This window comes from Nyctereutes procyonoides, unplaced genomic scaffold (assembly GCF_905146905.1).
Source record: "Nyctereutes procyonoides isolate TBG_1078 unplaced genomic scaffold, NYPRO_anot_genome, whole genome shotgun sequence".
Classification (NCBI taxonomy): Eukaryota; Metazoa; Chordata; class Mammalia; order Carnivora; family Canidae; genus Nyctereutes; species Nyctereutes procyonoides.
In genome coordinates this window covers 37,334,986-37,458,004 of record NW_026575134.1, presented here as the reverse complement: position 1 = coordinate 37,458,004, position 123,019 = coordinate 37,334,986, and the positions used below count along the sequence as shown (strand labels likewise).

The 123,019-nt window shown below is 41.4% G+C and overlaps 3 protein-coding genes and 1 pseudogene across 6 annotated transcripts; 2 read left to right on the top strand and 2 right to left on the bottom strand.

Annotated features, from left to right (window-relative positions):
• Window positions 1-14,183: 14,183 nt before the first annotated feature.
• LOC129494136 (glycine N-phenylacetyltransferase-like) lies at window positions 14,184-89,341 on the bottom strand. Of its 3 annotated transcripts, none has more exons than XM_055300875.1 (6): window positions 89,096-89,341; window positions 28,225-28,314; window positions 20,625-20,732; window positions 19,059-19,185; window positions 18,049-18,220; window positions 14,184-16,211 (listed from the first exon to the last, which is right to left on the bottom strand). In XM_055300875.1, the coding sequence occupies exons 2-6, from the start codon at window positions 28,300-28,302 to the stop codon at window positions 15,809-15,811; spliced, it is 888 nt and encodes a 295-aa protein (XP_055156850.1). In that variant the 5' UTR covers window positions 28,303-28,314; window positions 89,096-89,341; the 3' UTR covers window positions 14,184-15,808. The 3 variants fall into 3 exon arrangements, with proteins under 3 accessions (XP_055156850.1, XP_055156849.1, XP_055156851.1); XM_055300874.1 differs by lacking the exon at window positions 89,096-89,341 and adding an exon at window positions 37,995-38,121; XM_055300876.1 differs by lacking the exon at window positions 89,096-89,341 and adding an exon at window positions 37,995-38,121 and having other exon boundaries at window positions 19,059-19,131.
• LOC129494137 (microtubule-associated protein RP/EB family member 1-like) lies at window positions 25,205-28,180 on the bottom strand (annotated as a pseudogene).
• FAM111B (FAM111 trypsin like peptidase B) lies at window positions 70,089-82,318 on the top strand. The gene is made up of 3 exons (XM_055300873.1): window positions 70,089-70,318; window positions 72,073-72,239; window positions 78,548-82,318. Exons 2-3 carry the CDS (start codon window positions 72,159-72,161, stop codon window positions 80,672-80,674), a joined length of 2,208 nt encoding a protein of 735 aa, XP_055156848.1. The 5' UTR covers window positions 70,089-70,318; window positions 72,073-72,158; the 3' UTR covers window positions 80,675-82,318.
• A 7,611-nt stretch (window positions 89,342-96,952) lies between the features above and the next one.
• On the top strand, window positions 96,953-110,805 carry FAM111A (FAM111 trypsin like peptidase A). Of its 2 annotated transcripts, none has more exons than XM_055300988.1 (4): window positions 96,953-97,022; window positions 100,070-100,099; window positions 103,391-103,508; window positions 105,259-110,805. In XM_055300988.1, the coding sequence occupies exons 3-4, from the start codon at window positions 103,428-103,430 to the stop codon at window positions 106,984-106,986; spliced, it is 1,809 nt and encodes a 602-aa protein (XP_055156963.1). In that variant the 5' UTR covers window positions 96,953-97,022; window positions 100,070-100,099; window positions 103,391-103,427; the 3' UTR covers window positions 106,987-110,805. The 2 variants fall into 2 exon arrangements, with proteins under 2 accessions (XP_055156963.1, XP_055156964.1); XM_055300989.1 differs by lacking the exon at window positions 96,953-97,022 and adding an exon at window positions 98,987-99,097.
• Window positions 110,806-123,019: the final 12,214 nt, after the last annotated feature.

Genomic DNA, 123,019 nt, shown 5'->3' with positions numbered 1-123,019 from the left:
ATGGAATATTTTTCCATCTCTTTGTGTCTTCCTCAATTTCTTTCAGAAGTGTTCTGTAGTTTTTAGGGTATATTTTGAGAACCATTTGAATGGTAAATGGTTCTCCAACCTTTTATTTTCAGGTTGTAGGTGTCCTTCTGTCTAAAATGAGTCTCTTGTAGACAGCAAATAGATGGGTCCTGTTTTTTTATCCAGTCTGAAACTCCGCGCCTTTTGATGGGGTCATTAAGCCCATTCACGTTCAGAGTTACTATTGACAGATATGAGTTTAGTGTCATCATGATATCTATTTAGTCCTTGTTTTTGTGGATTGGTCCACTGAACTTCTTCTTAAAGGGGAGTTTTAAGAGTCCCCCTTAAAATTTCTTGCAGAGCTGGTTTGGAGGTCACATATTCTTTCAGTTCCTGCCTGTCTTGGAAGCTCTTTATCTCTCCTTCCATTTTGAATGAGAGCCTTGCTGGATAAAGTATTCTTGGTTGCATGTTCTTCTCATTTAGGACCCTGAATATATCCTGCCAGCCCTTTCTGGCCTGCCACGTCTCTGTGGAGAGGTCTGCTGTTACCCTAATATTCCTCCCCATGAAAGTCAGGGACTTCTTGTCTCTTGCTGCTTTAAGGATCTTCTCTTTATCTTTGGAATTTGCAAGCTTCACTATTAGATGTCGAGGTGTTGAACGGTTTTTATTGATTTTAGGGGGGGATCTCTCTATTTCCTGGATCTGAATGCCTGTTTCCCTTCAGGCAGAAATTAAAAATCAATTGAATGAGATGCAATCCAAACTAGAAGTCCTAACGACGAGGGTTAACGAGGTAGAAGAACGAGTGAGTGACATAGAAGACAAGTTAATGGCAAAGAGGGAAACTGAGGAAAAAAGAGACAATCAATTAAGGGACCATGAAGACAGATTAAGGCAAATAAATGACAGTCTGAGGAAGAAAAACCTACGTTTAATTGGGGTTCCCGAGGGCGCCGAAAGGGCCAGAGGGCCAGAATATGTATTTGAACAAATCCTAGCTGAAAACTTTCCCAATCTGGGAAGGGAAACAGGCATTTCTTAGATTTTAAAAGTTTATGTCTTTCTGTGTTATTATATACACTAGCTGAAAATAGTCTTTCCTCTGCTATAAATCACTTCTGCTTTCAATAGTCAGCCTATATAACAGGGATTCTGGAAAGGAGTAATTTGTGTCTGCCTATTAGGTAGTTCAACTGGTGTCCATATTGGAACTCTAGCCAATAAAAATGTATATTTCCTTTTCCTGCCACTGATATTTCTGACACAAGAACTATTCAACATATATACATGGTAGATATTAGATAGATATCCAATTATTTTTAATCCAATTGGTAAATTATACTCTGGACATCTTATAGCTTGGTCCTACCCAATTTACTAACCATTCCCTGCCCACCCCTCCTCCTACCTTGTAATAATAATCTTCAGTCCATATTGCACCTATCCTGGTGCTTAATACCAAAAGTAACAATTTATGTTTTTGGAGTGCTTAATATGTGCCAGACATTTCCCCAAATTGTTCGTTTACATTTTCTTGTTCATTTGATTTGTGCAATAAACCTGTAATTTGGGAACTGTCATTTTCCTTCATCTTAAAGATGAGAATTCTGTGACACAGAGTTGTTAAGTAATTTCCCCCCCTTTACAGAGATGACAAAAGGTAGTTCTGGGATTTTCACTCAGAGAGTCCAGTTCCACAGTATGTACTTCTAATCACTAAACTACATTGCTCTACCCTCAGTGTTTATATAATATTACTGATGTGTTTTGTTTTATATTAATAGGTGATCACTAGAATGAAAGCTCCTCAAGGGGCCTATGTTTCATTCAGCATGTGCCAGATTCCTAGAATAGTCCCTGGCTTATGGTAGATGATCAGTTAATATCTATTACTGTTATTGAAATGAGAAAATTGTAGAGAATTTGACACATATACTTTGTGCTACCAGCATGTAGAAAGGCATGAGAAATTCATATGAAAAGGCAGGAGAATCTTTGCTTATTCTGACATATCTACTTCCAATCCATGGAATTTTCCTCAAGAAAATATTTGTTTAAAAAGAAGAAAGGAATAAAAGGAAGAAAGAAAGAAAGAAAGAAAGAAAGCAAGCAAAAGGGATTATAGGGGAAAGGAGAGAAAATGAGTGGGAAAAATCAGAGAGGGTGACAAAACATGAGAGACTCTTAACTCTGGGGAATGAACAAGGGGTGGTGGAAGGGGAGGTGGGCAGGGGGATGGGGTGACTGGCTGATGGGCACTGAGGGGGGCACTTTGAAGGGATAAGCACTGGGTATTATACTATATGTTGGCAAATTGAACTCCAATAAAAAATATACGAAAGAAAGAAAGAAAGAAAAAAAGAAAGAAAGAAAGAAAAAGCTAGCTGATGGGCCCCCAAAGAAACCTAGAGTAGCAATCCTTATATCAGAAAAATTAGATTTTTAAACCAAAGACTGTAGTAAGGGATGAAGAGGGACACTATATCATACTTAAAGAGTCTATCCAATAATAAGATCTAACAATTATAAATATTTATGCTCCTAACTTGGGAACAGCTAATTACATAGACCAATTAATAAGCATATTAAAGAAACACATTAATAATAATAATACAATAATAGTAGGAGACTTCAACACCCCATTCACAGCAATGGACAGATTAAGCAGAAGATCAACAAGGAAACAAAGGTTTTGAATGACACACTGGATCAGATGGACTTCACAGATATATACAGAGCATTCCATTGTAAAGCAACAGAATACACATTTTCTTGAGTGCACATGAAACAGTCTCCAGAATAGATCACATACTGGGTCACAAATTAGGTCTCAACCGATACCAAAAGATTGGGATTATTCCCTGCATATTTTCAAACCACAATGCTTTGAACTCAAACACAAGAGGAAATTTGGAAGGAACTCAAATTTGGAAGGTTAAGAAGCATCCTACTAAATGAATGGGTCAACCAGCAAATTAAAGAAGAATTTTAAAAATTTATGAAGAAAAATGAAAAGACACAGCTGTTCAAAACCTTTGGGATACAGCAAAGGTGGTCCTAAGAGGGAAGTACATAGCAATACAAGCCTTTCTCAAAAAATTAGAAAAATCTCAAATACACAAGTTAAACTTACACCTAAGAGAGTTGGAGAAAGAACAGCAAATAAAGCCTAAACCAAGAAGAATAAGAGAAATAATGAAGATTAGAGGAGAAATAAATGAAATAGAAACCAGAAGAAGAGTAGAACAATGAAACTAGAAGCTGGTTCTTTGAAATAATTAATAAGATCGATAAACCCCTAGCCAGACTTATCAAAAAGAAAAGAGAAAGGACCCAAATTAATAAAATTATGAATGAAAGAGGAGAGATCATGACCAATACCAAGGAAATAAAAACAATTTTAAGAACGTATTATGAGCAACTATATGCCAACAAATTAGGCAATCTGGAAGAAATGAGCACATTCCTGGAAACTTAGAAACTACCAAAACTGAAAGATAAAGAAATAGAAAATCTGAATAGACACATAACCAGCAAGGAAATTGAAGCAGTAATCAAAAACCTCCCAAAAAAACAAGATTCCAGGGCCATATTGCTTCCCAAGGGAATTCTACCAAACGTTTATAGAAGTAATAGTACCTATTCTACTGATGCTGTTTCAAAAAGTAGAAATAGAAGGAAAACTTCAAAGCTTGTTCTGAGGCCAGAATTACCTTGATCCCCACTAAAGACCCCACTAAATACAAAGACCCCACTAAAAAGGAGAATTACAGACAATATCCTGATGAACATGGATGTCAAAATACTCACCAAAATACTAACCAGTAGGGTCCAACAGTACATAAAAAGGATTATCCACCATGACCAAGTGGGATTTGTTCCTGGGATACATGGGTGGTTCAATATTTGTGAATCAATCAATATGATAGATCACATTAATAAGAGAAAAGACAAGAACCATATGATCCTCTCAGGAGAGCAATTTGTGAACAAAGTGAGCATTTCAACAAAGAGACAATATGTTTTAAAAGTACCAAACAAATCACAATAACTAAACTGAAAAATTCAGTAGAGGGGTTCAACAGCAGAGAAGATCAGAAGGAGAAAAGGATCAGCAAACTCAAAGATAGGTAATGGAAATAATATAATCAGAGGAGCAAAAATTTAAAAATATAACTAAAAAGAATGAAAATAACATAACCACTTTATGGAACACAATCAAGTGGACCAATATACCCATTATAGATGTCCCAGAAGGAGAAAAGAGAGAGACTGATGCAGTAATGTGTTCCAAAAAAAAAAGAAAAAGAAAAGAAAAGAAAAGAAAAGAATGGCTAAAAACTTCCCAAATCTGTGGAAAGAAACAGGCACTGAAATCCAGAAAACTCAGAGAGAACCAAAAAACAAAATTAATCCAAAGGGACCCACACCAAGACACATTAAAACTTAATTGTTAAAGAGTAAAGACAATCTTAAAAGTAGCAAAACAAGAGGAACTTTTTACATACAAGAAAACACTAATAAGACTATAAGCGGATTTTTTTTTCAGCAGAAACCTTGCATGCCTGAAGGGAGTAGAATGATATATTCAAGTGCTGAAAGAAAAATAACTGACAGCCAAGAAATACTTTACCCATGAAAATTTCCTTCATAACTAGAGGAGAGAGAGGTTTTCCCAGACAAACAAAAGGTGAAGGAGATCATTATCACTAGAGAAGCCTTACAAGAAATGTTAAAAGGAATTTCTTCAACTCAAAAGATATTTAGTACAAATAGAAACCAAAAGAGAGTAGGAATAGCTATACTTATATCAGGTAAAATAGACTTAAAGTCAAAACTGTAGTAAGAAAGAAAGAAAGATCATTATATAATGATAAAGGGGTCATTTTTTTCAAAGAATATAACACTTAAAATGTATATGTACTAAACAATGCATAACTATATAAAGCAGATATTGAACAGATCTGAAGGGAAAGATAGAAAATAATAAAAATAATAGAAAGGGATTTCAGTATTCCACATTCAAATTCAACAATGAATAGATCACCTAGGGACAATCAATAAGAAAACACTGGGCTGGAGCTACATATTAGACCAAATGGATCTAATGGGTACATACACACATTCCATCATACAGCAGCTGAATACACATTTTTCTTAAGTGCACATGGGAAATTCTCCAGGATAGGTTATATGTTAGGCCACAAAATAAGTCTTAACAAATTTTAAAGATTGGAATCATATCAAGCATTGTTTCTGACCACAATGGCATACCGCTAGAAATCAAGAACAAAGACAAAAACTGGAAAATACACAAATATGTGGAGATTAAATAATATGTTCCTGAACAACAGTGAGTCAAAAAAATTTTTTTAATTTCTTAAAATTTTCAGACACATGAAAAAGGAAACACTATATACCAAAATGTATACAATGCAGCAAAATCAATTAAAAAAGAAAAGTTTATGATGACAAATGCTTAAGAAAAAAGAAAACCTCACTCTAATATCACACCTCAAAAAACTAAAAAAGGAAGAAATAAGCACAAAATTAGTAAAAAGAGAACTGTTAGAGCATAAATAAGTAAAATACAGAGACTAGAAAAATAATAGAAAAGACAAATGAAACTAAGGTTTTGTAAAAGATAAACAAAATTGATTAACCTTTAGCTAGACCAACTAAGAAAAAAAGAGAAAAAGACTCAAATAAATAAGACCAGACGTGAAAAAAGAGAGATTACAAACGATGACACAAAAATGGAAAGAATCACAAGACTATTATGAACAATTATCCACCAACAAATTAGATAACCTAGAAGAGATTGATAAATTCTTAGAAATGTGCAACCTATCAGAACTAAGTTATAAAGAGGTATAAAATCTGATCAAACCAATTACTAGTAAGGAAGCTTAATAATGAAAAACTCTCAACAAAGAACATCTCAGGACCAAAGGGCTTCGTTGGTGAGTTCTATCAGACATTTAAAGAAAAATTAATGCAAACCTTTCTCAACCCCTCAAAAAATGTAAAGAGGAGGGAACACTTCCAAACTTACTTTATATGACCAGCATTACCCTGATACTGAAGTTAGACAAGGACACAACAAGAACACTAAAGACCAGTATTTCTGATGAACGTAGTTGGAAAAATCCTTAACAAAATACTAGCAAGCCACATTCAACAACAGGTTAGAAGGATCATACACCATGAGCATGTGGATTCTATCCCTGGCTGTTAGCACACAGCTAACATCATAGTAAGTAGCTGAAAACGGTTCCTCTATATTATTCAGCCATTAGAAATGACAAATACCCACCATTTGCTTCAATGTGGATGGAACTGGAGGGTATTATGCTGAGTGAAATAAGTCAGTCGGAGAAGGACAAAATTATATGGTCTCATTTATTTGGGGAATATAAATAATAGTGAAAGGGAATAGAAGGGGAGGGAGAAGAAATGGGTAGGAAATATCAGAAAGGGAGACAGAACATGAAGACTCCTAACTCTGGGAAAAGAACTAGGAGTAGTGGAAGAGGAGGAGGGCGGGGGGTGGGGGTGAATGGGTGACGACGGGCACTGAGGGGGGCACTTGACGGGATGAGCACTGGGTGTTATTCTGTATGTTGGCAAATTGAGCACCAATAAAAAATAAATTTATTATTATTATTATTATTATTATTATTATTATTATTATTTTATTTATGATAGTCACAGAGAGAGAGAGAGAGAGAGAGAGAGAGGCAGAGACACAGGCAGAGGGAGAAGCAGGCTCCATGCACCGGGAGCCCGATGTGGGATTCGATCCCGGGTCTCCAGGATCACGCCCTGGGTCAAAGGCAGGAGCCAAACCGCTGCGCCACCCAGGGATCCCAAATAAATTTATTATTAAAAAAAAGAAAACTCAAAAAAAAAAAAGAAAACTGTTCCTCTAATATTAGGAAAAAGACAAGAGATGTCTACTCCTGCCACTTACCATCAGCACAGCACTGGAGTTGCTTGCCACGGCACTTCGGCAGGGCAGTGAAGCAGGGAAAAGAGGTAAAGGCATCCAGGTAAGAAAAGAAGGAGCAAAATTGTTTAATGTATAGAAAACCCTAAAGAGGGGGGCGGGGCAAGGTGGTGGAGGAGTAGGGTCCCCAAGTCACCTGTCCCCACCAACTTACCTAGATAACTTTCAAGTCATCCTGAACACCTACAAATTCGACCTGAGATTTATTTATTTTTTTTTCGACCTGAGATTTAAAGAGAGAACAGCTGGAATGCTACAGTGAGAAAAAATTGCGCTTCTATCAAGGTAGGAAGAAGGGGTGGGGGAGAATCCAGTGGGGGAGGGTCCCCGCGAGGAGCCGGGCTAAGCGGGGCGGAGCCTCGGGGACAGGAAAGCCCTTCCCTGGAGAAGTGGGAACTTTAAAAAATCCACACCGGATTCTTCCTGGAGGGAAAGGCACTCAGCAGGGAGCTCGGGCAGGATCCCAGGAGGGGCAGTGGAGCCCCCAGGTCCCCGGGGTCACTAACAGAGAAGGTGCGCCCTGGGGAAGAGCCGCCGCACACCGCGGGCCGAGCTCCCTTAAAGGGCTGGAGGGCGCCCGGGGGACCTTGGGGGAAGCTCGGGCGGCTCAGGCGGAGGCTCCATGTGGAGGAGGCGGCGCCCGGGAGCGATTCCAGCAGCGCAGGCCCCGGATCCCAGGGCGTCGGGGGACACAGCCCAGGATCCCGCACTCCCCCGGGAAAGACGGAGGCCGGGAGGACACAGGGCAGCAAGGACGCTCCTGTTGCCCGGCACCCCTGAGCTGTGCAGATCGGCGCCCCTCGCCCCTGGAGCATCCAGGCCCCTGTGGACTAGGAGCTGCAGTAGTTACTGCGGGAGCTGACTTCAGGGCTGGAGAGCTGGCTGCCGCTGTGGTGGTTGTTCCTCCTGGTGTCACCCTGTGCCTGGGACTGAGTGGGGCCACCAGGGAGCAGGGGCCTCATGGGGTAAACAGTTCCCACTGAGCCATGCCCCTGGCAGGGGGCTGGGCAGCTCCCCCAGGTGCACACACCTGAGAGTCAGCACAACAGCCCTCCCCCAGAAGACCAGCTGGGAGGACAGGGGAAGAGCAAGTTTGACCAAACAGCGCTGGAAAGCTCCAGGGGAAGTCGAGGGATTTATAGTATATAGAACTAGAGGATACCCCTCCTTGTTTTTGTTTTTTCTTTCCTTTTCCTTTTCTTCCTTTTTCCAATATAACTCGTTTTTAGCCACTCTGCACTGAGCAAAATGACTAGAAAGAAGAACTCACCACAAAAGAAAGAATCAGAAACAGTCCTGTCTTGCCAAATCCAAGAATTTGGATTACAATTCTATGTCAGAAAGCCAATTCAGAAGCACAATTATAAAGTTACTTGGTGGCTCTAGAAAAAAGCATAAAGGATTCAAGAGACTTCATGACTGCAGAATTTAGATCTAATCAGGCTGAAATAAAAAATCAATTAAATTATATGCAACCAAACTGGAGGTCCTAACAACGAGGGTTAATGAGGTAGAAAAAAGAGTAAGTGACATAGAAGACAAGTTGATAGCAAGAAAGGAAGCTGAGGAAAAAAAAGAGAAAAACAATTAAAAGACCATAAGGAAAAGTTAAGGGAAATAAATGACAGTCTCAGAATGAAAAATCTATGTTTAATTGGGGTTCCAGAGTGCACCAAAAGGGACAAAGAACCAGAAAGCATATTTGAACAAATCATAGCTGAGAACTTCCCTAACTTGGGGAAGGAAATAGGCATTCAGATCCAGGAGATAGAGAGATCCCCCCCTAAAATCAATAAAAACCATTCAATACCTCAACATTTAATAGTGAAATTCCAGAGATAGAATTCCAAAGATAAAGAGAAAATCCTTAAGCAGCAAGAGACAAGAGATCCCTAACTTAAATGTGAGGAAATAATATATTAACCGCAGACCTCTCCACAGAGACCTGGCAGGCCAGAAAAAGCTGGCAGGATATATTCAGGGTCCTAAATGAGAAGAACATGCAGCCAAGAATACTCTATCCAGCAAGGCTCTCATTCAGAATAGAAGGAGAGATAAAGAGCTCCCAAGATAGGCAGAAACTGAATGAATATGTGACCACCAAACCAGCTCTGCAAGAAATATTAAGGGGGACTCTGTAAAAGAAAGAGGAAGCCCAAGAAATACTCAAAAAAAAACAGGGATGAGTAGGTATTATGATGACACTAAATTCATATCTTTCAATAGTAACTCTGAACGTGAATGGGCTTAATGACCCCATCAAAAGGCGCAGGGTTTCAGACTGGATAGAAAAGCAAGACCCATCTATTTGCTGTGTACAAGAGACTCATTTTAGATGTAAGGACACCTACAGCCTGAAAATAAAAGATTGGAAAATAAAAGGTTGCTTTTCTCAAAAGAAAGCAGGGGTAGCAATCCTCATATCAGATAAATTTAAGTTTATCCCAAAGACTGTAGTAAGAGATGAAGAGGGACACTATATCATACTTAAAGGATCTATCCAACAAGAGGACCTAAAAATCATGAATATTTATGCCCCTAATGTGGGAGCTGCCAAGTATATCAATTAATTAATAACCAAAGTAAAGACATACTTAGGTAATAATACACTAATACTGAGAGACTTCAACATGGCGCTTTCTGCAACAGACAGATATTCTAAGCACAACATCTCCAAAGAAACAAGAGCTTTAAATGATACACTGGACCAGATGGATTTCATAGATATTTACAGAACTTTACATCCAAATGCAATTGATTACACATTCTTCCCATGTACACATGGAACTTTCTCCAGAATAGACCACTGACTGGGTCACAAATCCGGTCTTAACCAATACCAAAACATTGGGATTGTCCCCTGCATATTTTCAGACCAAAATACTCTGAAACTTGAACTCAATCACAAGAAGAAATTTGGAAGAAATTAAAACACGTGGAGGTTAAAGACCATTCTGCTAAAAGATGAAAGGGTCAACCAGGAAATTAGAGAAGAATTAAAAAGATTCATGGAAACTAATGAGAATGAAGATACCACCTTTCAAAATCTTTGGGATACAGCAAAAGCAGTCCTGAGAGGAAAATACATAGCAATGCAAGCATCCCTCAAAAAATTGGGAAAAATCAAATACACAAGCTAACATTGCACCTAAAGGAACTGGAGAAAGAACAGCAAATAAAACCTACACCAAGCAGAACAAGAGAGTTAATAAAGATTCAAGCAGAACTCAATGAAATGGAGACCAGAAGAACTGTAGAATAGATCAGTAAAACCAGGAGTTGGTTCTTTGAAAGAATTAATAAGATAGACAAACCATTAGCCAGCCTTATTAAAAACAAAACAGAAAATACTCTAATAAAATCACAAATGAAAAAAGAGAGATCACAACCAATACCAAGGAAATACAAACGATTTTAAAAACATATTATGAGGAGCTATATGCCAATAAATTAGGCAATCTAGAAGAAATGGATGCATTTATGGAAAACCACAAACTACCAAAACTGGAACAGGAAGAAACAGAAAACCTGAACAGGCCAATTACCAGGGAAGAAATTGAAGCAGTCATCAAAAACCTCCCAAGACACAAAAGTCCCGGACCAGATGGCTTCCCAGGGGAATTCTATCAAACGTTTAAAGAAGAAATAATACCTATTCTACTAAAGCTGTTCGAAAAGATAGAAAGGGACAGAACACTTCCAATCTCATTCTATGAGGCCAGCATCACCTTAATTCCAAAACCAAAGACCCACCAAAAAGGAGAATTATAAACCAAGATCCCTGATGAACACAGATGCAAAAATTCTCAACAAGATACTACCCCATAGGATCTAACTATACACTAAGAAGATTATTCACCATGACCAAGTGGGATTTATCCCCAGGATGCAAGGCTGATTCAACACTCATAAAACAATCAATATGATAGACCATATCAACAAGAGAAAAAACAAGAACCATATGATCCTCTCAATAGATGCAGAGAAAGCATTTGACAAAATACAGCCTCCATTCCTGATCAAAACTCTTCAGAGTGTAGGGATAGAGGTAACATTCCTCAGCATCTTAAAAGCCATCTATGAAAAGCCCACCTTAAATATCATTCTCAATAGGGAAACACTGGGAGCCTTTCCCCTAAAATCAGGAACATGACAGGGATGTCCACTGTCACCACTGCTATTCAACATAGTACTAGAAGTCCTAGCCTCAAAAATCAGGCAACAAAAAGACATAAAAGGCATTCAAATTGGCAAAGAAGAAGTCAAACTCTCCCTCTTTGCAGATGACATGATACTGTACATAGAAAACCCAAAAGCCTCCACCCCAAGATTGCTAGAACTCATACAGCAATTCGGCAGTGTGGCAGGATACAAAATCAATGTCCAGAAATGAGTGGCATTTCTCTACACTAACAATGAGAGTAAAAAAGAGAAATTAAGGAGTCAATCCCATTTATAATTGCACCCAAAAGCATAAGATACCTAGGAATAAACCTAATCAAGGAGCTAAAGGATCTATACCCTAAAAACTATAGAACATTTCTGAAAGAAATTGAGGAAGACACAAAGAGATGGAAAAATATTCCATGCTCATGGATTGGAAGGATTAATATTGTGAAAATGTCAATGTTACCCAGGGCAATTTACACATTCAATGCAATCCCTATCAAAATACCATGCACTTTCTTCACAGAGTTAGAACAAATCATCTTAAGATTTGTGTGGAATCAGAAAAGACCCCGAATAGCCAGGGGAATATTGAAAAAGAAAACCAGAGCCAGGGACATCACAATGCCAGATTTCAGGTTGTATTACAAAGCTGTGGTCATCAAGACAGTGTGGTACTGGCACAAAAACAGACACATAGATCAATGGAACAGAATAGAGAACCCAGAAGTGGACCCTCAACTCTATGGTCAACTAATATTCGACAAAGCAGGAAAGACTATCCACTGGAAAAAGACAGTCTCTTCAGTAAGCGGTGCTGGGAAAATTCGATAGCCACGTGCAGAGGAATGAAACTAGGCCATTCTCTTATACCAGACACAAAGATAAATTCAAAATGGATGAAAGATCTAAATGTGAGACAAGAATCCATCAAAATTCTAGAGGAGAACACAGGCAATACCCTTTTTGAACTTGGCCACAGTAACTTCTTGCAAGATACATCTATAAAGGCAAGGGAAACAAAAGCAGAAATGAACGATTAGGACTTCATCAAGATAAAAAGCTTCTGCACAGCAAAAGAAACAGTCAACAGAACTAAAAGACAACCTACAGAATGGGAGAAGATATTTGCAAATGACATATCAGATAAAGGGCTAGTATCCAAGATCTATAAAGAACTTATTAAACTCAACAACAAAGAAACAAACAATCCAATCATGAAATGGGCAAAAGAAAAGATGTGGCATATGTATACAGTGGAATATTAGCCATTAGAAATGCAAATATCCACCATTTGCTTCAACATGGTTGGAACTAGAGGGTATTATGCTGAGTGAAGTAAGTCAATCACAGAAGGACAATATCATATGGTTACACTCATACGGAGAATATAAAAAACAGTGAAAGGGAATATAGGGGAAAGGAGAGAAAATGAGTGGGAAATATCAGTGAGGGTGACAGAGTATGAGAGACACCTAACTCTGGGAAATGAACAGGTGGTAGTGGAAGGGGAGGTGGGTGGGGGGACACGGTGACTGGATGACGGGCACTGATAGGGGGACTTGACGGGATGAGCACTTGGTGTTATGCTATATGTTGGCAAATTGAACTCCAATCAAAAAATATATACAAAAAGAGAAAACCCTAAAGATTTCACCATAAAATAAACCTACTAAAACTAATAAACAGTTGCATACAAAGCAGTATACAAAAATGAATTGCATTTCTATACTCTAACAATTAATTATCAGAAAAAGAAATTAAGAAAGTCCCTTTTATAATAGCAACAAAAAGAATAAAATGCTTCGGAATAGTTTTAAACAAGGAGGTCAAAGATCTGTACACTAAAAACTATAAAATATTAATGTAAGAAATTTAAGTGGATGCACAGAAATTTATCCATGGACTGGAAAAATTAATGTCGTGCAGATGCCCATTCTACCAAAAGCAATCCCTATCAAGGCAATCCTTATCGAAATTCCAATAGAAATAGAAAAAACAATCCTAAAATTTGTATGGAACCACAGAAGAACCCCAATAGCCAAAAGGATGGTGAGAAAGAAAAACAAAGCAGGAGGTATTGTCCCTCCTGACTTCTAATTATGTTAGAAAACTATAATAATCAAGACAATATAATATTGGCATAAAATCAGACATGTAGATTACTGGAACAGAGTAGAGAACCCGGAAATAAACCCATGTATATATGGTCACGTAATTTCCAACAAAAGTGCCACAAATATATAATAGTGAAAAGACAGTTTTTTCAATATACGATGTTGAGAAAACTGTCTATCCACATGCAAAAGAACAAAATTGGACCGCTATCTTATACTATACACAAAAATCAACTCAAAATTAAAGACAAGCACATAAGACCTGAGGCCATAAAACCCCTAGAAGACTTAGGAGAAACATTCCTTGATATTGATGTTTGTAACATTTTTTTTTTTTGGATTTGACACCAAAAGCGAACACAATAAAAACAAAAATGAACAAGTGGGACTATATCAAACCAAAAAGTTTCTGCGCAGCAAAGGAAGTAAACCATCAATAAAATAAAAAATGCATGACATGAAATGTGAGAAAATATTTGCAATTAATATATCTAATAAGAGATTAATATCCAAAATATATAAGGAACTCATGGCTCAAGAGCAAAACAAAATAAAACCCCATGTAATCCAACCAAAACATGAGCAGAGGACCTGAAAAGACATTTTTCTGAAGAAAACACACAAATGGCCAACAGGCATGTGAAAAGATGCTCATCACTAATCATCAGGATAGGCACATCAAAACCCCAGTATTGGGATCCCTGGGTGGCGCAGCGGTTTGGCGCCTGCCTTTGGCCCAGGGCGCGATCTTGGAGATCCGGGATTGAATCCCACGTCGGGCTCCCGGTGCATGGAGCCTGCTTCTTCCTCTGCCTGTGTCTCTGCCTCTCTCTCTCTCTCTCTCTCTCTCTGTGACTATCATAAATAAAAAAAAAAAAAACAGTATTACCTTACATCTGTCAGCATCTGTGTTACCAAAACGACAAGAGCTAACCAGGTTAGCAAAGATGTGGAGAAAAGGGAACCCCTGTGCACTGTTGGTGGGAATGTTAATCATTACAGCCACTATGGAAAACAGTGTGAAGTTCTTTGAGAAATTAAAATGGACTTCTGTATTATTCAGGAGTCCGACTTCTGGGTATGTATATTCAAAGGAAATGAAATCACTATCTAGGAGAGATTTCTGCATTCCTATGTTCACTGCATTTTTCACAACAGCCAAGTCATGGAAACAAGGTAAGTGTCTATTGATAGATGAATGGATCAAGATGATGTGATACACACACACACACACACACACACACAGACATACACACACAATGGAATATTATTCAACCACAAAATAACAAGGAAATCTTGTCATTTGTGATAGTGTAAATGAATCTGGAGGGTGTTATGCTAGTGAAATGAGCCAGACAAAGACACATACTACATGGTATCACCTATATGTGGAATCGTAAAAAAAAAAAAAAAAAAGGCTAACTCATAGAAACAGTCAAATGGTAGTTGCCAGGGGCTGGGACGTAGAGGGCATAGGGAAAGGCTGGTAAAAGGGTTCAAGGGTTCAAACTTTCAGTCTTTTTTTTTTTTTAAAAAAGCAACTCTTATTTTATTTAAAGATCTTATTTATTCATGAGAGACACAGAGAGAGGGAGAGAGAGAGGCAGAGACACAGGCAGAGGGAGAAGCAGGCTCCATGCCGGGAGCCTGACGTGGGACTCGATCCTGGAACTCCAGGATCACGCTCTGGGCTGAAGGCAGGCGCTAAACTGCTCAGCCACCCAGGGATCCCCAAACTTTCAGTCTTAAGATGAGTTAAGTCCTAAGGACCTCATGTATAGCATGGTGATTGTCACTGGTAATTCTGTAAATTCTGTAATGCGTCGCTGATATTTGCTGAGAGATTAGATCTTAAGTGTTCTCATCCCCCCCTCCCACACATACACACAAAAGTAAGTATATGAAATAATTAATGAAAGTATTAATCACCTTGGTTGTGGGAGGCCCTCACAGTACATAAGTGTGTGTGTATATGATATATATATATAACTACGTTCTATACTTTAGATATATTACAATCTTATTTGTCAATTATACCTCAGTGAAGCTGGTTGGGGGTGGGGGCAGGGAAGAGGGAAGGTAAAGGAAAGAGAGAGGAAAATTATACTACCCTGAAGATAATGCCATGTCTTGGCAAAGTGGCCAAGTATGCTCATTAGCAATACTCCACTTGCAGGATGGGAGTCCAGGAGAAGCACTGGGGCAGCATGCAGCTGAATAAAGCATGTCACTGAGATCCAGCAGTGTAGGAAACTGAACAAGACCAGGGTCCATTGCAGGAAGGGCTGGCCATGCCAGGTCTGCTGGACCTGAAGGGGAGTCCCTGAGTGGTTTGAGAGTTGGGACTGTGGTGGTTCTGTGGACCATTCTCACTTCCTCCTGGAGTCCAGACAGCACACACGGCTTGACTGCTGTTTACAATTTATTCTTCCTCTCTGCCCACCTGTCCAGTCTTCCACATCAGGCCACCCAACACTGTCTTGTGTTCAGGGCTGCCTCACAGAGGCACGCAGTGCCACTGGTTCCAGTCACAGGGCACGCGGATATGACCCAGGCTGTGACTCATTTTCTGTATGTGTTTGTTGCTTGTAAATGTATGGTAATAGGTAGGATAGTCAAGTTTGTCCAGAGCACGGATGTGAATATCCATGAGATAGGAGACGAGACCCCTGGCCCGGTGCTCAGGCACAGTACCCCCCATCCGTATCTCGCCTGTCTGGTCCATCAGGCTCCAGGACACAAGGGTCCCCTCGGGCCCCAGCAGGCAGAAGGTGGGGAAGGTTTGGATGCAGCGTTCGATGAATCTCTGGCTCCTCTCATTGCCCCCGAAATACCAGAATTTATTCACCAAGGCAGCGTGGGTAACATCCAGGGAGGAGAGTTTAAACATCTCTTGGTTGCTGTGGAGAACAAGGGAAAAGAACACCCCATTATATCATCCATACTGTGGAGTATTATATTTGTTTTTCCCCAGATTGTCTTCAGACAATGCAAATTGGAGCACATGTAAAGGCATAGATTCTGTAGCCAGACTGCCTGAATTCATAATCTTTTTATAAAATGGAGACAGACATTACCACAGTGGTGATATTAGTAGCACCTCTATTAAATAATATGAGCTATCACATGATAAATATCTATGATTTGTGCCACACAAAAAAATAAGAATTACAGAGGCACCTGGGTAGCTCAATGGTTAAGCATCTGCCTTTGGCTCAGGTCGTGATCCTGGGGGCCTGGGATCCAGTCCCACATCCGGCTCTCCGAAGGGAGCCTGCTTCTCCCTCTGCCTATGTCTCTGCTGTTCTCTCTGTGTCTCTCATGAATAAAGAAATAAAATATTTAAAAAATAAGAACTACACAAAAATTAAGCATTATTCTTCTCAACATCGCTGTGACTATCCACTTTAGATGGGAGAATTGATAACATCCGTGTTTTACACATAAGAATAGGAAAGCAGAAAAACAAGTGCCTCAAAGTATATGCTAGCAAGGTGTCACGCCAGAGCTTGGAATCCTGGAATCTTTGTATATTGGTGTCAGAGGGTCCTTGACCATTGTGGGAAAGCCAAAATCCAGGGAGAGGTAGTGATGTGAAGTGTAGGCAGGCCCTGGGTTACAGAACGCTGAAGTCTGAAGGCCACTGAGGTGGTGTACAAGGAGGTGTCCTGGAAAGAGCCCACAATGTGGAAGCAGGAGGTGGAGCAGTGAGCCCCGGTGACGCCCTTAGCCATCCATGTGACCCGAACGAGCTGTTTCATCCACTGAACCTATTTTCTGTCAGGAAAGTGAGAGTCCCTTGTCTATCTCATGGGATGAACAAGAGAATCAAATGAGATCATAGATTTGGAGGGTCCATCAGGCACAAGGTGCAATACAGTGTGAATAAAGCCTGTCCAGGCATATTAACACAGAGAGAGCCATAGGATCAGACATCTCCAGATCAAATCCCCGTATCAGTTTTAATTCTATTCAGGCATTGGTGGAGGGACATATATAACATGTTGAAGTTCTCTTTATTGGAGAACTTTTGCTCTGAGACGTAAACTCGTCGCGTATTTTTGAAGCATCTACTTTGTGTTCTGTTCTGGCTACTGAAGACTTATTGATGAACAACATAGTGTCCCCTGCTCTTGTGGAGTTTTAAATGTCACAGGGGAGGATCCAACAACAAACGGGCCTATAAATACACAGATAATTTTAGATGGTGATAAGTTCACTGAGGAAAATAAAAATTTGGTTTTGCAATGAAGAATTATGGGAAGGGATGTTTTAGGCTCTCTGAGGAGAACTCTCTAAGGAAATGACATTTGAGAGAATGAATGGCAAAAAAAAAAGAAGCAGATATGTAAAGATCAGGGGAAAGGACATTTTAGGGAAAAAAAAAACAAAAAACAAATGCAGTGGTCCAAAGGCATGTGTGAGTGAGTGTATGAGAGAAAGGCACAGAAAAAAGGACAGAGTGGGTGGTGGGAGTAAGCAAGAGGGACAAGATGGAGTCCAAGACATGGTGGATTGTGGATCCTAGGGGGCCCTGAATGTCTGTAATGGTCATGTTAGCTGAGAAACACTGATGGCTTTTAGGTGGATGAATTGACATAATCCATGTGACAGACCAAAAGGATCACTCTGGAATTGGATTGTTGGAGGGCATAAGTGAACACAGGGAGAGAAGTTGGGAGGCCACTTCCATACAGAAAGGTGAGAGTAATGCAGAACATCTTTTTTTAAACTCACATGGTCTTGGCTCTGCCAGATTCAAGAGGTAAGTTCTTTGCCTCCAGCAAAGAAGGGAGCAGTTTACTTGCTCTCTCGGGCATTGTATACACAATGCCTTGTTGTTGGTTGACCTTGACCAGGTTAGCAGCTGCAAGGTTCTGTATCACTTCGTTCAGGCTGGACTGGGTACCTAGAGCAGAGTAAGGTAAGGTGAGAAGCAATTGCCCATGTAGATGCTACAGAAGCTTCTTGGTCGAAGTATGCAGAATTTAAAGTCAGGCAGTGTTGCTTCTGGTGTTGCCATTAACCATGTGACCATGCCCAAGTCACTCCCTTATGCAAGCAGATAATACTAAAAATCCTGACTATATCACTATGAGATCAATGGAGACATGTTATTTTCAAAATAGAAGTTAACCTTGAGTGTTCACATACTTCATGCCCAGGTATTGGTCTAATACCACATTTAATTCTTCCACTGACTCTATGTTCTAGGTACTTCTACTACCCTCATTTTTTTACATACGAAGAAACTAAATAATAAGTTACATCACTTGCTCAAATCACAAAGCAAGTAACAGGCAGAGCAAGGATGACACCCTAGAGAATCTGACTGTGGAGGGCATGCTCGCAACCACTGTAGTAGTTCTTGTGACCTGGAGGTGCTCTCTGGCACAGGGAACTGTCATTCTTATTCCAGAAATTCAAGGCCAGCGGGGGAGCTCTGCTCTCACACCTGATCACCCTCAGGGACCCTGTATATGTCTGTAGAGTCTATCATGAATCCTCAGCTAACAAGAAATTCCATTACTCACAGTTCCTTGTATCAAGCCCGTAGTTTGGAATGTTTGAATTCTAGTCCACTGAAGAGGTGGCAGCAGCTGGTGTAAAGAATGAACACCTAGCTAAGTGGGGTTTGGTAGAGGAAGGAAAGTCTGTGGGGGAATGTTCTCAGGATGAAAAGTGACCCTGCAGGGTAGCTGTGAACAGTCACAGAAGCCAGCACACATCCCACATCCCTTACTTACTTTGGATCTGCAAATGTTGTTTCCAGTTGATGACACTTGATGCACCAAGGAATTCTTGACAGTTTTGGGGATTCTTAGAATAGATTTGGTAGGTATTGGTATAGTGATCAAAATCATCTGCCATTTCCTATTTGGTTAGGTAATGTGGAGTAAATAAAATTGATCATACCCAGTGATTAGAATACTTGGCTTTAGTATTTCATTATACTGTGCTATCTTATAAACTTGTAAACACTGCTATTTTTCTTGATGTACTATCATTATTCCTGAATCCTTACATCATGAGAGCAAGTCAGGGATTTAGTTGATTACTCAATTTATGGTTAAGGAAAATTTGCTGAACTAACTATGTTGTGTTACAATTTCAAATCAACCAAATATGCACTGGTTTAGAAAGCATCCTTCTGTAATTTTATAATTCTCAGGAGAAAGAATGTATTACTATCAAAGGCAAGCTTCCACTGAAAGGGTAAATCTTACTCTATTTAAAAGAGTCTCAAAAAAAGAGTCTCAGGACAAATGGATTATAAACATAACAATGTTGAAATTGACACAGGTAACCTTGTGTCAATTTTTACTTATATGTGATATAGCTACACAAAACAAAGACACACAATGTCTTTATTTTTCTTTTTTTAATTTAAAAAGTTTTAATTTAAGTATAATTAATATACAGTGTTATATTAGTTTCAGGTGTACAATATAATGATTCAACAATTGTATACATTAATCAGTGCTCATCGCATTAAATGTACTCTTAACCCTCTTCACCTATTGCACCCATCTTCCCATCCCCTTCCCGTCTGGCAACCACCAGGATTTTCTTTTTTCTGTATTTAAGAATCTGTTTTTTTGTCTCTTTTTTGTTTGTTTTGTTTCTTAAATCCCACATGAATGAAATTGTATGGTATTTGTCTTTCTCTGACTGATTTATTTCATTTAACATTATACCCTCTAAGTCCGTCCATGTTGTTGCAAATAACAAGATTTCATTCTTTTTATGACTAATATTCCATTATATGTATAATACATTTTTTCTATATAAAGCTATATTTATAGATATATAAAACATGTTCTTTATCCATTCATGTATCGATGGATACATGGATTGCTTCCATATCTTTCTCATTGTAATAATCCCGCAATAAACACAGGGGGGCACATATCTTTTCAAATTAGTATTTTCACTCTCTTTGGGTAAATACCCAATCGTGGAATTATTGGATCATATGGTAATTTAATTTTTAATTTTTTGAGGAACCTGATATCTCATTGGGGTATAAATTTGCGTTTTCCTGATGAGTAGTGATATTGAGTATCTTTTCATCAGTCTGTTGCCCATCTCAATGTCTTCTTTGGATAAATGTCTATTCAGTCCTCTACCTATTTTTTGTTTGGGTTATTTGGTTTTTTGGTGTTGAGTTGTGTAAGTTCTTTATATATTTTGGATATTAACCCCTTATTGGACATGTGATGTCCTAAAAATCCCCTAGGTCTACCACATTTCCAGGTTCTTATAACAAATAAGAACACAGAAGCATACTCACTCCACATCTGGCACCTTACCTCTTCCTGAGGGCAGGTAACCACTGTTGTAAAATCAGGCCACTTGTCTACCAGGGCCTTTAGCTTGAATGGGTTTCCCTGGTTCATGTGGAAGATGGTCCCATAAACCTGTAACATCCAGAGAAAGACAGAGGGTCAGCTTATTAAGAAAGGATGGTAAAGTGCCTTGTTTGATCAGGACAAGGATTATCTCTATGAAATCAAGGTGATAACTGATAGGGCATTTAGTTCAAATCACCTTCAGATTAATTTTATCACTCCAAATAGAAATAGGTTTGGGGGTCAAACCACAAGAACATTATATGGGGATCCCTGGGTGGCACAGCGGTTTGGCGCCTGCCTTTGGCCCAGGGCACGATCCTGGAGACCCGGGATCGAATCCCACATTGGGCTCCCGGTGCATGGAGCCTCTCCCTCTGCCTATGTCTCTCTCTCTCTCTCTCTCTCTCTCTCTCTCTATCATAAATAAATAAAAATTAAAAAAAAATTTAAAAAAGAACATTATATGAATACAGTTAAATATCTAGATAAATAAATTAATTAAAAATCATCCACTATCACATTGTAGAACCTAGTGTTATATATTTCCATTTTACTTATTGACAAATACACATACAATTTTAAGCAATGAAATTATCTAACATATATTAGTTTAACACACCCCCCATACACATACACACTATGTTTTGGGCATATTTCCATGTCAATAAACACAAATCTATTTAAGCATTTTTAATAACTACATAATATCCATCATATGAAAGAATTCCAGTTCAAATTTTTCTGCATCTTTTAAGAGAAAATCATCTGACTTTTTTCTTTAATCTATTTTTTAAAGATTTATTTATACATTGAGAGAGAGAAAGAGAGAGAGAGAGAGAGAGAGAGAGAGAGAGAGAGCGAGAGAGAGAAAGAGGGAGGGAGAAGCAGGCTCCATGCAGAGAGCCTGACATGGGACTCTATCCCAAGTCTCCAGGATCACTCCCCGGGCTGCAGGCGGCGCTAAACCGGTGCGCCACCGGGCTCCCCATTCTTTAATCTATTGATACAATGAAATACACTGATTGATCTTTGAATGTTGAGCCTGCCTTGCATTCTCAAGATAAATTCCCCTTGTTTATAATATATTATTCTTTTGATATATTAATGGATTTGACTTGATAGTATTTTGTTGAGGATTTTTGCATCTATATTCATGAGGGATATTGTTCTCTAGTTCTCTTTTTTAAATAAAATCCACTCTGGTTTTGATATCAGGGTAATTCTGGACTCATAAAATGAGTTGGGAAGTGTTTCCTCCTCTGATCTATTCTGCAAAGGTTTACATAGAATTGATACTATTTCTTCCTTACATGTGTGGTAGAAATTCCCATGAAAGTCTTCTGAGAAATGGTATTTTTTTTTGTTGGAAAGTTTTAAATTATGAACTCAATTTCTGCAATAGATACAGTATGATTTAGGTTACATATATTTTTTATTTAGGTTATATTTTTCTTCTTTAATGATCACTGGTAATCTGTACATTTCACAGAACATAAATTGTAAAATCTATGGGCATAGTGTTGATAATGGTACGTCCTTATTATCCCTATAACGTTTATGGGGTTGGTATTAATGTCCCCTATTTCATTCCTGATTTGATTTGTGTCTTCTCTCTGAATTTCTGATTCAGAAGTTTATCAATAACACTGATCTTTTCAATGAGCCAGAAATTTGATTTTCTTTTATTTTTTTTTATTTTTTTAATTTATTTTTTATTGGTGTTCAATTTGCCAATATATAGAATAACACCCAGTGTTCATCCCATCAAGTGCCCCCCTCAGTGCCCATCACTCAGTCACCCCCACCCCCCGCCCACCTCCCTTTCTACCACCCCTTGTTCGTTTCCCAGAGTTAGGAGTCTCTCATGTTCTGTCTCCCTTTCTGATATTTCCCACTCACATTTTCTCCTTTCCCCTTTATTCCCTTTCACTATTTTTTATATTCCCCAAATGAATGAGACCATATAATGTTTGTCCTTCTCCGATTGACTTATTTCACTCAGCATAATACCCTCCAGTTCCATCCACATCGAAGCAAATGGTGGGTATTTGTCGTTTCTAATGGCTGAGGAATATTCCATTGTATATATAGACCACATCTTCTTTATCCATTCATCTTTTGATGGACACCGAGGCTCCTTCCACAGTTTAGGTATTGTGGACATTGCTGCTATAAACATCGGGGTGCAGGTGTCCCGGCATTTCACTGCATCTGTATCTTTGGGGTAAATCCCCAGCAGTGCAATTGCTGGGTCATAGGACAGATCTATTTAACTCTTTGAGGAACCTCCACACAGTTTTCCAGAGTGGCTGCAGCAGTTCACATTCCCACCAACAGTGCAAGAGGGTTTCCATTTCTCCACATCCTCACCAACATTTGTGGTTTCCTGCCTTGTTAATTTTCCCCATTCTCACTGGTGTGAAGTGGTATCTCATTGTGGTTTTCATTTGTATTTCCCTGATGGCAAGCGATGCGGAGCATTTTCTCATGTGCTTGTTGGCCATGTCTATGTCTTCCCTTGTGAGATCTCTGTTAATGTCTTTTGCCCATTTCATGATTGGATTGTTTGTTTCTTTGCTGTTGAGTTTAATAAGTTCTTTACAGATCTTGGATACTAGCCCTTTATCTGATAGGTCATTTGCAAATATCTTCTTCCATTCTGTAGGTTGTCTTTTAGTTTTGTTGACTGTTTCTTTTGCTGTGCAAAAGATTCTTATCTTGATGAAGTCCCAATAGTTCGTTTTTGCTTCTGTTTCTCTTGCCTTCAAGGACTTGCATGGACTTATCTTGCAAGAAGTTACTGTGGCCAAGTTCAAAAAGGGTGTTGCCTGTGTTCTCCTCTAGGATTTTGATGGATTCTTGTCTCACATTAAGATCTTTCATCCGTTTTGATTTTCTTAATTGGTTTTCTCCTCTCAAATTCATTGGTTTCTGCTTTTATCTTTTATAATTTCCTTAATTCTGTTTGCTTTGGAGTTAATTTATTCTTCTTTTTCAGGTGGAAACTTAAATCATGGATTTGAGACCATTATTATTATTATTTTTTGGAATAGCATTATATGCTATATATTTTCCACTTATCACTGCTTTGGCTGCATCCCAACACTTTTGATATCTCGCGCTTTCATTTTTATTCGACTCAAATGCTTTCTAATTCTCCTTGTGACTTTGAAGTATGGTTTATTTGGAAATGTGTTGTATAATTTCTAAAATTGGCAAGGTTTTTCTAGATACTTTTCAGGGTTTCTTTTTTTTTTTTTTAATTTTTTTTTTTTTATTTATTTACGATAGTCATACAGAGAGAGAGAGAGGCAGAGACACAGGCAGAGGGAGAAGCAGGCTCCATGCACCAGGAGCCTGACGTGGGATTCGATCCCGGGTCTCCAGGATCGCGCCCTGGGCCAAAGGCAGGCGCCAAACCGCTGCGCCACCCAGGGATCCCCTTTTCAGGGTTTCTTAAAGCTTAATATAGTACATTTGAGTATTTGTCATTTCTAATGGCTGAGTAATATTCCATTGTATACATAAACCACATCTTCTTTATCCATTCATCTTTCAATGGACACCGAGGCTCCTTCCACAGTTTGGCTCTTGTGGACATTGCTGCTATAAACATCAGGGTGCAGGTGTCCTGGCATCAATCAGAGAAGGACAAACATTATATGGTCTCATTCATTTAGGGAATATAAAAAATAGTGAAAGGGAATAAAGGGGAAAGGAGAAAAAATAAGTGGGAAATATCAGAAAGGGAGATAGAACATGAAAGACTCCTAACTCTGGGAAGCGAACTAGGGGTGGTGGAAGGGGAGGTGGGCGGGGGATGGGCGTGACTGGGTGGTGGGCACTGAGGTGGGCACTTGACGGGATAAGCACTGGGTGTTATTTTGTATGTTGGCAAATTGAACACCAATAAAAAATAAATTTATTTTAAAAAAAAGATTTTCAAAAAAATTATACATATGAAGGACATGCCTGTTATGATTTCAATGATTTAAAAAGTCTTTAAAACATGGTCTACTTTTGAACACATTCCATGTGCACTTGGAAAGAATGTGCATTCTGCTATTGTTGAAGGACATACTCTATAAATGTCAATGAATGAAGTTGGTTCATAGTATTTTTCAGGTCTTCTGTATAGATTATATGTTTTCTTCCTATTCTATTAATTACTCAGAGAGAAGTGTTAAAATTTTTAATTACATGTGTGGGTTTATCTATTTGTTCTTTCAGTTCTATCAGTTTTTGGTTCATGTCCTCTGAACCTTTTTTGTGAGGTAGAGATTTCGGCATTTTTAATGTCTTCTTGGTGAATTGATACCTTTACTATAATGCAATGGGACTCTTTATCCCTGGTAATATTCTAGTCCCTTTGCAACATATATTATTCCCCCCCCAAAAAAAGCCCCACCTCTTTATATACAAGATAGTTGGTCTATTTCTAAAACCAAATTTCTATCTCTTCCTATATTAAACATAATCTTTTGGGATTTGACAAAATAGAAATTGCATATTGTTAATTTAATTTAATTTTATTTTTTTTTGAAATACAGAATTTTATTTAGAAACTGTTTAAAGTAGAAAAAAACCCTGTCAAGAAAGACCAGGTGGAAAATGGGTTCCCAATAAAATGGTATTTTAGGGCAACAAAAGTCTAAAAGGCCACAAAAGAGAAATAGCACCACTGTTATTTGAACAATGGTTAGTTACTTGCATTTTTTGGCATTGTTAATCACTGAATCTGGGTTTTCCTCTGAATTCCACACAGAGCATGCACTATACAACAATTTTATCATAAAATATCTGCTTTCTACACACATTTTAGGACAAGCTACCACCAGGAACAAATCAATACAAATACATCAGGGGCTGAACAATCTCAGTAGTGGGTGACACACATTTTGCAGAATTCTGCCAAACAAAGGAACTGAATAGGCTAGGGGCAAAGCAATGAGGAAGAGTTAAGGAATGAAATATTTTAAATATTAATAATTAATTCAGACATGGTACTGTATCTTCTGCAAAAGAAAATTAACATTTAGTAACATGCTAACAAATTTTATCTCCAAAGAGATTAGTGCACTGGCAAAGTATTCCGATAACAGTGGAGGGTGGTGGACAGCAGGTACCGAGAACACCCAGCCTTGCAGACCCTAAGGTAGCGATGGCCTTCACTGGTCATTCCCTTTGCCAGAGGTCCAGAAAGACTTGCAGCGTGACCACCTGCCTGCTGAACTTACACTCTAAGCAGCAAACTTTAAGGAGCCAAAGAGGAGTCCCCAGTGGGCACAGGGAGCAGAGAAGAGAAACATGTTCAATGTAAACTTAAAAGACAGTAAAATGGGACATGACCCCCATTTAAATCCCAGAGATGTGGGCAAGTCCCCAAAAGTAGTTGTTAGATTTAGAAATTGGACACACCTCATTTCCCAAAAACACAATACATAGAAATTTCAGGGATAACTGGAAAAATCGTCAGAGAAATGTTCAATGAATTCAAGCTCTTCAACATCTCAGGGCTGAAACGTGCCCTCTATTCATCCAGGCAACAATGCCTCTTGCTTCTTAGAGGAGGGATAGGATTGGTCAAGGACACCAAATGGCTTTACAGAGCAACTTTTTAAACTTCCCTTTTGAGCCAAGGTCTAGGTCTTTGAGGATTCAAGCAGCCCTGTAAGGCCTGTGAACAGCAGATTCCAAAGGTCCAGAGGTCTGGCCCTTCCTTCCTAGACACCATGTCAAACATGTAAAATCTCCTGTCATGGTACATTTTATATTTTGAAATATGGAAGCATATTTTAAATACTATTAAGGCATTTATTTTTAAAACGTTCTCTGCCAAAATTTCACATTAGCTTAAAATTCAAATCAGTCTTTACATTTCTCTATTGAGTACTCCACCTCAGTGTATGACATAAAAGCACCTTCTCCAGCAGTGAGTGTTACCAGCATCCACACAGTGAGCCCCATGGTCAGCCTCTCTGTTCCCCAGGTGACCCAACTAGATGTTAATACTGCTCTGCTACAGGGTAAAAGCTCCTAACTCAAACTCATTGGAAAAGGGGTGAAACTTCTGCAAAGTGCGCTTTAAGAAGAGGTACTCTTTGCTCATGAAAAGAAACCAGTGAGTCCTCTAAGAATAATAAAAGGGGATCTTTTACAGTTAAGCACATGATTTGGAGTGAAGAATTCGGATGTTGCTTTGCTGGTCCAGGCTGTTAATACTCTTCTTGTTCCTCCTGTGGGTCCCCTTCATCAGGTATCACAAAGCCTTCATCTGTGCATAGAGAATGTCCACGATCCTCTGCAATACAGGGTTGTTTTCCCCTTCGCTCTCCTGGCAAATCAATTCAATGTTTCTTAGCTTTCCAAAGTAGAAATCTCTCTCTTTCTCCAAGTCTTCGACGGTAAGTTTCAATACATTGACCTGCTGCACCAATTCAGCTGCTTCATCATCCCCGTTGCCCACACCAGGATTCTTTCGCACCACACCCGGGCCAGCCTTAGGGGTTGCAGTAGTTCTGTGTGTTGCAATGGGCCTCTGTGGAGCTGCACTGCTAGAGCTGGGAGGTTTCTTCGGTTTGTTCAGAGCTGGAGCAACAAGGGAGGGAGCCACTGCAGTTTCTTGACCTTGTCTGGCAGCTACAGGGTCATAGTCTTTTCCATCATAGTTTGCATCAAAAAACTTCTTGAACCACTGAACAAATTCAAAATTGTCCTGAAACTTTCCTTTTATTAATTTGTCCACAGGATTATTTTGTCAACACCCATTCTCTTAAAACCTGCTTGTAGTATTTTGAAGTTCTGGATGTATTCATGCTCTAGTTTAGCCTGGAATTTCACTTTCTTCAAGGCAATGGAGCCAGGGAATAGCATGTCCATAAACTGACAATAGGCAGCCCTTGAGCACAACTGTTCAATCTTTGTGAGATTCAGCTGCAGAGACTCATTGATCCAGGCCAGCATATCATGTCGACTTAGGTTATCACTGGTGACGGACGTTGAGTATATGTTCACTGCCATCTTCGGCTCTCGGCGGGACCGCGCGTCCACTGCCTGTGCCCGGCTTCGATTCCGTCTTCGTCTCGTTCAAACCGCCCGACCGCATATTGTTAATTTTAAAGAAGAATCATAACGGCTAACTTTTGTCAGGCACTTGATTGTTTAGAAAGAATAAGCTAAACATTAGTGTGTTTGTTCAGTCACCTGTGCAATTCTGGGAAATCTTCCAGTGTCAGATAATATAACACTTAGAATGGCACAAAGAAATATTTTTTGGTCATCACACAGCAAAGATCATAGTGGATTTAAATTATATGATTCCTACTCACTAGTGGTATGGTCTTGGTCAAGTTCTAAAACTGAGATTGCATTTTCTCTTTGGTGACATGGATATAGCAGACTTGCCTTGCAGTGAGGTGATGTAAGCTAAATGAAATGCAAGAGGAGTGAGTGCCTGGCACAGAGTAGGTGCCTGGAGAATGTTTATTCTCATTCCTACTTCTTTCATAAGCAGTTGCTAGTCCTCCGAACCCCCCTGCCCCCCGCTCAAGAATGTCACCTTTAAGGACTCTGGCAGGTTCTTCCTCAAGGATTTCTCTAGCATCTGCAGCACTTGTGAGCCTTGTAAGTGGAACATCTTGGCCTCAACCTAAAGACAGGATCAAGAAATATCACGGAATGAGAAGCAATGGAAAACACACAAAGACACAAAACAGACACAACAGGCAGTTTAGTTCAGGTCTTTGTTCCTGTGATTTTATTGTTGCCCCATTCACTGAACTCCTTACTAACTCCTAAGAAGAATAAGACTGGCAGAAAGCACAGGTGCCTGTTTCCAAAATTATTTTTTAAATATTTTCTAGACTTTAAACAATCTTTATGAAATTTTAATTTTGCTTTCACCCAGCATACCAGTAATTAAGGATGCACTAAAATTACCACATATATTATCTAAACTGCATGAACATCTTTGAGGTTAAGTTCTAACCACAACAAACCTGAGGCTGCCACCTTAGAAACTACATGATGTTGGGCAAGTTACTTCACTCCTCTGTGCCTTGCTTTCCTCACATATAAAATTGCCATAGTTTCCTCATATATAGTGCCTGTCCCCTAGAGTGGTTGTGACAGCTGGATAAATCAATACATGTGAGGTGCTTTGACGATTGCCTTTGAGCAAACACTTTTATGCTTCTTGACTAAACATGTAGAAGTGCATTTGCATGGTCATGTAGTAAGCATATGTCTAAATTTATTAAAAAAAAACCTGCCAAACTGTTTTTCCAAAGTGGCTGAACTGTTTTACATTCCCTTAGCAGTGTTTGGAGTTTCATTTGTTTGTCGTTCTCTCCAGCACTTCTCCAGATGATTTTCTTATGCAGCCATATTCGGGAACCATAGATACAACAGGTAACAGATAAGTCCTCAACAACATCCTTCAGGGATCAGAGGGAGGAAAATAGCTAGGCTCATCTCATCCCACAAACACAACCAGGTAACTATCAAATCATCCTAAATAGCCCAGAAATTGACCTGAAAACTGGCAGAACAAACTCCACAACTAAAGAAAGAGAAGAGGCTATGCCAAGGAAGGTAGAAGGGTGGAGATGTGGTTTGTGGGAGAAATGGATCAAAGATGCTGTGGGAGGGAGGGAGCCATGGTCACAGAGAAAGGTGAGAAAGAGAAGAACACATGGACACATGGGAATGTTACAAGGAGAATGTTTTTCCAAAGCCATTGGCTTGGAAAATGAGAGGGGCTGATTTTTATGAGCTCTTTCAACCAGCAGGACTTAAAGCCTGGAGTTTTAAAGATTATAGGCTTATCTGGCACTTTCTTCCCCCACACCTCAGCCTAAACACAGAGCCACCTGCAGGAAGCCACTCAGCACAGACATTGGTTGACTAATCTGCCTACACCAAGGCCCACCACCTTGCACTCCAGCAGGACTGTCCTGAGTCAAGCTTGCCTTGGTCCCAGAGTGACAGTCCCTTCCTCTAGAAGACCAGCAAGAATCCCTGCCCCTACCATATATCCTGACCAGAGAGTTCTGCAGGGCCTCAGTTCTGGTAGAGTTGGTATCAGGTCTCATTTCACAAGCAGACCAGAGCACGCCTAGTTAAAACTCACCACATTCAGGCTGGGGACCAAACACTGCCCACTGAAGGCGAGGAGCCCCTGTAAATAACTGACCTGAAGGATAAAGCAGCCACCACCACCACAACAGAACACATGCAGCACACCAGAGACACCCTCTGAAGTGCTAGGGCCCGGGCACTACATGACCTCTTCTTTATAACACCATTACTTTCAGGAACAGGAGACATAACTGTCTTTTCTAAAACAGAGAGAAAGGCAAAGACTTAGGCAAAATGCTGAGATAGAGGAATGCATCCCAAGTGAAAAGGCAAGATAAGGCCACAGCCAGAGATCTAAGCAAAGCAGATATAAGTAACATGCCTGATGGAGAATTTATGGCAATAATCATAAGGATACTCACTGGGCTTGAGAAAAGACTAAAAAACATACTGATGGGAGACCCTTACCAAAGAGATAAAAGAGTTAAAAAAATACTCAATCAGAGATGAAGAATACACTAAACAAGATTGGAAACAGACTTGATACAGTGACCAGCAGGCTGGAAAAAGTAGAGGAATGACTTAGTGACCTAGAAGACAAAATAATGGAAAATAATGAAGCTGAACAACAGAGAGAAAGAAGAATTATGGAACATAAGAGTAGACTTAGGGAAATCAATGACTCCATCAAATATAATAACATTTGTATTATAGGAGTCCCAGAAGAAGAAGAGAGAGAAAAAAGGGGGCAGAAAATTTATTTCAAGAAGTAATAGCAGCAAACTTCCTAATAAGGGGAAGGAAACAGGTATCCAGGTCCAGGAGGCACTGAGTACTCCCATCAAAATCAACAAAAGTAGGCCAGCACCAAGACATTGTAATTACAGTTGTCAAATATAGTGATAAAGAAAAAAAATCTTAAAAGCAGCAAGACAAAAAGTGCTTAACTTACAAGATAAAACTCATAAGACTAGTTGGAGATTTCTCAACAGAAACTTAGCAAGCCAGAAAATAGTGGCTGATAAATTCAATGTGCTGAATGGGGAAGATCTGCAGCCAGGAATATTCCAATAAGGCCCATCTTTCAGAATGGAAAGATAGATAAAAATTACCCCAGACAAACAAAAAATGAAAGGAGTTTGTGTCCGGTAAACCAGGCCTGCAAGAAATATTAAAAGAGACTCTTTAAGTGCAAAAGACAGACCAAAAGTAACAGACAAGAAAGGATCAGAGAAAATCTCCAGAAACAACCACAAAAGAAGTATTAAAGGGGAAATAAATATATATCTATCTATCAATAATTATTTTGAATATAAATGGATTAAATGGTCTAATATAAAGACATAGAGTGTCAGAATGGATAAAAAAACCAAGACCCATCTATATGCTGCCTACAAGAGACTCATTTTAGACCTAAAGGCACCAGCAGATTGAAAGTGAGAGGATAGAGAAACATCTTTCATGCAAATGGATGTCAAAGGAAAGCTAGAGTAGCAATTCTTATATCAGACAAACTAGACTTTAAGACAAACATTGTTAAAAGAGACGAAGGAGGGCATTATATAATCATAAAGAGGACAGTCCAACAAGAATATACAATTATAAATATTTATGCACTCAATATGCAATCACCCAAATACATAAAACAGTAACAGACAAAAAAGAACAATTGATAATAGCACAATAAAGGTAGGGGACCTTAACACCCCACTTATATCAGTGGACAGATAATCTAAAGAGAAAATAAACAAGGAAACAATGACTTTGAATGGCCATGGCTTAGAAGAAAAATATTGTTAAAATGTTTATGCCACCCAAAGCAATCTATACATTTAATGCAATCACTATAAAAATACCAACATTTTTCACAGAGCTAGAACAAACAATTCTAAAATTTGTATGGAACCACAAAAGACCATGACTAGCCAAAGAAACCTTGAAAAAGAAAAAACAAAACTGGATATATCACAATTACCAACTTCAAGTTATATTACAAAGCTGTAGTAATTAAGACAGTGTGGTACTGGCAAAAAATAGGTACATAGATCAATAGAAGAGAATAGAAAACCCAGAAATGAACCCATAATGATATGGTCAATTAATCTTTATCAAAGCAGGAAAGAATATTCAGTGGGAAAAAGAGTCTCTTCAACTAATGGTGTTGGGAAAACTGGATAGCAACATGCAAAAGAATGAGACTGAGCCACTTTCTTACAACATATACAAAAATAAATTCAAAATGGATTAAAGACCTAAATGTGAGACTTCAAACCAGAAAAATCCAAGAGACAATAGCTTGACATCAGCCATACCAACTTCTTTCTAGATACATCTCTGGAGGCAGGGGGAAACAAAAGCAAAAATGAACTATTGGGACTTCATCAAGATAAAAATCTTCTGCACTGCAAAGGTAACAGTCAACAAAACTAAGACACAACCTATGGAATGGGAAAAGATATTTGCAAATGTCATGCCTGATAAAGGGTTAGTATTCAAAATATATAAAGAATTTATAAAACTCAACATCCAAAAAATGAATGATTCTATTAAAAATGGCAAAAGACTTGAATAGACATTTTTCTATAGAAGACATACTGATGGCCAATAGATATGGAAAGATGCTCAACATTATTGATTATCAGGGAAATGCAAATCAAAATTACTATGAGATATCACCTCACACCTGTCAGAATGGCTAAACTCAATAACACAAGAAACAACTGGTGCTGGTGACGTTGTGAAGAATGGAACTTTTGCACTGATGGGAATGCAAACTGGTGCAGCCACTCTGGAAAACATTATGGAGGTTCCTCAAAAAGTTAAAAATAGAACTATCCTATGATTCAGCAATTGCACCACTAGGTATTTACCCAAAGAATACCAAAATACTAATTTGAAGGGATACATGTAGCCTGATGTTTATAGCAGCATTATCTACAATAGCCAACTTTTGAAAAGAGCCCAAATGTCCACCAATTGATGAACGGATAAGGAAGATATAGTATATATATATATATACATATATATACACAATAGAATATTACTAAGCCATCAAAAAGAATGAATTATTGACATTTGCAATGACATGGATGAAGCTAGAGGGTATTATACTAAGAGAAATAAGCCAATCAGAGAAAGGCAAATACCATATGATTTCACTCGCATATGGAATTTAAGAAACAAAACAAATGAGCCGAGAGAGAGAGAGAGACAGAGTAACCAAGAAACAGACTCTTAACTATAGATAATACACTGATGGTTACCAGAGTGGAGGTGGGGGGATGGGTGAAATAGGTGATAGGGATTAAGGGGTGCACTTATTGTAATGAACACTGGGTGTTGTATGGAAGTGTTAATCACTACATTGTACACCTGAAACTAATATTACACTGTATCTTAACTAATTGGAATTTAAACAAAAACATTTTTAAAAACCACAATACTTTCAAATCAGTAAAGCAAGATTTGTAGAGCTAATTCCCAAGGCAGGCCAAAAGACTGAGGTCAAAATGTATTTCAATAAATACAATTCTCTGAAGGACTCACAATGTGGAGTTTTACCCAAGCTCCTGTTATCCTGGAAAACAATGGTTAAAGAAATCCCTCCATCTTTGTGTTCCTATAAGGGCTTACTGCAAGGAATCTTCCTCCCTCTGTGTTAGTAAGACTCACCGATGCCCCACTTGTTTACCTATGAGAAGGCAGGACACCGACCCTCCAAATTCTCAGTCTCTGCCTTATAATTAGTTAGCTGAACTGGGAATCACCCACTGATACAGCAAAACAAACAACTTGTTAACCAAATGTTGGTTAAATTTCTCTTCTTCCCCTAGACTGAATCAACATATAACTCCTTCTTAACAGCCCCTACCAAGAGTAGGTTTACTCTTCATAAATGGTTAGCTTGACCGTTTACCCTCAGTGATCCATTAGATAAGTTGTCTAAACTTTTTTTTTAAGATTTTATTTATTTTTTCATGAGATACAGATTGAGAGAGAGAGAGTGAGTGAGTGAGAGAGAGAGAGAGGCAGTGACACAGGCAGAGGGAAGCAGGCTCCATGCAGGGAGCCCCACATGGGACTTGATCCCTGGTCTCCAGGATCACGCCCTGGGCTGAAGGCGGTGCTAAACCGCTGAGCCACCAGGGCTGCCCTTGTCTGGACTTTAAAAGTTTTTCCCTTCTACACAGGATTCTGGACTTTGACCCACTCTCAGCCTGAGCCATCATTGGCATGCAGAAAAACACTCCATGAACTTGTTTACTCCTCTTGAGAGTTACTGAACTATAACTGAAACTAACATTGTGTAAGTTTAAAGTGTACAAAGGGATTATTCGATACACAGATGTTATGAAACGTTTACCACAGGGCAGCCCAGGTGGCTCAGCAGTTTAGTGCTGCCTTCAGCCTGGGTTGTGATCCTGGAGACCCGGGACCAAGTCCCACATCAGGCTCCCTATGGGGAGCCTGCTTCTCCCTCTGCCTGTGTCTCTGCCTCTCTCTCTCATGCTCTGTGTCTCTCATGAATAAATAAATAAATAATATTTAAAAAAAAAGAAATGTTTACCACAATAATGTTTTTTTTTTATTTTTATTTATTTATGATAGTCACAGAGAGAGAGAGAGAGGCAGAGACACAGGCAGAGGGAGAAGCAGGCTCCATGCACCGGGAGCCCAAAGTGGGATTCAATCCCAGGTCTCCAGGATCGCGTCCTGGGCCAAAGGCAGGCGCCAAACCACTGCGCCACCCAGGGATCCCTTACCACAATAATGTTAATTAATGCCTCTATCACCTCACATAATTACTTCTCTGCCTGACCTTTAAGTTGTAGATCATACGGCCTTACAGTTCTTCCTGTTGAAATGATCTATTCATCCATTCACTTATTCAATCACTCGATAAATCTTCATTGAGAGCTCACTGCATTAGCTTTGTAAAGTATTACCCCAGCTAGGCTGAACTACTTTTCCTGGAATTCCCTTCCATGCATGGTTCCAGCTAGAGTGTGCCACATGAGAGGTTCCTAAAGGAGATTTCGAGGGCAGAGTTGATGCAGTGGGCATTTAGTTGCTAAGTTCATGGCATGAGGCCATTTCTGGGCTGGCAAATGCTTCACTGTCACCTCGGTTTGCCTTCAGCTTCTCTGTTACCTGAGCCAAGGTGTTTAGCCCCCTAATGAAGGAAACTGTCCTCTGCAGGACATCCAATCTACCAAGATCAGTCAGCAAGAACTGACAAGATCTCCGTCCCTGTGAGCTTCTGCTTTAACATGGTGGGAAATTCTTGAATAAACTAAAGTTTGATTTTTTCACATGTGCTCCCTTTTCCCCAGGTTCTTGTCAATTATTTGGATTCTTGCCAGTGAAGCAATTCCTTCACTTAACCTTGAATTCCCTTAATGATTTGAGGGGAGAATCTTGATCAGAACCACTAAGGCAATGATTGTATTTTTTTTTCTTTTCTTCCAAGAGTTACTGAGATATAACTGAAACTAACATCGTGTAAGTTAAAAGTGTGCAATGGGATTATTTGATACACAGATACGTTTTGAAATGTTTACCACAATAATGTTAGCTAATGCCTCCAACATATCACATACTACCTCTTTTTTTGTTGTGAGAACATTTAAGATCTACTCTCTTAGCAACTTGCAAGTATATAATACAATATTATTAATTATTATCACCATGCTGTACATTAGATCTCCAGGACTTATTTACCTTATAACTGGAAGTTTTGTACCATTTGACCAACATTTCCCCATTACCTCCAATTCCCAGTGCCTAGCAACCACCATTCTGTTTACTCTGTCAATTTCAGTTTGGCTTTTTTAGATCTGCACATAAATGAGATCATAGAGTATTTGTGTTTTCTTGTCTGACCTATTTCACTGTCTGGCCCTCAAGATCCAACCATGTTGTCACAAATGGTGAGATTTCTTTCTTATGATTGGATAATATTCCATTGTGTATTTACACCACAACTTCTGTATCCATTCAGCTATTTGTGGACACTTCAGCTGTCTCCATGTCTTAGTTATTGTCTATACTGCTGCAGTAAACATGTAGGTACAGATATCTCTTAGAAATTGCAATTTCATCACTTTTATATATATTTATATAAATCCAGAAGTAAGTTTTCTGGGTCATATGGTAATTCTATTTTTTTTTTTTTGAGGAACCCACATACTGTTTTCCATAGTGTTTTTATACTGTCTGACACACAGTAATGACTCAATAAATGTCTGTGAATAAATGAACGTATGAAGTATTTATATTAACATAACCATCTATTTAGTTGCTCCACTTACCAAGAGCAAAGACTCATTCGTTCATTCAACAGGTATCTCTAGAAGGCCTGCTATGTTCTGGGCATGGTAACTTGAGAAAAGCCTCAAAGAAGAATAGATGCAGCCATGCCACATCTTGGATAGTATCAAGAGAGTAAAATCATAACATTTCTGAAGATTAATCTGACATTAGCTAGGAGCATCTCACATAAAGGCTGCATGACAGTAAGAAGCCAGGTTGAATTTGATGCCAGATTACTGGGGATGTAATATTAACGTACTTCCCAGTACATTTGGAACAACCTTCAGCACATGCATACACACATACACACACACTAAAAACATAAATATGATGTTCAATAAATGCATTTGACTGAAATAGAAGATTCAAGGGAGCTGACACCTTTTGGTGGTTGCCTGCACTGATAATGGATGAAGGCCTACAAAGGACATTTTGAAACCTTTGATGAAACCAATCCAATATTTGGAATTTACCCAAAGAAAAAATTCAAATGAAAAATGCTCTATGAAAAATTTTAAAAGCAATACTAACTTATGAAGAAATACTAGACACAATCTCAGACAATTTACATAAATAATGATCTATTATTTTATGACTCTAAGGCCCATTAACATGAAAGCTATGGTGTACATGCTGCCATATAGAGAGTCTTAGGATGAACACAAAAAAGGGGAGAAAAATGACAATACATAAATTCTAATAAGATATTTAAAGTCTTTTTGTGTGCATATTTATATAAATCACATATATAATTATGATAGCAGCAATGTCTACAAAGCCAAACTATGGAAACTATGTTCCAAACTATGGAAAGAGACAGATGTTCATCAACAGATTAATGGATAAAGAAGATATGTGTGTGTGTGTGTGTGTATATATATATATATATATATATATATATATATATATATTACTCAGCCAGCAGAAAATGAAATCTTACCATTTCCAATAACATGAATGGTACTAGATGGTATTATGTTAAGTGAACTAAGTCAATGAGAGAAAGAAAACTATATGATTTCACCCGTATGTACAATTTAAGAAACAAAACAAAGGATCAGAGGGGAAGGGAGGGAAAAATAAAATAAGAAAATAAGGGAGACAAACCATGAGGGACTCTTAACTATGGGAAACAGACTGAGGGTTGCTGGAGGAGAGATGGTTGGGGGGGATGGATAACTGGGTGATGGGCATGAAGGAGGGCATGTGATGTAATGAGTACTGAGTGCTATATACAACTGATGAATCACTAAACTCTACCTCTGACACTAATAATACACTATATGTTAATTGAATTTAAATAAATTTTTAAAAATATGAAAATATAGAAGGAAAGACCAAATAATATCATAGGAGTGTTACAACTAAGGCCTTTTTAAGTTCATTTTTTATGGTTTTAAATTTATAATTAATCTCGTCTGTATTATAGTCCTCTTACTAGATCTACCTCATCCCTTTGCAACTTTAAGCAGGGCACTTAATTCCCCTGATCATCATTTATTCAAGGGAAAAAAATCTGACTATCTTAGAATGTTACTACAGGATAAAATAAGATAGTTTCTACATAGTATGTCTATAAGTTATGTTTTATGTCACCCAAACCAGCATATTTCTTCGAGACGGTGTTAGACTGTCATCCCTCCACCAACAGCTAGCTCCCAAATCTCCTCACATTTCTTTATCAATTCAGAACAAGAGCCTGACTTTATCCTCTCAAGAATTTCTTGCAGAACTAGGGTATTGCCCTATACACAGTAGTGCAATGATACAGACCTCTGAAATGGAAGAGCTTCCTTTTTGCCAGGCCTAATTCTCAACCCAAATGAGTTCAGAAATTCATATCCACATCCAACAGTAACATTTTGATTCATTCTGCTTCAGTGGGGGAAGCAAAAGGAGATGGGGGGTCCCATAACAATGATTCTCCTTTGTTCTCACCTGCAAAGCTGTCAATCTTAGTCTCTGCAGAGATTCCCCAAGGTAAGACAGGAGGCTGCAAGGTGTTCGAGAAGATGAAATGCACCATTTGCACAACCTTCTGGCAGCAGAGTATGAAATTCAGTCCCTCCCCCAGGATCCCATGTTCAGAGAGGCGGTTTCAAAATGTTGATAGGTTGGCAGCACGCCCTCTGAGGCTCTTTTCCCAGAAATTTCAACTGTGTTCTTGTCCTAAAGGTCCTGTGATTATTCAGCACCTCTGTCTGAGCTGTGAAACCAGCTAGCTAAGCACAGGGAGGTAGGTAGACCTCTGTAAAAAATCCCTCTTTTTCTTCCTTCCTCTGTCACAGCACCAACAAGAAGAGACAGCTATTGTTCAGATTTGACTTAGAGAATCAGGGTTCTTAACTGTAAGTAAAGAAAATTGGCTTATTTGGGGGTGCCTGGGTGGCGCAGTATATTAAGCATCCAAATCTTGGCTTTAGCTGAGGTCATGATCTCAGGGTCCTGAGATCAATCCTCCCATTGTGCTCCATGCTCAGTGCAGAGTCACTTGGGTTTCTCTCTCCCTCTCTGTCTCCCTCTACCCTTGTCCCTCCCCTCCAGCACACTCTCTCTAATAAATAAATAAATCTTTTTTAAAAAGTTAAATCAGAAAATCAAACATTCACTAATGGCCATGTACTTTTTTTTCAATATCTCAAATCTCTTGAGAGTCAACATCTCAAAACTGTTGGGAGCTTTTGAAAGGTCCTTTGGAAAATTTTGTCAGAGTAAGAGGAAGTTACCAGAGGAGACACTTTTCAAATCAGTCTTTTTATTTTCAAGCATAGAAGCATGAAAAAGCAGGATTCTTTCATGAAAGAAGACTTCAAAGAGGAAAATGTTACTTTGAAAGAGTTATCCCGGCATGAATGATTGACATTGGATGATTTTAATTCTGAGAGGTCTGTCACCATAAAAGGAAAACATAATACCAAAAGTTCAAGCTTCCATTTTTCTGTAATATGAAGGAGGACAGAAATATTTTACAAGGGTGGGTTAAGTATTACATGGACCCCAAATAATTGGATGTTTCTGTGCTAATATAAATGATCACGTTTGTGTTTGAACTGGTATTTTTTTCACTAATAAGAAAGACTTGAGGTGTCACTAATTAACAATATTTCCTAGGAGTGCATTTCTACTGATGCCAGCCACAAGAAGCAGCCTTAAACCCCATACTTCTCAGTGCCTGAAGGCTTTCTTCTTTATCTTTTGACACATGCAAATAAAATGGCATTTTTTTCTAAATAAAATACTTTATCAAGTGAAAACCAATTTTCTTCATGCAGCCTTGGTCTCAGTATTTGGAGACAGTGTAACCCATTTTCAGCTCACAGGACTGTTCCATCACAGTAAAGAGATAGGGAGCCCCTCTAGACCCACCACACCAAATACTGGAAAATTCTGGAGGCAACACATCTGGTGAAATGGATCTTCCCATGCCCATTTGATTCACGTCAGGCCAAGACACTGAGAAACAAATGTCTTCAGTTGTCCAGATGCAAATGAAGAACAATGAGTCTTTTCAGAGAAACTGTCCCACAGGAGACTGAGGTCCCCAGGCATTGAAACACTTGCTCTAATCTTGCCAAAGATTAGTATTTTCAGGCATTGTGAAAGAAACCAATCTTTTGGAAAAGATTCTAAAGACCATGTTATATGTAGTTGCTTTTTCCTAAGGAACAAAATCATAGGAAAGAGAAAATGTTGATCAAGGATGAAATTATCCAAGCAAACTGGAATTATATCCTAGCAGCCTTAAAAATAGAGCAAATCCTTTCATTCAATAATTCCACTTTTAGAAACTCATCCCAAAGACGCAATAATAGATATCTAGAGATATGTAAATACAAGGAAATTCATTATAGTATTATGATAGCATAAATTTAGAAATGATCCAAAACTGCGACACCTAGCTGGCTCAGTCAGAAAAGCACATGACCCTTGATCTCAAGGTCCAGGGTTCGAGCTCTACACCAAGTGTAGAGATCACTTAAATAATAAAATTTAAAAAAATAGAAATGACCCAAAACCTATTATAGAGGAATGCTTAAGGTAATGGTGGCATATTCAAATTATGGATTACTGGGCATGAAAATGATGTCTTCAAAGTGTATTTAATGACAGAGGAAAATGTCTGTGTTATATATTCAGGAAAATATCTAACATAATCCCAAATGAATAATATAAAAACAGACAAGTAAGGAGTTATCCATGTATATGTATGTGTGTGTATATCCATCTCAAAGTCTCTCTGAAACAAAGTAGTACATAAAAAAGACACACATATGAATTTTGCCCAGTCTTACACACAAGAATATCTGAATATATATATAAAATATAATATAGCTAGAGCGATCGATCTAACACACATGCTAATTACACCTTCTCTCTATATCATCTCGCTATATATCTCTATCTCTCTCTATATCTAGTTATCTCTATCACACCAAACGAAACATTATTGCAGATAAACTATACTCTATCTATCTACTCTCTCCCCTCTCATTCTGAGGATAGCGAAGAGAAGAAACAAAAAATTTTGAAGGCTTAGAGTGGATCCATCAATTTATTTATTTATTTTAGAATTTTATTTATTTATTTGAAAGAGAAGAGAGTGAAGGCAGACAGGGGAAAATGGAGCAACTACTCAGTAGCGTGGAAGATTGGTAATTGGGGATGGATATCATCTCCCTAAGATCAGGGACCTTACTAAAATCGAATTTCCATACAATTTTATTAAAGGCAACTATACCAATTAACTCTATACGAATCTCTGATCTCAGTGCGCTCGTCACTCTCTACGTGAAATAATTCTTGTTATGTTTGATGTAATAGAATGAAGGAATATGAAATTCACATACGCACTTTTATATAGATGTCTAGGTATAGATTATCTAAAGATAAAATGATATCTCTCTCTCTCTACTCTCTCTCACACTCTCGGTGAAAAAAAGTCTCTGTGCATAGATCTCACGTATCGCGCGACCTCATCCAAATGTGTCGACACACACACACCTATATATTAACACACAATCAATCACAAAAACCCAACTATGTGGCTCCAACTTGCTTAGATGGGAACTAGAGTAAACAACTCACACTGGAGGGTAGTGTTAAGAGAAGAGGGTCAGAACGTGAGAGAGAACGCAAGCAACAAAACACACTGCTCATACACCTATACCAATTTTGGGGAGTTGTTTTAGGGAGTGAAGAGGTATGATTTTAGTGTTGTGGGTGTAGTGTGGGTGGTAGGTGTGAAGGTATATGGTGGAAGTGGTTTGGGTTAAGGTTGGAATTGATTTGTAGGTAGTTTTATTTATGTTATTTTGTTTTAGTGAGGATTTGTGGTATGGTGTGTGTTAGGGAAAATGTTTAGTGTTAAACGTTTTGTTATAGTGTGGATAATTATGAGGTTGTTATTGAAAAAGTTTGGGGATGGTATGTATGTATGTGGTGTTAAGTTAATTTGGAATGGTGTAGGGGATTTGAGTTATGAATGGTGATGATTTTGAAAAATTTTGGTTGAAAATGTTTTGATAATTCTGTGTTAAGGTTGATTATGTTGGTTGTTGATTAATAATATGATATGAATTGGGGTGAATGATGTAAGTGGGGTTCAAGGAATGAATGGAATCAGTGAGGCCTAGAGATGGGGCCCTTGGGATACTTTCAAGACTAAGCAACAATTTTCTTCACTCTGATTCTAAGTTTAGTAAATACTCTAAGAAAATGTGGCTGCTAATGAAAGCTTTCAAATAAAGAAGATGTTTAATGATGACTTACTCTTAGCACCCTACGTCAGATATATAAGATGTAGGGGGATGCATTAAAAGAAAGGAAGAAAGGTTGTGCATAACTTTTGTTCCCTGCTACCACCTGCCATCATCCACAGCACATGCTCTCCCATTTTTGTGCCATGTTACAGCTCACTGCCCTCTGGAGCAGAACCCTTGCTCACCTTCCACCAGTTAGATACATCTACCTCCAATGCACTCTGAGGCCTCCATGTGATAGATCCTTCTGACTTAAACTAATCCAATAGACACTCTGTTATGATCATCCATAAAAATATGTAGATGACTATAGACCTTTAACAAGTTTAGAGAAGAAGACAGGCCAACAGAGGAGACTAGAGAGTAGCTGCCCAAGAACAGTGTGAAAAATAAGAAGAGATGTGTCTCTGAAGTCAAAGGAGAAATTTATTTAAAGGAAAGAGTGATGACCAAAGAGTCAAATGATGCTGAGATGCTAAGGGAGAGGAGTTCTAAAAATGCCAGTGCAATTTGGGGTGCGGATTAGATTACTGATATGGTGAGAGACATGCCAGGGATTGATGGAGAAGAAACTAGGTAAAGGGAATTGGAGACTACATGGATGGTGAGGAAATGAAGTCTGTATACACCTTGGCCAGGAAAGAAAGGAGAAAAATTCAAGAGTAGGGAGGGAGGAAGGAAGAGTGTATGAGCTCAAACAAAGGCATTTCTTATCAGATGAGAGAAGTAGGATATTGATGCTAACTACAGAAACCCAGCTAGGATGGAGAGTAATCAACAAGTCCATGGATATAACAGGAAGTAGAAAGGGGAAAGATAAATTGCTAATACACTATTCCAAATCCTTTATGTTTATTAATTCATCTAATCTTTAACCTCATCTCTAATTTAGGTGTTGGGATAGTTTTGGATGGGAAGAAGACCTCTTCTACTAAGGTGTGAGAGAAGGATTTTAGTTCAGGTGTATGCATGTGGCTATATGTGTGAGTACCTGTGGTTAGACAAAAGAGCAGAAAGTTAACAAGTTATCTTTGAATGTCTAATTTCTGGAAGAAATAGAAGGACAAGTTTTCCTTTGGAAATAAGTAAGGTGAGAGAGTAAGCCAGGAGGGTGTAGAGAAAAAAGAATATATTCTCACGGGAAATGGTTAGGTTTTGAATGGCATCTCATGTTAGTGGGAGAAAGCACAGACCAGGTATACATATAGGGATCTCCAGGCATTTCTTAGGACCAGGTGCAGAAGGAAAACCAACATTTAGGAGTGATATTCACCCACATATATGAACTCAGCACCCAGAGATTGGAAGCAGAGAAAACAAATTGAAATGAACTAGGCTAATCCAGCAAAAAAACATAAGGGCCAAGCTAATTGAGAACAAGAAAGTGAGAGACTTTAAACTGAATTAAACTTGTGGAATCTAGAAGAGAGAAGGAAGGAGATAAAAGAGGCTAAAGACCAGAGACCAGTCAAGTGGCGCAAGATGGAGAGAGCAAGGGATGAAAGCACTTGATAAGATCAAAGAATAGCAATGATGATAGGGAAAATGCATTCAAACCACAGGAGAATGAGGTCACTAATTGGGCTATTAGAGATTAGGATTTCAGAGGTAGGTCAGTTCTGGGCATATGGCTGTTGGCTTCAACTTCAAATCAGTAGAGTAGGAGTCAGTAAGAGACTGGGAGTTTTGGGTGTGATAAACACCACAGTTTGGCAGAGGTTTGACAGAAAGAGAAGCCTGTGAGTCAGGTGCCAATGCATCTGTGAACGCAGAGAAATTTAGCAACAAGACTTCATCTTAGCCATCAAGCACAGCACTCAAAGGAAGGTTTTCTGTGCAAATGGACAAGTAACATGGGTGAGAGGCCAAGAGAATGCTGATTCTTATCTTTGTCACAGTGTTTCCAGGGGTATCCAGAGGGTGCAGGAACAGGTGCATGTGTATCTGTTATTTACAGTTCAAGGAAAGGATTTGGACTTCTTCCCAGTTCAAAATGACACATACTCGCATGGTAGATTCTTACGGTATTTTCTGGCTCTTTTCAGGACTTGGTTCTCAAGATTGGAATTTGTGAGTGCTTCTCCCAAGGATTGCAGGGGTGGGAAAGTGGATTAACAAATACAAATTATTTAGAACCAGGATTCAGATTCACTGAGAAGCTGAGAACACAGACTTTGGCTGTCCAAAACAATTCTGCTTACCTGAAATTCCTTTGCAGACCTGGATAAACACTACCTTCTGTCATTGCTCAGTGTGGCAGTGGAGAGGCTTCTGGAGCTGGCACCTACAGTCCCATCCACACCAAACTTGAACTGACTCAGGTCGTCACTGTTTAGCATAAAGCTCCAAGAAGTTGTGGTTTCCTATAGAGCAAACTGGAAGTTCAGTCCTTTCACATGGAGTCAGAGGCGCTGTGGACCAGAGGAAGACCAGGAATGGGTTCTGTAGGGGGAACTTCTATGATTCTGAGTTTCCCACTGAAGTTTTTGGTTTATATGCAGTCACTTATAGCCGATTGGCTATTTCAAAGCTATAATAATAGGACAACTATAGAGTTAGCAAAAATGGCTCAGCAGCATTATTTAAATGGTATCATTAGGGTGAACAAAAGATTTAGAAAATGTGGCTTCACTCTAGAATGCCTGATTTAATGCCTTCCACCATTTATGAAAAGCTGTAATATCCCTGGGTGGTTGCTGTTAGTGTAAGAACTGAGTTCATACACTTTTTCCTTTGTATTGTTTACAGAGAAGAGGACAAATGAGGGAGGGAACATAGTAAACACAAGAAGAGTAAACACCTATTGGACAAAAGCATGAGAGGAGCTGAATTCATTTTGGAGAGGAAGGGAGGTAAAATGTCTCTCCAAGTCTTCTCCTCACACGTCCACATCAAGATCATCTGGGTTTGCCTGTTCAAATCACAGGAACTTCTCCAAGTTAATGGAATCGAGGATACCAGAATGCTTGAGAATCTGTATTTCATGCAAAGCTACCTAAAAGAGTGTGATTTACATTAACATTTGGAGACATCAAAAGAAAGGAGAGGGTAAATAAGATTTCAACATTTTTCCACTTTCTGAAATGATGTGGAACAAGTTCAAAAATGTAAACATTCATGAAGTGAGAAGGCCAAGAGTTATTTTCACACAAATCAGGAAGATGATGTTGAGGGCTTGAATGTCTTCTTCCACAAAGTCACACAACTAGCCCACAGCAATGCCTCAACTGAAGCCAAAGATCAGGTTCTTTTAATGACACCACGATTCTTCCGGGAGTCATTCCCTACCCTTGGCCAGTTTATATCTTCTTACAAACCTACTTCTATCATTTAGATACCATTGTAAACACCATAGATGAGGATCTAGCACTATGTATGCACTTGTTATGTAAGGCCTTACAGTTTTATTAACTCCTTCTTTGTGAACCAAAGATGGTTCACACAACCTATTAAAGAATTTTGACACACTTGTAGTTTTCTATGATTAATTTTTTTTTATAAATTAATTTTTATTGGTGTTCAATTTACCAACATACAGAATAACACCCAGTGCTCATCCCATCAAGTGTCCCCCTCAGTGCCCGTCACCCATTCACCCCCACCCCCCGCCCTCCTCCCCCTCCACCACCCCTAGTTCATTTCCCAGAGTTAGAAGTCTTTATGTTCTGTCTCCCTTTCTGATATTTCTCACACATTTCTTCTCCCTTCCCTTTCGCTATTATTCCTATTCCCCAAATGAATGAGAACATACACTGTTTGTCCTTCTCCGGTTACTGTGGCCAAGTTCAAAAAGGGTGTTGCCTGAGTTCTTCTCTGGGATTTTGATGGAATCTTGTCTCACATTTAGATCTTTCATCTATTTTGAGTTTATCTTTGTGTATGGTGCAAGAGAGTGGTCCAGTTTCATTCTTCTGCATGTGGATGTCCAATTTTCCCAGCACCATTTATTGAAGAGACTGTCTTTCTTCTAGTGGATCGTTTTTCCTCCTTTATCGTATATTAGTTGAGCATAAAGTTCAGGGTCCACTTCTGGGTTCTCTGTTCTGTTCCATTGATCTATATGTCTGTTTTTGTGCCAGTACCACACTGTCTTGATGAACACAGCTTTGTAGTACAACCTGAAATCTGGCATTGTGATGCCCCCAGATATGGTTTTCTTTTTTTAAAATTCCCCTGGCTGTTTGGGGTCTTTTCTGATTCCACACGAATCTTAAAATAATTTGTTCTAAGTCTCTGAAGAAAGTCCATGGTACTCTGCGCCTTTTGATGGGGTCATTAAGCCCATTCACGTTCAGAGTTACTATTGACAGATATGAGTTTAGTGTCATCATGATATCTATTTAGTCCTTGTTTTTGTGGATTGTTCCACTGACCTTCTTCTTAAAGGGGAGTTTTAAGAGTCCCCCTTAAAATTTCTTGCAGAGCTGGTTTGGAGGTCACATATTCTTTCAGTTCCTGCCTGTCTTGGAAGCTCTTTATCTCTCCTTCCATTTTGAATGAGAGCCTTGCTGGATAAAGTATTCTTGGTTGCATGTTCTTCTCATTTAGGACCCTGAATATATCCTGCCAGCCCTTTCTGGCCTGCCACGCCTCTGTGGAGAGGTCTGCTGTTACCCTAATATTCCTCCCCATGAAAGTCAGGGACTTCTTGTCTCTTGCTGCTTTAAGGATCTTCTCTTTATCTTTGGAATTTGCAAGCTTCACTATTAGATGTCGAGGTGTTGAACGGTTTTTATTGATTTTAGGGGGGGATCTCTCTATTTCCTGGATCTGAATGCCTGTTTCCCTTCCCAGATTGGGAAAGTTTTCAGCTAGGATTTGTTCAAATACATATTCTGGCCCTCTGTCCCTTTCGGCGCCCTCGGGAACCCCAATTAAACGTAGGTTTTTCTTCCTTAGAGTGTCATTTATTTGCCTTAATCTGTCTTCGTGGTTCTTTAATTGTTTATCTCTTTTTTCCTCAGTTTCCCTCTTTGCCATTAACTTGTCTTCTATGTCACTCACTCGTTCTTCCACCTCGTTAACCCTCGTCGTTAGGACTTCTAGTTTGGATTGCATCTCATTCAGTTGATTTTTAATTTCTGCCTGATTGGATCTAAATTCTGCAGTCATGAAGTCTCGTGAGGCCTTAATGCTTTTTTCTAGAGCCACCAGTAGCTGTAGAATAGTGCTTCTGAATTGGCTTTCTGACATTGAAGTGTAATCCAGATTTTGTAACTCTGTGGGAGAGAGGGCTGTTTCTGATTCTTTCTTTTGAAGTGAGGTTTTCCTTCTAGTCATTTTGCTCAGTGCAGAGTGGCCAAAAACAAGTTGTATTGGAACACGGGGGAGTATCACTGGTCCGTCCAGCTGGTCTTCTGGGGGAGGGGCCTGTTGTGCTGATTTTCAGGTGTTAGCACTTGGGGGAGCTGCTCTGCCCCTGCCTGCTGCCGGGCTCAGCGGGGGTTGTTTACCCCGCCAGGCCCCAGGAGGAACAGCAGCAGTTGCTATGGCAACTCTGGAAGCCTGGATTCAGCCTCCGCAGGAACTACGGGGCTCGGGGCTCTCGGTTCTCCGTCCGCAGGGCCTGGAGGCTCCGGGGCGGGGCCGCTGATCTGCTCAGCTCGGGGCAGGAGCGTCCTCGCTGTCTCGGGCCCTCCCGGCCTCTGCCTGTCCCGGGGGAGGCCGGATCCTGGGCTGTGTCCCGGCGCCCTGTGCTCCGGGGCCTGCGCTGTGGGATTCGCGCTCCCGCCCCGCAGCCCCCTCCGCGGAGCCGCCGCCCGAGCCCCTCCGAGCTGCTCCGGTCGGTCCCCGCCGTGCGTGCTGCAGCCCTTAGGGAGCTCGGAGCACTCCCCTGCGCTCGCAGGTGTCTGTTAGTGTCCCAGGGAGCCCGAGGGCATCCCCGCCCTCCTGGGTCCTGCTCCAACTCCCTGCGAGCCCCTTTCCGCCCGCCCGGGAAGGTTGGTGCAGCTCCTGCTCCTCCGGGACGGGGCTCTCCTGTCCTGGGGACACTCGCCCCGGCCTCAGCCCGGCTCCTCGCGGGGCCCCTCCCCCTCGGAGGCCTTTTGTTTCTTTATTTCTTTTTCCCCGTCTTCCTACCTTGATAGAAGTGCGAACTTTTCTCACTGTAGCATTCCAGCTGGTCTCGCTTTACATCTCAGGCCGAATTCGTAAATTTTCAGGATGGTTTGAAGGTTATCTAGGTAATTTGGTGGGGACAGGTGATTTGGGGACCCTGCTCTTCCGCCATCTTGCCCCTCCCCCCTCTATGATTAATTTTTTTTACAAATTTACATTAGTTACAATATGTTAATTCATCCTTCTTTTTACATATGTTGGTCTATTTTCTGCCAGTGACAGCATTTTTTTTTTCAGAGTTGAGATCGTACTGTGGATAGTTAAGATCACACAATTTTGTGTCCTACAATGAGTATCACATAAGTAATTTCTCAAACCACTGAAATTTTTTCTAAAGATAGTCAATAATGGTTGCACAATTGAATTGCCCACTTAAGAGAGATTTTTATTTCATGATATTTGGACTCTCCTAGAAAGTTCTCTATATAGGAGATATACTTACTAGCATAAAGTTCCTGGATGCCTTCTCCTTACATCCACAGATATGTATGGACATTCACTCTTTGTTTCCAATGACTTATTCTACCAAATATCCCTACCCCAAATAGAATCACTCATTACACCTTTATGCAACTTGGACACTTTGGGATCTTTTACATGCAAATTGTCAGTCTTTTGTAAATGCGTAGAAAAGAGAAAAGAGGGAAAACCAGATGGTAGAGTAATATACGGAGAGATCTTCTCTTGGAGACATCGCAAAGACAAGTGTATTAGGGCAGGCCACATGAAAATTTTAGTGACTCTACATACAAGTAAAGTAAAACTTATACTTCTTGCTCACATCACATTGCCATATAAGGTAACAGAGAAACTCTGTCCCACACAGCCTTAGCAGGATGCAGGCTGTTTCCTTCAGGTTTTTGTTTATTAAATTCCAGTTAGTTAACATACAGTGTAATATTAGTTTTAGGTGTGCAACGTAGTGCTTCAACACTTCCATATATCACATTTGCTCATCCCATTGAGTGCACTCCTTCATCTCCCTCACCTATGTAACCCATCCCCCCTTTCACCTCCCCTCTGATAACCATCACTTTGTTCTCTATAGTGAAGAGTCTATCTCTTGGTTTGCCTCTCTCTCTTTGGGATGCAGGCTTTTTCCATATTGTTATTCTCTCTTCCTGTAAGACATCAGAGTTTTCTCCAATCAGCTCATAAATATTGGAAAAGAGGAAGGGCCAGCTCTGGAAATGGTGCCATAAGTTCAATAAAATTCCACTAGCCATAATTCAGTCCCAGGGGTATATTTAACTGTAACTAAGACTGGGTAATAGTATCTAGCTGTGGTTTCAAAGGAAAAAGAGAGAGAGAGAGAGAGAGAGAGAGAGAGAGAGAGAGAATATGATATTGATGAGCACATGCAGAACTTGCCACAATGAGGGAAAATAACCTATTGTCAAAAGAGAGGAAGCCAGAAAATGAATAAAGAAGCCCAATGGAGGAGGCAATCAAAATCTTCCAAATCCTAAAATCAGAAGGTGTTGGTACATGGATAGAGAACCAAACACAAAGAAATTGGAATTCCCTGCAACAGACATCAATTAACTTATCTTAGGGAAATTTAAAGGAGAGAAGTACTGATTTTGTTCAGAAAAAGGCAAATAGAAATAATTGATGCAATCCTTTATTGATCATGGATAGTTACAACAGCACATTCACTCGCCATTCCTTTATTTATATCAAAGACTAGTTGACTACCTACTCTGTTGGGCACTATCCTAGACTGAGGTTCAAGAGAACCAGCCAAGCAAAGGAGAGCAGAGATGTTGGAGTTGGTGAGAACCATGCTCCAGGCAGAGAGACAACTTCTGTGACTTCTCAGAGCAAGAGATAGTAGAATACTTTTGGAAGACCTACCTGAGGAACTCAGGTATGACTGGAGCATTGATGGGAGGGTGAAAGAGGGCTCCAGGTGGGAAGGAACTTATCAGCCATGTTAAGAACAGTCCCAAGATGATGCATGGCTATTGGAAAGTCAAGACTGGAGAAGCAAAAAAAAAAAAAAAAAAAGACTGGAGAAGCATAGAGGGGAGGTGAGTGTCTCTTGGAGGGACATGGACAGAGGTAATGGCCACCTAAGCTGGTACCATAGTTGTTGTGTTGGAAAGATGTGGGTTGATTTGAGATAGTTCAACCGTAGGTTTGACAGAATTTGGTGATTGATTGAGAAGGAGAGGAAAATAAAGGATGACATCTAGGTCTATGAACTGATTTAATTGGAACATCAATAATCTTAATTATTTTAAAGAAAAAATATGAGTAGGTAAGAGTGTTACCTCATCTGAGGTCTCTATTGTGGTTTTAGAGCAACTGTAAAACCAAATCTCTATATATTTATAAATGTCCTTTCTTTTGATAAGGCTTTCATGGTCTCAAACCTTCTGAAGTCAGTTCCCTCAACCCAATTCTTTCCACGAGACCATATGTTTCTCCATAAAAATTCTGCTGTAGGAATTCCTCATGCTGCATGAGGAAAGATGTGCTAATTACCAGGGAAGCCTTTTAAATCTGCTTATGAACATTCCATAGGAAACAGTGAGAATGTAGACAACACAAATTCAAAGGTGGTCTGGAGCTGCTAAGACTCTAAGTCTTGAATAATAATGGCTAACATTAAAAAAAATAATGACTAACATTGATTAATTAACAATATACTAAGCACGTTATTTTTTTGTTTAAAGATTTTATTTATTTATTTATTTATTTATTTATTTATTTATTTATTTATTTATTATTTAGTGTGCAAGGGTAGGGAGGGGCTGAGAGAGAATCTCAAGGACACTCCATGTTCAGTGCGGAGCCCACCTCGGGGCTTGATCCCACAACCCTGAGATATGACCTGAACCAAAATCAAGAGTCAAACACTTAACTAACTGAGCCACCTAGGTGCCCCTACTAAGCACATTCTAACTAATGAACATACTGTTTTATTGATCCTCTTTTATGAAGTAAAGCATTACTATTCTCTATATTTTACAGAGTACATGAAGATACAGAGATATTAAGAAGCTTACTCAAGATTACACATGATGGAAATAGCTGAGAACTCAGATCTAGATAATCTGGCTCCAGACGAAGGCCCCCAAATCTGCCAAAGGCCTCCAATAAAATGGAGGTAAACATTATTTTTGTGCTCCTGATTGGCCACCAGCTATTTGAGACTACATTGTCCATCAGTTTCCTCATTGATGTGGAAGCTGGAATTCCCAGAAAGATCACAAAAGGTAAAAATAGGTAAATAACTATTCGTATATATTGTTTATTCAACTATTGAAAGCGAATTGCCAAAAGTGAACGACAGCACATGTGATTCAAGAATATTTTCAGGGGCGCCTGGATGACTCAATCGATTAATTGTTCAACTCATGATTTCAGCTCAGGTCACGATCCCAGAGTTGGTTGCGAGTTTGAGTCCAGGTTTGGGCTCTGAGCTCAGTCCACTTGAGATTCTGCTTAAGATTCCTCTGCCCCTCCCATGGCTTGTGGGTGCTCTGTCTCTGATCTCTCTCTCTCTCTCTCTCAAATAAATAAATAAAATCTTTTTTTAAAAAAGAATATTTTCAGATCAAACTAGTTTAGAATAAATGCATTGACGTCCACAATGTTCAGGGTTCAGTATTTCTGGGAGAATAACAAGTAAGCCAAAAGGAACTTGGGCCAGAACCTGCTTCATTCCCCTTTTCCGGTGAGTCTCCCTGACCCAGCATTTGTAGAGTCTCAATACAAAATAAACCAAATGAATTTTTGGTAATTGTGCCTGGGTTCTAGACCAGATCTTGCAACTTAGTATCTATGACACATTGAGCAAGCTATTTACACATCCACAGGCTCAATTTACAGAGCTGTGACATAGAAACAGTAATACTGTCTGCCTCACAGAGCTGTTGAGGATGATAAAATAATGCATGGGGTGCACAAACCACATTTTCTGGAACCCAAAGCATTGTTATCTCCTCCCCCTTTTCCTAATCATGTCAGGTTCTTTTTTAAAAGATTTATTTATTTATTTATGATAGACACAGAGAGAGAGAGAGAGAGAGAGAGAGAGAGAGAGAGAGAGAGAGGCAGAGACATAGGCAGAGGGAGAAGCAGGCTCCATGCCAGGAGCCTGACGCGGGACTCAATCCTGGGACCCCAGGATCTCACCCTGGGCCAAAGGCAGGCGCCAAACCGCTGAGCCACCCAGGGATCCCCTCATGTCACATTCTTATTCAAGAAAACAGATTGTTTCTCTGAGCCCTAGGATGGATGCAAGAGCAACCAACCAGGTACTTTCACTGGACATGTTGAATCCTGAGTGGTCTGATGCAAGGCAAAGCATGCTAACCAAAGGGTTGCTTGTGAGAGAATGCTGCTGCACTTCTTACTTCCTGGATCTCCAGAACCTTCCTGAGATACTGTCCGTCCCCAAGACTGGTTCTAAGGTCTCTTCCACCACATTGAACTCCTTGTTACTTAAAACACCCAGAGAGTTGCTAACAACCAATAAGCTTCACTGATGAAGTCCCTTTACATGAAAGCAGTACATTTGATATTCATCCATATGACATTTACTTGATTTGTGCACATGTTCAAGAATTCCACTCATGTGTAGTCATTTATTCGAACCTTGTTTTAGCTCTGCCATTTACTGAGCTATGCCATTTGCCTGACTCAGGCATAGGAACCTAAATCTCAGCCTCTTTCTCTGTAAAAGGTTGTTTGCAGGATTTCTGGCTATATGAATATATTTAATTTTTAACTACCATGGCAAATAATATTAACTTGAGCTTCCATATTTGGGAGAGATATGGCTTTTGTTTGAAAAATAATGCAAAGAAGAATAATTAATGTTTAGTTTTGGTTTCTCAAAATAGAACTATGAAACAAAGTTTTTTTCTTTTCCCTTCTTTATCTCACTAGAAACCAAACCTGGGGTGCAGGTGTTCTGGCTTTCCACTGCATCTGTATTTTTGGGGTAAATACCCAGTAGTGCAATTGCTGAGTCATAGGGTAGCTCTATTTTTACCTGCACCCCAATGGTTATAGCAGCAATGTCCACAATAGCCAAACTGTGGAAGGAGGCTTGATGTCCATCAACAGATGAATGGATAAAGAAGATATGGAATGGAATGGAATGGAATGGAATGGAATGGAATGGAATGGAATGGAATGTGACTCAGCCATTAGAAACGATGAATACCCACCATTTGCTTCAACATGGATGGAACTGGAGGGTGTTATGCTGAGTGAAGTAAGCCAACTAGAGAAGGACAATCATATGGTTTCACTCATACAGGGAATATAAGAAATAGTGAAGGGATTATAGGGGAAGGGAGGGAAAATGAGTGGGAAAAATTAGAGAGGGTGACAAAAAATGAGAGACTCCTAACTCTGGGAAATGAACAAGGGGTAGTAGAAGAGGAGGCCGGCAGGAGGATGGGGTGACTAAGTGATGGGCACTGAGCAGGCCACTTGATGGAATAAACCCTGGGTGTTATATGTTGGCAAATCAAACTTCAATAAATAAATAAATAAATATGGGGAAAAAAAGAAACCAAACCTGGAAGCCTCTTCTCATAGATATCTTCCCCTTCCGTTTATGGCATCAAGGCCTGATTTGCTGCTCTGGAGGAGAAAAAAGGATATGACGATGAAGACACCTTTGGGTGCTATAGGCGTGTGAGAGAAAAAGAATGAGGTGGTAGGGGAGACTAGCTATCAGACCTGTGATTTTTCACTTCAGGGTTTTTGCTTTGAAGAAGGCATAGGGGATGAGGAATTCTTGACTCAACTTCCCCACTTGATACTTGGGAAGGGTCATGTTATGGGATTCCCTGTACAACCCTGTGAGCAGCGGATCCCTGGGTGACTCAGCAGTTTAGTGCCTGCCTTCAGTCCAGGGCATGATCCTGGAGTCTTGAGATCGAGTCCCACATCAGGCTCCCTGCATGGAGCCTGCTTCTCCTTCAGCCTGTGTCTCTGCCTCTCCTCTCTCTCTCTCTCTCTCTGTCTCATGAATAAATAAATAAAATCTCAAAAAACAACAACAACAGCAACAACCCTGTGAGCAGACCAGGAGAGGGCAATTGATGATGCATCATAATCCCAAGGAGTCCTTGAAGCTAATTGTGTCTGGGCAAAAGTGGCCCCTGCCCTAAGCACTATACTTTAGAGGGATCAGCATATCACAGGCATTCACAAACATTAATTTACTCAAGACTACATGGGCTCCTTTACCATTTGGGCTCCCTCTCAGTGCTGACATAGTACAACCTATAAACTTAACATTTGTTCTATTGACTATCACTATTCAGGCCCCAGGAAAATGCTTTCACATTTTCACATTTTTAGAACAAAAGGCTACAAATCCAATGCCATGAAGGTTAGTAGGTTATGCCATTACCAAAACATTGTAAGAAAAAAAACTTAACTCGGATTGCTTATTATTGAACTTGCCAAATCCTCTTCTCAGACAGCCCAAATATACATAATGACAAAAGGTCCCATAAAGTCCCCTGCTGCCCATTTTCTCACAACCCTGAGATCATGATCTGAGCAAAACCGAAAGTCAGATGCTTAACCAACTACAGGTGCTCCATGGTCAAATGATTTTCAACAACAGTGCCAAGACCACTCATACAAAAAATTTAACTAAAAAAAAAAAAAAAAAAGGATCAAAGACTTAAATGTAAGACCTAAAATGAAAAAAAAAAAAAAGAAAAAAAAAGACCTAAAATGATAAAACTCTTAGAAGAAAACACAGGAGGAAATCTGTGTGACATTGTTTGGTGATACTTTTTTTAGATATGACAGCAAAAGTATGGACAACAAAAGAAAAACCAGAAAAATTGGACTTCATCACAATTTAAAGCATTTGTGCATTAAAGGGCACTATTAAGAGAATGAAAAAGACAACCCCAAAATGGGATTGTATATCATGTATCAGCTGAAGGATTAGTATCCAGAATATATAAAGAATTTTTCCTATTTCAACAACAGCAGCAACAATTTAAAAATGGGGAAAAGATTGGAATAGACATTTCTCAAAAAGATATACAAAAGGCCACTAAGCACATGAGAAGCTGCTCAACATCATTTTTGTTATGGAACTGCAAATCAAAACCACAATGAGATCCCACTTCCCACCCATTGGGATGACTGAAATCAAAATATGGAAATACATATTGGTAAGAATGGGCAAGTCTGGTAGGCCAAGAATGGCCATTGCTGGTAGGAATCCTCAAATGGCATACCCACTGTGCAAAACAGTATGGTGGCTCCTGAAAAACTTTAACATAGAATGACCATATAATCCAGCACTTCTACTCCTAGGTATATACCCAAAAGAATGGAAAGCAGAGGCTCAAATACATACTTGTACACTAACATTCCTAGAAGCACTAATTATAATAGCCAAAAGGTGAAAGTAACTCAATGTCCATCAAGAGATGAATAGTAAAAGCAAAACAACAACAACAACAAAATATATATATATATATCCTTTTTGTACCTTAAAAAGAAATGAAATTTCTATATGTGCTACAACATGGGTGAATTTTGAGGGAATTAGGCTAAGTAAGGTTAGCCAGACACAGAAGGACAAATATGGTATTCTTCTAGTTATATGAAATATCTAGAGTAGCAAGTACATAGGGACAGAAGATAGACTAGAGATATCAGAGGCTGAGTAATGGGCGAATGGTAATTACTGCTTAAGGGGCATAAACTTTCTGTTTGGGATGATGAACAAGTTCTGGAAGTGGATAGTCATGATAGTTACACAGCATTGTTAAAGTACTTATGTGACTGAATTATACCCCTAAAATTGTGAAAAAGGTTAATTTTATCTTGGGTATATTTTACCACAATGATAATAGAGAGTTTAAAGAAGGGTCGTCAACTCGGGTTTTTTAGCAGCTTTCTTATTTAGAAAGAAAAACTTTTTTATTTCATTTCAATGTTTTATTTAAATTCTAGTTAGTTAACATTTATGCTAAAATCAGTTTCAGATGTGGAGTTTAGTGATTCATCACTTACATATAATACCCAGTGCTCATAACAAGTGCCCTCCTTGATGGCCAGCATTCATTTAGCCCATTCCGCCACCACACTCGATCAGTTTTTTTCATCAGTCTTTTAGGAGGCTTTTATGGTCTGCTTCCCTCTCTTTTTTATTCCCCTCCCCCTATGTTCATCTGGGTTTTTTTTTCTTAAATTCCACAGATGAATGGCATCACATGGTATTTGTCTTTCTGTGACTTATTTCACATAATACACTCTAGCTCCATCTGTGTCATTGCAAATGGCAAGATTTCATTCCTTTGGATGACACATGAAAAGATGCTCAACATCACTCATCATCAGCCATATATACACATCTTTATCCATTCACCAGTCTATGGACATTTGGGCTCTTCACATAGTTTGGCTATTGTTGATAATGCTGCTATAAACATGGGGTTGCATGTGCCCCTTCAAATCAGTATTTTTGTGTTCTTTGGGTAAATACCTAATAGTGAAATTGCTGGGTCATAGGACAGTTCTATTTTTAACTTTTTGAGGAACCTCCATACTGTTTTCCAGAGTGGCTGGACCAGCTTGCATTCGCATCAACGGTGTAAGAGGGTTTCTCTTTCTCTGCATCCTCTCCAAATTCTGTTGTTTTCTGTGTCGTTAATCTTAGCCATTCTGACAGGTGTGAGGTGGTATCTCATCATGGTTTTGATGTGTATTTCCCTGATGATAAGTATCTTTTCATGTGTCTGTTAGCATTTGGATATCTTCCTTGAAAGAATGTCTATTCATGTCTTCTGACCATTTCTTAACTGAGTTATATATTTTTGGGATGTTGAGTTTGATAAATTCTTTATAGATTTCGGATACTAACGCTTTATCAGATATGTCATTTGTAAATATCTTCTCCTATTCTGTAGGATGTTTTTTAGTTGTGGTGATTGTTTCCTTCACTCTACGGAAGCTTTTTATCTTGAGGAAGTCCCAATAGTTCATTTTTACTTTTGTTTTCCCTGCTTCCGGAGACATGTTAAGAAAGAAAAATTTGATGGTGAAGCTCGAGACAACTTGCATTTGGGTAAATGTTGGAGGCAGAGCCAGTGTGAGGAGATAGTGAGGGCATTTGATGTGAAGAGGAGGCCTTAAACTTGGGCTGGGGCAGAAGATGGCAGAAAGAAAGAAAGGGGATGTGAGGCATTCTGGAGGAGGATGTGGCTGCTGACAGATTGATGTGGGGAAGAAAGCTCTGTGTCCTCCAGTGTCAGCACAGGCCACTGTGTTCTTGGGCAAAGAGAACTGCAAGTCCTTTTTGCAGGCTGATAAAGCACCATGGATCCAGAATAATAATCTAATCCAACTCAAGCTTATATTGCAAGCCAGGTTGGGTCTGGAATGCAGAAGTTAATGAAGTGACTTCAATTTGAGGAAACCAGGGAGGCAGGCTGGAACCCAGCACTTCCCACATCTTCCTTCTTGGCTCTTTCCCTAGGGATGTGCCTTTGGTTCCTGGCTTCTTGACAGTCCGGCTCTGAGGACTAACACTAAGTTTAGTAAATTCTGTGGCCCAATTTCTTCAGAGTGTGATGTGCTAAATAAATAAACATAGGTAGCCCATGGCTACATATTTGTTTTCATTTCAATAATTTTAGATTTATCAACAGCAAAGAAACAATCCAATCATGAAATGGGCAAAAGACATGAACAGAAATTTCACAGAGGAAGACATAGACATGGCCAACAAGCACATGAGAAAATGCTCCACATCACTGGCCATCAAGGAAATACAAATCAAAACCACAATGAGATACCACCTCACACCAGTGAGAATGGGGAAAATTAACAAGGCAGGAAACAACAATGTTGGAGAGGATGTGGAGAAAGGGGAACTCTGTTGCACTGTTGGTGGGAATGTGAACTGGTGCAGCCACTCTGGAAAACTGTGTGGAGGTTCCTCAAAGAGATAAAAATAGACCTGCCCTACGATCCAGCAATTGCACTGCTGGTGATTTACCCCAAAGATACAGATGCAGTGAAACACCGGGACACCTGCACCCCAATGTTTCTAGCAGCAATGTCCACAATAGCCAAACTGTGGAAGGAGCCTCGGTGTCCATCAAAAGATGAATGGATAAAGAAGATGTGGTTTATGTATATAATGGAATATTACTCAGCCATTAGAAATGACGAATACCACCACTTGCTTCAATATGGATGGAACTGGAGGGTATTATGTTGAGTGAAGTAAGTCAATCAGAGAAGGACAAACATTATATGGTCTCATTCATTTGGGGAATATAAAAATTAGTGAAAGGGAATAAAGGGAAAGGAGAGAAAATGAGTGAAAATATCAGTGAGGGTGACAAAATATGAGAGATACCTAACTCTCGGAAATGAACAAGGGGTAGTGGAAAGGGAGGTGGGCAGGGGGTTGGGGTGACTGGGTAATGGGCACTGAGGGGGGGCACTTTTGGTGGGATGAGCATTGGGTGTTATGCTAAATGTTGGCAAATTGGGGCAGCCCCGGTGGCACAGAGGTTTAGTGCCGCCTGCAGCCCAGGGCGTGATCCTGGAGACCCTGGATCAAGTCCCACGTCAGGCTCTCTGTATGGTGCCTGCTTCTCCCTCCTCCCTTCTGCCTGTGTCTCTGCCTCTCTCTCTCTCTCTCTCTCTCTCTCTATGAATAAATAAATAAAATCTTTAAAAAAATTTTAAAAAATAAATGTTGGCAAATTGAACTCCAGTAAAATTTTTTTAAAAAAATTTATATTTATGATGTGTATTGGAGCAATGGAACTATGGCATGAAACCCATGATTTCACATCTCCATTACTTTCAACAAGATCAGTTTTCAACAAGTCAGTCAATAAATAAAAATACTTAATACATAACAGTGCCATGGCACAGTGACAAAAATTGGTAAAGTTGTGAGATAATACAATTTATTTTGAAATACATTCACCTAGCTGAATCCCATGACATACCATGTTCTTTTCAGTATTAAAAAATCATCCATAAAAGACTCTCAAGCAGGGGCGCCTGCATGGCTCAGTCAGTTGAGCATCTGTCCAGGTCATGGTCCTGGGGTCCTGGGATTGAGCTCTGGCTCAGGCTCTCTGCTCAATAGGGAGCCCACTTCTCCCTCTCCCCCGCCTACTCATGCTCTCTCGCTATCTCTCTCTCACATACAAATAAAATCTTTGGGGAAAAAAAAGAAATTCTTAATCATAGGAAGCAAATTGAGGGTTGCTGGAGGGGAGAGGTTTGGGGGGATGGAGTAACTGAGAGATGGACATTAAGGAGGGCACTGGCATAATGAGCACTGGGTATTATATAAGACTGATGAGTCACTGACCTCTACCTCTGAAACCAAGAATACATTATATGTTAATTGAATTTAAATAAAAATTTAAGGGCAGGGATCCCTGGGTGGCGCAGCGGTTTGGCACCTGCCTTTGGCCCAGGGCGCGATCCTGGAGACCCGGGATCGAATCCCACGTCGGGCTCCCGGTGCATGGAGCCTGCTTCTCCCTTTGCTTGTGTCTCTGCCTCTCTCTCTCTCTCTCTCTCTCTCTCTCTCTCTGTGTGTGTGTGTGTGTGACTATCATAAATAAAAAAATAAAAAAATCACATAAAAAATAAATAAAAACTTTGAAAGTCAATACAATATTATAACTGATTTTTTAAATTTTTAAAAATTTTTGTTAGATTTTATTACTTTAGAAAGAAAAAGCACAGGGGGAGGGGCAGAAGGAGAGGGAAAGAGAATCTCAAGCAGACTCTGCACTAAGTCCATGAAGCTACAACCCAGCAATTGTGACCTGAGCCAAAACTAACAGTTGGATATGCAACGAGCTAGGCCACCTAGGCTCCCCAACTCCAAGGTTTGCTCCCAAATTGTGTTTTGAGGTTGGGCCATGTTTCTTTATTCACCTGACTAACTTATTGAAGTTGGGCCATGGGTCCATGACCCAAAAAGGGTTTATTACACTTTTCTACTTTTGTGTTACTTTTACATTTTCTATTACAAAATGTATAAAAACACTTTTTTTTTTAAATAAAAGAACCAAAAAAAAAATCTATTAACTTCCTCACAACTCTGGAGCAGTTGCTGGAAGAGCAGAACTACCCCTGGGCGGGTCCTTCCTCTCACTTTGTCGCTCACTTACTAGTTGACCTTGGGAATCTTTCTACTACACAATCTCCTTACTGACCTTCTTTCAGTTCTCTCATTTGAGAAAGAGGGGGTTCATTCTGCATCTGAATCCTCTGAGATGCTAATTTAAACTACAGGTTTTAAAGTCTTCTCTAAACTAAGAACCTTTAGAAATGTGAGATGTGGGAGAATTTATGTAGGCAAGGTTCCGATTTTTCCTTTGTTGATCTTTAATCACAAAGGTAACATATGCTGACTATACAAGTGGAACATTTCCATGTTGCTTTATGAAATTATTCCCTGACATCTTCCCTTTGCCTTCTTTCCCACCCCTTGAGGTAATCAGTACCCTAGCTCATTGCAAAACATTGGAGGGGTATTGTTATCTCTTCTGCTATCACGTTCCGATTTGCCTTTAGCCCAGCATGGGCAGCCCTCCAGGTCAGTCAATGCAGCATTAACTCATTTCTTTCAACAACAGTGTAAGAGTCCATACATTGAATGCACTGACATTTAGTCGGCCACCCTATTGGTTCAAATGGCTCATGATTCTTTGCCATTACAAACAGTGCTTCAACAAACATCCTTATACATGTATCTTTACATCCTGAACCATTTCCTCAGTAGAACTGATTTCTGTAAGTGGTATTACCAAGTCAAAGAGCATGTGTATTTCAAAATCTAATAGATACTCCTTGATTACTTTCCCAAAAGTTTGCTGCTATTTTATTTCTGTTAACAGTGACTAGAAGAACTGTTTCCCTGGCACTGGCTGGTATCCTCTTTTTTTTTTTTAATATATACCAAATTCATGAATGAAATAGAGCATTTTATTACAGATTGAATTTGCATTTCCCTGACTAGTGAGATTGGACATATTCTCATGTCAGTCATTCTGAGTTGTCTATTCATATCCTTTGACCGTGTTTACACTGGGTTTTCATGTCTTTCTTAAAATTCTGTAAGGATTTAAAAAGTTAGGGATAATAACACTTAAGGTATATACTACAAATTCATTTCCCAAAGTATAATTATGTTTATTTTATCAATGGAGGTTTTGCATTCAGAAATTTTTAATTCTAATATTATCAAATATAGTTTTCACTATGAGTTCTGAGGGTTTTTAAAAATTTTTTTTATTGGAGTTCAATTTGCCAACATATAGCATAATACCCAGTGCTCATCCCATCAAGTGCAAAAAAGCTTTTTCCTACTCCAAAGTTATATAGATATTTAAACATTTTTATTTTTTACATTTCAATATAGGCTTATTTTTACTTTTTACATTTCAATCTTCATTTCATCTGGAATATATTTTTGAATAGTATTAATTTTCTTCTATATCTTTCTTCCATATGGCTAGCCAATGATGCCAGTACTATTTATTAAATAAGTCATCCCACCGAAACTTAAATATATCATTTGTTATATAATACATTTGTGTATTTTGTTTCTATTCCTGTATTGGATTCTAGTCATAATGCTGTTTCAGTGGCTTTATGGTATGTTTTAATATCTAATAAAGGAAATCTCTCTTCCTATTCTTTTCCTTAATTTTCTTTTTCTTTCTTATGGATTTATATTCTGTGCACTTAAACTGACTTTTCCAGTTCCCCAACAAATATCCCAGTTACCTACTGCAATTGTGATCTGACCTGCATTTACTTGCTAAAGTAATTTTGGGAGAGTGACTATTACATGGTACTAAATCTTTTCATGTAGAAACACAATATATATCCCAATTTTCTCAGTTTCTATTTTATTACTATTTGGTAAAATTTTACTGTTTTCCAAGGGCAAGCCAAATGAAATAAAAGTCATTCAATTTATTCTTGGGTATTTTATGCTTGTCAAAACTTTAAGTGGAATTAGTTTTCCTTTTCCATTTCTGAGTATTACTACTTTGCTATTGTTTTCATTTCTGTTCTTGATTTGTAAACATACCACACAAGATTCTTTAAGGTCCTGTTTATGTGTTTTTTTTTTCTCAGAGTCTCTTCAATTTTGCCAACACATAATACTGTAATATGCACATACAGATCATTTGTTTCTTCTTTTCCCATACAGTATTGGTTTTCTAGTTTCTTATCTTATTACATATGCAGAACCTAGGAAGATAATACCAACTAAGAACACCAATATCTCCATCCTTGTCTCATCCTTGACTTTAACGAGATGGCTTTAACAATTCACATTTGGAATTATATTTGATCTGTCTTTACATGTTTAGAATATTTTCCTACTATTCCTATTTTCTTACAATTTATATTTGGAATGGTGACTGAAAGTTTACAGGTTTCCTTTGTATGTTTTTCTTTTCTTTTTGGCAGTTGATACACTTGCATAGTTTTTCATACTTTAACAGACCATATTGAAAGATCTGAGTCTAAGCCATTCTTGCCTCTCTAAAATAAACTCTATTTGTTCACATCTACCATTCATTTTATATACTACTGGATATTTTATTCAGAATGCTTGCATCTGTATTCATAAGTAAAAACATTCAATAAATATATTTTATTCCTCTTTTGACCAGATTTCCAGCTGTTTACGTGGCTTAATACTGAGCACTGCAGGAAGGCCAGAACTTCTTCCTCACCACTGTTTCCTTTCCTTTTTGTCTGCCCCTGTCTGAGGTTTATGTTCCTATTTACTTACTGTGTGGTTAGAATTCTTCCTCCAGTATTTTCTAAAGATCAGTATGTTAGTGATATGATTTCTGAAGACTCACAAGGCCACAGATATCTTTCTCTGATCCTCAGGGGACTGCCCCCCTGTGATCCCTGGCTGACAACATTCTATTTCTTCTGTCTTACATATGATGAATCCAAGGCCCAAAGAAAGAATGTCATGGAGCTAGCAAGAAGTGGATAGTTAGCAGTGAGGGCTTTCAGGCTGTGTTTAACGATCAAAAGCAAAAGACAGAAGAGGGCTGAGTCCCATGTCGTGTTTATCAGATGATAAAGGACTGGACAGAGCTGGTGGAGCTTATCCGTCTTCCTGGGGAGTGCTGTGGTGGTCTTGGCGCAGAATCTAGGCCCAGTGACAGTGGGGGGAGCTGATGTCACAGAGGAACTGGTGTGTATCTGCAATCGACTTTGGGGCTAGTTAGGCTAGTTAGGCTACTTCTTCCTGGGTGTGTGCCTCATGCCCACTGATTATGAGTCATATAATCACCTCTACTCCCTGTGTAGGTTTCTCAGAAGGTACTCCTTAATTTATGCCCAAACTGGTAAACTTGCGAGATTCGCTTATCATTAGTTCGGAGCACCGTTTGTGTAAGAAGAAGTTAATCCAAGTTCAACTCTCAGCTGCCCTTGGTTCCTGTATAGGAAGTGAGTCAGTTAGTGTGAGGACAGGCTGTGCAACCATCCTGTTCAACCTTTCTTCAGGGGCAAATACAGGCACGGAGATTAGATCTCCTGGTTCCTAGCCCAGAACACCTGATACAACCCCACAAGCACCTTAAGAGAGAAGATGCCAAGAGAGACAAGCAGAATCTTTCTCTGAACTAGAACTGAGATCCTTGAGGGTTGTGTGTATGGGACATTTACCTTCCCCTCCTGTGGGGTAGAGGCTGAAAAGTGGGAGAGAAGAGGAAGAGATTGCAGCTAACTGAACCAAAGGAAAGGGTTTGGTGCCCCTGGCCCTTGGGATTTGCAAGAATGAAGGGAGAGCGGTCACAAACAAGCAGTTACCAATCTTCCCTGTTCTCCCACCTGAGCCGGGGACATTCCACCTCCATCTCCCACCCTTTGACTCTGTTGCTTTCCTCCTGTAGTCACCAGTGCTGGGACTCCCCCTTGCTCTTCTAGAAGCTAGATACTGATGCAAGGAGACAAAACTAAGCCACTGGAGAATGATCATATTAATTACAGAGTGAAATAAAGAATATGAACAACAAAGCAGGATAAGGGGACAGAGGACAACAGAGCAGGGGAGGAGCATATTCTACAGGAAGTGGTCAAGGAAGGTTACCCTGAAAACCTGGTGTTGTTCTGAAGAAGGAAGGGAGTCAGGCACAGATCAGGGTGGAAGTTTCCAGACTGAGGAAGCACTGCAGGAAGTGCCCATGATGGGCCACCGGGGCGAGTGAAGAAAGGATCTGAAACTTCATTTATATTTTTATCTAAACATGAAAAGTTATTTGTGCCTAAAATTTAATATATTAAGTATTTAAATATATAATGTAAATAAATATATATGGGGTGACTGTTCAACCTGCTATCAGTTATACCAATAGGAAATTAAAAGTTTGAAGATTACCACAGCCCAAGGCAATAATCTCTTGAAAGACCAGGGTAGATTTTCTGCATCATATTATCTGGAACAAAACAGGTATCAATATGCTGTGCCTATCTTTTTTTTAAAATCTCCTTTGTCCATTTCTTTCTCCTCTATTTCACAGCAGATTCCTTGTTTTCTGTATTTTCAATGACAACTAGACCCATGCCTCATACATGAGTCCCTAATAAAGGAAGAGATGAACAGAAAGAAGGATGAATCAGTGTGGCTAGGTGATTCACCAGACTCGAAGCACTGATGCCACAAAGGTAGCCTTGGCACAATAAAGGCCCTTGGCTTTGGCATCTGACAGGAGTGAAATCATTCAAAGGACCACCCTCGAGCGCTTGACTAACTCTATTTCTTCATCTGTGAAATAGGAAATGAAGATAAATGGATAAGGAAGATGTGGTCTATATATACAATGGAAAAGTACTCAGCCATTAGAAATGACGAATACCCACCATTTGCTTCAACGTGGATGGAACTGGAGGATGTTCTGCTGAGTGAAATAAGTCAATCGGAAAAGGACAAACATTATATGATTTCACTCATACGGGAAATATAAAAAATAGTGAAAGGGATCATAGGGGAAAGGAGAGAAAATGAGTGGGAAAAATCAGAGAGGGTGACAGAATATGAGAGACACCTAATTCTGGAAAATGAACAAGGGGTAGTGGAAGGGGAGGTGGGCAGGAGGATGGGGTGACTGAGTGACGGGCACTGAGGGGGATACTTTTTTTGTATATATTTTTATTGGAGTTCAATATGCCAACATATAGCATAACACCCAGTGCTCATCCGGCCAAGTGCCCCCCTCAGTGCCCGTCACCCAGTCACCCCAACCCCCCACCCACCTCCCCCTCCACTTCCCCTTGTTCATTTCCCAGAGTTAGGAGTCTCCCACAGTTTATGTCCCTCTAATTTTTTCCATTCAGCTCCCCTCCTTTCCCCTATAATCCCTTTCACTATTTCTTATATTCCCCAAATGAGTGAGACCATATAATGTTCGTCCATCTCCAACTGACTTATTTCACTCAGCATAATACCCTCCAGTTCCATCCACATTGAAGCAAATGGTGGGTATTCGTCGTTTCTAATGGCTAATAGTCCACTGTATACATAGACCATATCTTCTTTATCCATTCATCTTTCGATGGACACCGAGGTTCCTTCCACAGTTTAGCTATTGTGGACATTGCTGCTGTGAACATTGGGGTGCAGGTGTCCTGCCATTTCACTGCATCTGTATCTTTGGGGTAAATCCCCAGCAGTGCAATTGCTGGATCGTAGGGCAGGTCTATTTTTAACTCTTTGAGGAACCTCCACACAGTTTTCCAGAGTGGCTGCACCAGTTCACATTCCCACCAACAGCGCAAGAGGGTTCCCCTTTCTCCACATCTGAGGGGGATACTTGACAGGATGAGCACTGGGTGCTGCTATACTATATGTTGGCAAATCGAACTCATATATATATATATATATATATATATATATATATATATATATATATATATAATGAATTAAGTAGAGAAATAATCCTCCAGACAATCTCAAAGCACCGTGCCTGATGCTTAGTGGACACCTTCCACTCTGTTCTTCTGATCACTACCACCACCACCACTACCACCACCCCCGCCCTTGCATCTGCTCCCCATGGTCAGGCACCGGAGACCTGGGTACTTACCTGCTAAAGCAATGATAGGTATCACGCCGGCTTTGACCCCTGGAAGCCTTAAACAAAACTTCCAAGTGACGGACAGACCAGGATCCAGAGTCAGGGACCCAGAGACAGGGGAAGTGGGCCTTAGTTAACTGACAGCAAAGCAAGTTGGAAAAAGAGGGATGAGCCAGGCTGAGCTAGAGCCACCACGGACCCTAGTGCTTTCTGGTAGTACATGCCATGGCATAGGACTCTCCCACCTTTCCACTCCATGCCACAAATGCAGCCCCCCCCCCCCACCAAAGGTTGGGAAGATATTGGGAAACAGAGCTGGCGAACCCACACCATGCTGCATTTACCTAAAATGAGAGTCAACCCTCAACCATGCCCTCCCTTCCTCTCTCTCCCTCCCCTTTCCATCAGGCTCGTCCTCTGTCGCCCTCCGCAGGCCAGGCTCGGAACTCCGGCCACAGCGGAGAGACTACCCACCGAGAATCCATCCACTGGTACCGGGAACTGGGCTGTTCACCTGCAGGGTCCTTGCAAGGGGACTTCCTGTGCTGACTCCATCCCCAGGAGCTGCCTCTACGAGAGCCTCTGGCCACACAGGGAGGGTCACACGGGGACAAGTGGGGGCTATGGGAAGCTGTACTGGAAGGGATCAGGGGCTGGAAAGTGCTGGTTTGGGTTCAGGTCCCCAGGTTGGTGCAAAGGAAACCCAGAAACAATGGAAGGGGGCTAAAGTCACCAGGCCAGCCAGCTGGGATCCTAATCTTGAATTGCAAATGGCTGTTTCTTTTTTCTTTTTTTAAGATTTTATTGATTTATTCATGAGAGACTTAGAGACATGCAGAGCAAGAAGCAGGCTCCGTGCAGGGACCCTGACGTTTGACTCCATCCTGGAGACCCAGGATCCTGTCCTGGGCTGAAGGCGGTGCTAAACCGCTGAGCCACCGGGGCTGTCTTTGGGCCAATTGTTGTGTCTCCCTATGGCCATACTTTTTTCTTTTTCTTTTTTTTTTAAGATTTTATTTATTTACTCCTGAGATACAGAGAGAGAGAGAGAGAGAGAGAGAGAGAGATGTACGCAGAAGGACAGGCAGGCTCCCTGGGGGGAGCCCAGTGCAGGACTCTATCCAGGGACTCCTGGATCTGCCCTGAGCCAGAAGCAGCCACTCAATCGCTGAGCCACCCAGGTGTCCCCCACACTTTCCTTTAAATGGGGATAATGGTAGCTGCCTCCTGTGGTTGTTAGAGGATAAAACTAGTTAGTATTTGCAACTACGTAGAGCACATTTTGGTCAGTGAAACTAACATTGGCTTTTTTTTTGTATATTTTTTTTATTAGAGTTCGATTTGCCAACATATAGTATAATGCCCAGTGCTCATCCCGTCAAGTGCCCCCCTCAGTGCCTATCACCCAGTCACCCTATCCCCTTCCCACCTCTCTTTCCACTACCCCTTGTTGGTTTCCGAGTTAGGAGCCTCTCATGTTTTGTCACCCTCTCTGATTTTTCCCACTCATTTTCTCTCCTTTCCCCTATATTCCCTTTTACTATTTTTTATATTCCCCATATGAGTGAAACCATATAATGATTGTCCTTCTTTGATTGACTCACTTCACTCAGCATAACACCCTCCAGTTCCATCCACGTTGAAGCAAATAGTGGGTATTCATCATTTCTAATGGCTGAGTAATATTCCATTGTATACATAAACCACATCTTCTTTATCCATTCATCTTTTGATGGACACTGAGGCTCCTTCCACAGTTTGGCTATAATGGACATTGCTGCTATAAACATTGGGGTGCAGGTGTCTCAGTTTTTCACTGCATCTGTATCTTTGGCATAAATCCCCAGCAGTGCAATTGCTGGGTCGTAGGGCAGGTCTATTTTTAACTCTTTGAGGAACCTCCACACAGTTTTCCAGAGTGGCTGTACCAGTTCACATTCCCACCAACAGTACAAGAGGGTTCCCTTTTCTCCACATCCTCTCCAACACTTGTTGTTTTCTGTCTTGTTAATTTTCCCCATTCTGACTGGTGTGAGGTGGTATCTCCTTGTGGTTTTTTTTTTTTTTTTCATTGTGGTTTTGATCTGTATTTCCCTGATGGCAAGTGATGCGTTGGCCATGTGTATGTCTTCTTTGGTGAAATATTTTTGGTGAATTTTTGATCTATATCCTAAAAACTACAGAACACTTCTGAAAGAAATTGAAGAAGACACAAAGAGATGGACAAATATTCCATGCTCATGAATTGGAAGAATTAATATTGTAAAAATGCCAATGCTACCCAGGGCAATTTACACGTTCAATGCAATCACTATCAAAATACTATGCACTTTTTTCAGAGAGTTGGAACGAATAATCTTAAGATTTGTGCGGAATCAGAAAAGGCCCCGAATAGCCAGGGAAATATTGAAAAAGAAAACCAGAGCTGGAGACATCACAATGCCAGATTTCAGGTTGTACTACAAAGCTGTGGTCATCAAGACAGTGTGGTACTGGCACAAAAACAGACACATAGATTAATGGAACAGAATAGAGAATCCAGAAATGGGCCCTCAACTCTATGTTCAACTAATATTCGACAAAGCAGGAAAGACTATCCACTGGAAAAAGGACAATCTCTTCAATAAATGGTGCTGGGAAAATTGGACATCCACATGCAAAAGAATGAAACTAGACCAATCTCTTACACCAGACACAAAGATAAACTCAAAATGGATGAAAGATCTAAATGTGAGACAAGAATCCATCAAAATTCTAGAGGAGAACACAGGCAACACCCTTTTTGAACTTGGCCACAGCAACTTTTTGCAGGATACATCTATGAAGGCAAGGGAAACAAAAGCAGAAATGAACGATTGGGACTTCATCAAGATAAAGAGCTTTTGCACAGCAAAGGATACAGTCAACAAAACTAAAAGACAACCTACAGAATGGGAGAAGATATTTGCAAATGACCTATCAGATAAAGGACTAGTATCCAAGATCTATAGAGAACTTATTAAACTCAACAGCAAAGAAACAAACAACCTGATCACGAAATGGGCAAAAGACATGAACAGAAATAACACTGGCTTTAAAGCCGGCCACCAGCAGCACTGGCATCACCTCCTGAGGAAGGTAAGCTCCCAGGCACACTCCAGCCTGATGGAGTCGCGCTCCCTGCAGATGCAGCTCAGAAATGTGTTGGACAAGCTGAACTGGGGATTCTTTGATGCATCGTAAACTTTGCGAAGCACTGGTCTGAGTTTCCGCGGTTTGCAAAGCTGCTCAAGTGACACGTTAGGACAGGAATGGAAGGGGAATCACAGAGGGGCAGACGGCTCTAAGTGACAGATAGGGAGCCTAGAGCCCCAGACGGAGAAGCTTTATGAGACTTTGAGATTCAAGTCGAGGACACACTCGCCCCATGGGTGTAGGCAAATCATCCTGATTCCTAATCTGTGAAATGGGGGCAAAAATCAATCCTAACTCTAGGAGCCGCCGCGAAGAACAAAGGAGACCCAAATAAGGCAACTACCAAACAGCCCCCCGCTGGGCCTAGGGGATGAGCTAGAGAGACCGAGCAGCCCCGGGTCCCTGAGGCCGCCGGGCGACCTCCCTCCAAGAGGTCGTCGCTGACAGGAGGCTGCTCAGAACCCCGAGTCCCAGGCAGGGATTGAGGGAGAGCTCAGCCCTCCGGGGTTCAGATAGGGCCTGAGGGTGTGCATCAGCCTCGCCGCGAGGCCGGTTCCTCTGCTGGGGGCGCCGAGCCCCCTAGAAGTCCTAACACTGGGAGGTTCTGCGGGAACCACCCGCAGGTGGCCGGGGCGCCCTAGTTCCGGAGGCCCCGGCGCCCACCTGCCAGCCCACCCTCACTCCCGCCCGACTGCGGAGCTGCAGGGGCGCCGGGGCAGGAGGGCTGAGGCTGCGCCGTCGGTTCCGGGGCGGGACGCGGACCCTGGGGTGCAGGAGGCGGGGCGCGGGCAAGACCGAGCAGCATCAGAGGCCTTGCAAGCGGCTTCCATTTCCGGGAACCCCCGGGGGGGGGGGGGCGCCGGCCCGGGGAAGGGTCCACCCCTCGTTGCCCGGAGGCCGCCAGTGGCACCCGAAGAGGTTGCGCTCCTGGCCAATGAGCGCAGACACCGCCCCCTCGCTGCCCTGGGCCGGCGGGAACTCGGGCCCTACGGTTCCACTTTCTCGGGAGAAGGGGCGGGCAGAGAGCCCGCGGACCCGGCCTTCGCAGCCCTTCCGAGTCCCTGGCAGCGGTCACCGGCACCGAGGACGCACCTCCGCATCTGTGAGTGGTGCTCGGGTCCTCGCCGGACCTGCAGCTCTCGGGGGTGCCTGTTGACAGCACTAGGCAGGAGGACCTGGGTCCTGAGCCAGGAGGTTCTGGGAGGAGGGGATGCCCAGCCTCCCGAGGTGGGAACCCCCTCACCCGCCCCGCAGCCTCCAAGATCGAGAGGTTTCCTCCTAGAAAGAGATCAGCGAGGAAGCTGTTTCAGGTCCCCTGTGTGTGTGTGTGGTGGGGGGGGCATCTGGAGAACACGGGCGGGGGCGGGGGATGGGGCGCCTTCCAGCCGGCGAGCGGGCGGGGAAATTTCATGCCTACAGCCCTGAGTCACTGAATCGTGATCTTTCAGGGTGGGATCCCGTATCTTCCTTTTTAACAAGCGCAGAGGGGTAATTCTTAGGAACAGTGAAAGTTTGATCCACACCAAACTCCTTCATTTACAAATGAGGAACCCCAGATCCCCAGCAGGGCTGTCAGGAGACGGTTTGATATTTGGGGGCGGTTCTCTCCTGGCCTTAGGGACTTTCTTCCATTGCTGCTCTGCTCCCTTGCCTTTAGAATATCTGAGAGGAACCCTCTTCATGCAGCTGGACTTCTCTGTGTGTTGGGGGGGGTAGGGAGACAGGTCCATTCCCTTCTGTGCCCTGTGACTGCTGCCCCCTCCCTCTCTGTCTTCGGCTCAGGGACTCCAGCTGGCTCAGCTTTCCTGCCCTCTTGCAGCTTGGCCTGGCTGGGCCCCTCAAGCAGTCACCTGCAGTATTCACAGGGGCTGTCTTATTTGTCGCTGTCCTTAATTGCATGATGGCCAGTTCTTGCAAATCATCCTTACATGTATTTTGTCCATTTTGTCTTGTTTCATTTTCAGTGTGGAGGGTAAATCTGGTCCCTGTTACATTTGGCTAGAGATTCAAGATGATAACTGTTTTAATGTCCTTTCCTACTAGTTCGGTCACCTGTGTCCCTTCTGGATCTGTTTCTGTTCCTCAGTTTCTTTCTTCGTTACGGGTCCTGTTCTCTGTTTTTCATGCCTGGTAATGTTGTCTTGGACATCAGGCTTTGTGAATTCCACATTTTGAGGTGCCAGAAATGTTTATACTCTCATCGGTATTCTGAAGCTTTGCTCCAGTGCTCAATTACATTTCTTGGAAGCAGTTTCATCCTTGCAAGTGTTGTCATTAAACGTCCTCAGGTGGGAACTCAGCAGCCTTCAGTCTAGGGCTACTTTTGTCCCACTATGGAGATGGGACCTTGCTGAATACTTCCCTGCTACCTCATGGGTGATGAAGTTTTCTAGTTTGGCTTTTGGGAGTAGAAACTGTTCTCAGGCCTGTATGACCCTCAGAATTGTCCCACTTTTTCCTTTAGGTGGTTCTACCCCTGGCTTCCAGTAGCTTCCTCACATGCATGGACTGATCTATATTGGGCTGAAATTTCAAGAGCTTCCCACTGCAGATCTCTGATTCTGTGTGTAGCTGTAGCTCTCTCCTCTCCAATAGTCTCCCCACAAACTCTGGCCACTTAGGCTTCCCATGGCCCTGAGCTTATCTTCTCAACTCAAGGAAACTTCCAGGCTCTGCTGTCTCCCTTCCCTAAGATTTAGTCTGTAAACACTCCCCAGCAGGAAAGCTAGAGGTTCAGAAGGATTACTTCATTTGATTTCTCTCTCTTGGGGAGGGTGGTGGGAGATCACTGTTCTGCACTGCCTAAGGCCCAGTGTTTCAAAGTTGTTTCAAAGATCCATCTTCCGTTTGTTTCAGCCATTGCAAGAACGAGAGTAAATCCAATCCTTGCTTCTCTAAGTTGGGCAGTCGTGGAAGTGAGTCATAGTTTCTTAGAAGTCATCATGAATTCCAAGAAACCTGAAGATAACAAGGCATTCACTACTGCAGAATATGGCCAGAGTACCAGCCCTGAAGATCCAGAGGTAGGTCTACATTTTAACAACTCATTGTTAGAGCAGCATACTCTAACCATGACACAGTATTAGGATCGTGGAAGGAGATAAACTCGTATTGAATGGCACTTATAGAACCTTCCTCTGTGTTGTAGAAAATACGTTTGGGGAGATCACATCTAGAAGTGCTTGTGCAAAACCAAATGATAGTGTACAGATTAGCAGTGCAAAGTGGGCCTTGTTAGACAACAATGTGGCTAACAAATAGTGTAGGTGCTCGATATATAGGACAGACAGGCAAAAATAATACAGTTACTGCTTACCAGGAAATTAGTGTGTACCTGAAATTATTCTTGCAACTTCCTATGGATTAGCTCCTCTGACACTTAATAAAACAATAGATATTGTTGTCATCCCTATTTTTAAAATGAAGAAACTGAAACCCACCTTTCTTAAAGTTGCAAAAAATTATGAACTTCAGTTGAGGATTTGAATCCAGGCAGTTGGACTTCAGAGTTGGGTTTGGCCAATACAAAATATGCAAAGTGATACTACCAAATCAGGATACAAACAAGTGTTTTGGAGTACAGCCAGAAGAATGCTTCATTTACACTCAAGAAATTAAGGCAGTATCATCTGACAAAGATCTTACAGGATGAATAGAATTGCACCAAGGAAATGTATCCAGTATGAAGGAATAGTGTGAGTCAAGTCATACACACATAAAATATATGTGGGAGCAGTATAGCTAGGCTTGACGGTGTGTAAGAATTTAAGAACATGGTAGGTTAATAAAGCTGGAAAGATAGTTTGGGAGAAGATTACAGTAGGCTTTATTTCAATGAGAGCTCCTATCAGGAAAACATCATCCAATGGTGAAATAATGAATTGGATTCCTTGAATTAAAATTAAATAAAATATAAAATTAATTTCTTCTAATCACTAGCCACATTTCAAGTGTTTCCTAGCCTCATGTGGGTAATGGCCACCATAGTGGACAAACAGGTAGAGAACATTTCCATCATTGCAGAGAGCTCCATTGGACAATGCTGCTCTAGACTCAGGACCTCTCTGGCCTTGCTACTCCAAGTGTAGTCCACACACACCAGCAGCATTAGTCTTGCCTGAGGGCTTGTGAGCTCTCTCTGTGATCTGCATTCTAACAAGACCCCAACCCCAGATGATTCATAGGCACATTAAAGCTAGAGAAACACTGATCTGAAGTATTCTTCTCCTTGGACATTTTATATGGTGAATATTTCTTTAGCTTATATAATAGTGATTCCAAATTGGAAATTTTTAACCCTTGAGAAATAAAATGGATTCATGGTTCATATGTCAGAAACATGCAGAGCTCAGCTGAGCTTTAATGCAGCAGCAGGCAGTTGTTTCAAGGATTTGTTTGTTTCCCTTCTCTATACTCTGCCTCTCATGTTGTCCTGACTGGCTTTCTGCATAGTGACAACAGAAGTTCAGTAATATCAGAGTGCATGCCTGCATCTGCTGTCATTCCCATGGAGTCCTTCCTGGTCCCCTGAGAAAACTTCCTTTGGCATGTCACTTTCCCAAGCTAAGTAGTTCCACTATTCCTGTACAAAACCATGTGACTGAGAGGAAGCAAGGCCTGTTCCTGAACGGGCATTAATTCATTTTTGTACATGCTGTTTTGGAAGACAGCTGCACTATTCGTTATATCCTTGAACTCCTTGCTTAAAAACTTGGGTTTTGGGATCCCTGGGTGGCACAGCGGTTTGGCGCCTGCCTTTGGCCCAGGGCGCGATCCTGGAGACCAGGGATCGAATCCCACATCGGGCTCCCGGTGCATGGAGCCTGCTTCTCCCTCTGCCTGTGTCTCTGCCTCTCTCTCTCTCTCTCTCTCTCTGTGACTATCATAAATAAATAAAAATTTAAAAAAAAAAAAACTTGGGTTTTATGCTGTATGAGAAGAAGTGTGTATAGGTTTTAGCCTTGTGGTTTTTTTTTTTTAAAAAGAGTTTATTTATTCATGAGAGACAGAGAGGAAGGCAGAGACATAGGCAGAGAGAGAAGCAGGCTCCCTGTGGGGAGTCCAACATGGGACTTGACCCAGGATCCCTGGATCACTCCCTGAGCCGAAAGCAGATGCTCAACCACTGAGCCACCCAGGCATTCCTAGCCTTGTGTTTTTAAGGATGAGATTTAATTTAAACATTAAGCTAAGTTATTCATCTTAAAATGCAAAGGGCTACACTGTTCACTACGGTAGCCACCAGCTACATGTGGCTATTTCAATTTCAGTTCAACTTAAAGTTAAATAATGAAAGTGTGAATAATTCAGACCCTCACTCACAGTAAGGGCATATCTTCATCAGTTACCTATGAGTAAATATAAGAAACAATTTGTAAATCCTTCTGGATAAAAATTATAAACTTTTATTGTAAGACAATGAAAGGAGACCTATATTAATGTCGACCTGTAAGATATTCACAAATAGGAAAGCTCAGCATTCTTCAGATGTCAGTCCTTCTTAAATTTATGTACTGGTTTAATACAATCTCAGAAGTATGGTATTTTTTGTGGGACTTAACAAGAAGACTAAAAGTTAATGGAAGAACAAAGGACCAACAGCCAAGACATTTATGAGGATAGAGGGTAAAGTGAGGAATTTTTCCTATCAGATATGAATGCTTATTAGAGGGGTGTAGTAATTAAGACAGTATTTCACCAGATAGAGAAAACTGTACCAATGGAAGAGAGCAGAGAGACAAACCATAAAATATATGAAAATATCTTTGTATTGGTTTGTCAGGGTTGCTGTAACAACATACCACAAATTGGGTGGCTTTAACATCATACATGTACTGTCTCATGGTTTTTGAGTTTCAGAGCCCAAGGTCAAGGTGTCAGTAGGGTCTGTGAAGGCTGTGAGGGAAGGATCAGAGACCTCTCTTCTTGGCTTGGGGGTGGCCATCTTTCTCATGGGTCTCTTCATATGGTCTTCCCTGAATGTATGTCTGTGTCTCTCTCCCAGGTTCCCCTCTTTATAAGGACCTGAGTCATACTGGATTAGAGTCCCCCCCACTCAGTATGACTTCATCTGAACTAATTAGAGCTACAACAACCCTCTTTACAAAAAAGTCACATTCTGAGGTGCTGGGGGTTAGGTCTTCCACATATAACTTTGGGATGGGGGGTGTACAGTTCAATCCGTACTCTCATATGGCAAAACTGGCGATTAAGGTCAGTGGAGAAAGGATGAACAATTCGGTATTAGTGTTGGAATAACTATTTATCTCTGTAGGAAAACTTTTTTAAAAACTGAAGCCCCCCTCAGGCTATATACAAAAATAATTTCAGATTAAAGAATTGAATGGGAGAAGCAAGCCTTTACAATTTTTTGGAAAAGAAATAGATTAATTGGGGCACCTGTGTAGTTCAGCTGGTTAAGGGCCTGCCTTTTAGCTCAGGTCATGATCATGGCCTCAGATGGAGACCTGTGTCAGGCTCCCTGCTCAGTGGGGAGCCTGCTTCTCCCTCTCCCCTGCCACTGCTCTCCTGATATCTCTCTCTCTCTCTCAATAAATAAATAAAATCTTTAAAAAAGAAGAAGAAGAAATAGATTCATTCTACCAAGGTAACCTTATGACATAGAATAGAATGATGAATAAATGCGACAATATAAAACTAAGGATTTCCAATCTTGAATGACACCTAATAAGAATGAAAAAGCAAGCCAGATACTCAGTATATTTAACACATAATGATAAATAACTTGCATCTAGAATATAAAAGGAGCTTCAATAATGAAAAGGAAAATAGTCCTATAGAAAAATGGGCAAGAGACATGAACAGACAGAAGCATGAAACTCCCATTAGTAATTACTAATTTAAAAAGATGCCATTCCATACCCACAAGATTGGCAAACGTAGACAGCTGGGCAATATTAACTTTTGATGAGGATGTACATGTAATGAGAACTTTATTGCCCACTGGTGGACGTGCAAGGTGGTACAACCATTCTGTAAATAATGGCAATTTTAATAAAGTCAAGTATTCAGAGACCCTGAAAGTGAGCAGTCCCATTCCTACCCCTGAGAGAGACACTCTTGCACAAGTGCAGCAGGAAACATATTCAAGGATATTCACAGCAGGAAGGTACCACGTTTTTAATAGGAAGAAACCAGGAAACAAATATGCATCAACATTTAATGGCTTCAGTGGATTCTCTCTAACTGTAGACATGAATGTAGGACTCCATCAGTTAGAATCAATCTCAGAAAAGTAGTGAAACAAATCACAAAACGGACTTAACAGGATGCCTTTCCATAATATCAAAACAAACCACATACATACAGTGCAGTACTTATATTTTAACAACATATGTGTACGTCCCTAAAGAAATGTAAAGCAAGAATTAGTTTAAAACAAATTCAGGATGAGTGTTTGCCTATCAGAAAGAGAGAGATATATATAAGATAAAAGAAGAGTCACTTATAAATTGTAATATGCTGTTTTCTTATCTGGGAGGTTGATATAGAGATGTTTATTAGGAGATGTCATACGCTGCTTTTGCATGAATCATATATTTCAAGTATATATTTTTTTAAATGGCATGTAAGAGGTAAAATAAAGGAAGAAGCTAAGGGTGGTTCGCAGAGTGCTAGCCTGGAAGTTCAGGTGGGTGGTGACACCATTAACCCAGCTCAAGACTCAAGAAACCCAGGAATAAGGGAAAGATTGAGAGTAAGCTTTACTACAACATTTTGGAAAGTGTTCAGGGTGAAATGTCCCTGATGTATCCAGGAGTAGATGCTGATGATCCAACACAGTATTAATATCTGGAACTCAAATGAGAGGACATTGCTGCAGATACAAATTTTGACAAGAAGTAGTAGCTTAAAATGTGAAGGAAAAGGAAAACATAATGAGAGGAGGAAACTCACTGTGCCTAAAACCAAAGCTCATTCAATTTCATTGGCCTCCTAAGCAAACCAAGCCCCTCTGTCCCTCCTGAGCTTACTCTCTCCAGCTTTATTCCTCTGTTCATATGGAGTAGGTCTGAGGCTTGAGAATCCACAAAAATTCCCATCCAAATTCTACTAAGTCCTATGGTGTCATGTAATTCACTTATGTCCTTGGTTTCAATTCCTGTTCCCATCAGATTATCAATCATTTTTCCCAGACTGTTGACAATTGGTTGTATGTGTATATGTTTTTGAAAAGGTCTATTTATTTGTATATGACCATGTATATGTACTTGTATATCTATCTCAAACCAGCATTTATCAATCATTTTAGTGTATCATGTATTTCCTTAGTACTATTGAAACGTGTACAGATTAGAAACTAAACAGATCATTAGGGGGAATTTTTGAAAGGTGAGTTTCAAATGTCTGAGAAGTACATTAAATAAGTCCAGCCTTACTAGTAAGTAATGCAGATTTTAAAAGCAGTCAAATGAGGGGCACTTGGGTGGTGCAGTGGTTAAGCATTTGCCCTGAGCCATGATCCAGGGGTCCTGGGATCGAGTCCCTCATTGGGCTCCCCACAGGGAGCCTGCTTCTCCCTTGCCTATGTCTCTGCCTCTCTCTGTCTGTCTCTCATGGATAAATAAGTAAAATCTTTAAAAAGAGTCAAATTAAATGGCATTTACTTATCAATTGGAAGACAATTGAAATAACAGTCCTAAAATCCTTTGGAGGAGTCAACCATAAGTTTGGCCTCTTTGGGAAGCAAGGGGAGAAGGAGAAGGATGAATCAGTGTAATTTTTCTGAAAAGCAGTTTGGCAGCATAGATGTTGTGAAGTATATTATAACCTTAGTCTCAGAATTTCTACAGCTCAAAATCTCCCTTAGGGAAATGTTCAGATGTTCAGACAGAATGTTTTGTGTATGAAAATGTTTGTCATATTGAGAGTAGTTAAAAACTGGAAACAATCTAAATATCCATCAACAGAAGAATGAATTAGAAATTATTGTACAGTGAAATATGCTGTGGCCCCTCAAACGATGTTTTCAGACGTTGTTTGATGGCATGTAATGTCATTAAATATGCATGTTTCATGACATGTCAGTCGATGGCAGATTGCTTAATGAAGAGTAAATTCTTGCAGCTTAGCACAATTTAAGGAACGTAAGATTTGTATCTGCATAAAAATTATAGACTCAAATAAAACAACATGCAAAATGGTTATCTCTGATGATGGAATAATGATTGGTATTTTTTCTCCATTATTCATTATCTGTGATATTATCTAATTCTTCTACATGGTATCTATTAGTTCTATAATGAGAGAAACATGAAACATTATTAGTAAAGGTGATTCTTACTAAGTTCATAATCTTTCCTTTTTTAAGGATGTTGTCATGGAGCAGACACGTCCTGGCACACCTGCTGCTCATTCTCTATCTGACATTAAAGAGTGGAGCAAGACCATTAAGCTTAAAAGTGAAGTCAAGCATGAAGCATCTATGGAAATTCAGAAGCCAGACTTGGGGACCAGTAAAAAATGTTCTTTTACTTTTACCTTGAATGAAAATGTCAGGAAGTCAGACCGTAGTGTGTTTACAGCACATGGTAAACACACTGAGAGTATCTACTCTGCCCTGAAAGCTAATGACAATTTCAAAGAAAGGATGCAGAATCATCTCAATAAAAACATCCTTGTTTATGAAGAAAAGACAATAGATGGATATGTAAATTTAGGAATGCCTCTCAAGTGCCTACCTAGAGATTCCCATTTTAAAATAACATTTGGTCAAAGAAAGTGTAACCAGGAAGATGACCAGATGTTCCGCCAATGTGAAAATCCAAACATGGAATGCATTCTTTTTCATGTGGTTGCTGTTGGAAAGAGTATAAAAAAGATTCTGAAGATCAAGGAACTGCATGAAAGAGGAAGTACAGTTTGTGTCTATGCTTTAAAGGGTGAGACTATCAAAGAAGCTCTAAGCAAGGATGGCCGATTTCGGTCTGACCTCGACGAATTTGAATGGAAAGTAATGGAAGATCATCAGAAAATTCATGGGAAACAGTCCCTGGTGGATGAAGTATCTGGAAAAACCTTAGAGATGGACATTTTTAAGAAACGAAATGTCAGGGAAGGTGCCCATAAAAAAATTAAACAGGAGAGTGAAAGTGCCACTGATGAGATCAATCCCTGTGAACAGCTACAGTCTGAGATCATAGAACACAAACCAGAGACAGATGGGGAAACCGAAGATGTAGAATCCAAGAAAGAAGAAACTGTCTCACTTCAGAGTCTGGGGCATGATATTGAACGTAAAAAACGACGCACAATTTTCAGAATTAGGGATTATTACACTAATAGTGTGAAGAGAAAATACAGGAGGAGCAGCTCAAGACATGGGCAAAGGCCCCATGTGGGTATGCAGCATGTTATTAATCAAACTATCCAGAAGACGGCAACTAACGTCTGGCTAAAGAATTGCCAAGTGTTGAGCAAAGTTATAATGGATCAGTATCCAAATTTTAATGAAGAGGCACATTGGATGAGAAACTATTTTCGGGATGAGCAGAACAAAACCAAAGTGCCAGCATCTCAACAATTCAACATATATAAAAAGTACTTTGCAAAAGTGACTGAAAATTCTACTTCAGTTGCAACCTGCGAAGACCTTATTCATCTTAGTAAGTCAGTTGGGTTCATGATGTGGTATAATAATGGAAACATGGGGACTGCTACTTGCTTTGTCTTCAATCATGATTATATTTTCACCTGTCGACATGTAATCAATCACATAGTGGGAGAATGCACAGATCTAAATTTGTGGCCAGAGATAATAAGCCAACGTGCAAAGGTAACTTTCAGTCATAAAAGGTTCTTCCTTGATAATCAAGATTGGTATGCCATTGATCCATGGTTTGGAGTATCTGATGGAAATCTAGATTATGCCATTTTAAAGCTAAGCCAACATCAAAATGGATTTCCTCCAGGCCTGTTTAGACAAATTTCCTCTCAACCGTCCAGTGATTTGATTTATATAATTGGTCACCCAGAAGGCCAGGTCAAGAAAATAGATGGTTGTGCTGTGATTCCAATAAATCAGCGGATGGAGAGGTATGCAGAACAACTCCAAGATGAGATGGTAGGATCCGATGCTGTTACTTACAATGTTTTCCCCATGTTTACCCAGAGAAGTTTCCTACCAGAAGCTTGGAGCACTGACACACTTAGTTATGATACCTGTTTTTCTAGTGGATCCTCTGGCTCCCCAGTATTTAGTGCATCAGGCAAATTGGTTGCTATGCATACCATTGGGCATTTTTACAAACGTGGAGAGAAAGTCCATGCCCTTATTGAATTTGGCTATTTGATGAATTCAATTCTTTGTGATATTAAACAGAAAAACGAGAGCTTCTATCAATTCTTAATGGAAGATAAAACTGAGAACTGCACCAAGGACTATACCATACAAGAGTTGTCACTTCAAGAACATCAGATTGAACCCATGGAACATTAGAGAAAAGATTTTTTGTTCCAGAAAATATGCCAATAATTTAGAGTATTTGGGGCTGTTTCCTTAAAGTAGAGTGAATATTCCTCTTTAATTAGAAATCTTTAGAGAATCACTTGGGTGTGCAAAACATATATAAGAGTTCAAGTAGATTCTGATATATTTTCCTATTGTTTTTTTTTTAATTGAAACAATCTCAAGCCTCAACTTAAACTATTTAGCTCTGTTATATACATACACAGTATTTGGTATTTGCCAATTCTAATGCCTCGGATGATATATCCACACCATCTTCCTAACTAGTGAAGTGCCCTATGTTCCCTGAATTAAAAAATAATGGCGACATACACCTTTAGAGTGAAGTAAATAATTCTTTGATAATCTTAAGTTTTTCCCTTTTGTGCCACCTGTAAATCAGCCTCTATTGCAAATGACACATGAAAATCTCAGATTTTCTGTTCTTTCCTCTAGTTTTGTCATTCTCTGGAATGTAGAAGTGTGCTTTCCTCAGTCTTCATTCCTGACCTCTCATATTCAGAGTCTATACCACTAAAAACTAAGCATATCAGCCATCAAGCTATATTACAAAGCTGTTATCATGAAGACAGTATGTATTGACACAAAACAGACACATAGATCAATGGAACAGAAGAGAGAACCCAGAGATTGACCTATAACTATAAGGTCAACTAATTTTTGACAAAATAGGAAAGAATATCCAATTGAAAGAAGGCAGTCTATTCAACATATGGTGTTGGGAAAGCTGAACGATGAGATGCAAAAGAATGAAACTGTACCACTCTCTTACACCATACACAAAAATAAATTCAAAATTGATGAAAGACCTAAATGTGAGACAGGAAACCATAAATATCCTAGGGGAGAACACAGGCAGCAACCTCTTTGACCTTGGGCATAGTAACTTCTTATTGGATGTGTCACCAGAGGCAAGAGAAACAAAAGCAAAAATGAAATATTGGGACCTCATCAAGATAAAAAGACTTCTGCACAGTAAAGGAAACAATCAACAAGACTAAAAGGCAGCCTATGGGATAAGAAAAGATATTTGCCAATGACATATCAGAAGAAGGGTTAGTATCCAAAATCAACAAAGTACTTATCAAACTCAACACCCAAAAAACAAATAATCAAATTAAGAAACGATCAGAAGTCATGAATAGACATTTTTCCAGAGAAGACATCCCAAATGACCAATAGATACATGGAAAGATGCTCAACATCACTCATCATCAGGGAAATCGAAATCAAAACTGCAATAAGATACCACCTCACACCTGTCAGAATGGCTAAAATTAACAACAGAAGAAACAACAAACATCAGAGAGGATGCAGAGAAAGGGGAACCCTCTTACACTGTTGATGAGAATGAAAACTAATGTAGCCACTCTGGGTAACAGTGTGAAGTTTCCTCAACAAGTTAAAAACAGAAGCATTCTGGGCAGCCTGGGTGGTTCGGAGGTTTAGCGCCGCCTTCAGCCCAGTGCGTGTTCCTGGAGACCCGGGATCGAGTCCCACATCGGGCTCCCTGCATGGAGCCTGCTTCTCCCTCTGCCTGTGTCTCCGCCTCTCTTTCTCTCTCTCTCTCTCTCTCTCTCTCTGTCTCATGAATAAATAAAATCTTAAAAAAAAGAAAAACAGAAGTATTCTATGATCCAGCAATTGCACTACTAGATATTTACCTAAAGGATACAAAAATACAGATTTAAAGTGTCACATATACCTCAATGTTTATAGAAGCATTGTCAACAGTAGCCAAACTATGGAAAGAGCCTAAATGTTCATCAACTGATGAATGGATAAAGATGTGGTACATATACATATATATATATATACACATACATATATATACATATACATATATATAAATATTATTCAGCCATCAAAAGGAATGAAATATTGCCATTTGCAGCAACATGGATGGAGCTAGAGGGTATTATACTAAGCAAAATAAATCAGTCAGAGAAAGATACCGTATGCTTTCAGTCATGTGGAATTTAAGAAACAAAGCAGATGGACATTTGGGAAGGTGGAGGGGGAAAGAAGAGAAAGGGAAACAAACCAGAAGAGACTCTTTAGGATAGGGAATAAACTGAGGGTTGGTGGAGGGACATGGGAGGAGCATGGACTAAATGGGTGATGAGTATGGAGGAGAGCACTGGTCTTGTTGAGCACTGAGTGTTGTAGGTAAGTGATGGTCACTAAACTTTACTCCTGAAAACAATATTATACTATATGTTAACTAGAGTTTAAATAAAAATTTGAAGAAAGTAAAGAAATTTCTAATTTGCACCTAAGATTGTAAATCAGATTCCTCGAAATAGATGCACTTGCCTCTTATTGGAAGACAGAACTAAGATGGAGATGATCTGTTTTCTCCATCTTCTAGCAAACAATGTTAAAGAAAAATGAGTGTCTAGAGACAATAGTGTTCACCATGGTAAATGTCTATCCTTAGCTTCATGTGTATCAAGGAGTGATTGCAAGCACTAGCAGCAGCCAAACTCTGTATCGCAGTGTCTGTTCATTCACTTTAATAGTGTGGCGAGGCATTGTAACAGCTTCCCCATCCAGCTTCCTGATTCCTGGTTTGCAGCTGAAAGGGTATGTTCTTGAACACCATTCCAGTGTTGGCCCCTTGAATCCCTCCCACTGCTTTTTTGTCATTCTAAAGATGTTCTAGGGATGCCTGGGTGGCTCATTTTTGGGCTAAGCATCAAACTCTTGGTTTCAGTTTGGGTCATGATCTCATGGGTCATGGGATTGAGCCCTGCATCCAGCTCTGCACTCAGCATGGAGTCAGCTTGAAAAATTCTCTCCTTCTGTCCCTTCCTACCTCACAAATAAATAAATCTTAAAAAAAAAATGTTCTAGAAGTTAATCACTTCAGTTGAATCTCCCTCACCTGCATAGATCTTTGATACAGTCTCCTTACCAACTAGCCATTGATTGGACTATCCAGATATGTGATAGTCTCTGGGTTGTACAAAAGCCATAAATTTCACTCAAAGAAATTCTCAGTTCAGAAACTCTAGATCTGTATGTCTATTAGAAAGTAGCTTAAAGAGGGCAGCCCCGGTGGCCCAGGGGTTTAGTGTCGTCTTCAGCCTGAGGTGTGATCCTGGAGACCTGGGGTCGAGTCCCATGTTGGGCTCCCTATGTGGAGCCTGCTTCTCCCTCTGCCTGTGTCTCTGCCTCTCTCTGTCTCTGTGTCTGTCATGAATAAATAAATAAAATCTTTTTTTTTAAAAAAAGAAAGTAGCTTAAAGATATAGCTCTCTGTGGTTGTGGGAGTTCCAGGGTGTCATGGTATTAGGTTTTCTCAGTCCGGTCCAAGATGGCTACTACACCTCCAGCCAACACACCTCCAGCCAAACCATAGCCAGGAGTAAAAGGAATATGTGCAAAAGGGGAGTATACCTCTTCCTCTTAAGAGCACCGTATAGAAACTGCATATATCACAGCTGCTGGTACTCATTGTCTACCACTTGGTTACGTAGCTCACTTAACTGAAAATTGGGCTATGAAATGTAGTGTTTATTCTGGATGACCAGACGCCCAGCCTAAATTCTATTACTTTGGAATAAAGGGAAAATGGATTTTGGATGAACTAGTCGTATCAATCCCAGTCTCACTATCTAGCCTCCCTGGTGTCTCTACACATGCTTCTTTCCACATATGAAGCATACTTATCCACTCTTGAAGAGAGTCCAGAATTCTGGGTGATGTGCATGTCTTTCCATCACAACTGGAGCTCCTCATGGCCCCGAGATGAATCTGCCGTTCCCTTTCACCATACTCACACACCCGATTGACTATAGTGGAGTATGGCCAACCACTTACATCCAACCACTTTAAGTAAAATTTCTTGTCAGCAAAAAGAATGGAAAATACAACTGTCACTTTCCCATAGCAGTGATCAAAATTGGTTGTGCAGGAACTGTCGGGATGGCCAGCCCCAGCAAGGAGCACATTTTTACATTAGCTCACTGCAGCTGTCGGTCACTGCTCCATGGCAGTTGGAATTGCCTTGACCTTTGTCCTTCAAAACCTCAGATTTTGTCCTTCAGGGTATTTTTTCCTGTCTGTTGTTTTCTGTGGCCATTTCTTTCTCTTTTTTACAGTCTAGCTGTAGGAATTTAGGATTTATGTATAGTAAAAAGGATTTATCCTTTTTAGTATACAGTATGCTGGGTAACCACTGCCACCCTCAAAAAGTTAAGCAGCATTTTTAAAATAAAATATACAGGACAGTCAACATGCTTACAAAAATGTAAGGATAATTTCAGTCAGAGTATAGCTTTCCCTAACTTCTAGGAGCAATCTAAAGCATCTTTCACAGTGAGGTGATAAATTTGCCTTTAATTTTCATTTATTTTACTTCTGGAACAATCAGAATCCAACAGTCTATACATTGTATTTGGTTGTAGGAGTCTCTTCAATCCCTTTTAATGTGTAAATTGCCCCTTTATCTTTTTCCTGACATGTATTTATTGAATAAAGTGGATCACATTTGTCCAGTAGTTAGAATGTTCTATATTCTGAACTTTGCAATTATATCTTTGTGGTGTCATTTAATTTGCAGCTGGAGTTGGTGTATTTCCCGTAAACTGGTGGTTAGATCTAGAGGCTTGATTCTATTCAGTTTGTACTTTTTTCCAAGAATACTTCCTAGGTGGTATCAAGGGATGTCTGGCCTTCTAGTTGTATTGGAATAGCTGTGGGCCAATAGCTAGCTGATCCTCATTTTGATTAGCATCATGAAATTTAGGACAAATCCTTTGTTTTCCTAAAACTGAGTGTTGAATCAGAAACTCTGGGGAGTTCACCTCTTCAAAGAACTAAGCAAAATCATTTTCCAACCTCTTTTATTAACCTTTAAAATCCACTCCCACAAAATTCCCTGGTTTTTGATGGCAAGGTTTCACAACTTCTGAAAATTCTCTTTGCAAAAAACTTCTTTCCTACACATTCTGTAAGTTGCCCTTAGATCATAATAAGCTTAAATCTGGTGTGAAGGTTAATGCTATGTATCAACTTGACTCAGCCACAGGGTGACCAGATACTGGGTTAAACATTACTCTAGGTGTTTCTGTGAAGATGTTTTGGATGAAATGAACATTTAAGTTGATAGACTGAATAAAGCAGTTTGCTCTCCTTACTGACTCCCTAATGAGTCAGTTGAAAGCCGGAATAGAACAGATTTACTTGGGAGACCCCAAGTAACAGAGTATGCTTCCCGTATGACAGTCTTTGAACTGGGACATTGACTTTTTCCTACCTTTGTACTTGAACTGAAACATTGGCTCTTTTTGGGTCTTAAGCCTTTCTGGCTCTCAGACCTTCAGACTCAAACTAGAACTTCATCACTAGCTCTTCTGGGGCTCCAGTTTGCCGACTCACCCTGTAGATCTTGGAATTTTTCAGCACTCATAATCACATGAATTAATTACCCATAATAAGTTAAATTATTATACATATCTATATATATGTTTTTATATATAATATATTTATATATAAATTATATATATAGATATATATATATAGCCCCCTCGCCCCCTGAACCTTCCTCCTCCCTCTATCTCTGCTGGTTCTGGCTTTCCCAAACCACTTTTGATCTTCTGATTCCTCTTGGGTTGAAGTAGACCAAGTTCCCCCCAGGCACCCCAGTTTGGGGGGGGCTGTATTTTTTTAATGACACCCCAGTTCCCACCTGTTCCTCCCTTTTCCCATGCTGCCAACTTCTAACCGCAATAGTAACTCTGTGCTTGTCTGTTTAGTTCTGTGTATAAACGGAATGCTGTGGAGATGACCCTTCCTTGCGCCGCCTGGTTCCCCTCCCCTTTTCCCCTGGTCTTGGCACTCTTGGAAACAGGACCAGTAAGGGACCTTCAATTAAAAAGAAACAACAACACACACAACAATAAAAAGGCTCGTTAATGGGAAAAAATATATTAAAGGTACTGTGCGTATCTATTTTAAAGAGGCTCCAACCCCTGGTTTTGAACGTTCTGCACCTGAATAATTCAAGGGGTACAGACACTGGGACCATACACGAGGTCCTTGCATCTAAAAACCACTTCACATCAAACACACAGAAAGAGAACACCCCAAATCCCCAGGAAACCAGAATGTGTTCTCAGACGCACCCCATCTACTCCAAACAAAACTTCAAAGTGATAGGAGAAACATTACATTAAATAGAGTGTAAAAATAAGATTTCTGGAAGTAAAAAATAGCCACCATGGAATCTCTGTGGCAAAGTATTGCAGTTTTCGTGCTTTGACAAACCTTACTTGTAGAAGCTTTCTAATTAACAGTACTTCTGTAAAGTTCTTCTCTGCACTACTAATTGTAACCTACTTTCATTGCATACCTTTTGGTAAGAACCATTTCCCTAGGCACCCACCATAGCTACCTCTAAAAAACTCCTGTTTCTCATGACCTTTTAAAGAAGGCAGTTCACACACTCCCAGATTAATCTTTGGCATTTTGATGTTTTTGAAAGGGAAACACTGATCTTCCAAACACTTTGCTTATACTTCATTGTGCAGCCAGCAGTGAGAGTGAGAGCACGGCTGTGTGGTGCTCAGGGCCATTCCCACAGAATGGGAATACGTGTATATATATATATATTCTATTATATACATATATGTATATACATATGTATATATACTATATATATATATATATTCTGTTTCTCTAAAAAAGCATAACATATATGGTAGTAGGATCTCTACAGTGAGGCATGGAGCATGAGGGTAATGTCATCTTTCTCCTACCAGAAGACAAAAGAGAAGCAGCAAAGAGAACATGTCATTCAAGTTTAGGGGCTGATATTTTCTATGTCTTAGAAGCTTCCCAAATATCATAACTCCAATTTTAAGAAACTTACCCTTTGTAAATAAATGTCTTAAATTTCACAGACAAGACAGGGAAATTTGTAAATGCAATTGCCATTGGAGTTTAGTAACATTAAAAAAATCAATTTCAGGGCAGCCCGGGTGGCTCAGTGGTTTAGCACCGCCTTCAGCCCAGGGTATGATCCTGGAGACCTGGGATCGAGTCCCACATCGGGCTCCCTGCATGGAGCCTGTTTCTCCCTCTGCCTGTGTCTCTGCCTCTCTCTCTCTCTCTCTCTCTCTCTCTCTCTCTCTCTCCCTCTGTGGGTCTCTCACGAATGAATAAATAAAAAATCTTAAAAAAAATCAATCTCAGAGTTCTGGTAATAATGAGATAGATATTTTAGACCAACTCTCCCACTGTACACACACACACACAGGGTCACGCTGAACAACCAGAAAATCTAGACTTAAAATAGGAAACACCTGTGTGAAGGCATCAAAGCTCTACCAAAGCAGCTAGAAAGTACAGGGCCAGTATTCCAGTGAGGAGGGAAGCCCAAAGGGGTCAGCTCTATAGTTAGCACTGATTACACCTGAGAGACACCTACAAATTGTGGAGAGGCTGAGTAGTTGACCAAACATTTGAAGAGAATCATGAAGCTGAGGAGGCACAAGAGTTAGAGCTTAAGGCCTATCAAGTTATAGAGATTGTGGTAAACACAGGATCTTGAATGCAAATGAAGTATTGCACCCATAAATGAGAATGTCCCAGACATATCTCAGCCTTCACAGGGACACAAGTCAGTTTGAAATCACCTCAATCCAAATTAGGTTAAGGTGACTGGGCATTACTAATGATAGCAGCCCAGCCACCTCCCAGAATGAATTGTAAAGTCTCTTTGAAGGAAGATTGTATCATCCCAAGTCTCATACTTTTTCTACAAGACAAAGTCGGCTACATAAAAATGAAATCTTAGACTTTTAAAAAGAAAGGAAGGTGGGGGGACGCCTGGGTGCCACAGTGGTTGAGCGTCTACCTTTGGCTCAGGGTGTGATCCCACTGTCCTGGAATCGAGTTCTGCACTGGCGGGCACCGGCAGGCTCCCTGCATGGATCCTGCTTCGCCCTCTGCCTACATCTCTGCCTCTCTCTCTCTCTCTCTGAAAAAAATAAATAAAATCTTAAGAAGAAAAAAAAAGAAGAAGAAGGGAAGGGACTTGTGTTGGTGAAGTAGATTAAGAAAGATGGCTGAGATGTAGATTTGATGAAAAGAATGTGACCATATTCTTCTATCCAATACGAACATGAGAAACGTGTCCTGTATTATGATTATTTACTGTTATGCTAATTGAAGGGCCCAACATGCTTCTTTGGGAGACAGGCCTTCTTTCTTAATTACTATCTGAATAATGGGGAGTTAAGTTCTACTCTCAGCATTTGACGCATCCTTTCTCTGCTGGACCACCACAGGGACTGACATTCCCTGTTTAGTGTTTACCGAAATTGAAAGAAGGAATCATGCAACGCGAAATTATACCAGGTGTAACTGTAACCAAAAGGATACCTTTAGACGTGCTCACAAAGCTGTCGGCCCTCCGGCCACGTCCCGGGAGCCCAGTACTCCTCCTGCTACACCACACTCCCTGCAAGGCCCAGGCGACCAATGCTAAACGGAAGAGGCGGCCAGGCAGCGCCAGCAGGTCAAGCCAACCTCAGTTCTGGCACCTTCGGGCCCGCAGCTGGATCCAGGAGGAGCACGAGAGACAGAGAAGAGAGAGCGAGAGCGAGAGCGAGAGCACGAGCTGGTCCAGCCCCGCAGCTTCTCCGCCCTCCCAACAGGTCTCCTGCGGGTCCAGTGTTCTCCCGCCCCCCGGAGCTGAGGGTTGGACAAAGCGCCTCCCTATTGTGCTGCTATTGGGCAGGAAGGATGTCAATCTTAGCCCCGGCTCCGCCCCTTCTCCTTTCCCGCAGGCTCGTCCTCTGGCGCCACCTGCAGGCGGCGCCCGGATTCGGCTCCCGGCTAGGGGGGTAAGAAACGCCCCTGCTGGGCCGGGTTTTTAGGGACGTGGCTCCGGCGGCGGCGGCGGCGGCGGCGGGGACCCTCCCGGGAGGGGGTCTCACGGCCCCGAGCTCCGAGTCCTGAAGCCCCGCGGGCGCCGCGAGAGGGTCCCGGAGGGACAGGTGGGGGCGGCGGGACGAGGGGAGCGCAGGGCGGGGAAGTGCTCAGTTGGGGCGGGGTCACAGAAACCCAAGCCGCGGAGGAAAGGAAGCAAATCCTAGAGCCTGAAGCCGCGGGGCCAGCAGCTTTCTCCTCTACAAAATGGAGAGTCGAGGGGGGGAGGGGAAGGAATAAAAATTGCTCCCATTTCGCAGAGGTGTGGTGGTGATTTAAAATATGTGAAGTGTGCACGACACCGCCAGGCGGTGTTAATGGACTTTAGGCATCACCTAAGCCCGAGTCTCTCACCGGGTGATTGTTTAAAGACGCAGTTCACCGAGCCTCACCCCGGATCTGTTTGAACCACAACGTGTGGATCGGCTTCAAGAATCTGCGTTTTTAAAAGAGTGTCCTATAAATAACTATTTCTTACAGACACTAAAGTTGAGGAATCACCCATCTGGGCCAACCTCTTTGATTTGCAGATGAAGTAACTGAGCGGTGCCCAAAGGCTCTCTGCAGAGTCCTAACCGGCTGTAAGGCTCTAAGACCAAAAATCCGACGGTTCATCCCTCTTTCCCTCCGACTGGTTACGTGGTCCCCAGCAAATCGACCGGTTTCCTCATCTGTGAAATGGGGACAAAGTCACACCCACTGCCGTCGGGGTGAAGGTGAGGATCAAATAAAACCTAGGTGGGGGATCCCTGGGTGGCTCGGCGGTTTGGCGCCTGCCTTTGGCCCAGGGCGCGATCCTGGAGTACCGGGATCAAGTCCCGCGTCGGGCTCCCGGTGCATGGAGCCTGTTTCTCCCTCTGCCTGTGTCTCTGCCTCTCTCTCTCTCTCTCTCTCTCTCTCTCTCTCTCTCTCATAAATAAATAAATAAATAAATAAATAAATAAATAAATAAATAAATAATCTAAATAAAACCTAGGTGTGTCAAGCACAACCCCAACGGGTGACAAGTGATGAAAGAACGTGAGATTCCCACGCTACCCCCTCCAATGATGCGAAGGAGGGTCCCTGCCAGAAAGCCCCAAAGTAGAACAGCGCGCTGTGGAAGGAAGTGGGAGGCCCAGGAGGGGGTCCCCGGGATGGTGGTTAGGGAACGTCCATCCTAGGGGCTCAGTGCCGCCCCGCAGGTCCGGAGCTGCCGGGACCCCGGGAAGGACCCGCCGCGGGGTTCCGCTCTGTAGTTGGAAGGACAGACGCCGCTCCCCCGCGCGCCCCCTGCGCGTCCCCAAGGCCCAGGCGCTCTGGCCTCTGTGCGGGGACCGCTCTTCCTGGAGAGAGGAGGAGCCCCGCAGGCAGGCGGCCTCCTCCTCCTCCTCCTCCTCCTCCTGGCAGTCTTTGCAATCAGGGTGCTGCAGGCGCTGATTAAGCAGGGGACGTTACCAGATGTGGAGTCTTATGATCTGACTCAGAACTTAGGAATCCTGATTGCTCAGCACTTTTTTTTTTTAAGATTTTATTTATTAATTCATGAGAGACACAGAGAGGGAGGCAGAGACACAGGCAGAAAGAGAAGCAGGCTCTCCACGGGGAGCTGGGGATCACGCCCTGAGCCCAAGGCAGCCTCAACCACTGAGCCACCGGGCGTCCCCCAACTCAGCACTTTTGACATCAAGGTGAAATGAGCACCACCTCGTCCTGCTGGTGGAAGAGTAATTTAGCGCAGGTTTTCTATATAGTAATCTGACAATATTCCCCCAAACTTAGAAATCATGTGCAACTTTTGACCCAGTGCACAGCCTCATAGACAGGTAGATATGCATCAGAGTAACACGATAGTAAAAAAGAAAGAAAGAAAGAAAGAAAGAAAGAAAGAAAGAAAGAAAGAAAGAAAGAAAGAAAGAAAGAAAGAGAAAGAAAAGAAAGAAAGAAGAAAAAAGAGTAACAATGACAGCAACTCTCATTTATGGAGTATGTGTGCCTGGTGTATTTGGACACTCATTCCATGCACTGAAGAGTCCCCACATTATAAGGCAGTACTAGCAGGAGGGTGTTCTTTACACTGCAATGGCAGAAGCCAAAGAAAGGCAATCAGAAAGAACCAGTGGCACCCAAGGCCAAGCTCAGTAAGTTTTGGTTCTGTCATACATTCCCCTGTCTAAAACAAATCAGATGGCTAAGCCTGACATTAATAAGGTGGGAGGAACTGCAAAGTCACAGGGCAAAATGTGTGTCTACACAGGGAAGATCTGAGAACAATTTCTCACACTCATCAGCTGGTTCTTTCCGTTCTCCAGACTCTTTCAGGTTGGAGAAACAGAATTAGAGTTCCCCTAATTCCCCGGAAAATCAAAATAAATGTTTTCTGAGGCAAAATTAGTAAAGCTTTATGAACCTCTAAACAGTAAACATGTATAATATGTCCTGCGAAAGTGCTGTGCTTAGAATTAGGTTGTATTAAACTGGTCTGGGGCCATGAATGTGAAAAACATATCCATTCAACTCCGTATGCTTAATTTCCAGTACAATATCAGCAAGCAGGAATCAACATGTGTTTTAAATGAATGAGACCATGTTAGAAATTCTGTTATGTGTGTGCCTTTTCTTCCTTCCCTATTTGAGGGAAGGACTCTTCTCAACATTTTACCCTTTAGAGGATCCAGCACTGGCTCTTGTAAATTGTAATCGCACATTTATGTGAAGAAAGGATTACATAAGTGAAAAAAAAAAGTATGTGGGAAGAGGTGAACTGCTGTACCTTTTGCTGTTAAGTATTAAAGGCAACCATAGAACCTCAATAGAAAGAGTGTAGCCATAGTTTCAGATGGGAGTTCAAATCCTCCCAAGAATGTTTCTGGGCAAATATTTGCTAAATCTTTGATTTGTGAATTGAGGAAGATGACCACACCTTCCCCACAGGGTTATTGAGAGTATTCGGTGAAACAGGGAGTCCCCCAGCAGATCTTATTTGCCCATACACCCTCTTGACTCCTACCCACAGATATAAGTAGACCATCAGTGAAAGCAAACAGCCTGGCTGGCCTTTGCCAAGGAATCCCACACCTCTCTCTCCATCTATAAATTTCTATAAAAGTAATTACAGTAAAATTTTATGCATCACCACTAATTTATTCTTAACTTGTTCACATATATTAGTTTATGAAACAGCTATTTATTTACAGTGATTTCAATAATTAACAATGAGTTAGGGCAACCAAAAAATAAATTTGTATTAAGTATGATGAACCTGGAATTTTTGTTGACTTTTTGGTTTTTGTGTGTTTTTTTACAGAGCAGTTATGACTTTTAAAATAAATTCTGGGAATGCCTGGGTGGCTCAGTGGTTGAAAATCTGCCTTGGGTCAGGTCATGATCTGCAGGTCCTGGGACCAGTCTCCAGTCCTGCACTGGGCTCCCTGCAGAGAGCCTGCTTCTCCCTCAGCCTTTGTCTCTGCCTCTCTCTTTGTGTCTCTCATGAATGAATAAATAAAATCTTTTTTAAAAATAAAGAATAATAAAATAATAAAATAAAATAAATTCTGAAGTAAAAATGGAAAACAAACCTCTTCATTGTATGGTATAATCTTTCCCTACAAGAAGGCCTTGCAAAAAAATTAATAGCGAAAACTGTGGGGACCCCTGGGGGGCTCAGTCCATTAAGCATCTGACTCTTGGTTTCTGCTCAGGTCATTCTCTCAGGGTCCTGAAGTTGAGCCCCTCATCTGGCTGAGTGCTAAGCATGAAACCTGCGTAAGATCCTCGATCCCTCTCTCTCTACCCCTCCTCTGAAAGATCTCATGGTTTCTCTCTAAAACAAACAAACAAAACCAAAAGATCCCTGCAGATCAGATTATACTTTTACATGTTTTATGTAATGTCTTTTAAACACATTATCTAATTAAAATTTTCTAGCAAGGATTTCACATTCAAGAGTCACAGTAAACATTCTCCAAACAGACCAGTTACCACAGCATAATTATATCTATGCATATTATTGTTGATATTTGTTTCCCACAAGAAAATTAATCACACAATATATGAATTACATATAATGGAAATGAATCATATATATATGATTTATTAAAATTAATGTTTATAGACCACAGTGTCATATAAACCTATGAAAAACCATGCTAAAAAAAGAAAAGCCATGATAGTTATTTATATATATATATATATTATATATATATATAATATATATATATTTTTTTCCAAAAATTCAGAGAGTAGTGTAAGCTTTAAACATAATAACAGGGCAGATTTTTATAGCAGAATAACAAATATAGGAATTATTTATAAAAATGATACTGTGTTAAGTGCATATTCTCTTCACTGTTTAACAACATAAAAGCAAGAGGCAAGAAATAAAATGGTATATTTTATGTATGGAAGAAAACTCATACTGTTACCTAATCTAGTAATGAAAAAATAATCTGTTTGATTAAGCATTTACAAGGAATACATCTACATTTTTAGGAGTTTCCTGGTAATTATAAGAACTCTGGTCTTTAGTGGACAAAAGAAAAAAAGAGGAAGACTTCATATATAAGTTTTAAGGTCAGATAGCTTTTAAATCTTTTTTGATTTCTAGTCTTGACAATGTGAATTTTATTTTATTTAGGTCTCACTAGTTCTATAAGGTAAATTACAACTTCATTTTGTCTGAAATTTGGAGAAAAAAACAATAACAAAAGATGTAGGGATTATGAAGTTTAAAATGTGACAGTAATCTTTCATCCAAAAAAGTATTTTCCTACTACCTTCAAGCAAAATCTATTTTATTGTACATATACTCAAGGTTTAGGAAATATTTGTTATTTTAAGCCAATTTACCAAGCCAGAAATGTTTTTAAAATAAGGATTATTAAAAGTATACAAAATTATGGAAAGATTTGAGAAAAAAAAGTGATATAGTGCTACATAGTTGCACAGATGTCCCATAGATAAGAACATATTGTATTTTAACTTTTCACTATCTTCTGGTACACCAATATTTCATAGAAAGAAAATGTTGGGGACCCCTGGGTGGCTCAGCGGTTTAACATCTGCCTTCTGCCCAGTGCGTGATCCTGGAGTCCCAGGATTGAGTTCTGCATCAGGCTCCCTGCATGGAGCCTGCTTCTCCTTCTGCCTGTGTCTCTGCCTCTCTCTCTCTCTCTCTCTCTCTTTCTTTCTCTGTGTGTCTCTCATGAATAAATAAATAAAATCTTTAAAAAATGTTAAATTCTTAACATCCATGTTTGGGAAGTGTTGTTAAGCCTATTGTCTACTAAGCTACTATTTTGTTTATACATTGAAATGTACAAAAGCTCCTCACCCCACCCTCCAAAAAAAAAAAAAGGAAGAAAGGAAGGAGGAAAAGACGGGAAGGAAAGAGAAAGACACAGAAAATGCTCCATATCTGCATAAATACATTCTCTGGACTAGACAGATTTATTCTGTCATTATAGGTCTTACTCCACAATTTCTTCTTTTTTCAAAAATTTTTTTTTAGATTTTAAAATTTATTTATTCATGAGAGAGAGAGAGAGAGAGAGAGAGAGAGAGAGAGAGAGGCAGAGACACAGGAGGAGGGAGAAGCAGGCTCCATGCAGGGAGCCCGACGTGGGACTCCATCCCTGGTCTCCAGGATCACGCCCCGGCTGAAGGCAGCGCTAAACCACTGAGCCACCCAGGCTGCCCCTTACTCCACGGTTTCTGCGCAGGCAGTGGGCTTCAACAAAACCAAGAAAGGACACCTTCACTCCTCTTCATAGTTGAGATTGCTTCTTAATTTCCAGACAATATCTCAGAAGTCTATCAAATGCTGACAAGTCTGCTGGAATAATGCACCAGGAGGTTGCTAGTCAATGTTGGGAGGTCACCAGGATAGCTCTCCAAAACCAGATAGCTCAGACTGTTAGGCATTTTCAACCTTAGTATTTTTACCACCGCTTGCTTGTCACTCTCAGAAGCATAGAAACCTCTAATGACTCAGAGAACCACAGTGAGTGATGAAATTTTCATACAATTTGGGTTTTCTGTTTTTTGCCTTTTTATTTTTTATTTTTTTAAATATTTTATTTATTTATTCATGATAGTTACACAGAGAGAGAGAGAGAGGCAGAGACACAGGCAGAGGGAGAAGCAGGCTCCATGCAAGGAGCCCGACATGGGACTCGATCCCGGGTCTCCAGGATCGCGCCCCGGGCCAAAGGCAGGCGCCAAACCGCTGCGCCACCCAGGGATCCCTGTTTTTTGCCTTTTTAAAGTTTATTCTCTCCACACCCCAGAGAACCCACAGAAGAGAAAGCAGGAGTTGTAGCTACTTTGGGTGTATCGTGTGCACATTATGCCCAGTTCCCCCCAATTATCACATGTATTGTAGTTACTAACACACTTTGGAACCCTATCACTCTACACACATTAGATAATATTCCTCTGTCAATTGCGGCAAATTTGTCACGGTTGTAACCGTGGCTCCTTTTCCAGGACAGTATCGAATACGTGCACATCTGCCCTTGACGCAGATCCTTAACCAGCAGGTGGTCTGCAAGCCCCATCCTACTGGAGTTGTCAGCTCTGAGATTCTCTTCCTGGGGTCCGTAGGGTTTTCTTCATCAGGATCGTGAACGTCTGCCTCTATGGATAGACGGTTGGAAGATCGATTCTTGACAAGGGCATTCACTCCACTCCCATTCTCGGCTTCTTCCTGATTGTCATAGTCGTAGGACCCGCCCCTGCTGCTGGGAACGCCAGAGTCGCCCAAGTCCCCTTCTCCGCACCCGCCCGCGGCGTCTCCCGAGCGACGGAGCAGGTGACACGCTGCAGACGCCCAGCTGGAGCCTCCGCCTCCTCCTTACACACGCCCTCCAGGAGGGGACCCAGGGCATCCGGGAGGCGCGTCTTAGCACCCGACTTCCACCCCGGGGTTCCTGCGCAAGTACGGGGGCGGCCTCCTTGGCTCGCGTCCGAGGCCCGCCTCCCGCTCCGCCCCCCGCTGGCTCGGCCTCGCGGATTCAGGCAGTGATGGCCGCGAGCGGCTTGGTGAGTCCGGTCCTGCTCCCGGTCGCCGCGACTCTGAACCACTAGGCAGGGAGGGAGCGCGGGCTCCCGCGGCCGGATCGCGGCCGGAGATCGTGCACACCCCGCGCGCCAAGGTCCACATTCACCCTTTCCCGCGCTCCGCTCGGCGGCGGGAGCGCGGCCAATCGGCTTCCGCAGTAGCAGAGCAGCCGACCAATGAGAGCAAAGCGACTCGGGATCTCCACGCCCATTGGCCAGAGGCACTGACACTTGCGCGGAAGGCGGAATTCCTGTGGCGGCTGGCAAAGACCCCCCCCTCACCCCCCGCAAAGTCGCGAGTCCTGCGAGTCCTGCTAGGTTTGGGACGAGCTCTTCTTCGGTGAGTTACCCCTTTGGATCTGCAGCTGATTTAGAGTTTAGAGAAAATTCATTGGCAGGGACATGATGCCGAAAAAACTCAGGCTGGGGGGGTGGGGGCAGGAAAAAAAAAAAACCCCATACTGCTGTTTCCTTAAAGGATGGAGGTCTGGCCCTGGCAACTTAGAATAAGATTAAAAAAAAAAAAAAGAACAGAATAAGATGATGCAATGTGCACTTCTTTTGCAGTGCCCAAGGGGAGAGCGGGTTCTAATTTTTAAAACTGATGTGCTTTATAAGACCCAATGTTAATTAACTTCGTGAAAATGTTTCGTAAGAACATCCCCCTGTGTCTGAATGCTGTGTGTGACAAATCATGTCAAGTGTGCTTTCATGAGTGAGCCTCTTTCCAGGATAAAATACTCATTATTCTAAGAGACAAATGAAAAAAATGATGATTATGTTCTCAAGCATGTTCATCATTAAGAGCGCGGAAGCCATCTACATTCACATAGCTTGCTAACTACATTAATGGGACTTATCATACTGTTTTCATCCACATAAATTCACTATCCCAGCAAACTTTTGCCCAGGGACATGAAGATTGCAAATATCTTTGTTGCTTATTCCAATAACTTCCTCAAAGACGCAAACGCTCTTTCATTGAAAACATCAGAGCAGGGATCCCTGGGTGGCGCAGCGGTTTGGCGCCTGCCTTTGGCCCAGGGCGCGATCCTGGAGACCCGGGATCGAATCCCACATCGGGCTCCCAGTGCATGGAGCCTGCTTCTCCCTCTGCCTGTGTCTCTGCCTCTCTCTCTCTCTCTCTCTCTCTCTCTCTCTGTGTGTGAGTATCATAAATAAATAAAAATTAAAAAAAGAAAACAGCAGAGCACAGCTTACATCCCAAACCTTCTTGAAAAATCCTTGCCTGTCGTCCACCAATCCTAAACTGTCACCCAGTGTTTACCCTATCCTAAACAATCCCCCACATTAAAGACCTAACTTAAACCAGAATTCAGAATCTCAATAAATGGCCCAAACTTGCTCTCCCCTTTTGAGACACTACCAGAATTCTGCTCCCCTAGAACCTCAAGAAGCAGTAAGCTTAGCTTTGTCTTATCAACAGATGGTTCTTTTTTTAAAGATGTTATTTATTTATTTATTTATTTATTTATTTATTTATTTATTCAGGACACACACACACACACACACACACAGAGGCAGAGACATAGGCAGAGGGAGAAGCAGGCTCCCCGTGGAGACCCCGCTGAGGGACTCTATGCTGGGAACCCAGGATAAGGCCCTGAGCTGAAGGCAGACGCTCAACCACTGAGCCACCCAGGTGCCCCTCAACAGATGGTGCTGTTGGGATTTCTGGGAGCCAGCATTTGACATCCTTGGAGGCCCCAGCAACATCCTTGGAGGCCCAGCAACTGGCTCCAGTAGTCAGTTTCTGCTGCCACAACTCCAAATCAGCGTTCCTCTGAGTCCCTTGAACTTTCTCTCCGTGCTCACTGAACTCAAAGGTGGGAAAAGTGAATCTGGCATGAAGTTCAGCTCCAGCGTTTTCTGTTGTTGAGTTTCCCCGAGTGCTGAGTTTATTTTGTCCCTGGGAGTAAAGAAACCTTTTAAGGCATCCTTCTGATTACCTGACCAAAACTTGAAAACATCTAAGCTTGGTAAATCCTGCCTCGTTAGCAATGGAACAGTTGGTCTCTCCCCTTGTCAGCTGTGGCTGTACTTGGTAGGAGAAAAGATCACGGGGAGGCAGGCGTCTGCCTCTTAGAGGGCCAGGGGCGGGGTGGGGGGGCACGGAGTCTTGGGGGAGGACCGAGGCCCCCCAGGCCTGCTCCGCGGGCGCCCAAAAAGCAGGGGCGGGGCTGCTGGAAGCCGCAAGGGTTGTGAAAGTGGAAGCCGCCCGACGGCTGGCGTGGAGATCTTCCCGAACCTCAGCGGGGCCTCCCCCCTCGGGACCAGCCTCCCGGGAGAGCGCAGCTGCCTCGGCGGCTTCCCAAAGGCGCGGACCCGCGCTGGGCGCTGGATTCAAGTCCCGGGTGCTGGGCTGCGGAGGTGCTGCGGGCCCTGGAGCAGCGGGTGAGCGCGGGGCCTGCGGGGCTGGGCGGGGGCGCGTGGGGCCCTAGCAGGAGGCCTGGGGTCAGCCGGGGATCTGGCTCTGTCCCTCCCACGTGCTCCCCAGTGGAGGGAGAGAAGAGGGAGAAGGGGGAGAGGAAGGGGCAGAAGGAGAGCTGGAAGGAGGAGAGAGAAAGGGAGGGTGGGGAGATGGGGGGAGGGGAAGAGCCAGAAGGAGGAGAGAGGGAGAGCCAGAAGGAGGAGAGAGAAGGGGTTGGGGGAAGGGGAAAGGCCAGAAGGAGGAGAGAGAAGGGGATGGGGGAAGGTGAAAGGCCAGAAGGAGGAGAGAGAAGGGGAGGGTGGGGAGAAGGGGGGAAGAGGAGAGAGAGCCAGAAGGAGGAGAGAGAAGGGGAGGGTGAGGAGGGGAGAGCAGAGAGGATGAGGAAGGGTGGAGAGAGAGAGGTGAGTGTGGGAGGAATTCTATGGAGAGCCCCAGGTAGGCAGGAAATGGATGGAGGACAGGTATGTACTTACCTGCTCACTGAAGATGGGTGGGGGGGGCGGGGGGGGCAAGTGGTTTAGCAGAACCTTCTCCAACCCTAAGAGGAGGCTGGAACCAGATGGCTAGTTGAGGACACTTCATATCTGCCTTAACGTGACTCACACTGGATACTAGAAATGATGTTATGTGTGTGTGTGTGTGTGTGTGTGTGTGTGTGTGTAATGGTGGGATGTTTTCTTAATCTCTTGCCCCTTGCCACTGTGAATGCTCAAGTTTATCCCAGTGTAGTGCAAGATCCACATTTCTTTCCATCCCCTTCGTTTCCCTTTTCTGACCCTGAGTCGCTTGGGTCCTCTCTCAAAGTCCCTAAGATTGGGTCGTCATCCAGGGACACACTAAAACCCCAGAATCTCTTAGTTGTTGGGCAGTTAGTTCTTGCCCTCAAGGATCTTATAACACAGCCCAATGATATGTATCGATTTTTATTTCCCTAGGTCCTCCACTGTTTGAAAAGTATCCCTGTGGTAAGTATATTGTTATTCATACTAATAATAGTAGTAATATTTACTGGTATGTGAATCAACCTGTGATGTGCCAAGCAGTGTTCTAAAGGCTTTTCTTTTCTTTTTTTCCATTTCATTTTTTTAAATAATAAATTTATTTTTCATTGGTGTTCAATTTGCCAACATAGAGAATAACACCCAGTGCTCATCCCGTCAAGTGCCCCCCTCAGTGCCCGTCACCCATTCACCCCCACCCCCCGCCCTCCTCCCCTTCCACCACCCCTTGTTCATTTCCCAGAGTTAGGAGTCTTTATGTTCTGTCTCCCTTTCTGATATTTCCTACCCATTTCTTCTCCCTTCCCTTCTGTTCCCTTTCACTATTATTTATATTCCCCAAATGAATGAGAACATACACTGTTTGTCCTTCTCCGATTGACTTACTTCACTCAGCATAATACCCTCCAGTTCCATCCACGTTGAAGCAAATGGTGGGTATTTGTCATTTCTAATGGCTGAGGAATATCCCATTGTATACATAGACCACATCTTCTTTATCCATTCATCTTTTGATGGACACCGAGGCTCCTTCCACAGTTTGGCTATTGTGGACATTGCTGCTAGAAACATCGGGGTGCAGGTGTCCCGGCGTTTCATTGCATCTGTATCTTTGGGGTAAATCCCCAGCAGTGCAATTGCTGGGTGGTAGGGCAGATCTATTTTTAACTCTTTGAGGAACCTCCACACAGTTTTCCAGAGTGGCTGCACCAGTTCACATTCCCACCAACAGTGTAAGAGGGTTCCCTTTTCTCCACATCCTCTCCAACATTTGTTGTTTCCTGCCTTGTTCATTTTCCCCATTCTCACTGGTGTGAGGTGGTATCTCATTGTGGTTTTGATTTGTATTTCCCTGATGGCAAGTGATGCAGAGCATTTTCTCTAAAGGCTTTTCATGCATTGTATTTTTTAATCTTCACAACAAGGATGGCAGGTTCCATCTCCTCCCATCTTAGAGGTGTGGACAATGAGATAGACAGCAGCCAATTAACATGCCCAAGTTCAAGCAACTCGTCAATGGTTTGAACCCAAGTGGTCTTATAAAAACTCACATGGAGGCAGTACCTTCAGATTCTTTACCTCATTTTACAAACAGGAGAGTTAGGCTTAAAGGCCCTAGATTTTCCTGGGTAGCTATTACCAGTAAAGAATGAAGCCACAGGGGCACCTGGGTGGCTCAGTGGTTGAACATCTGCCCTTGGCTCTGGTCGTGGTCCTGGGATCGAGTCCTGCATGAGGCTCCCCTCAGGGAGCCTGCTTCTCCCTCTGCCTATATCTCTGCCTCTCTCCCTGTGTCTCTCATGAATAATTAAGTAAAGCTTTAAAAAAATGAAGCCACAGCTCCTGCTCCACAATGAAATGGTTAGGAGAATAGTCAAGTGTTTAGAGAACTTGTACTGGCAAGAAACAGATGGGCCAGAGCGCAAGTTAAACAGCAACACAAAGCAGCAGCCCAGGAGGTGAACATTCTGCAGGCACCTCTGTTCTCTTCAATGAATCAGGGCTTTTTCTAGAATAAAAGAAAGTTAAGAGACATAATAATTAAAGACAACTTGTGCACCTCAATTGGATCTTTGTCTGAATACATTAGTATTGTGATTACACAAGAGAAAGTTCTTAATGTGTAAAGCTGGAAAGAGATAATTAGGGATAAAATGTCATGATGCCTCTAAGTGTAATATAATCTAGGAAAATCAAGAGATGGTGCAAATTTATCAGAAAATGAATAATCATCAATTCTTTTATTTTTTTAATTTTTATTTTTTATTTATTTATGATAATCACACACACAGAGAGAGAGAGAGGCAGAGACACAGGCAGAGGGAGAAGCAGGCTCCATGCACCGGGAGCCCGACGTGGGATTCGATCCCGGGTCTCCACGATCGCGCTCTGGGCCAAAGGCAGGCGCTAAACCGCTGCGCCACCCAGGGATACCGAATAATCATCAATTCTATGTGATAGGCATTTGGAGATTTATTATACTGTTCTCTTTTTTAAAATTTTGTTCCTATTTGAAAATGTTCATAATCAAAAGTGTACTCTGTGGAGCTTTGTGATCTTGAGTAAATAGTTTAATCTCTCTGGATGCTCAAGTTTTTAATTAGTAAAATAGGCATATTATGAGTTCCACACAGAGTTGGAGGAATTCAATGACATAATTTATATAAAAATGCACTTAGGATAATGCACATGTAAATCATGTGCATACTCCATTTGTTCATGGGATCTTTACAAATGTGTCTTTATTGAGAGCTCACCACATGCCAGGCGTCGTGGTACATGTTGGGATACTGAAAATAGAAACCTGCTGTCCTCTATGGCTTTTGTTCTACTTATGATGAATGAAGATTTTGCTGTTTTACTTTACATAGTTCATTCTTTTCCGAGGAGACATCAGAGGAAAGGCAAAAGAAAAATACCCCTTTAAACAACAACAACAACAAAAACCAAGCAGCAACTAAACTTCCTGACTATCTTCCCAGGCACACCCTCCTTCCAAGATTATTTTGTCTTTATGGTTCTTTCCCCATCCCTTTCCTTGTAACCTTACCACCCCTGTGGTGTCGCCACCTGAAATGAGGGCCAGATTTTAACATCTAGTGTAAGTAGAACACACTTGAATTCTCAAACTACAAACCCACCTGTGGGACATTTATACCTACCTTTTTTTTTTAAGATATTTATTTATTTATTTATTTATTTATTTATTTATTTATTTGAGACACAGAGAGAGAGGGGGGGGCAGAGACACAGGCAGAGGAAAAAGCAGGCCCCTGCGGGGAGCCCAGTGTGGGACTCGATTCCAGGACCCTGGGATCACGGGACCACAACCTGAGCCAAAGGCAGACACTCAACCACTGAGCCCCCAGGTATCTCTATACCTGCATTTGAATTCCATCTCTGCCACATGGCTCTGGCCTTGAGGGTCACCTGCCTTCTCTGAGTTAGTATTTTCTTCACCTGCAAAAAGCAAATATATCAGCTTTGCATGGTATCTGGGAGAATCGGCATCTGGAAATGATTTCTGTAAAGTTATTTAGTATAGTACCTGACACACAGTGTTCTAGGAAAGGGAGCTTTTATCGTCAAGGTGATTGTTGTTGTTGGATGAACTGCCTACTTGCCGAGTTAACATCTCTGAAGAGACACTGGAGCCGAAGGGGATGGGTGGGATGTGGGGTCCCTGTCAATGTTATCCTCTGTACAATTAACATAGCTATGAAAATACTACTCTAACCTGAACCTTTCTGAAATTAGTGTTTCAGCTGAACTGTCTACTCATCTTCAAGTCATCATGAGCCCTAAGAAGCGCAGATCACAGAGGATCGCATTTGATGAGAAGAGTAATATGAAGATTGAGCACTATTTTCCTCAGGTATGTTTGTAAATACTGTTGATGGAATGTACCGATATGACACATAGCTTTCCTTGACACTGGGTGTCCTAGTGCTTCCTGCTGAGAAACTACTTCCTTGTAGGTTGAGGATATTACGTTAAAATCTTTCTCATCTGCTTTATTCTTTTAGTTTTAATACAAACTTGGCCGTATCAAAACAGCCTTCAGGTAGAAATGGATCATAATACTTCTTGAACAACAACAACAACCAAAATTTACTATAATTATTACAGTCAACTACAGAATGAAAAAATTCATACTATTTCATAGCATGAAAATATATACTGCTCCAAATATGGATAATCTATTTGATCACAATAGTAACCTACATTTCTATTGTGCTTTCTAGTTTCTAAAACACATTTTAAAATAATAATCTTGGGCAGCCCAGGTGGCTCAGCAGTTTAGCGCCACCTTCAGCCCAGGATGTGATCCTGAGATCTGGGATCGAGTCCCACATCAGGCTCCCTGCATGAAGCCTGCTTCTCCCTCTACCTATGTCTCTGCCTCTCTCTCTCTCTCTCTCTCTCTCTCTCTCTCTCTCTCTCTCTCTCTCCCTGTGTCTCTCATGAATAAATAAATAAAATCTTTAAAAAATAAAATAATAATCTTTACCATAAACTTTGTAGGCAAGGAGGGAGAGTTTTATTTTCCTCAATTCATTTATGAGGAGAGAGAAATGACTTCTTGCTGGAGATGGAAGTGGTGGGAAGCCTTGCACTTATATTTACTGACATTAAGTCAGGGCTCTTTGTAATAATGGGGCTCTGTTATCATAGCAAACTGTCATAGTCTTTCCTGAATCTGAAATGCTCGTTGGATTTATCAAGAAGTGTGAGAATTTTGAGAATTTGAGGATGCACCATAAAAGCTTTCATTTGATTTCTTTCATCTGGTTGTAACTTGGATATCCAGGTATCTAGGAAAGCCAAGACAAGCCTTGTTATACTTTCTTTGTCCTACATCGTAACAAGCCAGATAATAAACTTGTACTAACCAATTCCCTTTTTGAAAATGTATCTGCCCATGAATCTTTTGAATAATTGGAAATCTATTACAGTGTTCCAACAGGACCTGTGACAGGGATGTTTTTGACAACACTGGGCTGAAGAGATGCTCTTTGAGGGTTTGTTATGTTATGCCCAGAGTAAACTTATATTATCTTCGGTTCCTTTTTTTTTTATCCAGAGTGTTAGTACCATCATAAAGAAGGAAAATAGGGATCCCTGGGTGGCGCAGCGGTTTGGCGCCTGCCTTTGGCCCAGGGTGCGATCCTGGAGACCCGGGATCGAATCCCACGTCGGGCTCCCGGTGCATGGAGCCTGCTTCTCCCTCTGCCTGTGTCTCTGCCCCTCTCTCTCTGTGACTATCATAAATAAATAAATAAAATAAAAAAAAAAATTTAAAAAAAAAAAAAAAAAAAAAGAAGGAAAATAAAAATTAATCTGTTAATGTACTGGTCATCATGCTAGGTATTGTTACACATGACATTACACCCAATCTTTGCAACAATCCTGCCTTATTTCCCTTACCAGCAAGTGACATTGCCACCATATGAACTCATATTGTTGACACCTGTGCCATGATGACCATGATTTGGGGAAGATGCTTCACTTAGGTGTAGAAATCAAATGCTCTTAATTGGGGGGGGGGGATTTCTGCTATTTGATGAATCCTCCTTGTGTAAGGTTGTATTCATAATTTTAAAACATTTCACATTTATTTTTAGGTCAATAAAAACCAAGAGAATAATTCCAATACTCCTCAAATGAAGATGGGCTCTAAAAGAGATCCAAAAGATATAACTAACACCCAGGCTCAAGGACTCAAAGACCAGACTGTGCCCCCAAATAAGACAATTTACATCACCTTGGATGTAAGCCACAGGAAACACGTGCTCACGCATACTGGAGGGGATAGCTTATATGGAGCACTCAACACCCTAGAGGCTGTCAAAAAGGAGATAAAAACTCAGCAAGGCAAAGAAATGCTAGTGCTTGGCACGGAAGGCATTGAAGGATACATAAATCTTGGAATGCCCCTCAGTTGCTTTCCTGAAAGCTGTCGTGTGCTAATCACATTTTCCCAGAGTAAAAGTAGGCAGAGAGAAGGGAGTCTGGTATCTGGCCGGCATGGCAAGGTATCCCCTGATTGTGTCAAATTTTATATTCACGCGATTGGGAAGAGCAAGAAGAGGCTCATTAAGTGCAGGCAACTTCACAAAGAAGGGTGCAAACTCTGCGTCTACGCTTTCAAAGGAGAAACCATCAAGGACGCTGTGTGCAAGGATGGCAGGTTTCTCTCCTTTCTGGAGAAAGAAGACTGGAAACTAATCAAGAACCTGGACTCCATTCTAGAAAGCACACAGACCGTTGACAACCTAGAGGGCGAGCTCTTTGAGGTGGAAGTTGAGAAAAGAACAGGCTCCGAAGCAGGAGCCGCTCAGAATTTGGAGTCCGAGGAAAGAAACATTTGCGTGGTGAGAGAAGAAATTGTGGCTCAATACCCCAGTCTGAAGAAAGAAAGTGAAAGAGTCAGAGAAAACTTCAAGAAAGAGTTGGAACATAAAAAGAGCAAAGTGTCCTTATTTAAACTGCATAAGGTAAAGTTTGGGAAACTGACAAAAAACTCTACCCCGGTTAAAATGCACAAGCTTCTTTCCCATCTGAGTGATTCCGTGGGGTACCTGACATGGAACAACAATGGAAATAGGGGTTCTGCTACCTGCTTTGTTTTTAGTAAGTTGTTCATTTTAACTTGTCGGCACGTGATAAATGACATCGTGGGCGAAGGAATTGACCCCAGTAGGTGGGCAGACATAATTAGTCAGTGCGTAAGGGTGACATTTAGTTATGAAGAGCCCCCCGAGAAAGAAGAGAACTGCTTCTTCATTGAGCCCTTGTTTGAGGTATCTGATGCAACTCTTGATTATGCCGTTCTGAAACTGAAGGCAAATGAACAACAAGTGCCTTTGGGACTCTATCATAGGGTTGCACCTGCACCGCATAGTGGCCTGATATATATCATCGGCCATCCGTATGGAGAGGCAAAGTCTAGTGACGCTTGTACTGTGATCCCTCTGGATCAGCGAGTAGGGAAATTTCAGGACCGTCTTCAGGCTGGAGAGGGAGAAGGCCGCGATTATGGTATGCAATATATCCATATGTACACCCAAAGAAGCTTCCAGGACATAGCTCAAAATCCGGAGGTGATTACCTATGACACCTCTTTTTACTTTGGGGCTTCTGGCTCCCCGGTGTTCGATGCAAAAGGTTCACTGGTGGCCATGCACACCGCTGGCTTTACTTCTAATTGCCAGACTGGGTTATCTCACATTGTTGAGTTTGGCTGTACTATGGACCACATCCTTTTTGATATGAAGCAAAAACACAGACAGTGGTTTATAGAAGAATGTATAAGTCAGGAAGATGTGGAAATGATGAGTGTTGAGGATTGAGGATAGTGAGAATTCAGTGTGTTTACACACTTGAAGGGGATTACCCACAGCGTTGTTATTCCATAGGCAGTGGGGATCATTTCCTAAATTGTAAAATGGTTAATTTCATTTAAAAAATTACTGTTGTGGAGCACTTACTATGCACCATTGCTCAAAACACATGAAAACTATAATCCTAACAAGTGAACTGTTACCCCTATTTTAAAGTTGAGCAATGGGAAGAGCGATGGGATTACGACACTAGCACTAGTGTCACCGTTGTGTGTGGGTTTTTTCCCCCCATCTTCTGTGGCTTCCCCTAAGTTCAGTTGCTTGAAGGCAAGATGTAACATTTGTTCATCTCAGTGTCTGGAAGGTGGAAAGTAAGTGCTTAGGAAACATGTGGGTCAATCAGTAGCACCACTCAGGGCTGCTGTTAGTCTTAACTGAGGAACTAAATGCTTGGTTAGAAATAATCTTACAGGGATGCCTGGGTGCCTCAGCAGTTGAGCATCTGCCTTTGGCCCAGGGCGTGATCCCAGGATCGAGTCCCTGCAAGGAGGGAGCCTGCTTCTCCCTCTGCCTGTGTCTTTGCCTCTCTATGTGTGTCTCTCATGAATAAATAGATAAAATTTTTTAAAAATAAATCTTACGCAAAATCTTTAGCATTTCCAAAATCCTCATATTCCTAAAACTCAGGACATATGTGTTCTAAAATTCAGAGGGTAACATTGCTCTTCCTGTATTTATAGGCTATTAGGGCAAAGAGAATATCTTAAAGATCATAGGATTATGATCTTATGTCCTTATTTTTTACCTTTTTTGTCCTAGGATTGCGTGCAGCACAGCACATTACATTTACTTGTTATGCCTCCTGAGGCTCCTCTTGCCTGTTGAAGTTTCTCAGACTTTGACTAGATGACTTTGACAGTTAGGAAGAGACCTGGTCAGGTCCTTCTGTAGGAATTTGTCTGATAACTAGATGGGGTTGTGGGGTTTGGAGAGTAAAGCCAGGGGGCAAAGTGCCTTCTCACCATATCATTTCAACGGCACATATTATCCACACGATTCATGACTTGGCGTTGGCTTTGAAATGCTGGCCAAAGTGGTGTTGATCTCTGCAGTAAAGTTGCTCTTTCTCCATCCTTTCTATTATGTACTCATTGGAAGGAAGTTTTATGCACAACCCACACCTAAGGAGTGGGGAGTTGTGTTCCCCTTCCTTATGTCGGAAACTCCTGTGGTATCTACACATTCTATATGGAGTCCTTCTGCATGGGAGATTTGCCTCTTCTCACCCACTTATTTGTACCATATGGACTCATAGATCTACCTGAGTTGTAATCCAATACTACCTTATTGTGTTGGCCAAATTGTTCCAGCTTTGGTCATTGGGAGCCCTTGGGTGGGTTCTTGTGCCCCCTTTGACATATTCCTATTGGAGTGTTGTTTGTCTCCTAGTTTTTTGAGCACTTTTTAGTTGCAGTCCTACAGGATGCTCCAGGCTCCTCCTATATATTTCCCGCCCCAGCCCTAGAATCAGCCATTTCTCCAAGGAACCCTGGTTACTTTTAATGGAGAAAAGTGTTAGAAACCAAGATCTGGGGGCACCTGGGTGTCTCATTCGGTTGGGCGTCTGCCTTCAGCTCAAGTCATGATCCCAGGGTCCCAGGACTGAGCACCTCCTCAGGCTCCTTCCTCGGGGAGAAGTCTGCTTCTGCCTCTCCCTCTGCTCTTCTCCCCACTTGTGCTCTCTCTCTCTCTCAAATAAATAAAATCTTAAAAAAAAAAAAGATAAGAAACCAAGTCTGGGCACTAGGTATGCTTGTTGCATTTGGGTGTTATTTCTTTTATGCTCACTCAGCAGACAGAGAAAAGAAATATGTGTGTGTGTGTGTGTGTGTGTGTGTGTGTGTATTAACTCATGTACAGTCATCCTCCCCAGTACAGTCTTGGCTTTGCTTTCTGGGGCTTCAGTTGCCTGTCTGTGGTCAAATGCAGTCCGGAAGCAGATGATCTTCCTTCTGACTTATTGCCAGAAGGTCAATGGCAGCCTAACACTGAGTCACAGTGCCTATGTCATCCGCCTCACTTCATCCTATCAGGGAGGCATGTTACCATCTCACATCATCATAACAAAAAGAAGACTATATGGTACAGTAAGGTATTTTGAGAGAGGGAGAGGGGGGCATTTACATAATTTTTATTCCAGTACATTGTTATAGTTGTTCTTATTGTTAATCTCTCACTGTGCCTAATTTACAAATTAAACTTTATCACAAGTATGTGCATATAGGAAAAACAGAGCATATATAGGGTTTGGTACCATCTATAGTTTCAGGCATCCCCTAGCGGTCTTGAAACAGATAAAGGGGAGGACTACAGATATATCTAGATAGATACCTATATAGGTATATATGTCTACAAACATTCCTGTATGTAACTATCTATATGATAATAAATTGAACATTCTTACCGATGTCTCCCACTCCAGTCCAGTACCACATGGATCATTTTTGCCTCCGCCGTTGAACTTATCCGTGAACTCCTAGGCCAACAGTGAGAAACATGGCTCCTACCATCTCCCATCCACTTAATTGCTTAATTCAGTATTCATACAAAGCGGCGTCAGAGTTGTTCACCTGCACTGGGGTGGGAAATAACGTTATCAACTACAATACAATGTATGGGTGTCGTCTCTTTTGCCTTTAGTCTTGCAGACTCTCTCCCAGAGTCACTGGGGTCACCATCATGTGAGGAGTTTTGTACATTTACAATGCAGTAGGGTTCTCTTGTCATAGTCTGTCCTCTTTCCTTTCACTTCTCAAACCTAAGTGATATTTAAAATTTGCATACATTGGGGCACCTAGGTGGCTCAGTTGGCTAAGTGACTGACTCTTGATTTTGGCTCAGGTCATAGTGTCCTGGGATCGAGCCCTGCTTTGGCCTCCACACTCAGTGCAGAGTCAGCTTGAGGATCCTCTCCTTCTTCCTCTGCCCCTACCCTTGCTCACAATTTCTCTCTAAAAGTAAATAAATGAATACTTCTTTTTAAATTTGCATGTATCAAGGTTCTCTGCCCATGCTGGGAGTTCAGCAGGCATTAACAAGTGCATGTCATGTCTCCACCATTACAATATTGTATAGAATTGTTTCTCCAGCCTCAGAGTCCCCTGGGTTTCATCTGCTTATCCCTCCCCACCCCCCGTCCTGAGTCCCTGGGGACCAGGGATCCTTTTACTATCTTTGTAGTTTTGCCTTTTCCCAGAATGTCAATGGAGTGGAATCATACAGTATGGAGCCTTTTCGGTTTGACTTCTTTCACTTAGCAATATTTAACTAAGGTTGCTCTGCTTCTTTTGATGGCTTGAGAGCTCACATTTTTTTTGCCACTGAGTAACATTCTGCTGTATGGACACACTGCAGTTTGTGCATTCATTCACCTTTTGGAAGATATCTTACTTGCTTCATTCAGTGCTAAGTGATTGTGAATAAAGCTGCTATAAGCATCTGCATACAAATATTTGTGTGAACCTAGTTCTTGACTCCATTGGGTAAATACCTCACAGTATGATTACTAGACTGTATGGTGAGATTGTTTTTAACTCTGTAAGAATCTGCCAAACTGTCTTCCAGAGTGGCCATGTCATTGTGCCTGCCCAGCAGCAGTGAATGAGGGTTCCTGTCTCTTCACATACTCACTAGTGTTTTGTGTTGTCAGTTTTTTGGATTGTAGGCCTACTAATAGTGTTGGAATGCCTGGTTTTCTTTAGGGGATTAATGGGATTTATTCATGAAATTTGAGCTGCCTTGGATGTGTCTGTACTTACAGTATCAGTCTGGATTCTGTCAGAAGAATAAAGCTACTGAATTATCTTTATAGTACTTGTGGTCTCGGAACTTCTGAAATTAAGAGAGAAGACTAGAAACACAGGGAAATATTAGGCAGGTCTCCCTTATAGGAGGAAATAGATTGATATTTGGGTAACATAACAGAAAAAGTTAAAGATTGTAGTGGCTTGAACTGGTTTCCCAAAAAGCTATGTCCATATAGCAACCACCAGTACCTGTGAACATGGATGTGACTGTTTTGGAAATAGAATCTGCAAGATGTAGTTAAGTTGAAGATCTCTAGGTGAGACCATCCTGGGTTTAGGGTGGTCCCTAAATCCAAAGACTGAGGCCATACCTTTCCTTACCAGGGAAAGGAGAGAAAGGTTTAACACATACTAGAAAGAAGGCCTTGGGGGTGGGGAGAAGAAGAAGAAAAGGAAGATGTGCAGATCTGAAAAGCCCCCAGGTCTGTCCAGTCCCATGATTCCACTAAACCTTGGGACTCTGTCCAGGGTGCTTACTGCAACTACCTTTGGGACAGCTAAAACACAAAAAGTCACATGGTCAACCACAAACTACCACCAACTACTCAAAACCAAAATAAAAGCGTGTTGTGACCTTCCTCTCCATCCTCACCCCTGATGCCCTGAGTCCTCTCTACCAAAACCTCAGCTTCTGAGAACCACTAGAAAGATAATTAGAGATGAAGCTGAGATCACCCTGTCCCCCAGAGGGACCAAAGGCCATATACACTTATGTGAATACAAGAGGGAGGACTCAGACTTATGGCCCTGCTGAAGTCAGGCACCCAAATCACCAAACTACCTTGTCCCAGAAGAGGAAAAAGGTTCTGGGCCCAGGGGCATGGGAAGCTTCCAAGGACTGAGGGGTGGAGCTAAGGCAGCTTGTGTAAGGGCAGGAGAGGGTCCCTGGGCCCTGATGCTTCCCAGACACTGAGAGATATACAGGACAACTCTGGGGCTTAGGTGCTGACCCTGGAGTGAGAGGACAAAGGAGGGAACAGTGACAACTCTGTGTTCTCTCCTCCTCTGCCCTCCCTTCCCACTCTCTGTAACCTTACCCCACCACCCTAAATCTCTTGGGCTCCTGGATGGAGCCCTTGATTTGCATTGCCCTTGAATGGGAAGAAAGGCAGTTTAATTCAAGTAATGAGGGTTAAGCAAGATTGAGGTTAGGGGCAGGCACCTGGGTGGCTCAGGGGTTCAGCGTCCGCTTTTGGCTCAGGGCGTGATCCTGGAGCCCTGGGATCCAGTCCTACATGGGGCTCCCCACAGGAAGCCTGCTTCTCCCTCTGCCTCTCTCTGTGTGTTTCTCATGAATAAATAAATCTTTAAAAAAAATTGAGGTTGGGGAGGAAAACTGAAGTAATCCTGTGGATGGCCGCTTTGGGTGGATTCAAGGTATTGGTGTTCGGGAGTTGATGGGATGTATCCCTGCTCTTCCCATCTCCTGAGTCCCACAGAGGATTCTCCTGTGAACTGCTTCACGTGGGACATGTAGCTTGTCTCCAAACCATTTCCCTGCCCCCCTCTGACGATTCCAGCAAAAACAATAAAGAATTTCCAAAGAGTAAAGGAAAATCCCAGTTTTGGTTAAAGACAGAAAGGCAGCTGCAGCGCCCAGAGGGGCCATTTCCTGGTACAACGTCGCCGCCTGCCGGATGCAGCCACTAACGCAGCCCTTCCAAGCAAAAGCCACGGTTGACCTGTTGCTAAGTCTGGCTGGGCTGGAGCTGACCTCAGACCTCAGGAGGTCCCTTCCACCTGGTGTCTCCCTTGTAGGGCAGTTCGACTGGGACTCATTTACTAACAGAGGGAGGATCCAAAGGCCTTGGCAGTAAAATACAAATGGTTTGTATGTTCAGGCGCTCAGAGGGGTGGCCTGGCTTAGGCATCATTCTTGCATTTTACTTGAAAAAGTGGTGATTGCTTTATCCCCTACATCAACATCTGGATTTTGTTGTTTCCCTCCAGGGAGAGGGGTTCCCTCTTTTTTGATAGAGTGCAATCAGATCATCTTAAGTCAGTCAGGGACAAAACTCACTTGAGATTGAGCCACAGGAGGCTCTGTCTACCTCTGGTCTGCTCCACTTTCAGAATTTAGTCCCAGCTGAAAGCTAGGGATGTTGACTGGTGCCATGTCCCCTTTCAAATCCTGAGGTCCAGTTTTTATCTCCTCTGCGCTGTAAGTCTTCAGAGAACTCTGCTCCCACTTTTCATTGACTTAAGTGAGGGAGCACAAATATAATTTAGTACAATCATTAAGGATCTAAAGAATATAGGAAAAATGGTCTCTGTCATATATGCATTTAATTTATCAGTTGACCCCTGCAGAAAGCTAGTAAGCCTGAAGAACAGCTGTTGACTTCCGCAAAGTCAAACCAAGTGGTAGACCCAACTGCAGCCTGTGTGCCACTTCCGATATCACAGTGAGATATCTCTGCTAGAGCAAATTAGCACTGCCCCAGGTACATGGTATGTGGGCAATGACTGGACTGATGTGTCCTTTGCTGCCACTGTGACAGCAAAGGGGATCATATCTGATCATGATCAGAAAAGGGGATCATAAGAAGTTCAACTCACATGGAATAAATGATAGTATATATATGTATTTTTCGTTTTGCCCAAGACTGTATTAACACTCTCTTCTTTTGATAAAATACAGATAGAAAATGTCTGGTCTATTTGTACTTCCTACAGACCATCACGTTAATCCACGCTGTCTGTGGTATGCTAATCAGGCCAGGTGAGCAAGAAGTAACCATGACATTAGAAGTCATGATAGACACACATTTCACATGATAGGTCAACTCAATGAAGAGTCAGCAGCCCACTAAACCAGTACATCCGATCCAAAGCAAGAGATAAATTATTGAATCTTCTGTGCCTCACTATGAAGAAGGAGGTGTGCTGTCTCTTTAGTTTCTGGGTCTACTATTTTAGCCCACATACAGGGCAACAGAATAGGCTGCTGGCTTTAAATGAAGCTAAGATTAGGAAAAAGCTCTACAGACTCTGGCTATGGTAAAACAAAAACAAACAAAGGCAGTGCTGTTACAAGGCACAAGTTCGGGAGGTTCCAAAGACCTCTTGCTTCAGTAATTTTGTAAAAGATCCATAGAAGTCAGAAAACTGTTATGTTCATGGTTATGGTTTATTACAGTGAAAATATACAGATTGACAATCAGCAGAGGAGTGAGACTTATACAAGACATGTAAGGCTCAACCTTAAGAATTAATTGATATAATTTATTGATGTAATAACACCAGTATGGCAAAAAAAATTATATTATCATATCAATAGATGCCTAAAAAGCATTTGACAAATTCCAATGCCCTTTTGTGAAAACTCTCAGCAAACTAGGAATAGTGGGAACTTCCTCAGGTTAATAAAGAACATCTACAAAAGCCTACAGCTAATGTGTTTCATGGCGAGAAATTTGATGCTTTCCTGCTAAGATCAGAAACAAGGAAAGATGTCTGCTTTCACCTCTTCAGTATCATACCGGAAGTCTTACCTAATGCAATTTGACAAGAAAATGATGTAAAAGTGATACTAATTGGGAAGAAATAAATAAAATTATCTTTATTCACAGATGACCTGATTGTACTATGTATAAAATCCCAAAGAATCAATGACAACAAAGCCTCCTGGAGCTAATAAGCAATGATAAGAGGGTTCCAGGACACACAGTTACCATACGGAAGTCAGTGACTGTCTTACACATCAGCAATGAACAATTGAAATCAGAAATTTAAAACATAATACAGTTTACTAATAAACTAGAGAATTCTACCAAATTTTTAAAGAAGAAATAACACCAATATCATACAATCTTTTCTGGAAAGTAGAAGAGGATAGAATGTTTCATTTTATGAAGCTGCTATTTTCCTGATACCAAAACCATACAAAGATAGTTTACAAAGAATGAGAAAGAGCGAGAACCACAAACCAACTATCTTTCACAATTTTATACACCAAAAACCTCAAAATAATAACAGAATCCAGCAATATACTAAAACCATTTGTCACCCATGACTAAGTAGAGTTTATTTCAAGGGTATAAATTTGAAAACCAGTCAATGCAATCTACCATATTAACAGTCTAAAGAAGAAAAATCACATGATTGTTATCAATCGATGCAGAAAAAAGATTTGATAAAAATCAATAAATAATCATGACAAAAATCTCTCAGAAAAATAGGAATAGAAGAGAACATCTTCAACTTGATAAGGAATATTTGAAATAAACAAGTACTGGGGTGCCTCGGTGGCTCAGTTGGTTAGGCATTGGACTCTTGATTTTGGTGTAGTTTGTGATCTTATGGTCGTGAGATCAAGCCTGGTGTTAGGCTCCACACTGGATGTGGAGTCTGCTTAAGATTCTTTCTCTCCCTCTGCCCCTCCTCCCTCCCTCCCTCTCTCTCTCTCTCTCTTTTAAGATTTTATTTATTTATTCATGAGAAACACTGTGAGAAAGCAGAGACATAGGCAGAGGGAGATGCAGGTTCCCTGCCAGGAGCCTGATGCAGGACTCGATCCAGGGACCCCAGGATCATGACCTAAGCCAAAGGCAGATGCTCAGCCACTGAGCCACCCAGATGCCCCTCCCTCCTCCCTCTCCAAAAAAAAAAAAAAAAGGAAGGAAACAACTACAGGTGATACCATTTTTGACAGTGAAACACTAAATGTTATCTCTCTATGATCAGGATCAAGGCACAAGAATGCCCATTCCCACCACTATATTCAACATAGCCCTGGAAATTCTAAGAATTATAATATGGTCAGAAAGGGAAACAAAAAACATAAAGATCAGGTAGGAGGAAATAAAATAGTCCCATTTTCAGACAATGTGGAAAATTCCAAGGAATCAGCAAAAGAATTCCTAGACTTACACTTGGACTTATGTAAGGTCACAAGATACCAGGTAAGCATACAAAAATCCATTGCATTTCTTCATAGCAACAAACATGTGGTCAATAAAATGACAACTACAACGCCACTTACATGCACTTCCCCCAAAACCAAAATACTTGGGCATAAGTTTAACAAAACACAGACGCTGAAAGCTACAAAACACTAATAAAACAAATCAAAGACCTAACTGGAGAAGCATATTGCATCCCCAGATTTGAAGACTCAGCAATAGCAATAGCTGTATGTCAGTTCTCCCCCAACTGACATACAGCTTCGGGGCAATTCCTTAAGGAATCCCAGCATGTATTTTTTTGCACATTCAGACAAGATTATCCCAATATTTTTATGGGAATCAAAAGAACTGGAATAGCTACAACAATTTTGAAAGAGAAGAATGAAGTGGGAGGAACCAGTCTACTCAACTGATAACAAGACATCATACAGTTTATTCACCAACACTATGTGGCACTGATGAAAACTCAGATCTGTGGAACAGAACAGAGAAACCAGAAACAGAGCCACATACATATGCCCAACTGGTTTTTGACAAAGATGTAAAAGCAATTCAAAGAAGGGAAGGTAGCCTTTTCACCAAATGGTGCTGAAACAATCGAACATCCATAGGCAAAAAATAAATAAAAGGAAGAAAGAAGAAAGTGAGGGAGGAAGGAAGGAAGGAGAGGGAAAAAAAAAGAGAAGAAATTCTACCTAAATCTCATTCTCATACAAAAATTAACTAAAAATGGATCAGAGATTTTATTTTTTAAGAGATTTTATTTATTTATGAGACACACACAGAGAGGCAGAGATGTAGGCAAATGAAGAAGCAGGCTCCCTGTGGGGAGCCCGACGCAGGACTTGATCCCGGGACCCCAGGAACACACTCTGAGCTGAAGGTAGACGCTCAACCACTGAGCCACCCAGGCATTCCTGGATAATAGATTTTAAACATAAATTGTAAAACTATAAAAACCTCCAGGAGAAAATATTCAAATAGTAGGGCTAATAAAAGAATTCCTAGAATTGATATGGAAAAGAGAAACCACAGAAGGAAAGTTCGATAAGTTGGCCTTCATCAAAATTAAAAATGTTTGCTTTGTGAAAGACCTCACAAAAAGGATGAAAACACAAGCTATAGATTGATGGAAATATTTACAAACCACATATCCACCAGCGGGTTATTAGCTGGATGTATAAAGAACTCTCAAACTTTGACAGTAATAAAGAGAAAAAGAAAAAGAAGAGAAAATTAATGTAAAAGGTATGAGCAACTGTGTCCTTAAAAAGGATACATAGATGCCAAAAAAACTAAACGAATCACCTTGTAATTGTACTCCTGAACATTTATTGCAAAGAAATGGAAACTATATGTTCTTGTAAATACTGGTATGTGAATGTTCATAGAAGTTTATTCATAATAGCCCAAACTAGAAACAACTCCATGTCTTGCAGTGGGTGAACAATATGGCACATTGGTACTATGGGATGCTATTTAGCAATAAAAAGGAACAAACTCAGGATGCCTGGGTGCCTCAGTGGCTGAGTGTCTGCCTTCCGCTCAGGGTGTGATCCCAGTCCAGGGATCGAGTCCCACATCGGGCTCCGGGCGAGGATCCTGCTTCTCCCTCTGCCTATGTCTCTGCCTCTCTCTGTGTGTCTCTCATGAATAAATAAATAAAATAAAATCTAAAAAAAGAAAGAAAGAAAGAAAGAAACATACTCTTTATATACACAACAATCTGGATGAATCTTTAGAGAATTATGCTGAGTAGGAAAAACTAGTCCCAAGAGGTCATGTAGTCTATGGTTCCATTTACATAACATTCCTGAAATGACAAAATTATAGATACAGGAATATATGAGGGATTGCCAGGGGTGAAGGACAGCATGGCAGGGGAGGATTGCTTGTAGCTACAAAGGGCTACATAGGGAATCTTTGTGGTAATAGAAGTGTGTATTGTATACACTTGGTTGCAAAGTATGTATTTTGTATACCTTGTAAATATATGGTACAGTGATAATTGTATCAATAAAGGGACAGGATTCTGAGTGTTCTGTATCTTGACTGTGTCAATATCAGTAGGATACGATATAACACTTTTTTTTAAAAAAAGATTTTATTATTTTTGAGTGGTGTCTATATCCAACGTGGGGCTCGAATTTAAAACCACAAGATAAGGGACCCTTGGTTGGCTCAGTGGTTGAGCATCTGCCTTTGGCTCAGGGTGTGATCCCAGGGTTCCAGGGATCACAGGGAGCCTGCTTCTCCCTCTGCCTATGTCTCTGCCTACCTCTGTGTGTCTCTCATGAATAAATAAATAAAATCCTTAAAAAAAAAAAAACAAACAAGACCAAGTCAAACCTATCGACTGAGACAGCCAGGACCCCAGGTATGATACTTTTCTTTTTATAAGATGCTACCGTTGGGTAACATGGGGTGGGGGGAAGTACATGTGATCTCTCTGAATTCATACAAGCACCTGTGAATCTACAAGTATTTAAAAATAAAAAAAAAAAACTTGGGATGCCTGGGTGGCTCAGCGGTTCAGGGGTTTAGCGCCTGCCTTTGGCTCAGGGTGTGACCCCAGGGTCCCCGGATCGAGTCCCACATCAGGCTCCCTGCATGGAGTCTGCTTCTCCCTCTGCCTGTGTCTCTGCCTCATTCTCTGTCTCTCTCATGAATAAATAAATAAAATCTTTTAAAAAATAAAATTAAAATTAAAAACTTAATTTAAAGAGAAGGCAATGCAGCTTCTGTCTGGCTCTTTCTGTTGGGTCATACTCATTTGGAACTCAACCTCTGTGCTACAAAGAAGCCAATCAGCAACGTAGGCCATGTGTAGGTGGTTGGGCACCTGAATTCCCGGATGACAGCCAGCATCAAGCACTAGAAGTGAATGAGCAAGCCTGTCTATGATCCCAATCCCCCGCCACCCCTCCATGTGGAGCAGAGCAAATGCTTGCTGCTGTTTTCAGCCACTAATTTTAGGGTGTTTGATACGGAGCAATGGGTAACTGGAAAAAAGAATGGCTTTTGCCTATGAACATTCCACAGGAAAGAGAATGCTTTCTTCATTGAAACTTAGTGTTAAGTGATGACAACACTTTTTGAACTATTATCAGATTATACCTTTGAACAATTTAGATTGGCTTCATTCCAATCAGAATCAGTTAGTGAGTTTTTTTTTAAGGCTTTTATTTGTTTATGAGAGACACAGAAAGAGAATCAGAGACACAGGCAGAGGGAGAAGCAGGTTCCACGTAGGGAGCCCGATGCGGGACTCAATCTCAGGACCCCAGGATCATGACCTGAGCCAAACGCAGACACTCAACCACTGAGCCACCCAGGTGCCCCCAGTTAGTGAGGTTTTATTATAGCTGCTGTATTTCAAATTACAGATTGGGCACCTCCCTTGGTTTAAAGATGAGTACACCATTTGGAACAGGAGGCAACTGGGGAGACATAGTTTGGATACTAAAATAAAATGTCTGAGGTTTTCAGGGGTTTATGGTACAAATTAATTGAAATTAGATTGTCTTGGGAGATCTGAGAAATGTAAACAAATACATTACTATCATTGTTGATACAATTATAAATTATGATGGCCAGATGGGTTGTTATAAATTACAAATTATCCTAGTTTATTTTATTTTTTTATTGGAGTTCAATTTGCCAATGTATAGCATAACACCCAGTGCTCATCCCATCAAGTGCCCCCCTCAGTGCCCGCCACCCAGCCACCCCCACCCCCTGCCCACTTCCCCTTCCACCACCCCTAGTTCGTTTCCCAGAGTTAGGAGTCTCTCATGTTCTGTCTCCCTTTCTGATATTTCCACTCGTTTTTTCTCCTTTCCCCTTTATTCCCTTTCACTATTTTTTATATTCTCCAAATGAATGAGACCATATAATGTTTGTCCTTCTCCGATTGACTTACTTCACTCAGCATAATACCCTCCAGTTCCATCCACGTCGAAGCAAATGGTGGGTATTTGTCGTTTCTAATGGCTGAGGAATATTCCATTGTATACATAGACCACAGCTGCTTTATCCATTCATCTTACGATGGACACCGAGGCTCCTTCCACAGTTTGGCTATTGTGGACATTGCTGCTAGAAACATCGGGGTGCAGGTGTCCCGGCATTTCATTGCATCTGTATCTTTGGGGTAAATCCCCAGCAGTGCAATTGCTGGGTCGTAGGGCAGGTCTATTTTTAACTCTTTGAGGAACCTCCACACAGGTTTCCAGAGTGGCTGCCCCTGTTCCCACTCCCACCAACAGTGCAAGAGGGTTCCCCTTTCTCCACATCCTCTCCAACATTTGTGGTTTCCTGCCTTGTTAATTTTCCCCATTCTCACTGGTGTGAGGTGGTATCTCATTGTGGATTTGATTTGTATTTCCCTGATGGCAAGTGATGTGGAGCAAGTTCTCATGTGCTTGTTGGCCATGTCTATGTCTTCCTCTGTGAGATTTCCGTTCATGTCTTTTGCCCATTTCATGATTGGATTGTTTCTTTGCTGTTGAGTTTAATAAGTTCTGTATAGATCTTGGCATCCTAGCTTATGAAAAAAAAACACACATCTTACAACGGTAACTGATGACTGATGTCAAGTCATCTATATATTCACTTCCTTTTACAAATGAATCGGGTTATATACAAACCCTCTCTTGTGTCATCTGGCATTTTTGTTCTGTTGTAACACACTGCCATCTTTAACGTGGCAGAGACAAAAACACCAGGAACAGGATCAAGCTGGACATAGGTAAGAGCCAGTTTCTTTCTACTTCCTATCCACCTTTCAAACAACCATTCATCTTTCGAGTGGCCGGCCTATCATTTGTTCATAGCCCTCTGATCCGGTTTAGGTGTTTTCCACTTGAGAATTTCTGGTGGCGCCGGTCAGGTGCTGTTTTCCCCCAACTACTTCCAGCATCCCCTTAAATCATTACTGACAGTTCTGGATCTATACTGACACAGGCCACAAGAAAAGTTTCCAGAGTCTTCATATTCTTGGTCATGTGACTGGAAAGAGAAATAGCTCAATAAAGCTTTAGATTACCCTTTCTTTTACTTTTATTCTTCCAGAACATCCTATTCTCATGTTCCCCCTTCCGTTCTTCACACGGAAACTTTTACATGGCCACATATTTTGTTTCTAACTGCACCACCTTCTTGTCATAGAACATGTATGATGGAGTAGGCATTTTTTGGAGGAGAGTCAGACTAGTTTTGAATGCCAGTTTCCCCTCTGGCTGGCTAAATATGTCTAAAGCAAACTGCTTAAATTCCTTGAGCCTCATTGTTTGTAAAATAAGAATAATACTGGCTTTTAGTAGGATAAATTAAGATCTCCTTTACTTTTTCTCCTTCTGTCCTTCAAACTCTGAAATTTGATGTTTTTTTTTAAATTTTTATTTATTTATGATAGTCACACAGAGAGAGAGAGAGAGAGAGAAAGAGACATAGGCAGAAGGAGAAGCAGGCTCCATGCACCGGGAGCCCGACGTGGGACTCGATCCCGGTCTCCAGGATCGCGCCCTGGGCCAAAGGCAGGCGCCAAACCGCTGTGCCACCCAGGGATCCCTGAAATTTGATGTTTTGATGAAGATGTTGATTGGGTCCGATGGAGAGGCTGGCCTTAGGGAGAGACTGACTGGAATCTCTAGAAGTCACACCACAAGTCAGGTCTAGTGCAAGTGCCCCTGCCCAACATGGTGCCACTTTTGGGTGAGGGCACCACTAGGAACAACGCTGGGAGGCAGCCTCCACTCTAGTGCTTTTAGGAGGCTGGAAGAAGGGCCTATCTGATATTTTTCCTCTTTGTATTGAGAACCCCGTGGGGGAGGAGGTGAGGGCAGAGGGATGAAGATGATACGGGTAATATGATCCTAGAAGAAAGGAGGGCTGTGAGAAAGCAAATCTTCTGCGCCAAAAAGGTCGATATTATGAAAGAAAACAATTACTTCAAAGAGATTCATAGTGCCAGCCCCTAACACATACAGTGCTTTTATGCTTCCACACCCTACCCTGGCTCTTCTTCATCATCTGAATTCGATGTTGGTTGCGACCTCAGCAAAACGAAGTCCGTGTTCTCTGGCAAAATTCACACGGAATCCTGCCGTCGATCTGCCCTTCTAGAGCATTTTCCATACCAACTAGTGACGGTGCAAACAACCAAGCCTCGCTGGGGTCCCCTGACTTCGTTCCTAGAAACCCTGCAGGATAAATCGATTCGGCTGGACCACGGTGGCTTTTTTTTTTTTAAATAATAAATTTATTTTTTATTGGTGTTCAATTTACCAACATACAGAATAACACCCAGTGCTCATCCCGTCAAGTGCCCCCCTCAGTGCCCGTCACCCAGTCACCCCCACCCCCCGCCCTCCTCCCCTTCCACCACCCCTAGTTCGTTTCCCAGAGTCAGGAGTCTCTCATGTCCTGTCTCCCTTTCTGATATTTTCCACTCACATTTTCTCCTTTCCCCTTTATTCCCTTTCACTATTTTTTATATTCCCCAAATGAATGAGACCACATAATGTTTGTCCTTCTCCGATTGACTTATTTCACTCAGCGCAATACCCTCCAGGTCCATCCACGTGGAGAAGCAGGGAGAACCCCCTCGCCCTCCGCAGGGACTCGAAGCCGCCGCCACCGAGTCGCTCCGGGCCGGGCCGTAGTGCGTGCCGCGGCCGGCAGGGGGCGCCGGAGCGGCGGGGCCGCGGGCCGGCAGGGGGCGTGGCTCCGCATCCTTGACGGACAGCTGGGGACGCGGGGCCGATGAGGTCATGGGGGCCGGAGCGCGGGGGGCGTGCGGCTGCGGGGGTGCAAGTGCGGGTGCGCGCGCGAGCCGGAGACGCCGCGAGTGTAAGAGCCGGCGCCGCGGACGCCGGTCACGCCGAAGTCCAGAAGGAAAGCGAGCACATTCCGTGTCTGGGAGGGGGGCTGCGGCCCCGGGGCGCGTCCTGCGCGCTCGCCCTCGGGGGCCGGGGCACGGGGGGAAGCCCCGCAGGCGCTCGGCCCGCTCGGGAGGGGCGCCGCCCTCCGGTGGCCCCTGAGCAGGCCGCAGGCAGGGGGAGCTCTCGGCCAGGCGGCGGCGGGGAGGGGCGCGGGCAGCGAGCCCGCCGTGCCTCTCGCAGCGAGCGCGAGCGCGCGCCCCCCGCCCCCCGCCCCGGGCGTCTGCGGAGTCCCGGGCGCAACTGGTGCTCGGGGCTCGCCGCCCGCCCGCCCGCCCGCCCGGCCCGGCCCGCCGCGGCTCTGCGAGGCGGGGGCCCGTGTGCCTTT

Coding starts and splice junctions, on each gene's coding strand:
- LOC129494136 (XM_055300875.1), bottom strand. CDS start 28,302: ATGTTCCACTTACAAGGCTCACAAGTGCTGCAGATGCTAGAGAAATCC. Junction 19,186..20,624: donor TTACCTGCCCTCAGGAAGAG/GTAAGGTGCCAG, acceptor CTAACCAAATAG/GAAATGGCAGATGATTTTGA. Junction 16,212..18,048: donor TCTGGCAGAGCCAAGACCAT/GTGAGTTTAAAA, acceptor TGTTCTCCACAG/CAACCAAGAGATGTTTAAAC.
- FAM111B (XM_055300873.1), top strand. CDS start 72,159: ATGAATTCCAAGAAACCTGAAGATAACAAGGCATTCACTACTGCAGAA. Junction 72,240..78,547: donor CCAGCCCTGAAGATCCAGAG/GTAGGTCTACAT, acceptor TCCTTTTTTAAG/GATGTTGTCATGGAGCAGAC.
- FAM111A (XM_055300988.1), top strand. CDS start 103,428: ATGAGCCCTAAGAAGCGCAGATCACAGAGGATCGCATTTGATGAGAAG. Junction 103,509..105,258: donor TTGAGCACTATTTTCCTCAG/GTATGTTTGTAA, acceptor ATTTATTTTTAG/GTCAATAAAAACCAAGAGAA.